Raw genomic sequence first — 118,117 nt, forward strand, 5'->3', positions numbered from 1 at the left:
GTTTCTTTCATCGGGAAGACTGTTGTACAGTTTTTCAATCAGATTTTACATTGTAAAGTTTAGAAGACGGAAAATGATTGAAACCGAGTGAAACGGGGAATGAAAATTGTATTTCGCTCTCCGGGAAGCTTCGAAATGATAAAAAAGCAAAGTTTACAGGATTCATATTTTCAGATAATGTCTGTTGGTAGGAAATGCAGGTGTCATCAATATGGAGCGAACTATTTTCACTTTTTCCTGGAAAAATTGAAGACGGATGGAATCTGAAGCTTTCTGAAAAATGTTGAAAAATCTCATAGACCATTCCATTCTATATCTGGAACTGCAAAAGTTTCAACTTTCACATGAATTTCGGGACTTTCTCAAGGAAATTGCCCAGTTATTTTCTCAAAAACCAATTTTCTCCCCTCTTTACTGCTCTATCAACATTTTTCCATTCCCATAAGTTTCCCACCCGCTATCAACTTAATCAACCCCTCGACGTTTTTTTTGTATGTGTGTGTCTATGTGTATTAGTAGATTGACCCCCTCCTCGAAGAAAGTCCCTCGGGCCAACATTGTGTTGAGGAGAAGAGGTCAATCGGCCTCACCAGTTGGTGTTCCTAACCTCTCTCCACATCAAACACTCTCTCATCGACAATATTGTTGGTTTGAAAACACTCAGAAGAGCACAGGAATTGGAAAAGAAATTGGGAAAGATAGATAACACAATCAGTTCTATGATGACATAAGCAAATCGTTCCACAATCTGTAGAGAGAGAGATTCAAAAAATTGTGGTGGGAAAGTTTGATAGATCATTAAAATTTACGAAAATGTGATTTATCATAACTTTCCATAGCTAATACATAGTCGGACCAACTCTTTTTTAGGTTGAGATTCTTGTGAGAGCAATATTCCACATTTTTTGAAGAATCTACAAAACCTAAACCAAGAGTAAGTATATTTCAGCAGAGGATAGCCCATTTTCAAATTTTAATGGTGAAAGTTTTGTTCATAGCGAATTCATCACTTTATCTACCAACATGCTCCAGTTACCCAGTTCTCATGACCCGACCGTTTACGGTTTCCCTAGCTGAAGTTTTTGGTAAGCACATCTGAAGTTTGTTTTCAGTTTTTTGTTTTCATACACCCCTTTCCTTTCGATAACAGTCTTTCTTATACTGGGTCACACTGCCCCCCCCCCTCTAAACGCCTTTCCTCATCTTTGCTCTTCATATTCGTACAGCAATTAATTTGGCTCGCCTTTCCCCCCTTCGCCCTCGCCCACCACCCTATTCATTTTTTTGGGTCGATACTCTGTGTCTCCCTCCCTCTCGTAATGCAAAACGTATTCGACGGCGCATCGATCTGCAAGAAGACAGGACGGAGTGATGAGAGGAGGTGGTTTTCTGTCATTGTATGCGGAGGAGGGGGTACGACCGAGCCACAAAATAACTAGGAGACACGCTAGGAAACGAGGCACTTTGGGCCGGGCAGGACGGCCCCTCCGCGCGCGCGCGCACACACACCCTCCGGTCGATTCGGAGCGCGCACAGATGGATCGCCCGGGAAAGAACACGTCAGCATTGGACCCTCCTCACAATAGTCCCCTCCCCCTATTCCATCGTCAGTACGCATTCGTCATTCTTATTTATCCTCCTGGTCGGATCGGACCTCCACTGGTTTTTGCTGCGGTAATATTTCTCAGAATCAATATCACCGGGTGAAAATCAGGGCAGGTCCGATTCCAGCCATTTCCCCTTATTCCCCTATTATCTGGTCGGATCGGACCTCCACTGGTTTTCGCTTCGGTGATATTTCAAGAACGATTATCACCGGGTGAAAATCAGGGCAGGTCCGATTCCCCATTCCCGGCTGGATTGGACCTTTGCTGGTTTTCGCCGCGGTCATATTTCAAGAAAGACTATCACCGGGCGAACATCGGTGCAGGTCCAATCCTGCTACTTTATTCCCTGACGACGGGAACCGTGCTGGTTTCGACCTCGGTAATAGGTCCATATATGAGAAGAACCTATCACCGGGTGGAAACTGGTACGGGTCCCCGAGTCAGTCTATTTCGAAAAGGACCTGTATTCACTACTACCTACTTATATTCTCTATTACCCCTGTCCTCTGGTCGGATCGGCCCTTCACTGGTTTTCGCCGCGGTCATATTTCAAGTATGATTATCACCGGGTGAAAATCAGAGCAGGGCCGATCCAACCGATTTCCCAAACCCTCTCCCTTTGTCTCTCTATTCCTCTTATTCCTCCTATTCACCTAACGTACTCTATTCCCAGCTGGATTGGACCTCTGCTGGTTTTCACCTCGGTTATATTTCAAGCACGATTATCACCGGGTGAACATCGGTGCAGGTCCAATCCTGCTCCATTACAATCGACGACGGGAACAGTGCTGATGCCGACCTTGGTAATAGGACTAAACTGTGACGAGCTATCACCGGGTGGGCATTGGTTCTGGTCCCTTAGTCATCCTGTTGTGATAAGGACCTATATTCCCTGCTACCTACTCATACTTTTCACTCCTCGGTCGGATCGGACCTCCACTGGTTTTAGCTTCGGTGATATTTCAAGAATGATTATCACCGGGTGAAAATCAGGGCAGGTCCGATCCCACCGATTTCGCCCATTCCCCATATGCCCAGCTGGATTGGACCTTTGCTGGTTTTCACCTCGGTTATATTTCTAGTATCACCGGGTGAACATCGGTGCAGGTCCAATCCTGCCCTTTTACTCCCTGACGACGGGAACCGTGCTGGTTTCGACTTTGGTAATAAACCAAAAGAATGCTATCACCGGGTGGAAACTGGTACGGGTCCCCGAGTCGTGCTATTCTGGAAAAACCTATATTCACTACTGTCTACTTATTTTCTCTATTCACTCAGGTCGGATCGGCCCTCCACTGGTTTCCGCCTCGGTCATATTTCAAGTATGATTATCACCGGGTGAAAATCAGAGCAGGGCCGATTCCACCGGTTTCCCCTCTCCCCACTCCACTTGTTCTCTTTATTTCTCTTATTCTTCCTATTCTTCTAACCTACTCTATTCCCAGCTGGACCTTTGCTGGTTTTCACCTCGGTTATATTTCAATTATGATTATCATCGGGTGAGCATCGGTGTAGGTCCAATCCTGCTCCATTGCACTTGACGACGGGAACCGTGCTGATGTTGACCTCGGTGATAGGACTGAACCGTTACAAGCTATCACCGGGTGAACATTGGTACTGGTCCCTTAGTCATGATATTGCGATAAGGATCTATATTCTCTGCTACCTATTCATATTCTCAACTCCTCGGTCGGATCGGACCTACACTGGTTTTCGCTGCGGTGATACTTCGAGAATGATTATCACCGGGTGAAAATCAGGGCAGGTCCGATCCAACCAATTTACCAATCCCTTCCCCTCCCTCTATTCCCGGCTGGATTGGACCTTTGCTGGTTTTCACCTCGGTTATACTTCAAGTATGATTAACACCGGGTGAATCGGTGCAGTCCAATTCTGCAACTTTACTCCCTGACGACGGGAACCGTGCTGGTTTCGACTTCGGTAATAGTCAATATATAAGAAATACCTATCACCGGGTGGAAACTGGTGCGGGTCCCCGAGTCAGTCTATTCTGAAGAAAACCTCGGACCTACACTACTCACTGTTACCTACCAATATTCTCTATTCCCTCCACCCTCCTCGGTGGGATCGGACCTACACTGGTTTTTGCTTCGGTGATATTTCAAGAATGATTATCACCGGGTGAAAATCAGGGCAGGTCCGATCTCGCCGATTCCCCTATTTCCCCTATTCCCTGCTGGCTTGGACCTTTGCTGGTTTTCGCCTCGGTTATATTTCTAGAAAGACTATCACCGGGTGAACATTGGTGCAGGTCCAATCCTCCTACTTTATTCCCTGACGACGGAAACCGTGCTGGTTTCGACCTCGGTAATAGACCAGCAGAAAGCTATCACCGGTTGGAAACTGGTACGGGTCCCCGAGTCAGTCGATTCTGATAAGGACCTTTATTCACTACTACTTGTTCACTATATTCGCTTTCTAAGCTATTCCCCAGATTGGATCGGCACCTCGGCAGCTTCTTCTCACCGGTGATATATCCCTCTAGTTGATTATCTCCAATTGATTATCAAACTGCCAAGGCCCGGCTCTCTCTCTGCTCTCTGTGACGAGAGCCACGCCAATTCTTACCGCGGTAATAGAACTGCATAGTTTCTATCACCGGGTGAAAATTCGGCTCGGATCTCTTAACAGACATTTTAAAACCCTTTTCAGGAGGGTGGTACTAAACAAATTAACGATGGTTGAACTACATATAGGTGACTAATGGGAAAGAGAAAGAAAACTTGGAAATGAATATCCGGAATGGAAACTATGATTTGCAGCTAAAACCATAAACAGTATTATTATTGTACAAGTCCGCGCTTCCTCTGGAATTGATTCTGACGTTCTTTTCTAAAATTAAGGGTCCGTCGCTTACAAGTCTGAGAAGTTGTTTTTCTATTGTTATTCGACGGCAAGCATCAATCCCCCTTTTTCAAACGTTTGGCGTCATCGTCTGCCAAAATAATTCATATTCATTTATTGTGGTCTACTCCGACCCCTCACCCAACCATTAATTTTACGAGAAGCAACGGGCATTGGTTTTCTAGGACCTTCTGTCTTAGACAGATGAAGGTGAGCCCTCTCCTCACAGCAAAATCTGCGCATAGGACAAGCGAGAGAGCATTGAGCGACGGGAGGTCATAGAGAAAATAAATTTTGGTCCGAAATATGAAACGTTGAAATATAGAGCGTGTCCTACATTTTTACATAAGCTAATGTGTTTTCTACCGGTTTACCATTTGCTATATTGAAGAGCGAATTTGAACTTTTGGTGGTTTTTCCTGACTGTCAATGGTATGATCAACAAAATTGACTTAGATTCACACCTCTCAGTCTCCCACACCTCTACTAATCGCCCTCTATTGTTCTCATCAGCCGTTTTTTGGTCCGTTTGCAAATACGAGGAAGCAGATGGTAGGATAGGTAAGAGGGCCGTATGCCGAAAGGAAACTCCCCCTCAATACCCCTCTTACGACACAAAGACGATCTGCAGTAAGAGGGGGATACGGTATGATAGCACACACAGAGATCCATAACTGGGTGCAATCTAGGAAGACGGGGGTTTGGAGAACAATGCATGTACAATACGTCATATAAGATAGAGAGATTCTTATCTACATTTTTCTCTCTCAACCCAACGTGGTAGGTCTTATACTATGGACGGAGAATCAATATTTGGAGAGAATAGGTGCTAATACAAGAACTGTGTATTTGCGGTCTATGGAGAATCATATAATTCAAGAGTCTGATTCCACCGTATCTCTGTCAGCAGAAATTTCGTGTTGGGTGTCTTCCACCTGAAAACGACTTCAGAAGTTTGAAAACATACTTTCTTGAATAATTGGCTTGGCACTTGGCAATAAAGACAATATTTCAACACTAAAAATATCGAAGTTGTTGGGATCCGGGTCTGTATAGCGTTCCGGGTTGGCTGGCAGAGGAATTACTAAATTCGTGACGGCAAATCTGGAAACATGGTTTTGTTAGATTTACAGTTTTTTAGGTGTTGAACGCTTCGACACCAAATCAATTTTGTTGAAGTTACAAAGACTCATATCGACAGTTCACACAACTTTGGATTCCGTTTTTCCTTCGATTCGCCGGGATGATGCGAGTGACAATTGGCTTATTGACGTTAGCAAGTAACCTGTTTCAGCAAGATCAAAACAATATAAAATTACCAACACATTAATTCGTAGACAATTTTTTCATCATCATAGTGAGTCAACAGGCCTTCACTATCTGAAAAATCTTGAATCCAATGTTTTCAGAAAAGGTTTCATACAGGGAAAAATGTTGCAATGGCGCCCCAATAACAATGAAAACCGGGGGTGTTTGAATAGTAGTTTTTATGGTGGTGGCGCCAAACGGGATTTTAAAACGTGTTTTGCATAATGCTGAGTTGAAAAAAAGCAAATAAAAACAGAAAATTTTGGAACAGCGATTTAATCGGTTTTCTGAAGAAAACAAAAAGAATTTTTAACAGCATTTTTTTGAAAAAGTTTTTTTGAAACCTCATATCTTGATTGTCGTGAAAGCTGGGCAACTTTTTCAGATCAACGAAATATTCTTCAAATATCTCTCAATATTTTGTCAATTAGGAACTTTTTGCTATCTCTACCCGGAACCAAGATATAGCGTTTTGAACTAACATCTCTGGGAACGCCGTGTTTTTTGGTCGGATGGTTATCAAAAAGACATATATTAGACTAAAAACTGAGTTTTCATTAGTTCCCCTATGGAATCATTTTGTTTAAACTTCATAAATTTTATAGAGAGTGCCCGGGGTTTGAAATTCAAACAATTTTTCAACTAAATTTTGAATGAAATTTTGAAATTTTTAGACGAATTTTTGACTATAGTTCAGAATTCAATCAAAAACTTGTTCATCAAGAAATTGGAATTTCTGAGGAAAAATTAAGAAAATTAATTTCGGTAAAAATAGGTACTATTTTTGAATCCAGGCCGACCGGCCAGGCCAAAATTTGACAAGTTTGATGGTTTTTTTCTCACATTGTTTATGCAGACGTGCAGAAAATGATCGAGATTTCTGTTTTGAATTTCATGAATATCGTTAGAATTTTCAACCACAAATTTCTGTCAAATTACGTCTTTTTTTGGGGGTATTTGAGTTTAGAACTCGGAAGAATAGAACTGCGACAAAATAAAACTGTGAAAATATAGAACTGACTAAAATAGAACCGAACAAAGTGGAACTACGAAAAAATGGAACTGCTACAAAATAGAACTGTTACAAAATAGAACTCTAGTTCGAATGGAGCGCGCTTGCATTTACTTGCAAAAATTCCATTTATTTTTGACTTTTCTTAAATAAATTCATTTTTTTCATCGAATAATTGTTCAAATTGAAAAAAAAAGTCGTTCTGATTCTTCTAAAAAGAAAAAATGCAAACGCGCTCCATTCGAACTAGAGTTCTATTTTGTAACAGTTCTATTTTGTAGCAGTTCCATTGTGTTCAGTTCTATTTTGTTGAGTTCTGTTTTGTAGCAGTTCTAACTTTCACTGTTCCACTTTGTAACAGTTCTATTTTTTCCTGTTCTATATTTTCACAGTTTTATTTTGTCGCAGTTCTATTCTTCCGAGTTCTAAACTCAAATACCCCCCTTTTTTTCATATTTGGAGGTCAATCACTGGTAAATGTTTTTGAATTTGATATCTTAACAACTTTTCTACACTGCTATTTCTTGAATACTTTATTTTTGGAAGATACTTTAGTTTTTGAGTACGCGTTCCTTTTTTGAACGAGTCAGACATGATCTTCGGGATAAGAGTGTCTAACCTCTTGCAAACTTTCTTTTCTCCCGTAATTTTTTCTCGAGTTATCGAAGAGTTTTATTTATTTCTATTAGTTTGTCAGTATCTTCCCAATAACCATCCAGTTCTTTTTTTCGAATAGAGTCTAAAGGTCACTTTCCACCTGTTCCTTTCTTCTGTTCTCATGACATCAGGTGTACGTCGAACAGCCGCTCAACGCAACCCTTACGATGAGCAATCGGGGTACTTGGCGGGGTCATAAAAATATACAGTAATCCTCTGGGGGATACGGTAATTGCGCAATATTGAACAGGCTACTCAGGTCTTGTCTTCCAGATAAAATTTATGACACCACTTGGCATTTCTAGAGAGCTATCTGAATGACTTAAAAATATTTTATGTGTATGCCATTTTTCTGTGCCTCTTCATCTAAATTTCCATTCCAAATGTTCCATTCCGTCTTCCATTAGATACAAAAACGTCCGTTTCTGAAAAAAGTGGTCGTCGACAAGATGAGAACGTAGATTTGTCTCAAAGCAAGAGCACAATGCACGATGACGAAGAGAAAAGAGAAGCAGATGAAGAGAAAGAAGAGAGAAGGGCAACTCGCAGCACACATTGCAATTTCGGAAAAACAACGTATACTTTTCTATTCATCTGCTGGCTGCTGCCAGAATGTTTATATTACTCTCCTGTTTATTCCAAACGATTTCTCTGTTTATTCCGACGTTTCATTCTGATGAGACGTCATAATGCTGATATTCTTTCGTACAAGCAATTAGAGCGGTGCTACTATCAGCTTCGGTTATATACATTCCCACAACATATAACCAGGCTCATAGTAGTTCTGATCTTTTTTGCTGACATTCACCATTATTTTCCAAAGGTAGAAATCCCACCCAGTCTGAAATGTGACAATCGAAAGAACAGATCTAAAACATGTAAAACAGTGTAAAGTTACATTTTTTATTACACCTTTTCGTTGAGTGTTAGTCGGCGGGAGTTCCGAAAAATGACATCATTATAAGCAAATCAGATTTAATAAAATTTATTTAATTGGGCAGAAGAAAACCCCCATGTTCCACAGACTTTCTACGTAAACCCCAAAGTAGACAATTTTTCAAACAATTTTCATATGGAATAAACTTCGAGAGAAAACAAAATTATAGGAAAGTCAGAATAGTTAAACCACTCATTTATCGGCACCACTAGAACTTTGATCACATAACTCTCGAAACTGGCATTACCGCATACTGGTAGTCACGGGATGCGAGAATTCTCTCATAACCTTCACTTTAGACACCGCCGAATGAGATTGGGCATCAAAATGAATGAAATTAGTGAGCTTTCTCGGCAACAACTTTTCCACATGTTTCATGAGTTCCCGATGTCGGATAGTGTGAATGAAGAATGAGACAATTTTCTGAGAGATGGAGAATGAGAGATTAGTGGGTTGTTGTAAAGTACATACCTTGAGAAGAATGAACATAAAATAGAAACTGGCATCCATCCCGCCAAATATTCCAAAGTACCACCATACTTCTGGTACCAAGACTAAAAAGAAGGAAGCTAGAGTGATGTATGCTAGAAATCCGAAATCTTATATTTGAAAAAATTTGTGGCGTAAACCTACCAACTGTTTTTGTCAAATGTCTCATTCCCTTACTAAGAACAGCATTCGAGTTTCCATATCTCTGAAACTTCTGAAAATTGGTTGGCTGACATTACAAGTACTCCGACGGGACAAAAGCTCTTACCAGTTTCATGCGAATATAAATGAAGAAATAGATGAGAGTCGGGATAAAAACACATAACATTCTTTGGAACGATAAGTAGATACGGTATTGAGGAAGTACGACCTTGAAATTTATTAGTGTTGATTTTTGGTTAAAATGGTTATAACAAATGAAATCTACCAGGAAGTTGAAGCAAATCTCATCAACAAATTTTGGAGGCAGAAATGTCAAAGCCAACAGGTGGGCACTGTAACCAATCAATGATGCAGCAATTGGTGCTGAAAAATTTCTGTCTCAATTATGATCTCACTTTATAGATAAATACCTGAGATTAGAATTACAGTATACCCTGGTCCACATTTGTTGTATCTAACAGGGAATAAGACGGCAAAAAGTCTGTCAAGGGCGATTGCGAGACTGAAGAAGTTATCCATCTGAAAAAGAATAGCCTGAATCTCAAAATTTGAAAATTTCTAACCTGAATACATATCTGATAGGATGCTATAATAACTTGCCGGTTGCAGGCAGCTTGACTGATATAGAAAACCTCTGAAATCTATTTTAAGTGGAATTTTCTTAAAAACGATTGGCTCACCATTGAACCAAACAAGAAAACGATAAATTCCCATAGCTAAGAACTGTCCGCCACAGATTGTGTCACTCAGTGATAACGCAATTATAACAATGAGCTCTTTTTGGTTTCTACTGGTTGTTTTCAACAGATACAATGCCAGCGGAATGTTCATAAACAATGTTGTGGCTCCTGAAACTAATAAGCTACTATTAGTAATTATCATCACCAAATTATCTTACCAAAGATCACATAGATATATGTGATAACAAATAGATCTTCATTCCGCACATAACCTGCAGGAGGCAATTGCTGGTCTTCGTTCATTGTCAACCTAGAAAATGAATGCTTGATGAAATTTACCAACTTATAGGAGCAAAGCAGTTCAAGCAGAGTGAATGAGTTCTGGGAGAATTGTCTAGTTTAATAACCACTCAGATTATGTGTATTCTGATTTTTGTTATCAAGTTATAAAATTCATTAGATATCAAGCAATCAATCCAAATACTAAGAAGAAAAAATAATGACGTAAAGCGAAAACAATTGAGAAAAGGAATTCTGGAGAAAGGAACTTTTCGAACTCGCACACCTTCATGTGAATCAAAAATGGGGGAAGTCGATGTCCAGAAAGTTATGACAAAAATCATATCTAATATATTTCATCCATTTAACCTATAACTTGCACCAAGTAACAACACAAAATGTCTGGACACGTGCTCTCAGACGTATTTTGTCTAAAATGGATTATTTTTAATGTTACAATCAGTTCAAGAGCGAGAGCAGAGGTAAGAGCAACATGATTGACGTAAAGTAAATTAACATTTTATTAGTCACTCTTTTTCTCCAATATTCGGTGATCATTTGGAGCAGATTTGTTGCAAAAACTCTTACATCATGTCAAAATGGTCTGGGGGCGTCTTGTCAGTTTCTGTCAGGACGGACAAACTAATCAGTTATGCAACCTTCACTTTCTGTTGTGGTTCAATTGCTATGTCTGGAACTTTTGCATTTCCGTGTTTTGTTGGGTAGCGAAAAACTGATTGGTCAGAAAAGCAGAACATACAAACAACTATAGAGAAAGAATCCGAGTCATACAGATTTTATCAATTATGCAAAAGTCGAAGAATTATGTGAGCCGAAGCTACTGGTGTGATCATATGAAAGTTTTCCTCAGAGGGAAAAGTAAGATCACAAAGTGCACCGTTTTTGCTAAGAAACGGAGTACAGAAACGGAGTTCATCTTGAGTCGGGATCCTTCCCTAGGCAAAAGAATAACGATAAATCAATTGATTTCAATTTAACGGGAAATAGTTTCCCGAGCTGCGACCATCCAGAAAATTTATGTACAGCAAAAAAGGTACAAACAAGCTTCCCGTTCAATTACAAAATCTAACTGACTAACGCTATCTTCATTGTCGTGACATACCAAAAAAACCTGCAATAGAGGCGCGCCTTATTTGGAGCATCCTATCACGGCTGTCGTCAAAAATAGATAAGTTTCTTCAACTGAAGAAATATTATGTGAATATTAAGCTATGTTTTTACAGTTAAAAACTTTTTGATATTTCTTTTGCGAACCGAGATATAGCGCTGCGACTGGACACCGCTAGGTGTGCCCCTATTACAAGTTTTACGGTATTCTCCAAGCTTAGAACACCGTAAAATTCAATCAAACCTAAGGCACACATTTTACTCATTTCTATATACACATTTTACTCATTTCCAGTATAGCAAAACGGTCTAACAGTAAGAACAATTGAAAGAAAGCTTACTTTCTTTGAAAATGGAATAGCCTTCAATCTGTTCGGCGCACTGTTTGAAGCATCCATCTTTTCTCATTGACCAAAATCGTTCGTCTTTTCTGATTCGACTACTGTCAAAATCTATCAATACAAAAACCGAAGAAGTAGTGGAAGAACACGAGTGCCGTCCTCAATAGGCGATGAAATGCCAGGAAAATGGAACATTCTTTTTGCAGCTGTTAGTTAGCTCTCCTGTAGAATATCTGTCTCTTTTTGTGCTACTACACTGGCAGAAACTTCATAGAAAGCATGGCACCAACAACAGCTGGGTTTCAACTTATTTTTGTTGTGTTCATTCATAGGCGACGATGTGATGAAATAGACTGAAGAACAAGTACTCGCAAACAATACTAATTTAAAGGTCGAGCATTTCTAATATCGTTGGGAAATTGGAAATAACTAAAGTTTCAGAAGTGCTTCGCTTGTTTTCGAATGACAGTGTTTGAAACGAAAACCGGTTTTTATCAAGAAGGGAATGACACGAAGCGGTAATGGTTTTCAGTTCACAGCTCTCAGAGCTTTCAGAATGAGACATATCCAATATATTACATACGGTTTGTGTATTCACATCTGAAATTTACTCTTGAACTCTGAAGTCAATTTTATATCTTCCTATTCAAAACTTACGTTCTCCCTCTAGTTGAATACTGCTCCGTCGTTTATTCGCCTCCTTCATCATCTAAACTAGCGCACAAGCTCGAAACTCCTCTCAGATTCTTTTCGCGGAAAATTCTTCAACGCTGTAACACACCTTATTGTTCCTACTCGGATCGCCTCTCCCAACTTGACCTCTTTTCTATGCGCCACCGTAGGCTCAAAGCGCAATTACTTCTCTTATACAATCTCATAATCGGCGCCTCAAATTTTCCTAGTCTTGAGACCCATGCCAGGTTAAGTTCCTCCTCCCGTCGCCCAATGTCTCTTATCTGTATAAATCCTAATTGCTCTAATTTTTTCTCAACTGTAATACCTATTTGGAATGCCTTAACTATTAATGTCCCTCATTTCCTTTGCCCATCGGAATTTAAGTCTCTTCTTGTGAATAACATTGCACGATTCTAATTTTTTTTTCTTTTTTCTCCTTCCCCCTTGCCCAACACCTATTTTATAATTCCTTATTTCCCGGTTTCCTTTTCTCAGGTTTAGTCTCGTGAGGGACTTTACCTGACCTCCAGTGACATTTACTGTATATTTAAATAGTTAAATAAAATATCAATATCAAGCTCTGTACACCGTGAGAAACTGAAAACCTATCACACTCAACGGATCTGACCTTATTTGAATCTGGCGTTCGCGAAAGACAAGACATTTTTTACAAAACCAAGTTCAAATATGTTACTCATCGGGCCTAGAAGAGGTTCTGCGGTCTTGTCACTGATATTTCAATAAATCTTCAATTTTTACATACAATACATGAGCTAGTCTGTGAACCTATTCATAGTGTCAAACTGAAAATATCATTCGAATTTTATTTGCAGGAGCACGAAGATTTCAAACTTGAAAAGATTTCAACAACTACCGTAACCCTAGGGGTATGCTTTTATTAGCAAATCTAACTAAATGAAGGAGTTAAACCTGAATGATATCTCACATCATACTTGCAACGGGCCGGACCGACCCGGTCGGCTTGGTTTTCAGTACAAAAACTCAATAATTTGAATTTTTCGAAACTTGTTTGCGAAAAAAGTCGAGTTTTCAACAATATTTTTAAATATCGATGAAAACTCGAGCGTAAAGAGACTCTTTTTGATGAAAATTTTAGGAATTTTCCAAACATTTTGTGAGAAAATCGCGCACATTTCTTGGCTCCAGGCCGACCGGGGCCGGGCCGAGATTTTTCAAATCTGCTTACATCAATTTCGCATCATGTTATAGTAGTGGTTTCTGTGAAAACCTAACAGTTGAGAGTCCCTTCATTTAATTTTCAAGAATTTAATTTGCTGTTTGCTCGTAAACGTGTGTTTCTAAACGAAATTCATTCGAATTCCCACTTTTTCTCATTTTGCAACAACTGGAATGATGATGATCTATCAATAATTCATGAGAGATGTCAATGCAACCACACAATTTATTTCAATTTTTCGATTATCTCCAGCCCCACTCTCATTTTTTTTTCGTCGTTTCCTCTTTCCTCGCTTTTGTTTCTCCGCTCACTTCCGTTGATTTTTTCAATGTGTATGTGTGTGTGTGCCCTCGTCTTTCCCCATTCTCTGCAAACCCCCTTGGTTGTGTTCCATTTCATTTTCAATTTTCATTTTTCAATTTTCACGACAACGAGAAATCTTTGAAATGTATGTGACAGATACAACATTTCCCCTTTTTGGGTTCTCAGATGAATTACCCCTTGACTCCGCCCCCATTCGGCTCTCGTGTGCATTTTTTGCCATTTTCCCTGGTGCCGCAGTTCCCGATGTTGAAGTCAAACGGAAAGAGGCGAGGTATAATTATCCTCGACTTTCTTCCATCCTCCTTCCCCTCTTATTCTGCCGGCTTTTCGCGGCACATTGGTTTTTATCGTTGGTTCGCAAAATTTACGACTTCTACTCGATTGAAACCGCATTTCGTCCTTCGCTTGCCCAATTTTCTATTTTCTTTGATGAAACGGTGAGAGCAAGTTGAGAATGGAAAAAAGAACCAACTAAAACGTTTGATTTATTTGTCGTCTTAACCCAAATGATTTACAACTGACCATATAAATTCTGAAAAGAAAACTCACGCGCTCGGGAAAACCACATTATTATTGAACGAGGGGAAACGCCGCACAAACTTTTTTGCTACCTAGAAACAATTCTCCACGACCGTTTCTTTTGGGAAAATATAATATTATAGGATTTCAGTTTCAATACTCTGTTTTATGTTAGCATACAAGGTTTTATTCACGTGCTCTCTTCTAGTACTACATCTTTGAAGTACTACGGTAGTGGTCTATTTTCTTCTCTCCGTTTTTTTCTCATCAAGAGTATTATCCGACTAAACAATCCTCAATGCTATAATACATCTTTTCTCTTTCTTCTTAATACAATAAAAGAAAGAAACGGATAATATAATGACCAAATAACATTTCTATAATTTTTTATTCACCATATTCTGACTGAAAATTATATTCCTTTTCTTCTGTTTTCCTAATACCTTCTTCTTTCAATTTCTCCCTCCTCCAATCTCATTCTACATTTTCTATTCAAATTTATTGTTGTTGATACTACTCCGCGTTGTTTTTGATGTTCTTTCCAGAACATGTGATCTCGGGGCAAAGAGAATTGATATTTCATAATCTCGCTCTCTCTATTCTCTATGTTAGGTGGAAATGAGAAGCACCTGCCCGTTTCTTGCTTTTGGTGAAAAACAACTAACCTTCATTTGGCTTTACTAAATGAAGTAGGAACGTTAGTTATTTATTTCTCTGGAGAATTGTTTTTTTTTCTATAGATTCTCCTAAAGAGCGTCGCTTGTATCTGCTTCATTAAGGTTTTTGCACTTCTCGGAATTGTTATTGGATTTGCATCTCGATTGTTCTCAAAATGACTTTTTCTTGTGCGTAACGAGAGTCTAGTTGTCCTTCTTGTTTCAAGGTCTTAGAATGTTCCATTTGTGGAGTTTTATTCGGGTGATTATTTATGTATAATATTGAATTCGAAATTCATGTGGCTTTCCGGTGGCAGATTTCTAATTCTATAAGAAAGGTGGATAAGTAGTCTTATTTTTTTTCAAAATTTACATTTGATGGGACTATATGACGTCATAACCAAAACTTTCATTTCCAAAATTGCAAAATCTTGACCCGGCCCGGCCCGGTTAGCCCGGATTCAAAAAATGTGCACAACTTTTTTACGAAATTTTTGATATTTTAATCAAAAATAGTCAGCAATCCTTTGTACGCTCGAGTTCTATTGGTGTTCAAAAACATAGTGAGAACTTTGACCTTTTAGCTGAAAAAGACAAAAATTAAAATTTTCAAAGTTTTGTACTGAGAAGACCAGGGCCGGCCCGTTGCAAGTCTGCTTATTTCTAGACCCAGAATTTTGATCGCCTGCATTACTTCCTTGAAACATTATGTTATAATGTAATTCATTTTGCTGAGAGAAAAAACCATTATTTTGTCTTTCTCTGTTAGTCCAACCCCGATGTTCCCCCGCATCAGCGTCACAAATTTTCATACGCTTCCTACGCAAAGAAAGCGCAAGAAAAAAATGGCTCCCGGAAAAAAAAATAATTGGCACACAGACACACCCTTTTCTCCTCAATTTGCCTTTTCTCCTCAATTTCTTCTTTCGTTCGGTTCGCTTTGCTTCAATCTTTTCTTACATTAAGTTCTTCTTCCGAGTACGTCGTCGTCAAACATCGATTTTCTTCCTCATTTTTTTCGTGGCTTAAGAGTGCCCAGAGGTGCTCATGGCTCACTTTTGTTTGTGTCCTTTTTCTATATGGAGCTGCCTGGCCCCCTTTCCAGGCCGACGGCGGGGCGTTGAGTCCCTCCGCGTTCGGCGTTGTTGCTCTCTTCATTTCCATTTTCTTTTTGTCGGCGGGCGGAGCGGCTCTTCTTACCTTTCCTCCACCTCTTCCTAGATGTCATTCGTTTTTGTTTATTTACTCTTCTTCATGCCTTCTCTTTTTCTATTTCTGTTTTAAGCACAACCTTTCTTCCAGACTACATTATGTCAGAAACTACGGTAGACGAGGATAAAGACAAAGAGTTGGTGAGATTCCGGAGATGGATCGCAATGACTCCAGATGGAAAATGGAGAGAATACAGAGGAACTTGTGATACCGTCAGCGTTGGAGACGGACATGACCTTGTTGGTAAGTCTGGTCATGTGAAAAACAGATTTGAGTTTACCGTAAGACCTGCAATAGAGACGCACCTAGCGGTTCATCTCGATTCCCAAAACAAATATCGAAAAGTTTGTAACTGACAAAATACAGCTTAATATTCTTTAAATGTTTTTTTAGTTGAAACAATTTTCATATCTTTAAAGACAACCAAGATAGGGGTGCGCCTATATTACTGGTTTTGTGGTAAAAAGAAAATAATAAGGAAGAAATAGTCCATTATCACTTTGTATACCAATCAAAAAATTTAAAGCCTTTATCACTGGTTTTACGGTATTCTATTCCAGATCTTGTTGACAAAATGATGTGGGCACGTATTCAACACTTCTCACAAATGCTGAGAGGATGGAGAACTATGCACACCAACTTGACACCAAGTAATGCTGGACGGATCTTCAGTGAGATGATGGCATCGATCGAGTCGTTGGAGAAATTTGAGCGAGACAACTTTTCGGATATCAACAGGTAAGGACATCAGTATTTTATACAAAGCGTCAAATTAAAAGTTTTTATAGCTGGACAGCGCCAAATGATCGAAGTGCCTTCCCTCGCTACCTTTCTGATCTGCCAGTGTTAGATGGGACCACTGAACCACAACCTGCTCTTTCGGAAGATGAACTGAAATTGAAGGAAATATTTGGAGATTTTGTGCCAAAGATTTTGAAAAAAGTGTGAGTTGCTTGGAATGGTTGGAACATTTTTTTCTAATATGCAGTACCGCTCGAAAAAAGTGACAAGCCTTGAATGTTTTCAGTGGAAAATGACAACTTTGACACTGTATTTCTGCGTCACCTGATTACCCTTTTTTCATATGAGCTGAACCCAGCAAAAATAGCACATCATTTTTGTAGTTGACCATTGTTTCGTAGAGTCCCTACCATGAAAGTTACAGGTAATCAAGCATGACTAATTTCCGTCCGTTTTAGCGAAATTTTGGAGCTTTTCATTTTGACAGCCTGTAACTTTCAAGATAATCCCCCAAAAAATGATAAACTACAAAAATTATGTGCTTTTTTGCTCTGTCTAACCCATACAAAATTAAGTTTATAGGGCAATCAGGTGACATCGAAATACACTGTCAAAGTTGGTCATTTTCCACTGAAAACAGCCAAAGTTGGTACCGTTTTGAGAGGTACTGTCAGAGAAAAGATATAAAAATTCACTTTCCAGATTGGAAGAACTCCGACAAGAATCTCAACAGAACGGGCAGAAGCTCCTTGCGCTCGGAGGACCTAATGAACCTACTATCCAAAATAAGACTACACAAACTGTCACTGACGTTGTACCCGTTCTACCTAACCCACCAAATCACCATCCAAAGAGAACTTGTTTCGGAGTCGGAGTATCTTTCGATGAGAACGGACAATACAGAATAACTGGAATGAACACTGTCTTTCCAGAGTTGGCACCAGTAACTGAAACGCCGGTGGCTCCTCAAAATGTCCCAGTTTCCTCTCTCGCCGTTTCCAGACAAGGGCCAAGTCTTAAAGACCAATTTTTTGCTGTTTTAGTTGCTCCAAATGAGCATGGTGGTGTAACATCTGTTGGATACACACCGGTATACCTTCCGCCAATTACAAGTGAGAATATCTTCATTCCCATGTCAGCAGTCGAGTCTCAGCCAGATGTACCAAATCGCAAAAAACGGTAAAACTCATTTTTTTTCTGATTTTTTTTTGAAAAATAGGTTTTTTAGCAACAGACACCCTCGTGGGACACCAGGCGCTCTGAGACCTCAACCAGTAACTCCGTCTAGTTCAACACCTATCAGCGGTCAGAGTGACTCGGGTTTTAGTACAACATCCGACCAATGTAATACGTCGTCTCGTTCAAGTTCACCTGCCGTTACTCCTTCAGAGACTGAAACTCCGAAAGCAGAGGTCCCTATCAAATCAGATATTACTAGAGATGATTCTATGGAAACTGAGAATGATTTCGTGAACGTAGAAGCCGTTGAGACTACTTCTTGCTCAAATGCAACCGTGCCACCTGCAATTAAACGTTTAATCCCGAAGGAAGATGAGAAGCAGCTGCCTGTTTTGGCTATTGTCCCACTTGCATCATATGCATCCATTGTGGCAAAACAAACTAATTCCATTTCCACACTGCCACCTGACAGGTACTAGTGGTTCAAAATATGCATAAACAGCTCTGATTGACAAACGACACTAGTAATTTATATTTTCTATATTTAGAGCAACAACATCGTCGGTTACAAGTGTCTCCTCTCTCCACGTTGTCATGGAAGACAATCTTGTGGAGGAAGGCAGCGACCAGCACGAAACATCGATGACGTTGTCAGAGGAGAGCGATGTTGAAAATGCTAATCTGAAAGTGTAAGAATGGGGATGAAGAATAGAATGTGTGGGGGGATTATGAAGTTATAATACACTTCTGAGATTTTTTTTGTAGAAAGGGATCAGCGATTCTTTTATTTCTTGTTGAATCTTCCCCTAGAATACTTTTTCAGGGATACATCGGACGATGAATGGGTCGTTGTTAAGACTAAGAATGCAATTATTCCTATCCAACCGGAACCAGTTCTCGTTGAAACCCCAATATTATCTGCAGCTCCGCAAGTTGTCCAACAGGAAGGCCCAAGCTCTTTGTCGGAGTAAATTTCCCAATGTTAAGTGCTAACCGATTAATTAATTTCAGAATTGCTAATAGTTGGGATGACTTCGAAGTTGATGAAGAAAAAGAGCGGGAGATGGAAAGAAGAAGATTGAAGAAACAGAAACAACGAGCTGCAAGAAGTCAACGTCAGAAGGAAATAAGACGATTGAGAGTTGAGGAGGCTACAAATTCTGAATCTTCATCTTCTTCTTCTGCAGGTACCTGATATACCGTAAAAACTGTATTAGAGCGACATGTCGCTCTATTTTTCGAACAGGTTTTTGTTGTTGTTCTACTAGAGGCTGCCGTTTTATTTTTCGAACAAAGTTTTAAAAAATTTTCATAAACTTTATTGTCAAGAAACAAAAAATAACAGAAAAAAACATGAAAAATTAATGAAAAAACAACGAAAATACCCAAAAAAAAAACAAAGAAAAAGTCGAAAATACACACCACGGCCGCTTCTGTCTGCCGAGGGTGTCGGTCTATTAGAGACTGCGGCTCTATTAAAGGTGCCGCTCTAATAATACAGTTTTTACGGTATTATAAAATTGTTCTGTTTATCTCATTTCTCTTTTTTATCAGAACCCATAGAAAATGAAGATGAACCAGTTCAAGTAGCTACAAGTGAGCCACGCGTCAAAGCCACTGTCAGTAGTATAATGGACTATATCATACGAGATGCAGTTGCCGAATTCCAAAATACACAAGCTATTGAGAAAGCTGAAATGGAGAGAAGAGCTGCTGAAAATGCCCCTGCTGATCCTTATAGCACTGGAAAATACAGTGATGGAGATATCATAAAGGAGGAGGAGGATGATGAACGCAACTATAGAACACTTGAGGCAAAAGATTTATATTTCAAGGAAGCCACCAATCATGCTAAATTGGCGTTTCGAATTTTGTGGTTTGACAATAAGAAGAAGTTGGAGAAGGTATGTTTTCACTATTTCACTTTTCCATTCATTTCATATTTATTCCAGTTACGAATCACTGATAACCAACGCAAAGATATTCAATCTAGAATTGATAAAATCCGCATTATGAGAGACCGTGTGGATATGGCAGGAAGATTTGTAGTTTACCGAACTAGTCGCCCAAAGATAACTCCTGTTATGGAAGAAAATATCATAAACGTTGCCAACAATCTAGTCGACTTGGAAAGACGTATGTTGCATTCTTTCTCTCATTTGATAGATTCATAAATTACAATCTTATCTTTTGTGTAGAGTTGTAAATCTTACGGTTCTCACAAAAGATTGTGAAATCATTGAAAAACTGTCAAAGAATAGTCTTGATACGTGATTGATGTTCATTCTTGACATTTCAGATAGCATAGATAGCGATATGGAAATGGCAAGAAGTATGCGGGATATAATAGGAAACCTTTCCAAAAAGTTCACCTATAAGAGTTAGTTTTTTCAGCATCTTTTTATAATATAAGTATATGAATTTTCAGATTACGTCTACAGTATTCTCTGTCTTCCATTAAACTTGATTCCAAAACTACGAAGCGGCGATTCTCGAATTGGGGCTTACAAGCATATGGAAATTCTTCTCCGACTTTACATGACACGTGTGGAAAAGTGTTATGAAGATCTCTGTGATTTATATGAATTCAATATTGTGAAGGTTAAAGCGAATCGGAACAGTAGAACATAATTATTTTTCATCATTTGGCAACTGGTCGGGCGATTTCTCTTTAATTGATCTTTCTCTCCTCAATTTTTATATTTTATTGTTTCAATTTATTTGGTTCTTTCTCTTTCCCTCATTTTGAATATATATTGCATCTTTTTTACTTCTTTTTTTCACTACATTTTAGACCTTGGATAAACATGTCATTTACCTCCCTCTCGCTTCAAAACACAGGAAACGCGGCGGCACGATTGAAAAAGTTGAAAGGTTATCAGTGAAGTTCTTATCAATGGCGGGGGTTTAGGAACATTAAGAGTATAATAACTGGTTTTTTGAGACGAGACCGACAAGTCTTAAAAGATGTATTAAACGATTATCTATCTTTAAATCGGTAATTCAAATCTATGAATGAGTTTTGTAATGGAGTCGACATTTTATATTTTACATTTTCGAACAGATTCAATTTCGAATGGCTACATTTTAAAACCCAAATGTTAACAACGCTCATAAAACAGTATGATTAATTGAAACATGAGAGATCAAGGTTACTTTTACTCGGCTAGACTGATTACCGGTCAAGCAGAATACATACACACGCACATGTTTACCGCAGAACGCAACAAGTAACACACCAGTTACTTCATTCACCGAATTTCTAATCTGAAAAGTTAATGAAACTGACTGAAACCCTAACATGATGTGAAGTGACGAACACAATTGTCAACACAATTTTGCATGTTTTAATTCGATCAAGACACGCGTAACACGATTAAAACAAAATAAACGCTTTTGACTCTGCCATTATCACTAATATAATCCTTTTTTCCTCCCGTTTCCTCTTCTTAATCCGTTGAGGGAATTCAGATTTCAGTTTGACGGTTTGATTTCGGAAATAAATTCTATTGTACTTGTATCGTATCAAGTTACATTTCTGCTTCCTTTCCCCCCCACCGGAAAAATTTTAATGGCTGCTTATGAAAATGCAATAAATTTTTATTTCTTCACATGATAAGAAGTTTAATGCTTTAATGATTCAATAAAATTAGTTAGAAGCAATCGGGAAAGAAATTAAAGCGGGGGGGTGAAGAGGTGGACAGTAGGAACGGAGATGTTGTTTCAAACTATTCTGTAAATTGATGGTTTGAGAAAATATCGAAAAAATGTTTTTGTTTTTCGGAAAGTGAACAAGTGATGTCATAACAAAAGTGTGTTTTTAACTAATCTAAATTTTTATCAATATATTATTTTTTCACTTACGTTGTTGTGGGATACCGTTGTTTCTTCCTCGAATCGCTGCCAACTCCATCAGAGAATCTTCGATTGAATTCAACAACTCCGCTCTACTCATCTGGGAGCTATCCGCTTTTTCCACCAACCGACTGATGACTTCACATTGATCTGGGGTGAGGTTCTGCCATGGAGTTTCCAGCATACGATCCGCCTCGGTGTCAATTTCATTTACATGGTGGATATTGGCAGCCGGCTGGGAAGGTGCTGGTTGCTGGTCGTGTTCCATGTGTTCCATATCCTCCTCAACAACAAGATCGTCTTCGATGTCCGATCCCATAAGGAATGCTTGATCTTCGTGCGACATGATAGCGAATGATAGTATCTGATTAGATGCCAGACAGAAGAATATAAGTTTGAAAATAGAAGTGAACGCGGAAAGAATTGTGTTGTCTATCTGCCGGCAGCCTTTCTGGTTAGAGCAGAAGAGGCGCCGCCCACTTTCCCTTCCTCGCCTACATTCGTCTGTGTCTCTAGTCTAGAGATGTTTCTTTCTATGGGGGTTTCCACCACCGCTTATCTTCAATTATCATTATCAATTTTAACATGTTGCTGACAGAGGCGAGAAATAAAAGAAATAAAAGAAGACAACATTCGAGATTATCATAAATCTTCCACAATTTATTATAGATAAAAAGAGAAATCTTGAAATAGAAGAATACAATCGGAAAGACACCATGATTTATCACTCCTTTTGATAGGAGTCTACTTGATAAATACAAGTTAGTTGTTCTTTATCGTTGGGAGTGTCTGGCTAGTGATCGGATACAAAGACGCCGGTGATCGACCTAATTTGATTTGAAGTGAAAGAGAATTCGACAATTTCCGGAAGCGATTCTCATGAAATCATTGGACATTCGATTTCTCTATGCGTTAAGCATTTTTTTTTTAAAGAGATGAAATGTTGAGTAAGAAATTTTGAATTTTGGTACTGGGTAGTTGAACTTTGATGTTTAGGCTTTCCAAGTATTTAGTCTGATATGTTTTTTTTCTAAACGTTTCAAAATGTAGACACGAAATGACTAAAAATTGGATACAAGGAATTCTTCGAATTTCAGAAAATGTCACCAGACTTAATTGCCATCACATTTCCTAGTAATTAGTGTGTCCGAGTACATTACTTCCAGTCATGTGTTCCATATTTGAAAACTACCTGTTTACTACATTGAACCAGGACCGAAAACACGTACAATAACATTTTTGAATTCCCTAACAGTATCCATGGGGAGAAACACGTGTTGTTTTCGCGGCTAACTGCTAACATTATTTTTCGTATGACGACTCTCTTTGCATGCACACGGGATGTTGATCAAAGGAAAATTTGAATAATACAAAGCAAGTAGCGTAAATCAATCACATCTTTTATGATGATGTTGAAAGTAGAACTGACAGCTCAGTTCTCGAAACACTCCAAAAACATTTTTTTCAAATGACGAATGTGGAAAACGAGGGACATGGCACCATTCTGTATCTAATTGGCAGCAGTTCTTCTGAATGGAAAAAAATGTAGAAATTGGCATCATTTTGTCTTCGTGGCAGGCATTTGCGATTTTTTGGCAAAATGATGAATTTTTGAAATATGGAGCTGAATGAAGAGAATAACATTGGTCTTTCCCAGATTTAATGGTACTTTTCAAGACAACAGCCGACATATTCAAAATCTGCACACTCATGTTTATTGTGAAACAGATACGGACACCGGGTATGAAGTATATTGCCAAGGGAACAATTTCGCCATATGCCGACTGAAACCTTGAATAAAAAACTAACATGAGAAGAGACAAGTATTTGAAAACTAGTCGTCATTTCAGATTCCAGCACAGAAGTATCCCACAAGAAGACGATAGTGAAGACAACTGCAGAATTATGATGTGATTATATATTCTACAAACACATAATTGGCATTTTGTCCAAACATTTCTCCGATTGAAGCTGCAATGTATTTACCTTTGATTTTCACAAGATATCGTCCTGAAAAACACATTCAAAAATCATATTTTGAATCTGTGAACGTAGTTTCCAAACCTATCTAAAAGTGGAACGTTTTCCAGAAAAGTCTAATTTCCGCTAGTTATACGTTTTTATTGGTATAAATCATACTTTACTTTCATTCTCCGAACAGAAATTCAAAACTTTCTAATCTTTTTGTTTATAATAAACATACCCCTTTGAGTCGAGGGATATGTTTTGTTTCGCACCTCTCCCCCTATTCGACCTCCCTTTCGGAAAATCGGAAAAGCGCCTTTAGGTTGGAAACACCGCGGTGTCCTTTTTTGAGACGTTGGTTGAGTAACATTTGAATAGACTTCTGTTTATGTAATTTAGGTATTGGAAGAGATCAAGGGAAGAAATGTGGACGGGGTTTCTTACAAGGGAAATCATTGGAGAAGCGACTTTCAAACGATTTTTAAATTTGGTCATAGACACTTTCGACTACGTGGAGTCCATTTCTGCAGTCAAAACATGCTAAATGTCTCTGCGAACCGAGTTATGTGCTCTTAAACTTTTAATATCGTCAAGCATTTCCACTTGGAATTCCAAATCACCCGATTATACGTCACCCCTCGGTTCCATTTTCCCAGCGGTTCACCTGTGCTCGCACGTTGGAAAAATGAGAACATCTTGCATATACAATTTGCCGATTTGGAGTTCCATGTGAAAAAGCCTTACCATATGAAAAGTTTGAGTGCTCAGAACTCGGCTCGCAGAGACACTAAGCCGGTTTTGACTGCAGAAATGGACTTCCCGTAGTCAAAAGTGCCGTTTGAAAGCCGCGTCTTCAAAAAATTCCCTTGTTGAAAAAGTGTAGCTAAAAAAAATAAAAGGAAGTGAGGTTGCTACAATAAAGCGTGACAACGGAATACAAAAACCAGAAAGGGTACATTTCGGAACTCAGATGGCAACTTTGGTTTATTTTAATAGAATCAATCCGTGAGCTGCAGAAGTTTTTATGTTAAGTACAGATACCGGTTGAAATTATGAGGAAAATGTGCTGCAGAGCCAGATGTAATTTTGTTTTTAGATTTTCTGATGTCCTGACGATATGAGCTGATAAAGACATAAAGGTGTATCCAGTTTACGATTTTAACCAATTTTTGGTCTACCGATGCCTAACTTTCTGTTTTCTCCTTGAAACCAGAATTGCAACGGGCCAATTAAAAATTTTTTACCGGCCCAGCCCGAGTCTTACTAGTTAGCACAAAAATTTGAAATTTTGAAATTTTGAAAAATTTTTGATTTTAAAAGTCGAGTTTTCTACTACTTTTTCAAAAATTTTGTGAAAAAATTGTGCATATTTTTGAATCCGGGCCGGGCCGAGATTCAGCAAGTCTGCTTGAAACTCTACTATCAAAACTTGCGAGAAAATTTCAAAATAGTGAGGTTCGGATGGAAAAAGCCACGAAAGCAACCCACGGAGTTCTTTTTCGTCAATTATTCTAATCCCTCCTTGATTTATTTGAAATTTTCCTCCAATCTATTAATTACCTGTTCGCTCGACTATTTCTTTCATCAAACTGTTTCAAGAACACATGTAATTCGAAAATGCACCGTCAGCATTTATTCTTTTTACAACTGATAGAGAGTAATTCTCACCACAAAATTCGTCTACACTTTCTTTTCCACCTTTCTTCGTTAGTAGAACCTCAACATAACATTTCCCAAATATTCTTCTCAAAATGCTCTTTCCACTAATTTTGTTGAGATTTGATTCTGCGAGTTTACATATGCATCGTGCAATCAGAAAAATTATACTTTCTCCCGCGTGAGAATTTTCCCATTCACATTCACATTACTAGTCACGTTTTTTTTTTGAATATTGAAAAGTTCAAGTTTTCAAACTTACATTTTATTTCAGATTTGAAATTATTGTTTTTTCGCTGCAAACTGAAAATCTGTAGTCGTTCGCCCTAAAATTCAGTCAAAAAACAATTAGTCACCTCCAATAATTGTATTCCCATTTGTCTTGCTTCTCAGAACGCCTACTGAGAGCAGTAACTCCTAATTTATAAGATAACTCTCTCTCTCATTTTTGAATTCGAAAATTGCTTGATGACACAGCTCCAAAAGGTCATCCATGAAACTCCTCCCCTTAATGGTGTGTCATGACGGTTTGGTGTCGAGAGGACACTTCTCCGCTCTGTCTACTCATTCCCACACATTTGAATAGAGAAGAGTGCAAATCAAGTGGACATTCGTATGGTTGTTTGAAAACTTTTTTCATTGAAATATGTTAGGAAGACACTTTTGTGTTTTCTGCGTTCATAAGAAAACCTGACATGTTTATTGTAACGTTCTCAAGATAATACTTTTTTCTAAACACCTGATTCTTTTAATCAATTCCAAATCACAAATGTAAGTTCCCACGTTCTCTCCTCTCTCTGACATTGATAGTGTTTACAATACCTTTTCTCGCCCTCAACTGCCATCAGTGTCGTTTTTTTTTGCAGAAGTTCACGCGCACCCTTCTCTCTCACTTTTCCCTTTACCTAAAATTGAAATACAACATTCACTTTCTTTTTCTTTCTCTTCTCTTTTCCTTCCCGCAGCCGTTTTTTTATCAATTATATCAGATGATAATTTCAATTTCTTTTCAGCAATCATGACGCCAAAGACCAAACGAAACCGTCGTGTCTGCTTCTCGAAAGTCAATGAGTACCGCGAATTCGGAAACACTGATTACGACTCTACCTCCTCTTCATCCGGTAGTGATATGGAAAAGAAAATCTTGGATACTGCATTCATCCAGAAACCGGAGAGATCATCGTCCGCTGAATCAGTGGCTTCTTATTCGATCGACGGTAATGAGAACTCGGGGCTTGGTCTTGACGTGGCATTGCTAGGAAAGCCAACTGGGAGCAAGAAGAGAAGTAAGAAGAGCACTTCCAAGAGGAGCCATGCCAACGACTCCATGTTAGCTCACGATGGAAGAGCGGAGCCGTGGACTGTCTCCCCGAGAGCAAAGTTCCCAAGAATGTCAAGTCCGAAACTCTGGGCCACCGCCGTTCGTTTGTTGAAGATGAGAGCGGAGAAACGTTGGTTGGCAAAGGCTTCGGAGAGGGTTCACCGCAAGTCGACAATGAGTCAAGGAATCAGTTGGAAGAAGCCAACCGCTCTCAAGTGAGTTGTACACCTAGCATCAGTAGTTTAAAAAAAATTTATTTAGTTAATTTGAAACCTAGAACCTAGAATAGAAAACTCATCACAACTAATTTTTCAGAGAGATCCGCCAAGACTGGCGATTCCCGGACGAGATGGAGTCTGAAGGGGATAACCTGGCCGATAACGAAATGGCGCCGCCCTCTTCTCCCATGAAGAAAAAGAAGCGTCTTCTAACAAGACGTGAACGCTTCATGAAAGAAGTCGCTCAACGAAACCGCAAAGAGAAGAAGAGAGTCGAGGAGCTCCGGAGACTTCAATTCAAAGAGAAACTTTCTCAGTTCATCGAGAAAGTGAAACAGGGAAAAGTTGTCAAATCAATTTTCGGCCAAGGTTAGTTTCCCTATCACTTTTGCCTAATCTATTGAAATAATCATTGTGAAACATTGCAGACAACGAGGAGGCTGACGAAAATAAGAAGTTTTTGGACTTCGCCGTCAAGAGATCCTCCTTCGTCAAGGAGAACAAGGCGGATCCAAAGAAAGTGGACTTCAAGGTCAGAGCTGGAATCAACCGCCGTCTCAAGAGCCACACCATCGGAGGAGAAGTTCGTTTGGCTTATGAGATCGTATTGGAGAACTACGATTCAGCGCTCGGACTCCACTTCACCTACTTGTTTCTCCACAAGAAGGATAAACGTTTTCTGGAATTGGAGAAGATGTTCCTGCTAAACTATTAAATATCATTGTTTCAGATCCTCATGAATTTTAATGTACGGTGATCTTCTAATAAACAATGATCTCCTACTATATATGTTCTTTCGATTTCAATGTTCAGAGGGGAAGTGGAGGGGGAGAGGAGAGAAAAGGAAGAGGCGGCCATGTATGCGCGCACATCAAACAAAAAGAATGCCACGTCATAAAATTTGAAAGGGAGGCATTGGGTGAGTGAGCGTTTTTCACTTTCTCTTTCACTTTTTTTGAATTTATGGTGCAAAGTGAGAAATTTGAAGAAGATCTTTTCTAGAGAGTGAAATGTCATGTAGGCCCATCACCATTAGTTTGCTTGGCCTTTTTTTTGATACCTAGAAAAGAAATTGAGCAAATTTATGTAGTTGCTCAAACAAATTATCTTTCTCACTAACATTACTCATTATTACGAGTATTCGGTCTTATTAGACTCCGACTCCTACTACCTATTTTTAAACGTGGGAGAGGGGGGTCACCTCTCGTTTTCTTTATACTCTCTGCCACGTGGAAAACATCTGTGGCACCCCGGGGTGAAATGCAGAGACCGCCAGAGAACACCCGAAGTCAACTAATCCCTCCAGTAGTATATTCCATTGGAGACAAACATAAAGATATAAGAAAGACCGGACAGTCAAAAAGCGGCTCCCGCCCGACGATTTAAAAGAAGAGGTCAATTCGAGGAGAGGTGAGAAGGCGTTGTTTTTTGAGACATCTTACGTAATCCCTGGGACCGACGGTGTTCGAACGAGGGGTTTCCGATGGCTAGGTCTGTTTTAGGGACAAACTGTCTCTGGGATACGGTAGCATGTCTCGAGGATGCGGTAGCATACTTGAACAAGGTTTGAGAACAATAGTTCATGAGATGATTTTTGATTAAGCAGATTAAAAATATTAATAAAACGGTATCAAAGGTGGACTAAGGTCAATTTTTATTTTTTTAGAGAAAAGTGTATATGTGTCTGTCTGTGAATTTGTTTTCATGTCGAAAAATGGTCTAATTCGGTCCAAAACCGCTGAGAGCGAACAGCGAATTTTTTTGTGGCCATGGAACATTCTAGAAATTTCACTTCGAAAAGTTCAGTTCTTCAGGTTTTTCGTCTTTTTCTACCGTCTATCTAGTTCCTTACAAGTTTTGTCGTTTACCAACAAACTCATTAGAAAAAAACACTACAAAAAACGAAAAAATTTGAAAAAATCAGAATAACCCAAATCGAATTCGGAAGCCGCAACGGAAAAAAACCGTTTTTTCGATATGCACATGAACGTACAGACACATATACATTACTCTATAAAAAATGAGAGTTGACCTTAATACACCTTCAATGGATTACAATATGTATACATAGAAAAAAGAAAGTTGCCTAGATACCATAAAGGCACCAGCGTTCGTGTTGTTGGAGTTGCGGGCTGCCCTCAAAAAGGGAGAGATAGTAGAAATCAGGTCCTAGAATTGAATCATACATCCCCAGCAAAGTTTCATATCCGATAACGATTTCTTCATCCTGGCAAGTGTCAATTCTGGATTGGACGAATGTGATAACCAGGATATCGGTGTCTTCTGGATCCCAACTCAAATCTTGCACGAATTCGATGCGCCTCCGGTCAAAAAAGGACAGTGATTCGAATTCTGGAAAATAAAATTGCAAATAGTGAGTGGAAAACGAGAACAATACTAGACATGTAGGTAGATGAAGAAAAACTTGCCTCTAGTTGTCAAAATCTCTTCCGTTCCTTCTTTCAAAATTTGGAGTCTATTGTTAATGTGGTTCCTACATTTCCTCTTTAAGCTCTCCTTATCTATTCTTTCTTCTTCTTCATCCTCGTCATTGGAGTCGCCTAGAGACTCCCAAAGTGCAATTTCTTCCGGGGATAAACGTCTCGGTTCAGCTGGTTTTTGATTTTCTTCAGCAGTTGGTTTCTCAAAAACCCATTTGTTGTTTTCCTGCTCCTCTTTTTCTCTTCTTGCCATTTCTTGTTTGTGAAGTTCGGAAAAATCAGTTGGTAGCTTGGAAATTGGTAGGGGTTCAGATGACATTGTAACTGGAAGTTACTGAAAGAAAATGTAAAAATTGAAAGTTTTAAACAAACAGTCAAAAAGAAACAAAACTATCATTTCTGTGTCAAAATGAAGAAGCGCACCTTTCTCTGCCATCTCTTCTTTTTTTCTCACATATATTTGTAAAAGAACGGAAAATCAGAACATACCGAATAGAAAAAAGACTGAGAGAGATAGACGACGAAAAAAAAAGAAGTGAACTTTGTCAGAGGACAAAAACGAAGAGATAGAAGAACTTGTCCATCGTAAAAAACCGATTTTCAACGTCGTCTCCAACATTGCGCAGTTCGATATGGTGGAAAGATTGAATGTTTGGTGTAAGAAAGAAAGACTATGTGTTGAGAGGAAAAAAAAGAAGAAATATTGCGGACGTCAACGTTTTTTCTCTAATCACTAGTTCAAAAAAAGTGGATGCGAAGTATAAAAGAAAGATTAATGTAAGCTACATGCAGCCAGCAGCCAGCTATCTCACATAATGCCCCGAGAGGGAATTTGAGTAATCTCTTCGAAAATAGGCTCGAGATACATAGTATAACGAGAAGAAGAAAAATGTAGTGTTGATAAACTCAAGAATTCTATGTTCTAGAATCTAGAATTCAAATTAATAAATTGAAAATTCACTTGCACTTTTAAATTAAAAAATATGACTATGACTAAACGATGTCACGAAAACCGAACAAGAGGGCAAAAAAATGGTGGAAATGAGAAGAGAAAAAAAAAGAAGAAAAGGGAACAAATATCCAATGAGGGACACAAGCCAACGGAACATTTTCATTTTCTCGCCGACTTTCTTTTTCGCTATTTTAGACCCTCCAAGATGGATCTTGTGACATTTACGAATGACAAGTGTGATGACTCCGTTTTTTGGAAGAAGCTTGATTGGTTACTCAAAATGAAGATGAAAATAAGGAAACCTAGAATTAAAAGAAGGGGAAGTGAAAAAATTGTTTTTTGGGAAATTTTTTGCAGTAATCAAAATCATTGTTTGGCAGCTAGCCACAAAATGATCATCTCAATAAATATTGTTTTCCTCACTTCATATTGAAGATAAAATATCTCTATATCTCTGGCAGTTACAGTATACTCTTGTTCTAAAATGTGAGAAGTTAGTCTTCAAAACTAGTAAAATATCCAGTTCAGTTGTTCTATAATATTACATACTCTGACCGCATATATTGTAAGTGAGAAGCAACAAAAAAGTGGTTAAATATATGTGGGTAAAAACTCGAAAGGAGAGGTGAGAGTAATGAGAGGGGTTTTGTCACTTGGGAAACCAAAAAGAAAAAGAAGATAAGTTGTAGTTCGAGATTTGCATGAGTAGTTGTGAACAACAATCGCAAAGTTCAAAAAATTAATTCTACATGAGTGAACAGATCAGCTAACCTAGAAGAAGCTAGTATTATCAAAACATTTGCACAGCGAGAGTATATTAGAATCTAGTTAGAAATTGAGTATGAGTATGTGATACAAGAAGCAAAAGCTTCAGTTTCAAGCTAAAATACGACATAGAGACTGACCATTTGTCAAAATGTTACTACACCTTCAGACACTCCTCGAAGGTAGTCATTTTTATCTCATAGCCATCTGGATGAACAGGGAAAGTTACATTTTTGTGGCAGATCCACTTTTTAAAAGGTTTATTTCCCAGAGATGGTTGGACACAAACTGAATGTTGAAACCTTTCGCTTTTGAAGGTTAGTACATGTATAGTCAAACGGTTCGACTAAAACCACAAACCGTTTGGAAACAAGCGTTTCATTATCAAGGCAATCAAATTGTCGAAAAAAAAAGTTCTGGGGTACTTCGTCTGCTGGAAAATCATAATGTCGCTGTAATTATATGTTTTTTGATAACAGAGAAAAGAGAAACGCCGAGAAAGCATTCTCCATTGATAAGAGACGTGCAGGACGCGTTTGTTTGAAAAAGTTACAGTCTTGCTACTATACATAGACATTTTTAACAAAACTACACTTGTAGACTTTTGAAGTTTACATAGATTACGATATATCCTGAGGAATACAGTCTCTGCTTTTTTTCAAATTTTATGTTAAAAGAATAAAATGCTCCAGTTATCTAGAATCACGAGTCGGGAATGCTTTTTTCCAATTTGTCTCGCTCCGTATCAGTTTTACAGCCATACTTGGAAATGAATTTCTTTTCAGTCAATTTTTTATTTTATGACGATGTTTTATCGCACCATTGTTCGGTTTTGCGAAGAAAAGAGAAAACAGGGTTTAGAATTCCAGGTATCAATGAAATTGTGTACACAGATCTTGTCGGGTGGTTAGATTTCGAGTCGATCGGAGGTTCAAGGCGCATTGCTGACTTCTCGGACTCCTCATATGCAACGTTAAAGATCTGAAAACAAATTTTCGAGAAAATTTAAAAAAAAAATAGGTTGAAGATTGTTTCCGAAGGATATATTTTCTGAATTTAGTATTACATCACTAATTTGACCGAAGCTCATAAAACAATAAAAATTTAGAAATCGAAGAAGATCTGAACTCATAAAATGGCAAGTGTCTATAGCGGCTTTCACATGATTTCTAAATTGTCTCTTGATTTGGTGTTCTATTTTATTTATGGTTTTGTACTATGTACCAGGTGTTTGTCCTTTCTATTCTTTTTTTGTATTTCTCAGTTTCAGTCCTTCCACTTTTTATGTTCTTCAGCAGATATTGAACAGCTGGGATCTTTGTTTTTCAACCTAGTTGTGGGCGGTCCGTCGGGTCAATTGAGCACAGATGTTTTGTACAGGCTGTCTTTTCGGGGCTGGTGATCATATGTTCATTCTTTCATTTTTTCCCTGCCCCTACCCTTTGGGATCATCCCAAACAAATCTTATTCCAGCCTTCACAATACCACTCCACAAGTTATTTTTGATTTGATTAACAATGAGTTGTAAAACTTAAATTATTTATCTTCACAGCATTCTCCTATTCTTCTGTTGAAAGCATTCTCTGTTTTCATACCACTTGTAGAGCAAATTAGGTCAGATTCAGTGCAGTTCGTGGAAAATTTTGCTAATTTTCTGGTCGACCACCCCTAACCGATCGGAATCCTCGAGCAAACTTATAAGTTTTGTTTTTGTAGTGTTTTTTTGTTTGTGTTCGATCGATTTGAGGTCTCGTCTAGTTCCAAGTTTTGTTTGTTTTCACGGGTCCCCTCTTCCAAATGGGAAAGGTCATCCTCAAATCCATGTTCAAATCCGTTACTGGAGACTTGTCAAAAATCAGGCCGGCCTGGCTCGGCCCATCGGCCCGGCTCGGCGCGGATTCAAAAATAGGTACTCATTTTTAACAACAGGTTCTGAAAATTTTAGAAAATTCACAGTAAATGTGCTTCCATTATTATACCTATTTATCTTTTGACTGAATTCAGAATATTTAGTCAAAAACTCGATTTTTTTCATTAAAATTTTTGAAAAAAAACTCAAAAAATTCTAGCTTTGCGGATTCTGTGTTTATAATCAGTTTATCGAAGAAACAAGCGTAGTTCTTAACAATTTGCATTAAAAACTCATTCAACACCATGATCGGAACAAAACAGCTGGTGAAATTAGACATATTCAACACAACAAAATATTTTCGTGAAAATCCCAGAGAAATCCTCGAAAAATCTTCTTGAAATCCGGTCACTCCCCCACCATCTAGGGTTTAGTGTAAAAGAGCAGGTGTTATTGGTATTTTTGTGGCTAGACGAGCTTTACCGTCGTTGACTTCCTGGAGCCAATTTCGGTAGACCCCCGTGTTGACTTCCACTGTCACCAATCTGAAAAAGGTTTTTTTTGGTATCTTTCTGATGTTTGATCATTTGATTTTTTTCCTTACGACTACTCATAATTGTTTTCCCCTTGGAAGCTACTGGAAATATAGAAGTTTTCGAAAACGTTAGAGATGGAGAGAAGCAGATCCAATAGAGGATTTAGTCAGTACAGTAAGAGCGGAGAAGCAAAGACATGGATGGTTTTTTTTCTTTCAAATCATGGGCGGAACTTTGATAAATATTAGTCACGGGTTTGTTCAATCTGAAATGCGCATTCAGATTAATAAAAAGAAGAAATGTCGGTTGTTGTTTCATTTCCGTTCATCTCTTTTGATCTGGGCACTATCAATGATGATTTTTTCATGTTGTACCAGGTGCTTGAGCCTTTCCCTTTATCTTATCCTTCATTTCAACCCCCACACATCCGTTTTCAATTCCTCGATATTAAAAATCTACGATTTTAGTTATTCGTCGGGCGATTGTTATGGTTAGACCAGAAAAAAAAAACGGTTAGTACATCCATTGTCAGGAAAATAATGATCAGTTTGGTAGTGTCAGCTTTTCTTTTTTCTCTGATATATGAGCACGCAAGCGCCGACCCTAGCACGGATACCGAGATTTATGCTATTGGTGGCGCTGAGAACAAAAAATATGTTTCTGAAGGAATCTACGCGACGTAGTAGCTCTCTCTCTCTCGCTCAAATCGCCCAGTGAAAATAGTTCATCTCTAGCGTACCCTTATTCGGAACATCTCTCGCAAATCGACCAATTCGGCATTTTTTGGGGGCTTTTCCATACTGTTGACTGTTTTTCGTATAAATAGTTCTATAAAAACTCACATAGTAGTAGGACGGCTTCCAGAGAAAGTTTTCTTCCAAATTCTTTGTCTATTATGGTGCAGATAGTAATTTCTTCCATAATTTCTGAAATTTCCAACTTTATGCATTTTGCTGTCCAGCCCTGTTATTTGGAAGGAGAATGTTTCCCGTGGAAAAGAAGATGGAGTAACAGCTGTCTCATGTCTTCAGCTCCTCATTATTCCTCAAGATGATTGATATCGTCGTTAGTCTGAAATTAGATTACTTGAATGTCAAGAATGTCAGTGGTATCTCAGCGTTGGCGTTGAAACTAGACGTTGCTCTCATTATTTAGAGCCCACGTAAACTGGCAAGGGGTGCTCTCATTCTCTTCCAGTGGTAACTCGTTTAATCTTTTTCTCGTTGCCCAATGATGAAAAAAAAACTCACCAGTGTTTTGATTCTGGAGGAATATCTGCCTTCCGAGACTATTCCTTATTCGTTCAATTGCTAGAATTCAGATTCTCGTTCCAAGTGGTACAAAAAGTTTTGATCATAGTACGCTCTGCTCATCTCGTATTAATGGATATTAACAAGATCTCGCCTGGAAATTAATCCTCAAAGTTTCGAGCCTTCGCATTGTTCACTTTTATGGAATGCCGAATGTTTCCTTGATTTTTGTGATTCCTGTTTGTTCATCATGTGTAAATTCTGAAATTGATACTACGTTACAATAAGTTCAACGAATGATCCCTTTGTAGTTTTTTTTTATCGATTGCTCACCAACCTTTTGGTTCAGTGTATTTCAGCTTTCTCTTCAAACGGTTTGGTATTTTTTCCTAACTGTACAAAATCGTCAGAAGCTAGTCAAACCATCCTTGACAGTTACACATATTAAAAAAAACTCACCATTTAAAGTTTCCCTATATTAGGACTAATTTTCAAAATTCTTGTCCTTTTGAGAGGAATGTATTCAGTGCTAGGCTTTTTTTGCAGTGTTTCTTGTACATTGAATTTTTGATATTCTGTAGTTTTGATTCCATTTCTTTGTCTCCTTCTCTTTTTCTACGGGTTCATCAATTAAGAACTGAAAATAAGATTTTATTAGAATTTTCACTTTTGAACATTGATTTGCCTCTTTTTTTCTAGTTTTCGACGATTCATAGTTGTTTCTCCTGGTAGAATCCACTAGAATCATGGAAAATTTTGAATTTGATAGAGATGGAGGGAAAGAGAGACTTAATGTACCGGAAATACTGTGTTATAACGGCATGCCGTTATATTTTTCAACTGCTTCCGAGAGAAAATGTGTGGTTACAGAAACTCACTAAAATTAAACAAAAATACTTTTTTTACGTTCTATTTGCTGATCAAGAAGTAACAAATCTCGCTGCTTTTAACCAGAACCAAGAAAAAAACACCAGGACAATCATATTTATGAACTGAGTGGGGTGCCGTCATTATACAGGTGCCGTTCTATTACAGGTGCCGTTATAATACAGTATTCACGGTATCCTAGTTAGTACAGTGAGCGTGAAGAAGTAGAGAAACGGATAGTCTTTTTTTATTTGAAGGCAGAGTTTTGATAAATATTAGTCATGAGTTCGTTCATTCTGACGTCCAGCAACATGAAACGAAAAAAAAACATGTTTTTCATCGATGACTTCTCTTTAAGCAGAGATGTTCAATGATTTTTACATCAAAAACCGGAGTGGAGCTTTTAATAATTTCTCACATCCTGTTTTTTTTGCACTCTAGTCTAGTGGTATACGATTTTGGCAATAAGACTCATAACTTAGAAAAAAAACATACCAAATCGTGTTTCCAGTAGTTGACTCGAGTAACTACTGTTTCCAGACTTTCCTGATTCATTGAAAGTGGTTGCTCCTAGGCGAGTTATTATAGTTACTTTTTTTTTGAATTCTTTATCTTCATATCTTCTTCAAGTTCCATGCTGGCTTCTGTTGTGAAGGATCTGAAATTTATTCTTTATCGAAATACAGTGAGAAAATATCCCATTTATTTTTTTGCAAACTTCTATTTTTATGTTTTTTCGCTTCGCCCAGGCGCTCAACAGTTACACTTTTTTGTCCATCCACTATCGAAGCTCCAGTCATCTCTCCTCCTTCTCCATTATTTCTTTGTAGTAAACGTTGTTTATAAGTATTTTCGTTCATTTCAGACTCGTTGAAATCAGACAAAGAATGCCAGTTCTTTTGCTTCTGATGATCTTCTGCATTGGATCAACCAATTCTCTTCCTCGTCCTACCGGCGCCGAATTTCTCAAGAATTTGTCGTTTGAGTTTAAAGTGAATGAGATTGCTGACTTTTCGCCACAGCTCGAGGATCTTCTTCGGAACGGTTAGTCATAGTTTTTGAGTTAATAATTAGAAGCTTAGCCTGAGAAAACGTCCCAGAGGGACTACATAGGTATTGTATTTGAGAGAACAACGTGAAGAGGCATTTTTATTAGTCCTGTTATTGAGAAGATGCTAGTCTAACCACGTTTATAGTTAAAATCGTTATATTTCAGCCGAATACTACCACAAGAACCTTTCCGTGATCCAATCCTGTGACCAACCAGTGGAGTTCGATTTTGGAAGATGTAATAAGACTTTCTTCCGCCACAAGCACGGAGACACCAACCTCACTCTCTACTTGGACGAGCAAGGAATCTTGTTTCTGAAGAACACCCTCGAAAACCCATGCTTCGAACAAGATGATAGTAAGGAGTGAGTTGTGAAAAGCTATCAAAGTATATGAAATTTATGGTTCTGTTTAGGATTACCTTCCTCGTCTATTCCTCGCACCAGACATTGTGCAGATTCGACTTCAAGCTCGTCAGTTACCACCCAAGGTCAGTTTCAGATAACAGTTGGTTCTAAATAAACTAGCATGCAACATTTCCTTCTTTCAGCTATCTCAACGAATATTTCACGCTGATGAAGACACCAATCAAAAACTGGTATTACTACCAGAGAGCTCACTCCCCGCCTGAGCTTCTGAGCAGCCGGTTCTCCAGCACAACGTTCATAATTATGGGGATTTTTGTTGGCCTCGTCGTCGTCTGTTTCTTCTCAATGCTCATCGGCAAGTGTTTGACCTCGGATGGGCTTGGAGAGGACGAGAAGGACGCCGATGTCCACGAACTGGAGAACTTGGACGAGCCAGCTTTCCACTCAATTGGATTCATCGATGATGACATGGTCACAAGAGACGTTGAGCCAGCTGAAGTCTACTCGTACCCATACCAGAACAAACTCCGTCCAGCCCTTCCTAATAGTTTCCGGCTGATCCAGAACTGCCAAAGCACTGACGGAAGCTGTGACTGCGATGAAAGCAGTAATGGAATAATCTTGACTCGTTTCTGAATGGGTCAACAAACAAGATTTCAGCTTTTTATCATCACTTTATACATGACTGCCTTTCTCTAGTCTAAAATTGTTACTTTTTTTGTTTGAAAAGTCAGATTTTTTTATCACTAGCTGACCTATCTTACTTCCTATCCTGTATTTCCCACTCTCTATTCAAATATTCAACTTCCTATCATTTATTCGCTCATATCTTCTTACTCTGCATATTTTTTTATCTTTCCGTCATCACACTAATTTCAAAAATACTCTAATTCTCCAATATATCAAATTCTGGTAACTCTTAACTGCGTTTATTGCAAATACTGCCACTCTTCACCCTGTGTACAAATAAATCGATTCAATAGTGAACTTTTCTATTTCAGTAGTTTTTCTCCGTTTTTCTGACTCGTGAAAACGACAGTTTTAATGATTTGAAGTTAAAAAACTTACTCGTTTTATTCAGGTTATTAGTAATTGTTTCCAATCGATGAGTATAGTTAGAATAGAAGGCGACGAACGGACCACAATAAACACACTGCCTGCGGGAGGACACGGAAACAATTTCTTTGTTGTGTAACTCCTCCTGAATCTTTATACTATTTCCTGTCTCTTCTGTGTGTAGACTTTTGAATTGTCCCCTTGCATCCCTGGTGTGTGTACTTTCTTTCTTTTTTCTTCTCTCTCAGAACATTCTGGATGGCAAGACGGTTTGGTTATCGGAACAGTGAAAATGTCGAGTTTCCTTTTCAATCAGTGATTATGATGTTGAGAAGAAAGAGTAGTGGAAGTGCTCTCTTTCATTTTTCAGATTGAAGTGTGATAACGGTGTTGAGTGTCAAAATTTGCTACAGAACTTGTTTGTTTTTTTCTCGGAAAAACTCCTGGATTGCATTAATCTCTCGAGATTACATCAGTGTGGTGAAATCGGATGAAAGGAACGAATACAACTAAAAGATTGAGAAGCGAGATAAACAGACTCACACCTCCCTGTTTTTTTCTGCTCAGAAAAACGTGAGTATTTTCTTTTCTTCGTCTTTCAAACAAAGAAAATTCAAATCGCAGTCGTCTTGTGGTCGATTGGAGGGCGACCACCCATATTGGAACAGTCTAACCTTTCAAGGTTGAGAGATGAGTAGACGAAGACAAACTGGCAAACATTTGAATTCCACTCGTAGTTCTTTTTTTCCGAAACGTAAAAGTCCTCTTTGATACATGTCATTACTCTCTTTCAAAAACGCTCTTGCTGAACTAAATGAAATTGACTTTTCGTCGTTTCACATAAATTCTACAGCCTTTCCTTCACAGCCTTCATAGCCTTTCATCCAGTATTCTCTCACAAATTCAGCGGTGCCGTCTATTTTTCATTAAGAGTCTTTTCTCTGCTCCTCTACTCAATAGTTTCCGGCTCGTGTGGCTTAGCGGCTGCTCTTTCTCTTGTGCTTACTCTTTCTTTCAAGTCATTCCCTTCTTTTGACGGCGTTCGATTAAACGAGTTTTCTTTCTTTTTTGACAAGAATGAGTGAAGACAGAAGAGTTTTTCTTTTCTTTGTGAGGCATCTCAAAATTGACTCAAATTTGAGTTTTCCATCGAATCTAACGATTTTCAGTCTCCGTGTCTGTGTCAGTGGTGTCAATCGAGTCACAACTAAAATGCAAGACTCGGTAATTAGCTAACGATGACATTTGCTAATCAGATTCGCTTCAGGCTCCAAGAACTGTTAAAGCTGCACAACGCAAAACGCTTAACGACGACTGGCTCAAAAGAGTCCTGAGGAACAGATTGTCTCAGCTTTCCGCCCAAGAACTATGTTCTGTCGATCGACCATCCTCTTCATCAGTTTCTCCCGCATCGTCAGCTTCATCTTCTTCGGGAGAAGCGTCTCCTGTTCTGGAAGATACGTCTAATGCCGTGGAAAGTAAGTTTTTTTTTCAAAATGATGTTGATTTCTCGATGAAATCTCGCGATGCACTACTTCTCGCTGGTAGTAGTGGAAATTTTGCAGGCTCAGTAGCTTCAAAACCATCAGAAAACGTGGTTTCAGGAAAACCACGATCTTCTAAGGGAGCATTGGAACCTGAGGAACCTTCCAATGACGGTCAAGGAATTGGAGGTATGCTGAGAGAATCAGAAAGTTTTCACTTAACCGGAGATACTCATTCAAGTACGGAAAATGCCGAAGAAATGTCTAATGCAAAAAAAAAAGTGGGGGTTTTTTTCTCAAAATGATATAGGTTTCTCTATAAAATCTCGGGATGTACTAAACGCCATATCAGTAGTACTTAGAATTTTTGCAGGCTCAATGACTTCGAAAGAATCAGAAGACGTAGACGTTGAAAAACCGGGATCTTCTCAGAGCACATTGGAGCCAGAGGAACCTTCCAATGACGGTCAAGCCACTAAAGGTATGCTGAGAGAATCAGAACGTTTTCACTAATCGGAGGTACTTGTTCAGAATCAACAGTCTGCCACGTCCAGACTCCAAGTCCGGAAAGCAACATCGCTGACGAAAGGGAAAATCAAAATCAAGGTAATCACTTTTTCTCAAAATAAGACTTCTCTTGAGATGAGGACACCGCTATTTCAAAAATTGAACTTTTGCATACAAATAAGTGGGAAACTTGGAGGAAAAAGACAATTGTCACTGATTCGTATGTACAGAAACTTGTCTAAAACTAGTGAAAAAAGGAACATCTAATGAATTTTTAGTCTTTCAAAACGTTCACCAGGGAGCAGTCTGTGTCACTTTCAAACAGAAAGTTTGATTAATTAAAGAAAATTTAGTTTTTGTGAAAGCGGTGTCTTTTTTCAACCCAAAAATCGCACATCAAAGGTGTCAATCATCATTTTACAGTAATCGAGCCCGCTCCACCCGCAATCAATCTTGAAACAGTGAGAGACGCGACAGTTAGTTCCGAAACTAATGATGGTAGGTGTGCGCTACATTCAACACTTTGATATCACTCATTTCCTCACTGATAAAAGTTTGTCATTTGACTTCTCTTTGTTTTACAGCATCTGGAGAAGAAAGTGGCTTTGTTCAAGCCGCCGAGGAAATGGGACAGTCTACTAGTTCTCTGGAAGCTGCACCTGAAGGTTAGTATACATTTGTTTTTCGAGAATGATATTATTGTTGGCTCTTTTTTCAGATGCTCCACCTACTCCAACGGCAGAATCGGCTGAGGCGGTCAACAATGAAGTTGTGGAGGTCATTGAAAAACCAGTCGAAGTCTTTGGTGAGATCTGTGGTTTGATAAACAATGAAAAGATTTAAACTTCAGAATATCATGACGGACCTCGCACCAGGTCAAGAAGCCAGATGGAAGCTGCACGTCTGGCACGGAATCCAGTTCCACCAGCTCCTCAAGGAAACAGTACGTTGCATTGTTTGAAAAACTGTACAGTAATATCTAAAAACGTCTGGAAACTCCTGAGATAAGTGAAAAACGACAGCATTTCAAAAAATGTGACTGACAGAAATTTTGTTTTTTTTTTATATATAACCGCGCGGTGGCGTACATGCGGCCGATTTGGAATTTCATGTGAAAAATTTTAATCATGTGAAAAGTTTGAGAGCTTGGCTCGCAAGATATTCGCGTCTACAAAGACTGTCGGGTTTCCAAAGACTTTCTTTGTGAGAACCGCATACTGTCGTTATTCAATTGTGCTAGTCAAAATCAGTTTTTTCACGTGTTAGAGTTTGTAACACGTGTTGTATTCCAGATAAGGAAGCACCTCAGGGACAGAACCTACCCGAACCAGTCCAGGAGCCTGTTCGATATCAAATCGTGCTCGGGGACGTCACTAGATGTGAGTTGAACTGTTTTAATTTTTTCTGACCGGAATGATAAGTTTCAGACTTCGCCGAAAGTGGGAGGAGAATTTTGGAAGCGGGATGGAAGTCCTTCGATCTTCCCTCCCAGCTCCTCAACCAGGAAGAACAAGTGGAGGAGCGACTGGAAGAGATTCAAGAAGAAGACGAGGGAGAGGCACCAGGACAAGAACGTGGCGCAGAAGAGCATCAAGAGCTCGAACCGGAGTTGAGAAGATCCCAACGGAAGAGAAGGAAGCGAACACTTTCGCTCCCTCTCGAGGAACCGAAAAAACCAAGAGAAAACTGTGAGTTATTTCGCAAGAACATTTCAAGGTTTCGCAAGTTTGGAATCGTCCCGACCGTTTACAGTGTGTTAAGGAAAACCTGATTAGACATATTCCAAATTTTTGCTTTGTGCTCGTCACTAGCTGTTGAGAAAAATCGGTTCAAATTTTCACCCCTGTAGTCAAGGGTAAAAGTATGGAATCGCCCCCCACTCCATTATTGCCCCCCATCCGTCGGAATCACCCCCCAATCCATGTTAATTTTTGGATGGGGGTAAATTCCATACGATGAGGTAGGGGGGGGGGAAATTGTGTACTGCGAACAGTATATTTTGTCGCCCCACCAGTTGAAATGGGGGGCTTTTCCGAACTCTTCGGTATACTTCAACATTCGCCCCCCTAGTCGGTCTCCCCCCACTAGATCCGTCTAGATTCCCCCCCCCCCCCTCCAGGGGGCTGATTCTATACTCTAAGTTAAAGCAAGCTCCTGGGTGTTCCTGTTTTAAGGTATTCGCTACTTCCAGGGTGCTGAGCAAGCAGGTGCGTGCAGAGCAAGCTTCTAGGGATGATCAGCAAGTGGGGGGCTATTATAGAATCTAGATTCATTCCCCCTCTCCCAAAGGGGGCTGATTCTAGACTCTAGATTGAAGCAAGCTCCAGGGCATCCCTGTTTTAAGGAGATCACTACTTCCAGGGTGCTGAGCAAGCTTCTAGAGATGATCAGCTAGGTGGGGGCTATTATAGAATCTAGATTACCTCCCACTCTTTCACGGGGGCTGATTCTCGACTCTAAGTTAAAGCAAGCTCCTGGGTGTTCCTGTTTTAAGGTAACAACTACTTCCAGGGTGCTGAGCAAGCGGGTGCGTGCAGAGCAAGCTTCTAGGGATGATCAGCTAGGTGGGGAGCTATTATAGACTCTAGATTCGCACCCCTTCTCCCACGGGGGCTGATTTTAGACTCTAGGTTTACCCCCCTCCCCCTAATTGTTCTTACGGTGGTACGCATTTGTTCCTCATCGGCATTCAATTTCCATAGCATTAACACATCCACATTCGAGAAACGGGGCTATTTTCGAGTGACAGAGTGAAACCGGCGTGCGTATTGCTTTGGATATTTTAAGAGAAATAACTTTCCTCAGATTGCGCGAAGGCAAAGTAAAGTAGAACAAGGGATAAGTTCACGTTGTCATAAAATCTTTTTTGATTTTGTGCTTTTACGCTACTATGAAAAAAAGGAAATAGGAAAGGGGGGGGGGGGAATTTCCTACTCTTCCAGGGGGGGGGAATTCCCGACATCGATGGGGGGAGAAAATATACTGTTACCGTAGTCAAGCCCTGTAAAAGTCCAAAAATGGTTTGCAAAACCGGTGGTAAAGACGGTTTTTCTCATAGACAAGTTGCGAGCACAAAAAAAAAAGTTGAGACATGTCTAATCAAATTGTCCTTCCTGTCTGATAGCAAATTGGAACGATTCCAAACTTGCGACTCCCTGAGATTCCCTTGTCAGTTTATTTTGTAACTTAGAACGTTCGTTTCCTTCCATTGTAGCTTTTGCAACCATCTCATAGATAAAAAATACAAATTTCGCAATCCTTGTTATTCCAGAGTCTTCTCACATTTTGTCTAATTGACTTCTTGTCCCCCACGGTCCAGACAGCAGCCCTGCCACCACTTCTTTAATTGAATTACAATAAGTAACACTCTCTTATGCTTTTTGACTTCCCCCTCTCTTCTTTCTATTATTATGTCTAGAATAAAATGTCTCATTTCTTCATCTTTTTTGTATTATTGAATTTCGAAATCGGCCGCTGAACAACAAGCGACCACAAGACAGAAGCAAATGGGGTGAGTCAGTTCTTTTTCAGTTTGATCTCACCGGATTATTCACTAGAATTCCTTCTGACATTTAGAAAAAGTCAGAATTTCGTTTTTTTTCTAATGCGAATTTAGATTGGCTAGTGGAGGTTTGTATATATAGTCATTCTGATGACTTTTCTAGGAAAACCTTTTTTCTTTTTTAAATCCTCTCCTAGATATTCGACTAGAATAGTTTGTGCAATTTCTACATATATTTTGATTATTCTTTCTTTCTTTCAAATTCTTTTGCATAAGCTTTCTGATTGAATACGTGAACAAATGAATTATCCTAAGCTTTTGCTTATCCTTCATCATTTTATGTGATATATAAGATATTTGCACATTTTCTCTTTCTCTCTCTTTTCTTTACCATGACAACCGAGTCTCTTTAGTTTCCGCATTCATTTCCGATACTCTCCCTATCATGTGGACATTTTTGGCGGAGAAACCCACAATTCTTCATCTAGTAATTATCCTTCTGCGTCAGCATCGATTTTCTTAGATCTTGTCTCTCCGGCTCACTCTTCGCATTTGAATACGTAGCTACCGGGTTGAAAACGAGCGGACGGATAAATTCATTCTGTTCCATGCCCTAACACCCTTCTCTTCCTTCTCGTATTTTGTCATTCTCTCCCTCTTCATCACCCATATTCTTCTTTTTCAATACTCCTCCTCTCTTTTTTCTTGTACCCTCATTCGCTGGCCTCTTTTCATTCCATCCTCTTGTTTAGGACTGAGCCGACCATTTCACAATTCTCATACCCTTCTCCCCCCGTGCCAGTCCTCCAGCTAATTTTCTTGAGGACACTTAGACGGGAGGCATAAAACGACTGAATGAAAAAAATGAGCGAAACCACATTTCAAACCATCATTTCTTTGTTGTGAATGCCAAACAAACATCGGAACAAAAAAAACGGTTCAAACGCCATTCCATCTGTTATCCAGTTTGTTATCTTCTCTCTTCCAAATATTATTTCCTTTTGTCAATTCGAACGTAGCAGGCAAACGCCAACGATTCTGTTCATGGGTGGTGCCGACGGAGCGCCTAATACCTCCCTGGCGGTCACGAATAATGACCGGTTGTATTGGCGCCACACACCAATCGTCTCTCAATGTCCAAATGGTGTTCCGAATCCTGTGGTGGTGATTCAGAAAGAGTTTTTGACAGAAACTCCTCGTCCGGTTAGTTTTTTTCTTTTTTTTTGTTAAGGGGGAAAATGTACCACACTTTGTAAATATAGCGTGGGAACAGCAGATTGTGATGATTGGTTTTTTGGTTTTCGGATAGGAATTGTATCAGAAAACAAATTTTCAGTCTGTTTTGCACGTACTCGTGGTCTGAACTTTGTACAAAAACTATACATTTTTCAAAATCTAAGAATCAGAAAAAGTGCATTGTTTTACAAAATTTGTCTGATATTTAGTACTCAAAGAAATGGACTTGTTGAGTCAAATTGTAACAGAAAATGAATTTTTGTCTCTTTTGCACGTACACATGGTCAAATCATGAGCTTTGTACAAAAACTTTTTTTTTCGAAATCTAAAAGTCAGAAAAAGTACATAGTGTTTCAAAATTAGTCTGATACTTAGTTAGTACTCAAATAAATGAACTTGTTGAACCCAAGTCAGAAAACAATTTCTAAACATTTTCAGCATATTTCCAAGAGTCAGTTTGTCCGAAAAATATTTGAGCATGACTGGAATCACTTGGTCGAGGTTTCGATTCCGGGATACGAGTTCTACGGACTTAAGGAATACGTGAAGGCGTACCCTAAACAACTGGACACCTTCGACTTTGAATTTCTGATTCACGGTGGTAAACTTTTGGCTACGCGCAGAATGTACGTCGACCGCGTTACTGGAGCTCGCTTCTCAACCGGTCCGGTGTTCAAAAACTGCAACATCGATGTCTCGATGTTCAGCGGGTTGTTGAAATTGGCATGGAGTGAAATGAACAAAGTGGTAAAGAATGAGGAGAAAGAACCGAATGGTTTGGACGTTTTTGGAGAGATCGAGGTGGCCAGCGGCTTATCGAACACGACAAAGCCAGTTGGAATTGAGATGTCCGTCAACAAGCCTGGAGGGTATAGCCCTAAGAATTCTGAGTTCCCAGGACTCGAAGAAGGACAAGCTGACAAGGCTCCAAAAGTTGAAAGTGTTGGAAACCAACAACAATCACTCAAGAATTATAGAACCAATCAAGGATGCTACAAAAACTTCAATAACCGTCAGTTTAACCTCTGGACGCAACATTATAAACAGTTTGTCCCCCACTTCCGAAAGTGAGACTCACAATCGTTTTAGCTTTTGTTTTTAAATTCTCCTTGTTTCCAGATTTGGTCAGCACCATTATAACTTAAACAACCAAATTGACAGAGTGTTGCAAGACGATGCTGGCAGTTTTAGAAAAGGGAACAGAAGAAGTTTCAAGAAAGACGACGGAGCAGGAATGTAAGTTTTTATCCAGACAGGACAAACACATTTTTCGAATCTTGAAATTTCAGGCAATCTCAGTCTACTATCACATACCAATCTGTTCTCCACGTTGAAGTTCCTTTGGCTCCTACTAGAACTCTTGAGAGTACTGTGGTTAGTAGGGAGGGAGTCTACAACAACTTCCAAACCACTCATGGGTACCGTCAATGGAAGAGGTAAACTAAAATATGATGGTAATTATATAAGAATATGGTTTCAGAGCATCTCACGCCCCGAACAATCAGGTAGACTCCAATTCCACCGGTCAATAGAAATTCACGATCTCTCATTCTTCAAAGTCCATTCATTTTCCAATGTGTGCACATCTTCTAACCCATTTTCTTATTGTTGATCATTAATTGTGATACAATTACAATATATCAACGTTGAAATAACTGAAATAAATGTTAATTACTTCTACTACTTCTTTGTACCAAGATTTGTTTAGAAATTTTTTGCAGATTGGACTGCACCCATTCATCAGACATATAATATGCACGGAATATGTAAAGTCTAGACTAGTTTCGATCAACAGGTGGTCAATTCTGTGCCACACATGTTTTAGAATAGGGCGCTTTGAAGAAATGGATGAGTGGGATGGAACTAGTGTTTGGTTTTTGATTTTCGTTTTATTGGATAGTGAAATCGATTGAAAAATGAAAGAAAAATGGAAAAAATTATTCTATTAGTCTTCGTGGTATTTTTCGAGGTCATTTATCTGGTTCAGCTAGGAAGAAAACTTCGAAATACTGTTTTATAAAACAGTTAAATAGAAAATTGATTATTTTACAATTCAAATCACCCCCTAAAACGACGGGGGCTGGGGTTTTTCACGACCGCCAGCCAACAGTGCAATCACCAAACTCCACCCACTCGCGAGAAGAAGCGCTCTCAGATTCAGTTTAAAGTTACATTTTCGTTTTTATCACTCCCACATACCATGCCTCCACCAACTGGCTGCTTTTAAATACGTTATCAATCATCGGTATCATTACTTCATAATTGATGTTTTGTTTATCTGACCGTAGTAAAAAATATTATTTAGTTTTTAGGTAACCACAGTCGCTACTAATAATAATAACTATCGACAACTATCGACAACTTATTACCGACACAATTAGTAGAAATTGAGTTCCGAAATCCTGCAAATCGCCGGCGATTTTTATTCAGTTATTTTTTCGACCTCTTTTATCTCTCCTCTCCCCCCATTCGCCTTTCATTTACCTCTCCTCACCATTTGAAGGGTTCTTGTTTCGTTACACAAAGATGACACTGTCCTTGCCCTTTTTTGTTCGATCAAATTCAATCGCAATCGTAGCACGTCTTTGAAAGCGGCGAGGAGAAGATTGGACACTGATTACGGTATTTTCGATCTTTTCTTTTGCAGGTATACACGCACGCTGTTCCGAGAAAAAGGCATGAACCAGAATTCTATGATTCATGATCCAAGTCTCCGACAGTATCAATTGGAGAGGTCTAGAGGTGAGAATCATTAACCTGTCTGGGAGATACGGATCGCAAAAGTTCGGAAGAACTTATTAAAAAACTGCTTCGCTGTCCCAACTACCCTGAACACGTTCAAGAGATACATCGATAGATAGAATTAAAGTACTCCATACAGTTTTATTGCGTGACTGGAAAATTTAAATAATTACAATCTGTTTCAGAGCTGGAAATCTTCCACAAACTGAGTGCGATACGCCGACAACATGGATTCCCAGTAGAACTCCCTCGTTTTAATGAATATGGTAAATAGGAAACCTTCAAAGTACGAATGTTTTAGTGATTGCAAGAAACATGAACACGCAAATGGTTTTTGATAATAAATGTTTTAGTTCTTCACTCCAACATTTTCTTAAATAAACACGTTTTCTTAGAGTTGCCGCCCTGATACCCCCCCCCCCCCCCCATATATTTCTCATTTTCAGGAAACATTGTCAACATGCCGGCGAATGTGTTTAGTCAGCCACCTCCATTCCTTCCACAACCAATTCAGCAGCCAGTTTACCCTCAACCACGGTATCAAATTTGGGGTTTGTTCGATGAAATTTCTGAAAAGAACGTGTCCAATTTCAATTTAGATAACTGCAACTCATGGTCTGTCGGTTTTCCGTTATCTGCGACAAACAACAGCCCGACGACAGATCAACAGATTTATGAACTTTTACAACAAAACCCAACACTACCACTAAATGCGTCGCCATCAAAAGTGATATTTGTCTACGATGTGCCGCCAGGGCATTATGTCATTCAGGATAGCCAATTGAGATCTTGCTATATCAGAAACAAGTTTCAAAATCAAAACCAGAATCAACCAGTTACCCATCTATCCAATAAAAGAGTTGTCCGAATCGACCGGGAAACCCAAACGGAATCTGGAGAAGCAGAACATGCGAAGGGTGTTGCTGATAATCGCGAAATTTTGCATAAGGCGATTAGAGAGTCTGCGACAAAGGCACCGACGATAACATCAAACCGTGAGTGAGAAAAGGAGTGAAGAATAGTGTAATAAGTACAATGATAAGCAGGACAAAGATGAATGTACTTTTAAAGTTGCGATCAATCTTAATGTTGCAGTTAGTGAGCCAGATAAAGATGAAATACATTCGGCGGTTTGCAAAGTGAACAATTGGTTTCAAATGACTGAAGAAATCGTTTCGAACGGTAGCAGAAGCCGTAGCGAGGAACCGTTGAGCGATGAACGAAGGTAATTCTTGATTGACTCAATTCTATGATAATCATTGTTTTGAAACTTTTCAGTATTACTCCAAACCCAACCGACAATCTTCCAATGGAACATCAAACATCACAACAACCCCACCAATTGCATGGCTCTCAATCTAGCGGCAATTTCAAAAAACCCGCTGTTCGAATCGGTAATAAATTCCCCATCAACAACTGTCATTCCACAAGGTCATCCATTTTTCAGTGAGACACTCCGTTGTGGAATCAAAAAACGAGGCTAAAGAGGCGAAAGAGGCCGATGTGGTTGGCGATGGCGATGACAACGAGACAGGGAGAACTGCAACGAAAAGAGACTCAGAGAAGGGCGATGATACGAACAATGTGTCGCTAGTCGGAGAATTGTCAGTTGCCGAGAAATGCTCGGAGAGCGATGCGACCGAGACAGACATCAATACTCATTCACATGATGATGTCAATGAGAGTCAGGAGGGTATGTGCACTTTGAAAAGAGTGAAGTTGGGCACGTTAGCTTGGAAAAACGGAGGACGAAAATAAACCGAATGGATGGGAAGGGGATAGATAAAAGGAAAACAATTGGAGGAAACGGAGAGCAGAAATCTTGAAAATACTACTTTGGGATCAGTTACTTATTAACCCAGAAATCACAGTGACAGTTCTAACTAACATTTTTCAGGAGCAAGTATCCCCAAAGAGCCAAATCATCCGGAGGGAAAGTCATCAGACTAATCTAATCCACGTCAGGAAATTGAAATTGCTTCCAATCGCTTCAACTATCAACCACTAGGATTTTCATTTTTTGTAAAACATTTCATTTTTTGTAAACTTTTTTGTAAACTTTTCAATTTTTATTGTTTCATGTTAGTTTCATTTCATATTTGGAGTCTATTGTAACGTTTTCCATTTTTTCTTACCATTTTTTTGAATACCTGCTTTCTATGTTGTTTTGAGCTTTTTCTTTCAAGTAGTAGTTCATGTTTTCCGGTGCACCTTTTTTTCGTCTTTTTCTTTCCGCAGCCTTCCAACATGTTTCACAACTATCTTATCAGTTTCGTACTACCATTTTTTCCGAATAAAACTTTTCGTGGTTGAAATAACATGTGTACTCTCAGAAGATTCACGGCAAGTTTGTAGAACGAACAATTTAAACTGGTGAAGTTGCTTACCGTACCTATAATGTGTTTTGCATCACCAAAAGTACAAGACGAACTTCGATTTGTCTGCTGGCAGTTCGTATCTTCACTATTTTCAAGACAAAATCATATCTTTCGGTATCACCTAACCGTCGACAACCTTGAACAATCGAACGTGCGCAAAAAACGTTGAAATGTGATAGTACAGGAAGAAGGAAGTTTGATTGGGGGTTACTTCATATCAAAAATTTTTTTCGATGGAAACTGTTCAGTTTATTTAGAAGACACACACTTTTTTTCGACGCTACGGCTTTCTTAGAAACATTTAATCTTGTTGAAGATATGTACACTTGGCGTTTTTATCCTCTTCGTTTTTCTTTTTTTTCCTTATCTAAACCGCAAAAAAGAGATTATTCATTTCATTTCGGCTATCAGAATAGGCATTCCCTTCTTTCTCTGATCACAGATAGAAGTTAATCCGCTTTCCTACCTCCCATTCTTTAATTATCACTTTCATTGTTTTCATTTCTTACGAATTCAGCCTCCCTGCTTTTTTTCTCCAATTTTGAACTATGGTTCCGGAGACTGTCAAGTGTGGAGAAAAGCGTGGTAAGTACGTCAAAAAGAGATGTTATGACGTTTCATTATGACCTACGCAGAGACAGAAAAGACCTTTGGTGTGTTAAGAACACGTCTCAGTAGAAGTGCATCGAGGGAAAGTTGTAGAAATGCATCGGATACAGGTTATCTGTCTATTGTCTTTTATAATAAAAAAATCTTGTTTTCAGAATCTGAGAAGAGTGAGGAAAACGGAAGCGAGAGTGATTTTCCGGTTGTACTTCCTCATCCATCTCCCGAGTACGGTGTGTAGTTGTTTTATCAAAATGTGTTGAAGGTGTCTCGAGAAGTCATTTACCAGTTTGTGATCTGACAAGGGAAGTCTTTGGAGACGCGGTTTTTAAACGATCTTTAAATTTGGTTAAAGGTACTTTCGACTACGTGGAGTTCTTTTCTGAAATGAAAACCGGCTTAATGTCTCTACGAGATACCAAATCGGCCGCATATATGCCACCGCACAATTCCATATGTGTGCCCCAGCGGTTCACCTATGCTCGTACGTTGCAAAAATGAAACCATTTTTGCGTATACTATTTGCCGATTTGGAATTCTTTTCATAAAGCTTAACCATATGAAACTTTTGAGAGCTCATAACTCTCCTTGCAGAGACATTTGACCGATTTTGATGCCAGATATGGACTGCACTTAGTCGAAAAGACATATAACCAATTTTATAGATCCTTCGAAAGCCGCGTTTCCAAATGCTTCCCTTGTGAAATTTTCCTATTTCTCAAGTTCTTCATTGTTTCTGACGACATTATTATAAGTCTTCCTTTTTTGAAACCATGCACTAAAATAATCCGTTTTAGAGCCATTCTCGGAACAAAATGACACCAAAGAAGAATTTAAAAGCCATGCGTTTAATTTGAAAGTTCACCTGGAAGTAGTATCGGTGTTCGGCAAAGTCTCCACGTTTTCTTTCAGTGGGAAAAACAACTCGGATCAGTCGACCAGAAGTATGTCTCAGATTTGTTCAATTCATCGATTAAATTTATTTCAGGTATCCTCTCATTCGAGGAAAACGATTCAAGCCACCTGTCTCCAAAAATACGGAGATCCTCCACACCTTGCGTAAGCAGTACAAATCAAGTTCCTTTTCTTGGAGAAACAAACTTTGGGTCGTATGTTTTCAAGGAGGGTTGCAGCAACACAGGTATTCACTGAATGCTGATTCCAAAGATGAAAATTTTATTTTCAGCTCTCATCTCACCAGTAGCCAAAATAAAAGCTGAGAAACCAAGGGTAGCTCAATTCCCACATTTATATTTCAAGTGCCGTTTTTTGTTTCAGAAACGATCGTGGGACGGCCGGTTGTTCACAAAACCATAACGTCAATCCGAGTTCAGGATTTCTTTAATTTTTCTCCCATTCCTATACATTTTCTCATTTCAATGTAGTTATAAACATTTTATTTTTATTCTCACGTTTCATGCCACATATTTTCTGTGAAAGTAAGACTATGAAACAAGCAAGCTCGATTTTATTTCATATACAAAGCATAAAAGTTATACATTAGTTATTAATAATTGGAGTTACAGCAAAAAAAGAGAGAGACATTCCACAGGGAAAAAAGCAATAGAGTCATAAAATGTATATGTTAAAAAGAGAAGCTTCGAGTTATATTTATTTTTGAGATTATTATACGATGTAAGATTTAAAAAAGAGGTAAAGAATAAGATTGATTTAATTAAGATTATGCAAATAGTTAAGGAATACAAATGATTCTTTGTCACCGAGATGTCAATTTACTCGAGTAGAAATGCTCGTGGTCTACACATTTTCAAGCACTTAGCCATCATTGGTGCACGTTTCTTTGGCTTCGGTTTTGCTGGCTGCTTTGGATCTTTCTTGACTTTTGGCACCTTACTTCCAGTTTGCTTTGGTGTGACTGGGTTCTTCGGAGTGTCTGAAAGTTCTGTTTTTAATTCAGTAGTATATCGCAAATATCCAACTAACCACTTAAGACAGGTGCGCCTACAATCTGAACACCCAAAGTTTGAGCAGCAACAGCAGCAAGCTGGGGGTTACGTTTCATCTCCGTGGTCGACTGCTTCACTGGAATTGTACATACCTTCTGAAATTTATGTATCAGTATGAAATGTTAAAAAGAAATCATTATTACCGTCTTGGAGAGTGTTCTCTCGCGATATTCAGCACTTGATTTGGTGTTGAGTGTAGCCTTCAAAGTTCTCAGTTTGTTCTCCCAATCAGTCGGAGTACGAGTGATACAATCGAGGTAGTATGTGGCGAAGGAACCAAAACTGGTAGTTCCATTGGTCGGTTCTGGCACTTTGTGGTAGGTGCATTTCAAAGCACAGAAGTATTCAACGTACGGCGAGATTTCCTGTATATGACAAAATAAAATGAAAATATGTGACAACGGTGTGAACAAACCTTCTCAAGAACGGCAATTTTGAGAAGAGCATTTCCTTCCATTGAATGTAGTTTGTTGTACAAAGCTTGTGGGAGCGGATCCGACAGTGGCAGATTTCCTGAAAACGTTTTTATACGTGGTAGGAAAACATTGAAATTTTCATAGTCTACTGCTTACTTCTGATCATTCTAATGACGTCATCGACCTCCGGGTCGTTTTCTGAAAACTCCATAAATGTGCTCATTTTTCTTGAGAGCTTCTCTTTGTAGTCATTTTGACGCTTCTCATCAAGAGAAGGTGTCCTGTTGGACAACATGATTTGTCCAAGTTTTAGATTTCCAGAAGAATCTGAATTCGAAAATTAATTTGACATGTTCAAGTCACAAGGATAGTAGAAATATAGGAACGTTGGAATTCGGAATTCGGAATCCAAATTAAAATGTCATTGAGCATTGAAAATTTATGAGTTTAAGGTTCTTAAAGGGCATTCGTTTCGGAATTAAAATTGTATATGACCCAGTGGAACACGCGATATTTCGACATTTATTATGAACATACGAGAAGTCAATTAGAAAAAACAGTTAGATGCTCGTCATTGTAAGCAGAACCACACCCCTTTTTGAAGGGATGAAATTCTCTCGACATTTACACCATGATAAAACCACCATATACCGGTTTTTTTCAGTTCGAGCATGTATGAATTCGTAAATGTCATGCAGCTGGACGGTTCAGATGAACGAATTACTAATGTCATTCATTTCATCTCGGCCTCTTCACAAATGAGAAGGGAACAAGGAAAAAAGGCTGAAGAGAAATCTGTATCAGGTTACAAAGTCAGTCATCGAGGAGAATATTTTAATAAGAAGAGTGACGTTTACTAACGAGTCGAGTATGAGCCATGAAAGAAATGAGTAGGAGTATAGAAACAGGTAAACATTTTCTAATCATGCGCATGTGGAGTAGAAAACCCTCATGGTCCGTGGGAAAGAGCACATATGCAGTTGTCCTGAGAAACAAATGTTGTTGTCATGTATAATAATGAAAAGACACGTAGACTAAGAGAATCCTGAATAAAAAATCCAAAGACATGATAGAAACTTCTACACATGAAATTGGTTCAGAAAATTTTTCATTCGACGAGACTTGAGATCTAAACAAAAAAAAAGAATCTAGAGCTTGAATATAAATATAAATATAAATAAACCAGAATTTTCACATGAGATTCTTTTTTTTTCTTTTTTTCATCGAGATATTCAATGGAATAATTGATGAAACTGAGAAAAGAGAAACTAGAATGAACTTTGTTCTAAACAATTGGAGTCGTGATTTTTTGTAAACAAAAACCGAAGTCCACACCCACGCGTCAGAGTTACTATAAACTATGGAACTGAAAATCAACACTTTGTTCTTCTATTGTATACCTTTTTGCAGGGAGTCATAAGATATGATTTTGGAACAGAGTGTATCAGTCAATGCCTGTCCGTTTAGTGATAGCAGGAACGGATTGCGAGGAAAAAATGGACAATTAGGGCATGAAGAATATTTTGACTAGTGAGTGAAATGCGAATGAGTCTTAACAGAATAGGGGCAGATTCAAACAAAACAATTTCCATTACATATTCAGACAAGGGAAGTCATTGGAGACCCGACATTCAAACTATCAATGAATTTGGTTAGAGGTACTTTCGACAACGGGTAGTCAATTTCTGTCATCAAAACCAGCTAAATATCTCTGCTAACCGAGTTATGAGCACTCAAACTTTTTATATGTTTAAGATTTTTCGCATGGAATTCCGAATTGGCGAATAGTATACGCAAGATGTTTTCTCATTTTTGCAACGTACGAATACAGATAAACCGCTGAGGAAATACAGGTAAACCGCTGGAAAAATTCAAATATTTTTCTCCATTAAGTTGGGGGATATGTTTTCCATCACACCTCTCCCTCTACTCAACCTCCCTTTCGGGAAAGCGCCTTTAGCCGGCCTACACCGCGGTGTCTTTCTTCAAGACGTCGGTTGAGTAACATTTGAACGGACTTATATTTATATTATTTAGGTATTCAAAAAGATCAAGATCAAGGGAAGAAATGTGGACGAGGGTGTCTTGGAAAAGTGAAGTTGAAAAAATTTGAAAGTAGTGAGTTTTTTATTTTCAAAGATCTATAAATTTGGTTATAGGTACTTTCGACTACGGGAAGTCCATTTTTGCTATCAAAAATGTCAAAATGTCTCTATGAGGCAAGTTCTAAGCTCTCAAATTTTTCGAATGGTCAAGATTTTTCACATGGAATTTCATATCGGCAAATAGTATACGTAAAGATGTTGTAATTTTTCTAACGTACGAGCACAGGTGAACCGCTGGGTAACCCATATGGAACTTTACGGTGGCGTTCATGTGACCGATTTGGAATTCCATGTGAAAAAGATTTACGATATGAAAAGTTTGAGAACTCATAACTCCGCTCGCAAAGACATTTAGCCGGTTTTGATGACTGAAATGGAGTCCCCGTAGTCGAAAGTACATCTAACCGGATTTATAGATTCCTTGAAAGCCGCGTCTCCAAAGACTTCTCTAGTGAGAGAAGGAACTCGCTGGAAAAGTCAAGAACCAATCAAAAAGAAGACGAATGCTGAGAAACAGTGAAGAAATGAGAAGAAATGAGTTTCAAACAAAAAAGAAGCGGAGATTGAGGCGTGCACGTTGTAAAAGGTCGTTTTCTGGCCCTCCTATTTTGCATTTGCACTATGTTCTTTCATTTGAGGAGAATAATCTTGTGCAGCTGTTCGGTGATTGTTAGATTTCAAAAAAAAAACAGGAAAAAGGGTAAAAAGGAAAGCTTGATGTCTCATAAGTGCAAAAAAATAAAATCTGTTAGAAATTAATAGTGCAAAACAGAGAAAAAAATAGAATTTAAAAAAAACAGGAAAAGGGTAAATGTGAGAGCTTAAAACCCAAAAGTGCAAGATAATAAAATCAATAACGATTCGAAAGTAAGCCCTAACAAGGGAAGTCTCTGGAGACGCGGTTTTCAAAAGATCTATAAATTTGATTGTAGTTACTTTCGATTACGTGGAGTTCATTTCTGCCATCAAAATTGGCTAAATGTTCCAGCGAGCCGAGTTATGTGCTCTGAAATGTTTCATATAATCCAGCTTTGTCATTGTACACCACCGCAAGGTTCCATATGTGTTCCTCTGCGGTTCACCTGTGCTAGTACGTCGGAAAAACAAGAAATTCTTTGCATACTATTACCGATTTGGAGTTTCAGTTGTTGAAAATGCATTTAATCAAATTTATAGATTTTTTTAAAGCCGCGTCTCCAAAGAATCCCCTTGTAAGATTGCAATGAAGAAAAAAGTAGAAATTAAAAAAAAATGGTTGTAAAGCTTACATTCATTGAGAAACACATCTATGACACAACCCATTCTGAAATTGACATGACGCGAGAACCGGGGGCCGAGGTCCACTTCTCTCGTCTAAAAGTCAATCGGTGGGAATAAAAGCTTTCAACGCGCATATCCATATATAAACTTTCTCTCACGTAGACTTGTCAAGAACTTAACGAAAAAAAAGAGCAACAACTTGGAATCTTTAATTGGAAATCGTATTAACTACGGAAGTTGACCGGATGTTTGCAAATGAAGGATTTTTCTTTATGTGGGATGTCGGGCTCATGAATATGGGAGAGTTAGAAAATTAGAAAACGTTTATTTCCAGATTTCTCAGAATGTAACATTAACATGATTCACGTGAAACAGATTCATATGATGTTTTATTCATGAAGTTGTTTCTTGGCTGTGGATAATTAGTGTGAGTTTCTTTTTCTATGTTAATTATTGCGACTAAGAATAGACAATGTTAACAGACATAGATTTGACATGGAAATACAATTAAACTGGGAATTCAGCTACCAGAAGGAGATCGACTATCAAAAAGAAAACCACTGACACTGACACATGGAAAAAAAAGAAAACGAAAATTTGAGAGAGCAAGTTTCAATTCGGAATGAACAATCTGATTGACAACTACACATACTCGGTAGTCAAATGAGAAATGAGAAAAAAGGAAACTTTTTTTCACTTTTTCAGAGCAGCTTCGTTTTTGGACACCCTTCTTGGCTCATTCAAAACGGAAACTCTATTGTTGAAGTGTAAGAGTAACTAGGGAACAAAAGAAGTCACTGGGATTTGTGAGTTCAAAAAAAGAACGAAACATATAAATCGGGTGCCGGTAGACGGAGAGGTGTATGATGGGATTAGATCTGTCGAAGGAAACATTAATACATTTTGGATTTGAACTGTTGGAGCACTTGATGAAGATTGGAAGGTGTTCGTTTGTTAAGGTGCGTTTCTCGGACATTTTTTAGTTTATTCATAATACACTGCCGTTTGAACTCGAGGTTGTCTGAAGCTATTTCATAATTAGTTAGAAATGAACGAACATTACAAAAAATGTTGAACTTACCGGTTGGAGAAGCAGGATTTGATTTGATTTCAGTGAGCCCGTCGGTCTCAGAGTCACTACTAATTGCTCGTTTGGTGCTCTTCTTCTCCTTTTTTTTCTTCTCTGGATCATTTGGCATCATGTCAATCAGAATCTGAAGTCAGAAAAATGTAATCGAAGATGAGTATAACTTTTCTGTTTACCGGTTGTGGGTGAGTTTTTTTCCATTCTTCATGATTGTTTTTGACGAAGGCAGTTGATTTAAATAGTTTTAAATCTTCTTCCCAGGGCATTAACAAAGGTTGACGAGACTTAATATACATTGTGGCAAAGTGAAAGAAATATGAATTGCGAGGATTGGGAACTCCAATTTGTTGAGTGTAGCACAATCTTTCAAAGACGTATTCAACGGATGGCATGATTTTCTGAAATGGAATGCATTAGATTTTATTAGTGGTTGAAACCTACCTCGAATTCCGGAAAACCTAACTCTAGAGCCACGTATTTCAATAGTTGAACACCAGACATTGTTTCAATTCTTCTTCGCTCTCTTTGCGAGATTCGTGGTTCCTCTGAAATGTAAATTAATACAATTTTAATAGTACTACAGTATAGTTTTTTCATGACAAGGACCTTTAATCGAGTTATCAGCTATCATACCTTGATTCATTCGATATCCATTTTTAAGCGAAGACGGCGCGCTGTGTCTTCTGAATGAGATGACTTTTTGACTTGGTCGTGAAGAGCTATCAAATGGCATTCTGCTTTCCAAAGTTTTGGGTGTGTAACACTGAAAACAGTTTCATGTGAAAGTGGTGATTAAAACTATGAGATCACGGTGAGTTCGGAACAGTGAATATGAAACCGACGGAGAAAGTGAAAAAGAAAAAAGGACCAACAAAAAAGGCGAAAATTTTTTCCAACCGGAAAAAAAGTTGGGAAAAAGCTTTAACCGGCTGCTCTCTTTGACCCTCACAAAACTGGAGCAAATTTAGAAATGAATTTCTATGGTTACGTAGTCAAAAATTTTAAACTACGAATCTGCCGGCGTATGACTTGTGCAGATTATCAAGCTTCAAGATAGAGCCTATGGGTAGAAAATGTTTTGAGGCACATTGGACACACCAACAGAACACATAGGTTCCCCGATACATAGAGGAAGAAAAAGCGAACATAGGTGAACCCGGAAAACAGTTTTTTTCAAAATGTATCTGTGCTGATCGGGTAGAAGAGTTGCGCTTGGCTTAGCCAAAGCATCAAACCATAAACTCAATTCGGTGATGGGAACGTTCTTGCTTCTGTACGGTGTGGTGAACCATACATTTGATTTCATAGAACAGCAACAGAAATCACACGTATTGGGCATTGGTAAAAAAAGAATACTGTAAATGGAGCCTTAAAATTACAATGGGCATTCTCTTTTTTCACATTTCCACGCCTACAAAGATAAAGTAAATAAGGAAGTCACTGAACGTAGTAGGTCTCTCACGATCTATAATTGGAGGTTTGCTCATTTCGTAAACACTACTTCCTTATCTTTGTAGTTACTAAACATAATTATAGAAGCTGATAAAGTTCCTGGTTCAAAATCTGATGGACAAAGGAGAGATAGAGCAGAGGTACTAAGAGTTTATGCTTCAATCAAATAGTAGAGCTACTGAGAGATAATAAATGAGAGATCTTCAAAAACTTGCCTCTTGAACTTTTACGGTGTGATTTCATTAAGAAGAGTGTTTTCACTTCATCTATTGAGATGCTTTCAGGGAGGTAATACACGTAAATGGAATCAGGCTAATAAAACAAATGCCAGTTCAATAGCTATCAATTTAAAAAAATTGTGGAATAAGAATGGAGTACATATAACGGATAACTACCCAAGTTTACGTGAGGTGGGTATCAACTCTAGAGTTGTTATACGTGAGGTGGGACTCGAAATCTTCTCCTATAAGATCTAGAGACAAAATAACGTTTGGCTGAAACGAAGGTATGAAAAAGTGTGACTTTCTTTGTCGTATTCCCAAATGGTATTCGGATAATGTGAATGACTAAGTTATTCGACATTTAGCTAGCTCAAAACATGTTTTGTCTTTAATCCCTAAATTCTCATAATGTGCCAACCCTTTGAGTATATAGTATGGAATGTTGAGATTGATTGAAGTTTTTTGAACAGAAAGAATAGGAAATGATATCGAGTTCTATCGAAGATCAGGAAAGTTTGCGCTTACAATAGTCTAGTTGTAGTTTCAAAAGCATCGTGAAAGTGACTACTCGGGGAATACTACAAAAATTTCCTATCCGGACAAGAAATCTCACGATTTTCAAACATTGTATGGGGAAACACTATCAATATAATGTAATATACATATTAGCTTCATTTACAACTGGATATCTGAAATCAGAATAAAAGAAAAACATATTCTCATATCGTGACTCCATATGAATGTTTGTGAAAACTTTACTACACACGTAATACTCCTGAGAAAATAATACCGCCAAAATCTTGTGACAACTATTCAGAAAAACACAAATTGCACGTCTGAATGAAGCTAAAAATATAGCTGTAATTTATTTTCGGATATTATTGAAGTGCTGTGAATGATAAAGTCATCAGATGTAGTAAAACTCTCATAAAAAAGTTTTGGTTTCAGGTCTACGTAGAACTGGACACTCAAAAATGTGGTACGTATTTTCTCGATGATTTTTTTGCTGAAAAGTTATACATTGAAGAGGAAATAATAATAATCAAAAATACATATCTTCAATATTCTCTCAAATAGAACAAAGAGGAGGAGAGTGGGAGGAAATAAGAAGGGTGGGGGAATCCTATAACGAAATTTTCAGGACATAGAACTTGGGTTCTGTATATTCATGTTGAATATTCATTAGATTGAGTGTTCACGTGAGGCATTATTTTAGAAAAGTTTGAAAAACTATTCCCTGATGATTTGGTGCAATGGTAAAGAGGTGAAGATGCTTGAGCGTCGGATATAAATTCAAGTTTTTGAAAAATGTTTGAACCGGACCAAACATATTTTTATGGCCCGTCGTGACAATTCTGTAAAACATCAAGAAAGTGAAAAGAAATATGGCAGGAAAAAAATGAGAAAATCCCCCCGATTGATGATATTTGATAAGTAATTACCCAAACAGTGGGAGAGCGGTGAGTAGAGCGCGCACCAAAAGAGACAGCCGGGTCCAAATAAGATTGTAGATGAGAAGACTTATGAGGGGTTTACAGCTGGTTTATGAGTACAAATTTAAATTTCAGGCGTTGATAGGTCAAAGTGGGAGAAGACTGGAATGTGGAGATGTCTTAGAGATAGGTCGATGTTGTAAATTCAAATATGTGGAGATGTTTTTTGAATAAAACCTAGAAAAATCTTTTCAGTTCATATTCTGAGATGCTTTCAGGAAGGTAATACATGTAATTGCGGAAAAGAAATCAAGTTAATGAAAGGAGTTCGATAGCTACCAATCAAAAAATTGATGCAGCACATATAACTGAAAACTACAATCAGTTTTTTGTCAACTGGGTATTCTCTAGTTGTTACACGAGAGGTGTGCCTCGAAAACTTCCTATCCGGACTATGAAGAAATCTTACGATTTCAAACTTTAAACTTTAAACTTCCTTTACAACTGGATATCTGAAAATCAGAAAATAATAGAAATATATTTTCTAATTATGACTCCTCGGAGAGCTATATATATATATGAGATTGTTTGTAAAAGCTTTACTACACACGTAATACTCTTGAGAAAGTAATACCCAAAAACCTTGTGACAACTGTTCAGAAAATAAAACATTGCACGTCTGAATGAAGCTAAAAATATACATATAATTTACTCCCGAATTACTGAAAGGGTGATGTGAATGATGAAGTCATCAGCTATAGTAAAAAAAAAACGTTTGAAGAGAAAAGAATGATGAACAAGAATAGGAGAAAACTATTCTACAAGATTCTCTGAACTATAACAAAGAGGAGGAAAATAGGAGGAAGGAAGGGGGAATCAAAATTTGAACCAAAACTTCCAGGAATAGAACAGGCACTACCGGTCTTTCCTTGGTTTTGTGATTTTATCTTGAATTTTCATCAGATTGAGTGTTCTCGTGACGCATTAGTCCAAAAAATTTGAAAAACAATACGCTTTAGAATTGATTCAACTGGTGGGTAAGTTATCTAAAACATTGAACACAATAAAAAAGGGGAAATGCCAAAGACCGTCAAAAAAGGCTCGCTATTCCATTTGTATCTCGCATTACAAAAAAGAAGTCTATAAAGAAACTAATTTTGACGCGGAATATGTGGGCGAGACCAATTTTTCCCTCCTAAAAGTCAGTTAATGTGAAAAAAGGATTTTGAATAGCCCAGACACATAAAATTTCCTGCGCCCAAATTCTCAGAACACGAAAGAACTGATCTCACTGGAATGAATAACTATGGTCTAAAATTCTGTTCCGGATAGAGAACGCAAATATCAGAGAGTGATTTTGAAGCAATCCAGATAGAAGAATAAAAGTCGTTACTCAGTTATGCAACATGAGTCAGATTTGGGTGAAATATGAGATAGGTCCGCCACACTAATCCTACTAATTAGTGGTTTCGAGTCACATTGATTCCATAAGAAGAAATGTTAGTAAATTAGTACTCTATAATTAAAAGTTCTGAATTATAAGATACTTTGGAATAACCTTATAACAGAATTTCGTGGGTTTATGCGAAAAATCCGAATTCAAAATTCTTTTTTAGATTACTTTTCAATTCGAGTTATATATGAGCTTATTACAGAGTCTTCTTTTTTTTTAGTTCCGTCTCTGTTATCGACCTTCCGGCATTACATTTTTTTCTCTGAAATCCGTAGATGACTCAATTTTTTACCTCTAACCGCTTACAATTGTCATCCCTTGCATCTCTAATATACTCATGTCTGTCATTTTTCGGAAAATCAAAAAGGATGTGATTCAAAATCGGTTGAGAACAGTTAAAGCGAGTTTTATTGAAGTTTGAAAACGATTTAAAGGCAAGACAACCCAAAACGCAAAAAAAAACAGAAATATTTTTATATACAAAAAGAATTATGAAAATCCCCCGAAGTGCTCAGGTGGCGACAACTTGATTCTAGCAGGAGCCGGATTCCTCAGTGTCCATTTTCACCGCTGACTTGATCCACTTCTCTGAAATTCATATTTATGTTTATGTTTTTAATTATTTTTGTCGATTAAAAACTTTTCTCGGCAAAATGTAGTATCGGAGTGGTCGATTTCTAATTTTTACACATATTCACCAGAGGGAATCTCACTACAGTACTTTAGAACTCAATTCCTACATCATCTATCTCAAGTAAACTCAAAACCTGGAATCAGACAGTTTTATCGTCACAAAAATTCTAGTTTTCACTTCAAAAGATACCATTCAAAACTTTTACTGAAAAGAATAAATGGTCAGTGAGATTTTCGTCGAAGTTAGATAGAATATATTTGTGCATTTAAAATCCGACTAATCCATACCTCTTAGACCTCACCACAGTTACCTAGAACTCAATTCCTCGCTCATCAAACTCAAAAAGCCCCGATACCTTGATTCAGACTGCTTTTCTACGACACAACTCAATTCTGCTGACGTCCCCGATGAAGTTGTGATCGTTGGAGTATCATCGCCAAGTCCAGAATCAAGAATTGGTGGCTGTGGCATGTCACTCGGAATTTCCCAACTGTCAGTGTTCGCGAAATGACGAACAATTTGATTCCCCAAAATGATGGCGGTATTCTGAAATGATATCAAATTCATAAAAATCAGTAAACGCTATATCAGTCTTGCCTCATAGTATTTTTCCGATGTTTTGACAAAGGAAAATCCATTAACATCACAGACATAGGACTTCCCATCGGCCCGAAGCAAATCGAATCCACAGATTGTCTGTCCAAAAGCCAGAACAATCTTCTTCGCAATCTGTTTCTCTTCGTCGCTCAAAATTACTGGATACCGAACCTCTTTGCCATCGGAATCACGTTCAACCTATAATTTGAATTTCCATATTGACATTATATTTTGTCTAAGTACCTGTCCATCCACTCCTGGAGCTTTCCTAGCTTCTGCATGTGCATAGGATGGGCCAACTGCATAAACTTTAACATCCGTTCCGTCAGCAGGAATGAATTCTTCATAAATATACGATCCATCCTTACGAACTTCAGACTGCGGAGAGAAGCAACTGCTCTGATTGTTCTTCTGGAAATTATTGTATAATTATTATTTAATCTTATAATTGGAAAGATTTCACAGCAAGTAGTAACTTTCCGACGAACAGGAATCAAAAAGGTGTTCTTCAAGAAGTATTACTTTTGTTCGGGAAAAAGTGACGTTATCTTTCTTATAACCAAATAACGTCTTTCTCACACACTCACTTTTGCTAGCTCTTAATTTTTAAACTACAATATACGTACCTTTCGAAACAGACGTCGTGAGCCACCACCAACACTAGAAGGATAATAGATGTACACATTATGGTCCTCTGCATCGATTGGTTTCTCAACAAAAGGTTTCTTAAACACTTCTCCGTTGATTTCGATATGATCCGGATGTTCCACAAATTCGGTGTCTGGCTCGTTTGATTCCCCTCGATTGACACATCCATGACGTGGATGCTCGATCCCATTCTCTGAGAGAATTCTCAAGACAGTACGTCGATCGAGCTGTAATTTTCAAACAGTTGTTGTATTACTTGAACTAAAATGTTTGTACCATATCCAACTGACGATCAAGATTGTTGATCACATACGGATTTCGAAGCTTCACATAAGCGATTGCCTGGAATGAATAGATTTTGATAATCTGGGTACACTTGGAACTTACTTTTTGAAGGGGAAACTCTGTGGAATGAATTGAGATCAAGCAGTGACAGTGTGGCCAGTTTTCAATTGGTTTGTTAAGAATGACTTCTTCCGGGAAAATGAAGAAGTTCACCAAATGCTGAAATTCACTCTGTGGATGCCGTGAGGTATTGCTACTTTGTCGAATTTAGACAACTTTTTTAAAAATTCCGTGATGTACTTTTCTATGAAAACTTTAACGAACCCCAAAAAAAACAATAAGTTTCTCCAGGATTGCCTGCATCGGTTTGCTGGTGGCTTTCCGTTGCATCGCGCAGATTCCGATTGAGATCTGAAAATTGGAAATCTAAATTAGTTTGTAGAGTATTTTTGTGTTACTTTGTGAGCCCATTTTTGTTTCGTAGAAACTTCGTTTCCTTTAGGATCCATATTTTTGAACACTGGAGATGAGAGACTGAAACTTTACACTACTTATTAAAAAAAGAGAGAAAAATAGGAAATCCAAATCTGTGAGATTGATCGCATTGTTTCTCATGTTCGAAAAGGTAAATTACTATTTGGCAAGTGCCAAATCAGTAAAACTGATCGATTGGTGTTCATGAATATGCAAAAAGAAACATGTGGAAGACTGCAAAAAACAGAATTTATACGAAAACGATCAGAAAAAAGAGAGAAAATCTTAACTCCGAAAACTTTGAGATGCAAAAATGGAATGTCGCTCGGATTTTAAGAATGATGTTTCGCACCCATAAATTTCCGTTTTTTGTCGATTTTTGTACGATTTTCGTACGGAAACTGAAACATTTTATCAGTCTGAAAAGATCAGAATAGAGGAAAGTGATGTGCGAAAAATTGGGGATTTTAAACGTCGGCATACTATGAATCATCCATGTGTGGAGAAGCAACAAAAAATGAATTTCAGAATCTATTCCGAATAATCACTAACCACTGATCAGATTTTCTACAGGAAATCCAATCATACTGTGAAAAAAAACTAAAAAAGAGTAACAGGCCAGAGATTATGATAAGTCCCACTATCCTAAAAAACAGACATCGTAAAACATGTAACAGATAGAAGCGCACCTCGTGGTGCCTGTTCGCAGCAGTATATTTCTGTCACCAAAAGAAACATCAAAAAGCTTTTAACTAGCAAAATATAGCTTAATAGTTATAAAGCTTTTCTTCAGCGAAGATGGGGCATCTGAAGAAATGGCTCCGGGACATTTTCTTGTTGAAAACAGCTGAAAACAGGTTTTTCTCGTAGAATTAGCGGTTCTTGCCAATTTCTGCACTTTTAATTATACTTATTGGTTGTACGGCTACTTCTACAAGAAAAACAGTTGTCCGCTTTTTCAAAAAAAAAACAATTGTTTTGGTTTTTTTTGACAAATTTTTTTGAGGTCCCTTTCATCAAAATTGCAAAAAATGTTCTCATTGACTTCTCTAACTATAAATTATCTGAAAAAGCCAAGTTATCACAGAACAAACGGGGAAATAGAGGCTGTGGAGCTTATAGCTGCGAAAAGTCTGGCTGCGAAACGTCTGGCTGCAAAATGTCCCGGAGCCAAAAAAATAGTGCATCTGAAAATTACTCTAACAACTAATGATAGGAATGACTTGTTAATTAGGAAAATAAAGAATTAAGAAATAGACGTTTTTGTAATGAGCGTTCATCTAAAAACCTTACACTCTAACAAAAAACCACTGGATATGACATATTAAATGTTTCCGGACTATTCAAAAAACCATTTCGAAATAACCATAACAGTGAGTCATTCATGAAACATAAATTTAAATTTCTCTTTTTTTCTTGTTTATTCCTTCCTCTTTCTCAGTAGACAACAGAAACACAATCATAGTCATTCACTGTTTTGATAGTACCACTAGTCGAATAAGATTTTTTACGAGTTTTCTGTTGTTTCTCACTCTTTTTACCAACTCAGTTGCACAACAGTTTTTGTGCGGAAACAGACTATTTTAGATAGATTGAAGATAAGGATCTGAAAAAAGTGTGCATCTGAAAATTACTTCGATAACTAATGATTGGAATGACTCGTTTATTAGAAAACACATTAGAAATACAAAAATACATTATTCGGGGATTGAAAGTCATATTTAAAAAACTTGACTTAAAACAAAGATAGTCTCCAAAAAAAATACAACAGCGTCATCGAAACATATATTTGAGCATGATTATACTGTCATTGGGGAGAAACGTCGACTATAATCACTATTGGACTTGTTGAATGAACAAATTATACTTACCATTAATTGATAATGGTGATTACGATCCTCAATGGTTAACTCTTACTGTGCATTGTTACCGAATATATTGAAAATAGTTTCGCCTTGCGCCGACGCCGAAGACCGTTCCGTTCTTGAACAATTATTAATCAACAAGATGATTGAATTGCAACAAACTGCATATCTCAACGGTCAAGCGGAGGAAATCGAACGGGCTTTAGAATTACTGATAAGAAATTACGACACGATCCAACTCGGCCATCAATTTTTGATGAACAGTTGCTGAAAACCAGCTGCAGATCCATAACTATTATAACAAACAATATTTTCTCGCTTCTGAATCTTCGTTCTATTGTGAAACACTGAATGAAGGGCATTTCCCGAATGTTCAATACTTGAGAATCTATGTTAACCAAACAATTAATTGTAAATAGGACTCGAGGAATAATCAAATGAAAAATCTTCCGAAATAATGGTATCAGCATAAATAAGATCGCTATGGATCCCAAAATCAGTCGTGGAAATGCGCAAACCAATGTCAAAAGGCACTTCAATCTCGAATCCTACAAACTGTGCCAAGGACAGTTTCTTTCCGCCCAATCCGAAGCTTCACGACTTGAAAATCAAAAAGGTTGCTTGTCAATCTGCAGGTGCGCCGCGTCTCGGTCCTAATCAAAATCGACGAGAAGTCACTATATAACCTTTTCTCCATAGACAATTGTTGTCCCAGGATGACACAAAATGTCACCAGACCCATGATCGCCTTTTTCTAAAATTGTGATGATATGACCAGAGGTGGCATCTGATAAAAGAACATCATAAGTTTTCATCAACTGAAATGTGAAAATCGATTCGGAGTCTACCAAAACTTGTTTTTGAAGGATGCTTGGTTGCCCTGTACCTCCCGTTGCTAGCTACTGATGCGACGATATTAGGCCTGCGTCGTCGGCGAATCTCATTATGATGGATTTCATCGTATGGAAGTATTTGGAGAGGAAGATCTCGGGAATCTCCTACAACACGGGCGTTGCATTGGAGACCACCCTTAAGAAGATCAGAAACAAAGTCGACGTCGACTAGCTGCGACGCATTAGCGGTTTTGGCATCGAACGTCTGCGAGCCTGAATCGAAGCCAAAGTTGAATTCCTTTTATAACCTAAATCTAATACGTGTATTCCAACTATTGGTAACGTTTCTCGGTTTATTCAATTATTTTTGCCGAATATCAAAGTTATTCGAGCGTTGTATAATTATTAGCCACCCTGTATATCCCTTATCAAGAAAAACCAAAAACATATAAAAGAAATAAAAATCATCTCATCAGATCCCCTTCATGAAATGTAGAAATAGAAGAAGGATTTGACATCTGGGAGTCAACCGGATTTGGAACTATTGTCCACTGACAGGTGGTCTAATTATTAGAGATTCGCCGTGATTGATTGGGAACAATAACTCTATACTGTTTCATAACGTAAAACTTTATAAGTACTGAAATGCTCTCTTTTCTTTTATCTTTTTTTCATATAACCATTTTTCTGAAAGTACTCTTGTCAACCACAAACGTCTTTTCCTCCAGTATTTCTCTTTTTTAATTTTTATTATTACAGTACTTCTCATTTAATTTTATTTTCAAATAAACTTGTTTTTCAAAAACACTCGAACCGTTTATAGTTTTTTCCATACTTGCAAAATTTCGGGCTGGCCGCCGGGCCGGCCCGGTTTCAGCCCAGCCCGGATTTGAATTTTTGAATTTTTTTTCACTAGAATTTTTTTTTCAATAATTTTTTTGTCTGAAAATTTTCCAAATTTTTTCACAAGAATATCAAAAAATCAGTTTTAAGCAAGTTATGAGACCTCAAAATTCCAAAAATCGCTCCCCGTCGTCATATTTTCAGTACATTTCAATAGAAATTCTCCTCGTCTGAACGTGAAATGCATTCATAAATTTTCATTTTTCGAATTTTTTCTAGAGAATTTTTGAAAATATTGCCTTCACGTGTAGGATGAATAGAATTTCTATTGAAATGTACTGAAAAAGTGCACGACTAGCATCGATTTTTGACATTTTGAGGTCTCATAACTCGCTTTAGACGCATTTTCAGACATGAAACCAAAAGAAATGTATCTTTTTCCTGGCTTTCTGAATTGATTCATATCAAAAACCCTCAATTTAGAACTAGTTGTGTCCCCCTATAAAATTTTTTTGCCAAAAAATTGAAAAATTTTCGAAAAAAAATATTGAATTTTTTTAGTACTGAAAATCCGGGCCGAACCGGGCCGGGCCGGGCCGGAGAAATTCTGATTTTGGCCCGGCCCGGCCCGTTGCAACTCTGGTTTTTTCCCCATGTCGCCTGGAATCCCCAAAACTTAAAACCGAGGTGGTTTTTCGCTGGGAAGTCGCAAAATGTTTTTTCTCATGCTATCATTTTCGATACTTGTTGAATCCGCCCCAGAACTCCCCACTCATCTGAGTAAAGCAGTGTCACGTCTCAAATCAAGGAGACGTTACAGATACTCTCGATTTAGAATAGATTGACTCATGTTGTACGAATGATATATAATCAAAACATTACGAATGTTTTATCTTAGTCATACTGAACGAAGTGATCTCAATGCTATAAAAAGCACCTTATATCATTCATTTTTTATATATTCTTACATTCTTTTTCTTTGTTTAATAAATTGTTATTTCGAAGCTCTTTTTCTATTTATTATTCTAATCTAAGGAAATTCCTTCTGGAAGAATGGTGACCCAGGCAGTCGCTTCTTCATGGACATTATGAATCATTGGTCCGCGAAAACAAGATAGTGGATATTCTGGTAATAACAACCTTGCTGACTTATTAACAAGAGGAGTTTCTTATCATCAACTCAAGGAGAGCTAATCTGGTTGCACGGACCGACTTTCTTGTCTTTTACGAACCCATTACCTCTCCGTAATTCCTCACAAATGGAAAAGCCCGACACCAGCACTTCATTGACAACGACTGAATTGAGTGAATCCACACATGAGGACATAACACCACCAACTACACTGATCGATGCTCAACGGTTCTCATCATTCCACAGACTTCTGAGAACCATCATGGTAGTTTTACATTTCATTACCAAACGCCGAATTGCACTACATCTCCACGCCACAATAGCACGAGAAGTGTTGTACCAGACTGCTCAAACAATGCACCTTCCAACTGAAGCTTGCTAAACATCGCTCGATTTAAAGAAAAACAACAAGGGTCTATGGATTTTCACAGGAAGAGTAGAAGAAAGACCACTCATCTACCTTCCACATTCTTCCATCACAAGACTGCTCATACTTGAAGTCCACAATCGCCACAATCACTCCAGCCCATCATACACTATCTCAAACTACGAGACAGTGTTTGGATACCGAAAGGTCTCAGTTTTGGCAACCAATTGTATCTTATTTAAATAAGACACTATTCCCAATTGTAATTGTAGTATTAATTATATTTCTTTCGCCTTTTTTGTTTTTCATCGGGAATGTCACGTCTCAAATCAAGGAGACGTTACAGATACTTTCGATTTAGAATAGATGGACTCATGTTGTACGAATGATATATAATCAAAACATTACGGATGTTTTATCTTTGTCATACTGAACGAAGTGATCTCAATGCTTTAAAAAGCACCTTATATCATTCATTTTTATATATTCTTAGATTCTTTTTCTTTGTTTGATAAATTGTTATTTTGAAGCTCTTTTTCTATTTATTATTCTAATCAGATGAGCAATTTGAGAAGCGCAATTTGAGGAAACCGTAGAGCTCACAGTGTGAAATGTGTCTTGACAGAAAAACCTCAGAAGACTTGTAGCAACTGAAACTAGTTTCCAAGGTATTGACAAATCACTTTGTGGTGTGCCGAGTTTTTGATACTTCAATGTGCGTGGTGTGCCGTTGCTGAAACAGATGTGCCGTTGGTGCGGTGGCCTCTACTGAGTGGTGTGCCGCGAGCATGGAAACACCGACTGATGACATTGAGAACATTAAAGCATTTGAATTTTGATAGTGTTCTTGATACCTCAGAAAAAAAAACTTGTAAACTGAAAAGATATAATATACGATCTTTTGCACAGGAATTGAGATAAAGCGTTTTGTTAGTAGAATTTCCAATTCTTCCTATACGTAGATGATTCAGTAGTATACCGAAATATTTGAAACTGATGCCTGAAAGTTTGAAGCATCTTCAGGAGCGATTCCTATTATGTCTCAAAAGCAATGTATCCTCTGAAACTGATGTTTGTCAATTCGACAGATCACTATGTGGTGTGCCGAGTTCTTTCGGCACATCACTTGGTTGTGTGTCGCCTGCTAAGAGAGATCACTCGGTGGTGTGCTGCGTGTGTGTTGAAGAGAGTGTAGCCTCAGAAACTGGTGTTTGATAATCCGACAGATCTGAAAGTGGTGTGTCGCCTTAAAAGACAATTGCCCTGTTGATGTGTTGGTTTAAGTGACAGATCACTCGGTGGTGTGTCTAAACAAAAAATCAACTGAAAACTTTGAATTTATTATCCCGGTTGAAACTTTATAGTTTACTCAAAAGAAAAATGCACGACGTGGTACAAATAAATTGAAATTAAATGTTTTTTCTAGTAGATTTTTCGCTTCTTTTTTCAAAAATTTCGTTAGTTTTCAGATAATCTGAAACCTATACCTACTAGGACTAGAATGAGATGTAACCTCCAAAACTGATGTTTGTTAACTTGACAGATCACTATGTGTTGTGCCAAGTTGTTTCAACAGATCTGTTAGTGGTGTGTCGCCTGCTAAGACAGATCTCTCAGTGATGTGTTGGTTATGTGTTGAAAAAATTGTAGCCTCTGAAACGAGTGTCCGAAAATCCGACACATCTGAAAGTGGTGTGTCGCCTTTTAGGCACATCTCTTGCTGGTGTGTTGGTTGAGATGAAAGATCTCTTGGTGATGTGCCGTTTGTGTGTTGAAAAAAGTGTAGCCTCTGAAACGAGTGCTTGAAAATCCGACACATCTGAAAGAGGTGTGTCGCCTTTTAGCTCTTGCTGGTGTGTTGGTTGAGATGAACAGATCTCTGGATGATGTGCCGTTTGTGTGTTGAAAAAAGTATAGCCTCTGAAACGAGTGTTTGAAAATTCGACACATCTGAAAGTGATATGTCTACTTGTAAGGCACATATTCTACTGATGTGCTGGTTTACATGACAGATCTCTCAGTGGTGTGTCGTCTTGTGAAAAAAAAGTTGTGTTAACTGATCACAGGAACAACGTTATTTAACAGTCTTTACCATGTGTTGACAAATGAATATACTATCATTGTGTTCCTGTTGGCATGGGGAAGTTATAAATAACATGAACTTCTTGGAATACACATTTACTTGGAAAAATTAGAAATAGTGGAAACATTATTTGAAATTTAAAAAAGAGAAAAATTGAAAGAATCTAGTATTCCCAAAAATTAGTATACATTTTTAGAAAAAAGACAACGCTTCGATGAGAAAATGAAAAATCGATAAATAGCAAGAAGGATTACATAAATAAACAGGTGATTTAGGAAATATGTAGAAAGGTAATACAAAATTACTGACATTGAGACAGAAAAAACACGCATTTTGTTATAGACACATGTTTTACATTATAAAATCACCACACAGATATTGTTTCTGAACAATGAATTCATATCTGCAGCAGTTAGGCAATCTTCTATTAAACGCGAGGACAATAGTTTGGTTGACTCCCCAAACGGCAAATCTTCCTTCAATACTGAAGATCACATTGAAATATTGTGATGAGGAATTTCCAGTGATCTCTGTCGGAAAAGTATTTACAGCGATTCGGTTTGTCTGTAGTTTTTCTTTGAATTTAGATTTGTTGGGAGAGAACGTGAAACACTTTTGTCTCAAAAGTTTGATGAAACAATACAAGACACGTCGTTGCAGATTTCAAACGCCCACAATTTGATTTGCAATATTGAAAAGTACCCTTTTTTAATGTATCGGCAGTCTTTTCATCCAGTGTTTCACAAAAAACGGAGATCCAGAAGCACAAATTCTCGACTGAAATTAAAGCTGAACCATCATTCCATAACAATCATTTCTTCCTAGCAGTCTACTTTATTTGTCAGATAATAAACCTCTTCCCCACTCACAAACACTCTCGCTAGAGAAAGAGACGAACAACGACACTCCACAATTCCGCATCGCCTGTTGTTTAGATATTAGCCGATTTTTTCTAGCTCTTTTACAATAAGTGTAGCTGGAATTAAACGATTTTTCTCGACGAAATCTGTAGAAAAAAAATAAGGCTATTTTTTGAGCCCAAATTTTTTGGAAAACTATTTCTGAACCCTCAGAATTTTGAGCCAGAAAAAAGTGTGGGAAATGGCTTGTGTCGATTTACGAGACACGAGTTACAAGACGAAAAATTTGTTTTTTTTTGAGTTTTCATATCAAATACAGTTGCCTAATTTGAAAAGAAAATAAATTTGAATTTTTCGCTGTTTCTAAACCTATTTTTGGACATTTTGCAGGTTTCATAATTCAAACCACAGCTGACTAAGAAAGCAATGTCGAATCGATTTTTTTAATGGGGTTCACGTTTAACCAGCAACTAGTAATATCATAACGAAATGTGTATGACCAAAATTAGGCTATTTTTAAGCTTAAAATTTCGGGAAAACCCCATTTCTGAAACCTTCGAAATTCGAGTCAGAAAATATTGTAGAATATGGCTTGTGTTGATTTACAAGAGACGAGTTAAAAGATGAAAACGTTGTTTTTTCGAGTTTTCATGAGAAAAACAGTTGCCTAGAGTGTTGTCCTTTTCAGCTTATTCTCAATTTCTCAGTTTTTTCTTGGATATTTCTTGTTTCTCGTGATCTAATTCTAATTTTAAATTTCCAGATGTCAATGAAAGAAGAAGTACCAAGAGACCACCACAATATTGCTTCGCTCATCTATGTGGATCGCAACATCAGATGCCACAGCACAAATGATGACGACAGGCTCAATAAAGATGTGAAAGTGAGTTATTTTACTCTTCTCAATGATATAATCGTCCCAATCATTTCAGTTCGGTGTGCTCCGAATCTTCTGGGGAGAAATGGAGTTACCGTTCACTGAAGAAATCGAGCTTCGAGCCGTCAAACGTTCTGTGGAGATGAAGACGTTTATGAGTTGGGAGATTCGATTGGGATCATCGGACGACCAGAAAGTATTCGTCTCGATTCCAGCTCATTTCATTTGGAGAATGCTGGTGAGTTTTCTATTTTCACTCAAAATATATCATAATTAATAATTTTAGAGAACGAAAAGAGAAGAACTAAAACTGTATCCTGCCACATTTATGTTCCAACTAGCACAGGAAGGAATTGAACATTTGAAAACTTCAATTCCTGATTTATATGAATCAGTAAAAAAGTACCACAAGGAACGGAGCAAACCTCTCCCAGAACTCCTTTTTGTGGTATTGGATCCAGCAAACATTCAATTCTTCGAATTGGGTCTTCTGTTGTACAGGTACCCGTACGAAGCTCTAATCAAGCAATTCCAAAAAGTGGTGAGTTCTTACTGCAGTGCCCAAATCAAATGATTCTTCTAATTCTAAAATTTGCAGTTTGAAAAGCACTGGGCAGATCACAACAAATGGTGCATGACCCGTTATCCAGATCCAAGGGTTGTCTACGGTCCAATTGGTAAGCTGATTCCTATAATTATTATTTTTTCCTCAGCCCGCTGATAGTTAAACATGAAATTTTCAGAGGAAGTATCGGGAGAAGACTTCTCCCAACTCACAAAACGATTTGGACTCCGAAATTACGATACAAAGGAATCAGCTGATGGGATAAGGTACAATGTTCGAACTTATCTACCGAGAAAAGAAGCACCAAAAAAGTGTAAGTTCCAATTGAATTTTTCTGGATGACAACAGAAAACTTTTATAGATAGGAAAGGATGGCATATGAAGAAGCCGATAAATGAGACAAACGATGGAGGTGTTGAGAAAAGAGAAGAAGACGCAGAGGACGATCAGGAAGAGTTTGTGGAAAATCGAGAGATGTCATTCGACAAAAAAATCATTTATCCGGAGAATCTGAATGATTTCTTTGAAGAAATGAGAAAGAAAAGGGAAATGCAGAAGAAAAAGAATAGACTGCTCAAAGAGCTGGAAGATCGAATCGTGAAAGAGAAAAAACCGAAAATTGTTAAGGAAAAGAAAGAGGATGAACCGATCGAGGAACCAAAAGAGGATCCGGAAGAAGAGGATGAAGATGAAGAAGTCGAACTCGATGTTGAATTGGAAAAAAAGGAAGAAGAAGAGGAGGAAGAAATCGAAGAGGAAGATGAAAGTTCATTTGAAACGGATGCCCCATCAACGTCCACTAGGCCAGCAAGAAGCCGTCAAACAAGAAGAAGAGCTCCCGGCTCAGCTGCTCCATCGCCTTCATTGTCGTCGGAAAATCGACCAAGACGTCAGAGAAATGGTATGATTGCATTAAAAATTTATTGTATTTTTGAAAAAAAAATTGCATCTCATTCTATTCTAAATCAAAGCTCTTCCCATTTCCAGAGCCAACTGAAATCTACAAAGCAACTCCAATCAGAACCTACAAACGTCGTTGACATCCCAAAAGGAAATTATTGATTTTGGGCAGTTATAATAATATAATAATATACTCTTCTATTGCAAAATCTGCAAATTATTGTCATCAAATTCTTACGATTTCTTATTTCAATTATTTTACATCATCCCAACTCCTAATTTTAGCAATAAATCCGTTTATTCCAGAAACTGAACATTTCGTTTTATTCTCTCTTTCTCATTATCCAAGTGTTCACACAACGCTGCAATACCAATTGTATACTCTCTTATGAAAATTAATAGTTTCAGATCAAGGAGAAAACACCTGAAGCAACGGTTAAAAAAATCGGTACGAGGAAAACGTGATTGGCTGAAGGAGACGGTGAAGAATTAGAGGAATATGAAGCAGATGAAGATGTCAGAAATTTCTCGAGACGTGCTTGATTCTCTCGTTTCACAGACGTGGAGGTTACAGAAGATATTCACTTTATTACTGAAAAAAGAATTATAGGTTTCCGTGAAACTCTTCGAGCCAGAAAGAAAGGTCTTCACAGCGTCTTCTTTTGTGGTGCTTCAGGAACTACATGGATTTCAGTTTTCTTGGTCGATCACTTATTTTCTCAACTTAAATTAATATTGAACCAATATTCCACAACATCATTTTCATAATAACAGTTTTCTTGTTTTTTGTCTGATTAAAAGACTCTTCACCAGTTACTTCCACTGTGAGGAGAAAGAGAAACAGACAACGACACTCCACAATTCCGCATCGCCTGTTGTTTAGATTTTAGACTATTCTTTTTTAGCTCTATTTTGAGAAGTGTAGCTGGAATTAAGCCATTTTTCTTGGCGAAATGTGTAGGAAAAAAATCAGGCTATTTTTTGAGCCCAAATTTTTGAAGAAGCTATTTCTGAAACCTGAGAATTTTGCCCAACAAATATTGTAGAATATGACTTGTGTCGATTTACGAAAAACAAGTTACGAGATGAAAAAATTCTTTTTTCGAGTTTTCATAACAAAAACAGTTGCCTAATTTGAGAAAAAGATAAACTCAATTTTTTTTCGGAATTTTTAAAATTATTTTTGGATTTTTTCCAGGTCATTGATCCTCCATTTATCACGCCACTGCGAACCCAGAGGGAAATTGTAAGTATTAAAAAAATGTCTTATGATTTAATTTTGATCCGATTTTTCTAGGTGAAAATCACTCATGTGGTGTGTGAAGCACAACATCCGTTGACTACCATTCATCTAACTGCATCCCACTACATTTCAAAGACTGGCCATCAATGAAATTGTACAATATGGACCTCAGCAAGACTATTTCAACATGAACGTGCTGCAGGAATTGGTTTTTTGCATATGTTTTTCATGTTTGGAATCCAAATCAATGGCTGTCGACGGAAATGTATTAATATGTATACCATAATTTGATGCTCAAAAGGAGATTTGACAAATTATTCATCACAGTTTACCTTGGAGAGAACTGGCGAAACCAATTAAACATTTTGAATGAGTAACCATTGCTAAAAAAGAAGCCCGTACTGTTCTCGGTAACTATGTAAACGTTATGGAGAATGCAGAGAAGGAGATGCTGGCAAGTGGGAGCAGTCAAAGTGGGAACTCAAAAAATAGTTATGGAAACACCAGAAACTCTATCAGGATATTCAAGTTATTTCAAAGAGAATATCAAGGAAGTAGAAACTCAGGTTATTTTTCTTCATTTTTGTTCTGAACCTTCAAAACACCCGTAGGCATTATCACTTCTTCAGAAACATGGTCACCAATCTTCAACAAACCTTGCGGCTTCCAAACCAAACTCACCCGGGTAAACATGTGCAAGGATCTTATCTAACGCACAACGATTTTGAAAGAAGACTTGACCCAAAGGAAACTAAAGAAAATCAAAATCAAATATAGAGCGGTAACAGTGAGAAGAACGAGATCCGGCTTTAACTCAATTGTGGTTCACATTGGCGACTACAGTAAATTCTATGGCTTAAATAAGTTTTGTTAAAAGAATTCTTCCAGTGCGCTCCAAACCAAACAAAGGGACGGCATTCTGTTTGTTCGTGGAATTGCATAAATTGGTCCGAAGAATGGTGATTGTATATGCTGCATTATTTCACAAATACAGAAGTCACGACAATTGAAGATGGTCATACACAGTGACCGTTTGAAAAGAATTGTTAAATTCAGTGAGTTTTAATAACATGCTTTCAGAGCGTTACGAACGGAAATAAAAATCAATTTTCTTGTTTTCAGGTATCTTCTATAAATTCAACCGTTGCAAATAAAGAAGTCAGCTTTTGAATGAAAACTTTGTGTACAGACAACCACGCACATTGTCAAAGCAGTCAACGTCGGAAGCGGACGACAATCAGATGATTGTCAAGAAAATCGAAATGAGCTTGAAGGAGAGTAGAAAAAAAGTGAAGAAATTTGCCAATATCATTGCTCGCGGTGTCTGTGGAAATCGAAAAAATGTTGCAATTCGTGAAGTTGACAACAAAATGCGGCGAACATGATAGGGAAGCAATTTTGGAGTCGATGAGAAATTCCATCAGAGAGTTATTAGAAAAATTTGATGAGATGGAAGGAGAAAAGTCGTTATCGTTGATACGAGTAATGTGAGAGTTCAAGATGGAATCGGTGGAAGAGTTGAGGGAGGCCTGTATGAAAGCAGCCAAAGTTGGAGAAGCGGAATGATCAGTTGGAAAAATAAATCTTGAAGTGCAGAAGGTACAATACGAGTTGTTGACGGAGTGCTGGAATGAAGAAATGAAGATGCTCGGGGAGCAAATCCTAAAAATGCCAAGGGAAAAGGAGGTGGCTAAGGCGCAAGTCAGGAAACTAGAGACGGTGCTGAAAAAAACAGAGGGAGACGCTGGAGCGGGAGGATCGCAAACCGAATGGCTTGTGGGATAAAGACCAGGAAAGCAGAAACTAGTGAAAAACAGTGGAAAATGTGACGCCAAGAGAAACGATGTGAGAAGCAGGAAGAAAGGAGAAGAAGACGCGTTTAGTATGAAAACTTCGAGTCAGTCAGGAAGTAGCGAAGTCAACGATATGGTGCAACGTATGAGCAGGCATTCTTGTAGAAGTGCAACCCTGTGACAGAGAGTGATCGCAAACTGGTCGCAATGTTGGAAGAAATTTTTTTGAAAGAGACCAGCCAACTAACTGTTTAAAACGTTGAGAAAGAGATACGAATCATCAATAGAGTCGCTGATGGAAGAGTTTGAAGAAAAGCTTCGAAAGCTAATAGGAGATAGCGAGATAGAAACATTGAACAAGTTTGAAGGACTGAAGAAAAGGTCGGAGCATAAAATGTGGGATTATCTTGTGGAGGTAGAGAAGTGTTCGAGGAAAGCGGCGTTTCCGGAGGTGAAGCAAGAGTAATTGTTTCAGCTGTTGAAAGCGGTACGCGAAGACAAGACGTTGCACAAAATGCTCATAATGAAGCGTTTCGCTAGAAGAACAGTATGAACATCTGAAAGATATTGTGCTGCAACAAGAAAACGAACAGCCTTGTGGAAATGGCGAGAAGAAGGGTAGTTCTGAAGGGTGGAAGGGAAGAAAGGACACTCACTGGAGGAAAAAGAATGATAACGTCTGAAAACTGAAAACGGCGGCGAGAAAGAACTAAGCGCATTTGATGTTGCAGCAACTGTGATTGATTGAAAAAAAGAGATATAAATGAGATGAAACCCTTCAGACACTGGAAATTTCAATCTGTCCTTGGTGGATTTCATTTATCGAGCAATAACACAATAGAACGACAGGAGTGGACAATTTGTTGAGCATATCTTGTTTTGGTGGTCGTCGTAGAATAGATTGGGACAAAAATCTGGAGATCAAACGGACGCCACAATGTTGCAATACTTTCAGTTCAGCATCTCATCGGAATGTGCTGTAGGATTAGTAAGACTGTTAAGTAGAGTTTTTTGAAAAAAAAATTTCAGGTTACAACTCAGAAGCGAAGCATATCCGCGTGGTTACTGGTACTCTTGCCAATGAACTCGTCAAAAAGAAATTATTCATGAAATCGCGACGGAAGTAGGGAAACTCCTCATTCTGGGATCACACATCTTTCTCGGCAAATCCGGAATCCAGAAAACGGAAAATATCCGCGTGGTCACTGAAACTGCTGACGATGAATTTGTCGAAGTGAAGTTCTGAGCATAAGGTGGACAATATTCGAGACCCTCCCTCGAGACTTGGATGTATTCATGAAATCGCGATGGAAGCAGCGAAATTTATACTCATGTTTGGATAATACAACATTCTCTGCAAATCCAGTAAGCTTTAAACAAAGAATTCCTCTGAATTCTCCGTGTTGGAAACACGTTTCTTCAAGTCATATTTTGTGCTGCTTCAGGAACGACATTTTTTCATACTCAATTATTTTCTCTACTCAAATTTGAACTGAATCAATATTTCACAATCATTTTCATAATAACAGTTTTCTATAAAAATAACTCTTCGCCAGTTACCACTGTGAGGAGAAAGAGAAACAGACAACGACACTCCACAATTCCGCATCGCCTGTTGTTTAGATATTAGCCTATTCTTTTCCAGCTTTTTGTGAGAAGTGTAGCTGGATTCGAGCCGTTTTTCTTGAAGAAAGACGTGGGAGAAAAATCAGGCTATTTTTTGAGCCTACATTTTCACAAAAACTGTTTCTGAAACCTCAGAATTTGGACCCAGAAATATTTTGAGATATGGCTTGTGTCGATTTACGAGAGACGAGTTACGAGATGAAAAAGTTCTTATTTGGAGTTTTCATGACAAAAACAGATGTCTATTTTGAGGAAAAGATGAACTCAATTTTTTTCTGAATTTTTAAAATTATTTTTGGATTTTTTCCAGGTCATTAGTCTTCCATTTATCACCCCACTGCGAACCCAGAGCGAAATTGTATATTTATTCGTTTCTTTCTTGAGCCAGGATGCCATGCGATAATGCTCGAGGAGATTTCACCAACAGTAAATCACCAGGAGGAAGCGGAAAAAACCGAGATAAACCAGGAGAACACCGATCAGTATCTCTGAATAAGTGATAATCTGGGAAAAGACATGTACTGCATTTCAACGTGAGTGGAATGTTATGAAGGATGTAGGAGAGTAGCCGATGAATGATGGAAACAGTCGATAAATTGGACCTGAAAGAAGTGTTGAGAAACCTATCTCTTTCAATACTTTTCCAAGATTTCCAAGAAGATTTCGATGAAGTAGAAACTCAGGTTATTTTTCATAATTTTTTTGTTTTAAAACTTCAAATCACCCGTAGGCATGATCACATTTTCAGGAACATGATCAACAATCTTCAATCACTTCGCAGACTTCGTTTTTGTTGAAGCTAAAACACTGATGCTCATCTCCATTGGTGCTCTGAACTTCATGCAATCAGACAATTTTCCGCGACAAATAATGATCCCTGTCAATTCTTGCCTTCACTGCTGAAAACAATGGAAACTTTATCAAATTGTTCATATACTCATAATTACTTCATTATCTGTCCATTTTTTATTAGTTTATTAGTTTTATGAGCTCAACCCCAAAGAAAGGGTCGGCGATAAGATATTGAGTAAGTTGCTAACAAAAAGCGGAAAACTAGATGGGTGGGGGATGAGAAAGGGTGAAGACTGATAGTGGATCAAATATACATATGTGACAGGGGGAAGAGTACTGAAATTTGAAAAAGTAACTTGTTTTAAGATAAGAAGGATAAACAGGAGAAGGATTTACAACTGATATGATAAGTCAGTTACTTTTTCAAGGAAGTGTAGTTGTTGGATTTCAATTACGTTTTGAAGATGACTGATAAATGCAAGTGATAAGGTAAAACATATATACATATGTGGCGAGAGAAAATTAAAGAATGCACAAATTTACAAGGAGAAGATGAAAAAAGAATGAGAAATTCAGTTATGAGCACTCATTCTTCTATACTTGGATAGTTTTGCCGAGAATCGGGGTTTTGGTTGTTTCAATTTGATTTCTCGGACTTTCGACAAATTCTTAGCCATCTGAACGCTGACTTCCTTGAGGTTTGTTGGATCTGAAAATCAAAACGTGATGATTCAGTCGATCAGGTAGATATTTGGAATAGACATACTGGGATTGATAGAATATGTGTCAGTACTGACTGTTGCATGTCTTTTCTTTTGTGTTGAACTGTCCCCGTCGCTCGCGGTGGTTAGCGGACTTGAGTTATTTACCTAAAACCTGATGTTTAAAGGGAATAGCTGAACGCTCATCAAATCACCAGTGTTGTAGAATATCCGCCTGAAAGATTGTCATTATTTCCAGCAATCGATGACATTTTCAAAATCATCAAGTTTTGCTCCCATTTCTTCAATGGACGGTTGATTGTCTTGAGGTAACAAGTGGCAAAGTAATAGAAGTGTGGCTTCCATGGATTTGGAATTGGGATCCGGTGCGTGATACATAATTGTTTGAAGTAGTTGTCAACAAACGGTAAGATTGACTGAAAATAAATGATTTATTATTGTTCTATACAAGAAATTTAACCTTTTCAAGAGTAACGACTTTCAACAAAGTAACACCTTCCATTCTTTGGAAAATTCTGACCAAACTGATATGAAGAGGCTCCGACAGTGGTAGTTTACCTAAGAAAATTCAATGAGAGATACGAAAGCTTGGATAGGAATGCTTACTTCTGATGACCTTCAGTACATTATCGACTATAGGATCCTGGCATTCCAGAAGAGAAGGGGTACTGTATCTTCTCAAAGAGATGACTCCACCAATCGGGTCTAGAGAATCATTTGATGATTTGTTTGGATTTTTGTCATATTCCGACCGATATTTGAACCCAAAGGAAATCTACAACGGTGGAAATGAGGAAGGGTTATAGAATAGTGCTGCTTACCGAATGTAACATCAGGTTTCTATCTTTTCAGAGCCGAACGATGGAAAACGGGGAGATGGTATTTATCAGTCTGAAAAAATCAGAATAGAAGAATGTGGTGTGCGAAAAATTGGAGATTTTAAATGTCCGCATACTATGAATCATCCATGTGTGGAGTAAACAGCAAAAAATGAATTTCAGAATCTATTCCAAACGATCACTAACCACTGATCAGATTTTCTACAGGAAATCCAATCATACTGTGAAAAAAAACTAAAAAAGAGCAACAGGTCAGAGATTTGTCTTAGTCTCACTATCCTAAAAAGCAGACACCGTAAAACTTGTAATTGAAATAGGCGCACCTTGTGGTGCCTGTTCGCAGCGGTGTATCTCGGTTCCAAAAAGAAATATCAAAAAGCTTTCAACTGACAAAATATAGCTTTATAGTTATACAATATTTCTTCAGTTGAAACAACTTTCATATCGTGAAAGACAGCCGAGATAGGATGCTCCAAATTCTTGCTAGCGGGTGCAATGCAATTTTACAGAATAGGAGTCGTGTCATATCTCCAAGTATACCTAGAGCAGCAAAATGTTTTTTATAAGTTGACTTTAAGTATTTGTAAATTGAAGCAACGACAACAAGAGTGAATGCAAGCAGAAATGATGGAAAAAATCTGTTCGAAGAGCCAATAAAACATATTGTAAACAGTGTGCGAAGAAGAGGAAATTTGCATATTTATTGTTTCTTCTAACAGACAAAAATACAATGAATTCTTATTTTTGGTAAACAACAAATTATCTGGTCTAGTCTTACTGTACTTGATGGATAGATGAATCACTGCGAAAAACAACCGAATAACACGAATACACACGAGGAGCAAATTTATTAATATAGTTTGAAATGGGATAAAGAAGCATCTATTGTACATGTTTAAAGGGGTAATGTAAAGAAGAAAACAAAAAAACCCGAATAGCTTGCTGATTGAGGGTATTCACTATTTATTTTCGAGAGTATCACGATTACAATAACCCATTGTAATATCACTTCTACAGTAACCCATTGTAATATCACTTCTACAGTAACCCACTACATTATCACTTCTACAGCAACCCAAATTGAACAGTTGAAAAAAGTTATGGTATCAATCAATATTAATAGTTTTTTCCCTATTTGGGTTATTAAAGATACTCCTCTTTACCACTCACCTTCTCAATTGCTTGTGATGCTTCAGGAATTATAGCATTCTATGTCGTTTTCTTTGTATATTTTTTTGATTATATGTCTAGAATATTGTGAAATAAACGCCTGATTCAACTTATTCTCATTGTCTCCAAATATTTTACTTAGCATCACTTTAATGTCTCAAATATTCCCTCATTCCCATAGCGCTCCATACTCCAGAATTACGTTTTTCTAATCCTTGGAATCGTATATGAAAATTTCAATTCCCTTGTTGTAGGATTATTCATTCTTGTTTCCGAATTTCCATTTGTTCAAAAATCACCGTCTCCATGTCACATGTGCTCTTGTCGTACCCGAATTTGAGCTCGCTTCTAATGAATTCAAAATTCGTTTCCAAATCCTCTTATTATCATCCCGCCCCTTATTTCACCTATACTTATGAGTTCAGGTTTCCTCTACTCTTTCGCTTATCATTATTCCTCTCTTTTTCCTCTCACCCGTGACTAATTTTATCCTGTGATATCATTTTTCCAGCTGTCGGCTTTTCTTGTAAACAAAAATATGTGCGAGTACATGAAATTAACCGTTTTCTCTACCCTTTTTTGTTTGTCCGATGACTAAACTCGGATAAGGTCTTGTCCCCTGCACCATTATTCGATACATATTTAACAGTTCCTGTTTCGTGTTTTAAATAAATTAAAAACTTAGTGCTCCGTTTTAAAAATTACATTTCTCGTCGCTTTCTCAACTCACTTTGTTATTTTGGTTTTGACTTGGAGATCAATAGAACATTTTCTTTAATTTCAGTTCAATATGGATCTCCCTCGAGGAGATCAAAGCTACAATGTACAAAAGAAGAAAGAACTATCTGAATCTTTGTTGGAAATGATTTTGGACACTAAATTCACTGACGTTGCTCAGATTTTGAAAGGTCAAAATTTAGAGCTAATTGAGGAATTGGTATGTAAGGACCCTTACATTCTACACAAGGTAACCAAATCCATCAAAATTGTTCAATCTGACCCAATTTTCTTTTTCAGGCTTTCAGTAGCTATTGGGAGATCAAGGACGAAGTGACAGAAAAAGAATTCGAAAGCTTGACGAAAAATTTACTCAAGTTTTTATCAGATGTGTTTGCACTCTTGAATAAGATACCCGCTTCTTACAAGAAATTACTCTCATGCCAAGATAATGGTGAAACTCTAATTCATTGGGCAGTCCGCATTCAAAATGTGAGTTTTTGAAAAATAACTGAAACACGTGTAAGTAAATTATTTTGTATTTAAGAGGTCACTGATACGCCAGTTGCTACAATTCGGAACACCTCTACATTTAAGAGATCGAGGCAAATGGACTGCTATAGAACGTGCAGTTTTTCATTGCATGGACAACGAAATTATAGAACTATTTATTCGAAATGGTGCTCCAATTCATTTTATGGTGGGAAAATACTGTCCTCAAGAAACACTTCTTTGCCAGCAAGTCTTTCACTATCTTGGAAGTAGTAAAACTTTGAATTTTTTTCAGAAAACAAGGTAGAACAAACAAAAAACTCAAAAGAATGGTCCTTCGATACTATAATTCTATACTAGTTCGTTGCGGTGGTGTGATGGACTCTTTGAGAATGAGTCGGCCACTCACACGATTCGTTCTTTGCTTCCCACGTGGAAACAACGGGGACGTAACTGGACATCTAAACTTCCACTTGGAAATTGATACCAGTCATTACTACTATATACACCTGATGAAAATGAAATGGAACTCTAAAACGGTATGTGTATCACTGATAATAACAAATGTTGAAACCTAACTTTTAGAATGAATTTAAATTCGTGAAGACGCCTTTCCTGGCGTGTTCTTCTCCCAAACTCTCAAATAAAGGCAGACAACGAACATTGGCTCAATGTAACTTTGGATGGCTCCGTGGACACCTTCTATACCGTTGGAAATTCTCTCAGCATGCAAGCAGAGACTGGAGTTTGGAATTGTGTTTTCAAGACGAGAGAATAGATTATTCGTTTGTAGCCTGCCAAATCTTTTCTTATAAGCGGCGGCTTAAGACATAGTTATCCAACGTTACCAATTTTACTATTCATTTCAAAATAAACAACATTTGCATTTAAATTTTTTCTATTAGAACAACCCATGAAGAGAAAGAATCACCACATTTGATGATATCAAGTTCAAAGTCACAGGTAAAAAAGAAATAAAGTATCGAACGAATGATTGATAAGAAAGATATGACTTTTTCCAATTACGTTAGCAGAGAGAAAGTATCAGAAGCAGTTTCTCCTGAATGCTTTTCTTTGTTTCATTGATTATGGGACCGTATCATTTATTACGCTTCTGAGAGCACATTTCGCTTTGCTCTTTATTCTACCGCTATGCTCGTTCGTTTTTTCCTTCATTTTGCCTTTTCTACTCGTAAACCAACCGCGACGCTCTCCTCTGTTTCTTCATTTCGTTTTCTCACTTTCTTTGCCCCTATCTCTATTTCTCTAGTGCATCTTTGTTTGAAAGTATATTGAATTTGGAATATGTGTGTTCATTTTTTCGAAGAACGATGCGTTTTTTTTTGTTTTGGCCTCTTCGTTTAAGGTTCACGTTCGTTAATTGACCTTATAGAATCATAAAAATGAAAAGCGCGTTATCTGTTCTGCTATCAATACGCGTTTAAAAGTTCTCTCTCGATTTCGCGGCAGAGGTGAAAAAAGATAAATGGGGTTTTCTTGGACGACGCCGAGAAACACTTATTTTTGATTGCGGTGTTGGCCACTCACTTTTTTAATATTTCAGATGCATACAAAAGTTGATAGTTGTTTTTTGAATGGTTTCCAGGGTTTCAGATAATTTCAATTTCCATTCATTATTTTTCCGAATCACTCTTTTCCTACTGTAGATAGAAAGCAAAGACCCAAGAATTATAGTCACTCCACCAACTTGTTATAACCTAACATTAAAATTGTTTTTTCCAAGTTTTCCTTCATTGCAATATGACATTAAGATACACTCACAAAAATATGTTCTTCTAATCCGTCTTTCTTCGAAAAGGGTATGGAAACCGCGGATTAAAACAAATGCCGGAGTCGTCATAAGAATGTTTTTTTTTGTTTTTGGCAAGTTCGGTCGTTCGAAAAAACGTTTCAAGCCAGCAGAATCGATTTGATTGAAATTACAAGTAGATTTTTAGAGTAACGTGAGAAAACACAACGCGCTTATACTCAGGAGAAGCATACGTCTATACGTTTGTATTCACGAGAACACAATTTCTTGATCCGGCATGACGAATTCCTGGAATTCGCTTACTACAGTACCTCTAGTGTAGTTAATAAGCATTGTCTGTCACTCAAAGACATGTTTCGTTTTCACAGTCGGTTTATGAGTCTGGTGTCTTTTTTTCTTTGACGTCTCTTGCTTCAAAGGGTTGTGCTCTACTGCGCTAGGCAGACTAACCAAAAGACATATCTACAGGAACTCTCATTATTACACATAATTGTTTATGAATGTGCTATGTCGGTTTTTATGAAATATCGTATAACAGCCTTCTGTCAATTTATGATGAACCCAAGACAACGTTCTTGTTCAGATTAATGTACGACTCGCAAGAAATCTTTTCGTTTTAATTACTCTCACTACAAAAGTGTTTATCTAGCCGTATGAAAGTCACTTTTTTAACATTTTATTTGTCTGCTTGCTTATTAATTTACTCAAATCGTCTGTAAACATATTAAACACATTGAACTTTTTTCAGCTATGAACAGAAACCAAAACAACCGCATTGTACGAGTTCAGAGAAGAAGTAAGGAAGAACAAAAGAAGAGAGAGCGAGAAAGAAAACGAAACGATAAAAGAAAGGATCAGGAAAGACTATTCCGGAAGAATATTACATATCTTGAGCCAGATGAATTGAGAAAGTCATTCGGGGAGTTTGATGAAGACGACGCTCTGACTATATTAGAAAGAAAACTGCCGCTGCATCAGGTAAGTACAGGATAGTTGTAATTTTTAATATGTAAACAAATTATTTCAGACAATGGTCGATTTGATGTTCACACAAAATTTAAAACCCATTCAGCTGCAGAATCTCCTGAAGGTCATCCAGTTCCTGACGGAGAATCTGGGAGTTGGATTTCTCAACGTCAGAGACCGGGGCCAAGATACTGTTCTACACAGAGCGGCATATATGGATGTCGTAAGTGTTACTTTTTCTATTCTGAAAAAAATGCAGTTTTTAGCCGGGACTTGTACCATATTTGGTGGAACACGGCGCATCGTTGATTGAGGAGAACCGCCGCGGATTCACTCCGCTACAGGCTGCAGTTACTAAAAAACAAGAAGGAAACTTCAAATACCTTTTGGAAAAAGGTTCCACTTTTTTCCCAGTTATAAGCAATGGAATGCACGAAGATGCGGCCTTCCAGTAAGTTTTCTGTTGTGATATGATCTATTCGCTTTTTAATCAAAAACTTTTTTCAGAAAAGCGGTCCTGAGAGTCCCGGCTCTATCAGATATTGCTTACCGCATTCATGGGAAAATGGAAATGGCGGTGAACAGCACATTCAACTCGCTCGTTAGAGTTGACCAGTTTGCCAACCGGGCGAGGCACTCCGCCGTAATGACTGTCCCATTGAATTTCAAGGAAGCTGCGGATACAAAAATCAAATTCCGACTGCATTCATCCCACGTTCATAAAGACCACTGTGGGATTGAACACGTTTTGGTCTTATTCGGGATGACCTATCAAAGAGTGAGTAAGCCATGTCTAACCATTGAAAAATCAATACGAAACGTTTTCAGGAAGCTTTCCAAGTCCGACGAGAAGCAGTTCCGTTCACTCGAATTTCAATGAACGGAAAATGGCTCCTTGACTACTCCATCAAGGACAGAACCACGTATCCCGGATTCTTCTTTTGCATTCGACCAAAAGAAGTAAACGAATTGTACATCAGGAAGGATGTAGGAGAGCTGGGCAGCGATATGATTGCGATGACGCTGTTTCAATATGAAGGTCATCGGCGGTCCTGCAACCGCAATGGATGCTTCGTCGCTCAAAACATGACGACACAACCGGGACGTCGGGAGGACTGGGAAGTCGGTTTCCAAGAGCCAGTTGTTGAATGGGATGCAGTGCAAGAAGGGTCTGCAGATGATAACCGTTCTTCTTTTTAAAATATTTTGTCTGAAATTCTGGGATCTTCTGTTGTATTTTTTTCATTTTTTTGTTTGAGTCAAGTTTTAATGTTAATCTGACACTTAATTCCTGAGTAATGTTTTTTTGTTTGTATTTCTTATTCGCTTTCTAATAAACAAGTCATTCCAATAATTAGTTGTCGAAGTAATTTTCAGATACACTCCTTTTTCAGATCCTGATCTTCAATCTATCTAAAATGGTCTGTTTCCGTACAAAAGTTGCTGTGCAGTTGAGTTTGTAAAAAGAGTGAGAAATAGCAGAAAACTCGTGAAAAGCCTCATTCGACTAGCAGTACTATCGAAACAGTGAATGTCAATGACCGAGAAAGATGAAGGAATAAACGATATACCGCTGCGAACAGGCACCACAAGGTGCGCCTATTTCTATTACAGGTTTTACGGTGTCTGCTTACAGGATAGTGGGACTTATCATTATCTCTGACTTGTTATTTTTTTAAAGTATTTTTACAGTATGATTGGATCTCTCATAGAAAATCTGATCTGTGGTTAGTGATCGTTTGGAATAGCTTCTGAAACTCTTTTTTTGTTGTTTACTCCATACGGTGATGATTCATAGTATGCGGACGTTTAAAATCCCCAATTTTTCGCACATCACATTCCTCTATTTTGATTTTTTCAGACTGATAAAATCTTTCAGTTTCCGTACAAAAATCGTACAAAAATTGACAATGGAAAAAAACGGAAATTTATAGCTGCGAAACATCATTCATAAAAGCCAAGAGACCTACACATCCACTCGTATTGTAGAAACGCACAAGAAAATTTCATTCCATTTTTGCATCTCAAAGTTTTCGGAGTACGATTTTCTCACTTTTTGGTGATCGATTTCATACGAATTCAGCAGATTTCATTTTGCAGTTTTCCACATCTTTTTTTGCATATTCATGAATTCCAAATGATCAATATCACTGATTTCGCACTTGTAAAATGGTAATTCACCTTTTCGAAACAGTGTTATATTATTCTCTCAGAATTGGATTTTCAATTTCAATTCCTCTTTTTTAATCTAAATAATCTAAATTTTCAGTTTCTTCGCTTGCGCCCTCATCTCCACTGTCGAAAATGCAATCTTCTGCCGCCGTCGCTGATGTGAGTCCGATTTTGTTTTTCAAAATTTCAATAGTCATCCTTCTAGGCTGCCATCGTTGCCACCACCGGAACCGCTGCCACCACCGGAGCCGCTGCCAAACGCGGACCATTCTTGATTGTGGTCTGTGGGGGGTCCGCAAGCGGGAAAACTATGTTTGCCCACTTGCTGAAGACCCGTCTGAACTCCGAACGGGTGTTCATCTTCTCCATGGACCATTTCTACCGGAACTTCACTGAGGAAGAAAAGAAGAAAATCGGAGAGGAGGAGTTCAATTTCGATAGCCCGGACGCTATCGACATCAATTGTGCCCACGATCTCATTGTCAAAATGAAATCCGGAGAGGCGGTTAATGTGCCAAGCTATAGTTTTACGAAACATGCTAGAGAGGCACACACAACGGTATAAAATAATTATTTACTTTTGTTTCTCATGGTCTTTATTTCAGCTGGTGCCTTCAATGGATGTGATAATATTTGAAGGCATCCTCTCCCTTCACGATGACAGAATTGTCGACATGGCTGACAAGAAGGTCTTCGTCAGTGCCGACGAGGACACTCGTCTCAATCGACGACTCACCCGCGACGCTCGAGAGCGTGGGCGGACCGAAGAGAGCACGCGGGCTCAACACGAGAAGTTTGTGGAGGTGAACTTTTCTCAGCCAAATTCTTAAATAATAATATTTCGATTACAGCCCGCCTATCGGGCGTATATTGCTCCCTGTGCCAACAAACTCGGCACGAATGGGCTCCTCGTGGAGAACAACGAGGGACAGAACCTTGAGCCACATGTGGAGTCCCTTGCTAAGGAGATTCGAGAGGAAGTGAAGTGCAGAGGAATTTCGCTCTAGACGGGTGACGCAGACTCTTAAGATGGTTCAGCGGGTGGTACATTTCAATGTCGTGGGGTCGGGTATGCGCGGTTCTAATAACTTTAAAAAAACAATTCTACTTTTTGGTATTTTCTTGTATTTTTGTCTTTAAATTTCTCAAAATAAAACTTTTTTTTTGGTTCTGAGTCTTTTTCTCTTTTTGTCTATCTTCCAGTTTACACCACGTTTACGTGAGAAAAAAGTCCGTAAGAGAAAAGAGATACACGATGTCTCTATGACAGTCGTTCTTTTCATCACACCATTATCATAAACAAACATACGAGCTTCTCCAAGAAATTCATTCGACGAAAAATGAAAACAGGAAAAAAGAGGGCAAGACGAAATTTCTCTGAGAGAGAATACTTTATAATAGAGAAACTCAGACATCAATTCAATGATTTGCATAAAACAACCGACTAGAAATAAGTTTCTCCAATCTCATTGTCCTGCTCATCAAAATCATCGGAATATGAGTCGTTCGAGTTGTTGCATTTGAGAAGAATATACGTGTCACCATTGATTTCGAAAGATGCATGGAATACAGTGTCCCCGGGTTGTTTGCTGGTCTTCCCATCGCCAGTCATCTTATTGCGGAGCCATAGAAGGAGGTAATGAATAATGATTGCAATGACACCAATAACGATTGGATTTTTGAAAATACTGGGGGTGGCGCATCTGCAAAATTAAGTTTTCAGATAACTCAATAAGTTTTAAACTGAAAAATGACTTTTCTAGTTTCAAAAGAGGGTACTTACTGGTTTTCTCCTGATTGCTCATCATACTTGTTGTCTTGGTGGATGTTGATAGTCGTAGACCAGGACTCCACGTTCAGATTCAAATCTTTGGCGCCATTCAGACCGAGTTGCATGTGTTGTGCAACTGAGTTGGTTAATAGAATAAAAAATAGCAGAAAACCCGTAGAAAGTCTCATTGAACTGGCAGGACTATTGAATGACAATGATTGTGTTGGTGTTGTCTACCGAGAAAGAGAAAGGAATAAACAAGAAAAAACAGGGGAAATTTGAATTCATGCTTCATGAATGAGTCATTCTTATTGTTATTTCGTAACGGTTATTCGAATAGTCCGGAAACATTAAAAGTGTAAATCCGTTAGTTTTTTTTGTCAGAATGGGAGCTTTTAAGAAGATGCTCATTGAAAATAAGAACAGAACAGATAGTTTGAATACATTTATAGGTGACTCTTCTGGAGATCTTATTTCGAACAGTCTCTACAGAAGATATTGGTGTTTACATGTCGCATTTAGTCATTATTCCGACAGAGAGTAATGTATATTGGAGATAATTTCCTTTGGATATCACTGATCCCGCTAGCGTTATACATACAGGTTTCATGTTTTCATTTATTTAATTTCAACTCACCCCTTTTTTTACCAAATACCGTAACCATGTTGATCTTTTTTTGATAAAACATCAAAAATTTTGCTGAAAAATCAGATTCCCAAAAACCGCTAGGAGATCACTGATCAAAATCCTATAGCTGGGGGTTTCGGCTGAGAAACAGTTCTTTGTCGGCTTCGTATTCCCATACAGAGAATGAGAAATTCTCGAGATTCCCACTACCAGATTTTACATAAACAGAAGGGCTCTGACAGTGGAAACCATCACCCAATCGCTTGAATACAAGTCAAGAATGCGTTTTATTCCAATTCTTCTTATTGCTGTTTTGGCCTTCATTGCCATCATCGAAGGCTGTCTCGAGGGAGATTGTGAGCATCCAGAAAGAAATGAAGAGCCAAGAGATGACGGAGGAAAATTTTTCAACTTCAACGGTGACAACAACAAGGCTGGATTTGTTTCGGAGGTCACAGGCGTTCCAAACTACAAGGAATGCAAATCTGATCAAGATTGTCGCTACGAGTTCAACGGGAAGTTAATCGCTGCATCGACGGCAAATGCAACAATTATACCCCACCGTACTAAAATTGGTCGTCCATTCCGAAATCAAATGTTCATTGGGATAATGTTCAATTTTCTCTGCATAAATCATTTCAAAGCAACTTTTCGCTTTGTAGTTTTCTGATTTCATTCTAGTTAGAAGTTCCATCGAAAACAATGAATAGGCAGCGGACACTTCAATAGATCAACTTCATTCGTTGATATTCTGAAAAGAAGAAACTCATAACCAACACGTGTCAACTGGTGAGGGAAAATAATACATGAAAATCAAGGTGCGAGAATGGGAAACGCTTCAAAGAAGAAATCCAAAAACAGATCAGTTATGCTGGGGACTTCGGAAGTTATGTCGGTAAACAGCTGCCAGATTAACCATTTTCAACAAAACAACACTACAAATTTTTGTGTTTTTCAACAGAGAAACACTATGGGGAACCTCGAGTAATGGAGTAAACGTCTCAGAAGTGAACGGATGCCGATTTTGAACATAAGAGCATTAGTGTGAGAGCATTGAGAAGACAATGATGCATGGAAGAATATCCATGCGAGTGAAACTCGAGTACAGGAAGTTCAGAAAGACAGAGACACAAGCCAAAAAATACGAGAAGGTTCTTATTTTTTACCTAATCGGAAGGTCGTCCTCGAAAAAAGAAGAGCACAGCAATGGACGGGTGAATCGGAAGTTTGAATCTTTATTCTTGGCAGCTCACATCACCCAGATCTCAAAAAAACGATACTATTACCAAGTTCATGCAAATTCTTTAGATGGATTCAGGGGAATCCATAACTTTCGAGGATAAGACGTCATTTCCGGTAACATAAAAGTAGGAAGCGATTGTGACCGACTTCGTTAGTTGTATTTCTCGTATGCACAATGGCGACTGCCACTAATATTACAATATGTATCAGATGTGTGTAGGAGAAAGAATTGTTGTATACATGGCGCAAAGTCATTTTTATGGGAACAAACAGACCAAGAGTAGAACTATATTCTTGTGATTGACACTTTTTTTGTACGGAAGAGTTATAGTAATTTTAAGTGGACAGCTCAAAAATCGCACTACATTGCACTGAAACAGACGATTTGAGGGAGAAATTACACTATCGAAATGTAACTTGCAAGGGAGTGTCCGTAAAAAAAGTTGTCAACTACAAAAATTGAGTTCTAGTCTTGGTCTGTTTGATCTCACAAAAAGTTATTTTGTGGGACAGCTTGTTTCACTATGACACACTCTCAAAGTGGATATGTATATTAGCAAGAATAGTGTATGAACATGTAGAGCTATAAAGTTTGAAATCATTTCCTTTGAATATAACTGATCCCACCACTGTCACACATACAGGTTTTATGTTTCCATTTGTTTTAACTCATTCCGTTTCTTTAACAAATACCGTAACCATGTTGATCTCTTTTGGAAAAGACATCAAAAATTTTGCTGAAAAATCAGATTCCCAAAAACCGCTAGGAAATCACTGATCAAAATCGTATAGTCGTGGTGTTTGACTGAGAAACAGTTCTTTGTCGGCCTTGTATTCCCATACAGAAATTGGGAAATTCTGGAGATTCCCACTACCAGATTTTACATAAATAGGAGGGCTCTGGCAGTGGAAACCATCATTCATTTGCTTGAATACAAGTCAAGAATGCGTTTTATTCCAATTCTTCTTATTGCTGTTTTGGCATTCATTGCCATCATCGAAGGTTGTCTCGAGGGAGATTGTGAGCATCCGGAAAGAAATGAAGAGCCACGCAATGACGGAGGAGATTTCTTCAACTTCAACGGTGACAACAACAAGGCTGGCTGGGTTTCGGAGGTCACAGGCGTTCCAAACTACAAGGAATGCAAATCTGATAAAGATTGTCGCCACGACTTCATGGAATTGGAAGTTCCTCGCTGCACCGACGGCAAATGCAACAATTACACCCCAGATCCTACTAAAATTGGTCGTCCATTCTGAAATTAAACTTTCATTGGGATAATGTTCAATTTTCTTTGCATAAATCATTTCAAAGCAACTTTTCGTTTTGTAGTTTTCTGATTTCATTCTGGTTAGAAGTTCCATCAAAAACAATGAATGGACAGCGGACACTTCGAATAGATCAACTTCATTCGTTGATATTCTGAAAAGAAGAAACTCATAACCAACACGTGTCAACTGGTGAGGAAAAAGTACATGCAAATCTTGCGAGAATCGGAAACGCTTCAAAGATGAAATCCAAAAAACAGATCAGTTATGCTGGGACTTCGAAAGTTATGTCGGTAAACGACTGCCAGATTAACCGTTTTCAACAAAACAACACTAAGTTGACCGAACGTTTGTTGGTTGGGAAGAAGCTTTAATGAGAGAGAGAGAGAGCGGCCAACAATTTTTGTGTTTTTCAACAGAGAAACACTATGGGGAACCTCGAGTAATGGAGTAAACGTCTCAGAAGTGAACGGATGCCGATTTTGAACATTCGAGCATCAGTGTAAGAGCATTGGGAAGACAATGATCAATGGAAGAATATTCATGCGAGTGAAACTCGAGTACTGGAAGCTCATAAAGAGAGAGACACAAGCCAAAACATACAAGCAGGTTCTTATTCTTTACTTATCCGATGAATTGGATGATCGTCCTTAAAAGAAAAAGAGCACAGCAATGGACGGGTGAATCGGAAGTTTAAGTCTTCATTCTTGGTAGCTCAGATCACCCAGATCACAAAAAAACGATACTATTACCAAGTTCATGCAAATGCTCAAAATCGATTCAGGGAAATCCATAACTGTCGAAGATGAGACGTCATTTCCGGTAACATAAAAGTAGGAAGCGATTGTGACCGACTTCGTTTGTTGTATTTCTCGTATGCACATTGTCGACCGGCACTAATTTTACAATATGTATCAGATGTGTGTAGCAGTTATTTTTCAACTCCTTCCGTTTCCTTACCAAAATACCGTAACCATGTTGATCTTTCTTGACAAAAATCAAAATTGTGCTGAAAAATTAGATACCCAAAAACCGCTAGGAGATCACTGCTCAAAATCGTATAGTCGTGGTGTTTGACTGAGAAACAGTTCTTTGTCGGCTTTGTATTCCCATACAGAGAATGAGAAATTCTCTAGATTCCCACTATCAGATTTTATATAAATAGAAGGGCTCTGGCAGCAGAAACCATCATTCAATCGCTTGAATACAAGTCAAGAATGCGTTTTATTCCAATTCTTCTTATTGCTGTTTTGGCATTCATTGTCATCATCGAAGGATGCACCGTCGGAGATTGTGACTATCCAGAGAGAAACCCGCGTCCGCGGCCAAAATATCCAGATGATGACTTCCCTTACCTCAACGGTGACAACAACAAGGCTGGCTGGGTTTCGGAGGTCACAGGCGTTCCAAACTACAAGACATGCAATTCTGACGAGGATTGTCGCCACGACTTCATGGAATTGGAAATTCCACGCTGCACTGACGGCAAATGCAACAATTATACCCCAGATCCTTCTGAAATTGGCCGTCCATTCTGAAATTAAATGTTCATTATGTTCAATTTTCTCTGCATAAATCATTTCAAAGCAAGCTTTTCGTTTTGTAGTTTCCTGATTGCATTCTAGTTAGAAGTTCCAACAATGAATAGGCAGCGGACACTTCAATAGATAAACTTCATTCGTTGATATTCTGAAAAGAAGAAACTCGTAGCCAACACGAGTCAACTGGTGAGGAAAACGTACATGCAAATCAAGGTGCGAGAATGGGAAACGCTTCAAAGATGAAATCCAAAAAACAGATCAGTTATGCTGGGGACTTCGAAAGTTATGTCGGTAAACGGCAGCTTTTGTTTTGTTCCTTTTATAAAAATATTATTCTAGCCAGAAAATAGTTAGTACTACCTGAAGCGTTTAGAGCAGGGTTAGGAAATTCTGGGCCGAGTCAAGCCGGCTGAAAAAAAATTTTTCAGCTCGGCCCGATCTGCCCGATAAGCCAGCAACTGTAGAAATTGTATATTTTTTGAAAAAAACGCGATTTCTAAGAAGTTATTTAAATAAATCAAATTTTCAGCCTTGTTTTTGAATCAGGGCCGGTCCGGCAAAAATTTTTGTCAGCCCGGCCCGTAATTTTCCAACCCTGGATTAAAGGACGATGCATTTTTCAATATATAAACCTCATCTGTTAATATTCTGTTTTTCTTATCGAACTGAAAAAAAATTCGGATAATATAGATTTATTCATAAATAGAAAAGACAACATGAGTGGAAATGAGTTAGAGACAATTCAAGGGGAAATTTTGAGTTTTTCAATGAGAGGAACATAAAAATTCATCCTATGGAAGGACAATTCAGGAATTCAAGTTCAAAGTTTAGAACGTGGAGAATGGTATTCAAATCAATTGAATGTTCTGAGAACGGAATGAATAAAAGTTCCAGAGAATCGAAAGTTTTAGATCAACAAAGTCAAACAGAACAGCACAAACGAGGTTATGCACACCATAAAGACAAATGGAGATACAAAACTTGAAACTAATACGAAGATATTGAGAAAACTCAAAAAAGATAGATGGAACACCTTATGAATTGGAGATGTGTTTGAGAGAATAGAGAAGACACGTGAACACTTTGAACAGGAAGCGGAATAAACCAGACATGACGAAAATATCGTCAATAGAAAGTAAATTCATGCAAGACTTTTTGGAACATTTTGCACTTGAAACTGAGAAACTCAGAGACTTTAGTGACTGATATATGTACTAAAAGTCCTATATTCAAAAAACACACATCTCATAGTCGGGGAAAAATGTTTCAATAAGAGAATGTCACAAGAAAAAAGCAATCAACGGGCAGTCACATTGGTAGTTATGATGATTCAAGGTTTTTTGACAAAACCTTCTCAAAAACTACACATTGTTAACCGGCAAAGTACATGCAACTCTCAGGAGAGGACAACACTGAATGAAACATATGAGAAACCTCATGGGAAGTTAATCATCCAACTCAGACACAGAAAAGAAGAAACTCATAACCACCAAGTGTCAACTGGTGAGGGAAAATAATATATGCAAATCAAGGTGCAAAAATCGGAAACGCTTTGAAGATGGAAATCCAACCGATTTGTTGGGAATTTCGATAGTAATGTCTGTGCTCGGTTGCCAGATTAACCGTTTCAAACAAAACAACACGAAGTTGACCGAACGTTGGTTGTGTTGGGAAGAAGCGAGAGAGAGGACAACAATTGTTGTGTTTTTCAACAAAGAAAAACTATGGAGAACCTCGAGTAATGGAGGGAGTGTCTCAGAAATGAACGGATGACGATTTTGAACATAAGAGCACCAGTGTGAGAGCATTGAGAAGACAATGGTCAATGGAAGAAGATCCGTGCAAGTGAAACTCGAGTACTGCAAGCTCACAAAGACAGAGACACAAGCCAAAACATACGAGAAGGTTCTTATTCTTTACCTATCCGATGAATCGGATGGTTGTCCTTGAAAAAAGAAGAGCAAAGCGATGAATGGGTAATTTGGAAGTTTAAATGTTAATCCATGATTGCACAGATCACAAAAAACGACACTATTACAAAGTACATGCAAATGCTCAAGATGGATTCGGTGGAATCCGTAACTGTCGAAGAAGAGACGTTGTTTCCAGTGAGAAGTCTGGGTTCACCAATGCAATAATTGGGAGTGACATTAATATACGGGTACTCAGATTCGCCGTATCAGCCAAACAATACATGGAGAACATTTCGAATCAGAAGTAAGACAGTGGGTGACAAGGACAAAAAAGACAACTCCACAAGTTCAGGGCGCATTAGAAGTCATGTTAATCTACGGGTACTCAGATTCGCCGTTTCAGAAAGAACAAGACAAGGAGAGATGGAAAATGTGAATTCAACGGCTGGAAGTGATGTTAATATGTGTACGGTTACTCGGATTCGCCGTATCAGTCAAATAACACTGTTTGGGTCTCATGTGAATATGGTGTTAAACAACATAAATTAAACATAAATTAAACGGAAAAGGTTCATAAACCAGAAAAAGGAAAGTCACACGATGCGTTTGGAATGTATATAGGAAGTTTTGTTAATCAACGGTTGCTCAGATTACCGGGTAGAACAAAACAATGCAAACTGGGCAGGATAACAGCATACTAATAGAAGAAAAGAAACATGGAAGAACAAGAATCGTCTAATTTGGAGGTGAGGCGCATGCTAGTGAAGTTTTTTGTATTGAGAGGAGACTAACCGGGTCCAGAATCAGAAAAAAGAGAGAATGTGACAAAAAGAAAAAAACTTCACAAGTTCCGGGTGCAATAATTGGAAGTGATGTTAAAATACGGGTACTCACATTCGCCGTTTTAGACAAAACAAGACAAGGATAGGTGGAAAATGTGCATACAAAGGATGGAGGTGATATTAATATACGGTTACTCAGATTCGCCGTATCAGCCAAACATATTTTGAATGTCGAGAGACAGAAAAATCAAGAACAGGAAGCATCTAACTTGGGGAGACATGAAAGGAAATTTTTTGTATTTGAGAAGAAAAGGTTCAGAATTAGGAAGGTGTCCAAAAAAACTGCAATAATTGAAGTGATCTTAATATACGGGTACTCAGATTCGCCGTATCATCCAAACAATACATTTTGGATATCATGCAAAGAGAGAACGTGGGAAAATAACAATAATCAAACGGAAAAGGTTCATAAACCGGAAAAAGAATAGTGACACATTCGGAATATGAGTTGGAAATTTTGTTGATCAACAGTTGCCAGATTACCGGATCCAACAGAACAACACAAACTCGACAGGACAGATGCATGCTAATTGAGAGAGAGAGAAAGAGAAAAAAACAGGAAGAAACTTTGGGGGGGGGGGGGGGGGAAACATGGGAGGTAATTTTTTTTGTATTGGAGGAGACAGGTTTCAGAAATACGAAAAAGTCAGGAATTGTGAGAAAGGAAAAAAAAACTTCAATAGTTGAAAGTCATGTTAATATACGGGTACTCAGATTCGCCGTATGAACCAAACAACACAATTTGGGTGGCATGCTAAAGGGAATACAAGAAAAATCTTAATTTAGAGAGGAACATGCAAGAACAACTATTTTGTATTGGAGAAAAGACTACCCGAGAGCAGACATAGGATGCTAGATGGGAAGATGAAGAGAGAAGGTACTAAATGCGATTTAGAGAGATCTCTAGGGAAAAAGGAAGACGAATAAAGAATTCTAACAACGGGGAGCAAGGAAACTGTCATTGGGTATTGTGGATGATAGAAAGTTAAGAAAAACGTTGAAAAATGACAAAATTGACAAAGTGCATGCAAAACTTTGAAGTCGGTAGAAGAATCAAATATCGGGGAATAATAGAATATTTGAAACTTGAAAAGAAAAAAACAGAATTTTCAAGGTTTGGAGGATAGGGAAAATACGAAAATCTGATGAAGGGAGTTATTAATAAATGAAGAAATCGGGAGGATAGAGAGGGGAAGAAAGAGACAGAAAGCATGTAATCGAAACGAAAAAGGATACATAGTTAAAAGAGAGAAAAATAAGAAAAATGAGAAGAGAATGAAATATGAGAAACAAGAGTGATTAAAGCCAGAAATGTCTTATGTTAGAGTCCAAAAAGAAAGTAGGAAAAGAAACAAGAAATAAGAAGAAGTACTTTAAATAAAACAGAGATTAAAAAAATAGGTACACTACGAAGAAGCTGATTGGTCGAGATTAACTTCTGAGCAATTCAAAAATTTTCAGCGTCTGCTTCATTCCCTTCATCAATTCCCTGACATAGTCTTCTTTCTTCATCAGACCCAAACAATTGATTTCGACGATGCTTGGCAGATCGCTGATGTATTTTCGTTCAATCTCTTCATCGTAACCGCCAAACCACCACAAAATATCCAGGAAAAGCTGAAATCAATGATTTGTAAAAAAATAATCGACGAGAAATAATACATATGACCAACATAAAATGAAATTCATCATTCCTACTCACTTGTACAAATTCGGCCCATTCGGCCGCTGCTATGGCTTCATCACTGAATTTGAATTTCTTTGCTGCTTGATCTACATCAGATCGCTCCTCGTGACTGCGTTTTCGTTCATTTGGTTTGCTTGACATGAATTTATTGTCGACGGTTTCCATATTTTCAGAGGTCTCTGCTGGAAGCGGTGGTGTCCTTGGCCCCTAAAAGAATGAGTATTACTTACAACACATATAACGTCTGCAAGCACATTATAATTGTCCGAAATTCAGACTCCGCCTTACGGAATTCCGGAATTCCGGATTCCTGAAAATGAAAAATGTCATTCCGTAAAACTTAGAAGCACATCAAAAAAGACGAACCCATTGATTTGAAAAACGCCAACTTTCTAACATACAGGATATATTGCGAAATCCTGTTTTGAGCCAACCATTAGCTATTATAATTAACGCATCAGAGCCGACACCGTTGTCAACATCTTTATTTCTCACTTACTTTGCCACGCGGCAGATTTTGCTCATCAGCAATACCAACATCTTCCATAGCAGTTCTTGTCGGTGAGCTGATTTTCTGGGCGTTGTCAACAGCTTCCATAGTCTCCACTCCTGGAAGTGGACCCTGAAAGAATGATTATTGAGATTAAAATAGCGAGATTGAGTTGTAAGCTTCTCTGTCACGGGGGAATTATTAATGCTAAGAAACAACAGAGCAACGTCAAAACTCCCCCTGCTAATGAAATCGGATCCATTTCTCACGCCGAGAGAGGAGGTGGAAGAGTGGCAATTATCACCAGGTGCTTCACCGCACCTCTACACTAAACAGCGGCAAAAAAATAAAAATTCACATTTCGTCCACCCCATCCCCACACACCGTCGCAGATGTGTTCTGCGATGAGGATAATCAAGTCACCTCTCGCCCCAATTACATTACGGTTGATGTTTGTAGGGTCGATGTTAACGGTGCAAAATTCTTGCAGTCATTAGAACTATACTAGGAAAGCAAAATTTTCTGTATTCTGTTGGTAATGAGAAGAAAGCTCAATGTTGAACCAACAATAACAAAGTCACCAAGAGTGTTTGCTTGGAGAAAAATCTAGTGAGAATGCAAAACTCTAATTAATCCTCACGCACTCGCAACAGGCAGAAATAATTGTCATTCTCTGAGCTTGCCAGCGACATTCAAAACTAGCCAATTAAGATAGAAACCCCATCCAGCTTGCTGAAAGAACTTTACCCCGTGCTCCAATTATTTGACCAGCTACATTCCGGTATTCGGAAACAAGCAAGAAACTACACTATGGCGTCAGTGTAATAAGCATTTATTTTTTCGAAGCAAAAAGCTTCCAACATTTCTATTTCTTACTCACCAAAACAATCGACCCATAACAGGAAAAGTCTATTACGAATTCGTCATCAGCTTCGGCTTGTTTAGAAGCAACCTTCTTCATTTCTTCTTCATAGTTGAACATATCCTGAAATGATATTATTAGAAATTGGTAAAATTTTGAAAACTTACTTTAGCTCGTTTGTTTTGTGGCACAACTGGTATTTTGAAACGACCATCATCTTCCGATTGAGAGGTACTCGTATTGGATTTATTATCCGAATCTGTCTTCTTGGATGAAGGTCCCTGCAATAACAGTGTCTGGCTGAATAGGTTTTTAATATATTACCTCAGTGTTTTTTTCAGAAAGTTCTGTTTTTTCTGGAGATTGGACATTTCCGATGATCGAACTGGTGAACGCCTCTCTCGATGCGGTTGCGGCAGTGAAAACTTCAGAGCCTGCTCTTGCTTTTTCCGCATTCGAATAAGATTTAATCTTATCATATGCCTCTCTCGATGTAGCTGTGACCTGAGCAGTGGGAACTTCGGAACTTGCTCTGGATCTTTTAGCATCCGGATAAGATTTTGTCTTATCATCTGCTTCTTTCGATACGCCTGCGGTTTGTGCAGTGGGAACTTCGGAACTTGCTCTGGATCTTTTAGCATCCGGATAAGATTTTGTCTTATCATCTGCTTCTTTCGATACGCCTGCGGTTTGTGCAGTGGGAGCTACAGAGCTTGCTCTAGCTCTTTTAGCATCTGAATAAGATTTAATCGTATCATCTGCCACTCTCGATACGCCTGCGGTTTGTGCAGTGGGAGCTACAGAGCCTGCTCTAGCTCTTCTAGCATCCGAATAAGACTTAGTCTTGTAATCTGTTTCTCTTGATGCGGCAGTGACTTGATCAGTTGGAGCTACAGAGCTTGCTCTAGCTCTTTTAGCATCAGAATAAAATTTAGTCTTGTAATCTGCCACTCTCGATGCGGCAGTGACTTGATCAGTTGGAGCTACAGAGCTTGCTCTAGCTCTTTTAGCATCAGAATAAAATTTAGTCTTGTAATCTGTTTCTCTTGATGCGGCAGTGACTTGATCAGTTGGAGCTACAGAGTTTGCTCTAGCTCTTTTAGCATCAGAATAAAATTTAGTCTTGTAATCTGCCACTCTCGATGCGGCAGTGACTTGATCAGTTGGAGCTACAGAGCTTGCTCTAGCTCTTTTAGCATCAGAATAAAATTTAGTCTTGTAATCTGTTTCTCTTGATGCGGCAGTGACTTGATCAGTTGGAGCTACAGAGCTTGCTCTAGCTCTTTTAGCATCAGAATAAAATTTAGTCTTGTAATCTGCCACTCTCGATGCGGCAGTGACTTGATCAGTTGGAGCTACAGAGCTTGCTCTAGCTCTTTTAGCATCAGAATAAAATTTAGTCTTGTAATCTGTTTCTCTTGATGCGGCAGTGACTTGATCAGTTGGAGCTACAGAGCTTGCTCTAGCTCTTCTAGCATCCGAATAAGACTTAGTCTTGTCATGTGCCTCTCTCGCCGCGGAAGTGATTTGAGCAGTGGGAACTTCAGAGCTTGCTTTAGCTCTTCTAGCATCGAATTCCGATTTCGTCTTATCATCTGCCTCTCTCGATTTAGCTGTGACCTGAGCAGTGGGAACTTCGGAACTTGCTCTGGATCTTTTAGCATCCGGATAAGATTTTGTCTTATCATCTGCTTCTTTCGATACGCCTGCGGTTTGTGCAGTGGGAGCTACAGAGCTTGCTCTAGCTCTTTTAGCATCTGAATAAGATTTAATCGTATTATCTGCCACTCTCAATACGCCGGTGACTTGAGCGGTGGGAGTTTCAGAGCCTGCTCTAGCTTTTTTAGCATCCGAATAAGATTTAATCTCATCTTCAAATGTCACACTTTTTCGGGATGATTGTCCAGCTTTCATAGACGTAGTTGTTCTTTTCTGAGTGTCAACTTGTGGATGCTGAACTGGAGCAATTGGAGGTGACAAAATACCCTAAAATGTTGAAAGTATAATGTTGGCTTTTGTTTAACGAGCGATCACCTTTCTTTCATATTCAGTTAGTTTTTCGACAGGAGCCGGATCTTTGAAAGCAGTCTGACTGTTTCTCTTCGTTGGGGAAACGATTCGAATTAAAGAACTTCGTTCTTTTGAGACAGGTGCAGCTTGAACAAAATTTTCTTCCGAATCCTCTTCCACCTTTTCATAGAAAAATCTTTTAGGGTCCACGCCCACGTCGATTCCAAACATTTTTCCTCCGAAGGGTTTTGCTTGAGCTGGAGGCGTGTCGATTTCATACCGGAAAACTTTCGATGGCTCAGCAGGTGTGGACCATCGCTACAATTTATCAAAATTTAGTTTCCTTCAAAAACATTTCTTAAACTTACAGTTTTTCTTGAAACATCAGTGGCTTGAGTTGGTGGATTTCCACAAAGATCAGCTGGAACTGGTTCTGCCTTGTCTTTAACGACTTCCGATGGCTTCAAAGATTGTATTAAAACACTTTGAGGGACAGGTTGACTTTTTTCTTGAGCCGTTGATTTCTCTCGAGCGAAGTTTCTATCCGAATCCTCTCTCTCTTTTTCTGGGGACAATGTCTTAGTGTCAACGTCCACCTTGACTCCAAACAATTTTTCTCCGAAGGGTTTTGCTTGAGCTGGAGATGTGACGGTTTCAGTCCGAGAAACATTCGATGACGACGTGAGCGGTTGCTTGCCAACTTCTTCAGTTGACTTTTTTGTGTCAGGTGAGGACCATCTCTACAATTTATCAAAACTTAGTTTCCTTCAAAAACATTTTTTAAACTTATACTAACCGTTTTTCTTGGAACATTTGTTGACTGAGTTGGTGCATTGATGCCACAAAGAGCAGTTGGCACTCCCGAAGCAAGTCCGGACTCAGCCTTGCCTTCAACAACCTCCGATGGCTTCAAAAGTTGTTGTGCAACACTCTGAGGAGCCGATTGTCCTTCAGTTCTTGCTGGTGTTTCCGAAGAATTACTCTGTCCAGATGGCTTCAATCCTTGATCATTTCTCTGAGACAATTGCTCTTTTTTGATCGTTGGAATCTCCAAATTTGGTATCGGTTGAGCTGGACGTTGCGGCGTTAGCATTGACGATCGACGGTCAGTGGCTGAAACCGAACGAGAGTCAGTTGATGGAGCCGACAGTCTGCTGCGTTCCACTGTTGATGATTTGGGACGTTCCTGAGGATCCGATTGGCGACGAGAGGAAGCCTGAGAGATTTGTCCTTGGCCTGGTGGACGTTGGAACTCTGACTTCGGAATACTGGGAATTGGAGGAGGCTTTGGCGGTGGTTCCAGCCGCTGGACACCAGTTTTTGGAGGAACTCGTCCTGATGATCCTTTCTGAGCTGTGGATTGGGAACGGCGTCGGGAATCTGGTCCTCGACGGTCATTATTGTTTTCCTACAAATGAGATTTTCACCTTGCAATGCGTGTTTTCAATTTCGGATTGGGACAGGGAGGCTTAAGTTTTCAAAACATGAGTGACGTCAAGTTAGAAACTTTTGAATAACCTTTGAAACTTTTCAAAATTTAAAAACCTTTGTAATCTTTTGTTTTTCTGGTTGTCAGGGAAGTAAATTTGTTCAAAAAGTTAGTTACCTCATTTGGTTCAGTCTTCACAAAAAACTCGGCCGGTAGAGGTCTTATCAAACAATTGCTACTTTTTACCGGCGGCGGCGCTTCATCTGTGTTGAGAATTTTAACATCATTCACTGCGTGATTCTGCACTTCTTGACTAGGCTTCTGTTCCTGTTGCTCTGCTAGTGGAAGCCCATCGTTTTTGATGACAATTGGGGTTGGAGCCATTGGAGCAATCTGGTAAAGCATAGCTGTTTTTTTCCTATTCTGCCTCAATTTCTAACAACTCACATTTTGGTCTAGTATTTCATGGTCAGTTCCTTTTTGGTTAACCAACGAATGGCGTTGTACTTGTAGAATTGCAAGACTTTCACCTATTTCCTCCTTAACCAGGCGGGCATCGTACAACTGTTGAACTGTGGTTGGCTGATCATCCTCTGAGATATTATTGTGGGTTTCAAGGTGATATATAATTTGCTCACCATCTGGCAGAGGAATCGCCATGTTGTAGTCAACAAAATTGGAGAAAGTAAGGTTGGGTTTCTGAAATGCATCCTGCAAAATTGCAATTTCAAGCTGTCAGAGTATATCAGTTATTTATCACTTTTGATTGGTTTTTAAAAAATAGTATTACCTACAAGCAGGGTGCTCCACCGATAATTTAACACCGATTAGAATCCGTTATTAATTTTTTAAAAATCTGTGAAAATATTTACCAGGTTTTTAGAAAAAATGATTGGTTTTTCTCCGGGAAAACCGGTGAAAATCGATTTTTCTTCGATTTTTACCAATTTTCATCCTATTTTAAAAAAGTTCAAGTTCTACGGCGGTTCGACACGTTTCGATCACATTTTGCACTGTTCTTAGTTTATATTTTACGTAAAAATTGACAATTTCTCATCTTTGCTCAAATTCTCTATTTAAAAAAGTGAAGTTATTGAAACGTGACAAACAGCCGTAGAGTTTGAACTTTCAGAAAAAACGGATGAAAATTGGAAAAATCGGTAAAAATCGAAAAAAAGAAGGTTTTTAACAGTTTACTAAACCAATGAAAATATAATAAAAAAAAGAAAGTTTTTCTTTGATTTCACCGCCGGTGGAGCACCCTGCCTACAACTACAAAAAATATCCCCCGAATTTTGAAAATGTTGAAGTGCATTGAGAAAGATGATAAGAACATTTCAGGATATAAATTTATATTGCAGCTGTAAAGACAAAAACGCTAGCTATCAAAATTTATCATTCAGCGCATACACAACTCCACGTTCTCAGATTTGACTCACCACTGGTTGCACGTAACCAATTGTCGAGTGAGTTTCTGCAATCTCCATTTTTATCATTCTGGCCTCGAGCAACTGTTGAACTGCGGTTGGCTGATCATCCTCTGAGATAGTACTGGGGGTTTCGAGGTGACATAAAGTTTGCTCACCGTCTGGCAGAGGGATCTCCATGTGGTTGTCAACAAAATTGGAAGATGGTGGGTTCGTCGGCTAAAAAGCATCCAGGAAAATTATAAATCTAAGGTTCTATTCAAAAAATATTGGTCACTTTCCACTTAATGTCAAGAAAATGATAATAACTATATTCATCTACTAATTACAGTCAATTTTTTTCAATGTTTGTGTTTCAATGTACAAGATGATAATAAAAATTGGAAAGTAGGCGGAGATCTAGAAAACATTTTTATGGAAAGCCTTGTTGCAGCAAACTATGAAAGATAGAGACTGTAAAAATTATGGGATCGTCAAAATCGGAACGAAAAGCACTATTGAAACGAAAAGCCTGCAATATTTACTACAACCACTAAATTATTTTTTTATATAACTCATATCAACGTTCCTATATTTCACTGACCACAGGTTCAACCAGTTTCACCATCGAATTGCGTTTTGTTGAAGCAACTTCTTGGGACATGGGAAGTGAGCGGATTTCTGCAATTTTCTTTTTGATCTGTTGAGGCTCGAGCAACTGTTGAGTGGTAGGAGGAGCCATGCTGTTTCGAACAGGATTGGAAACATTCCGGTAAGTTGACGGTCTCGCGACCTGAAAAGTAAAATTTTTAATTTCTAAATTATGTAAGGCACATTAAGGATTGTTGAATTTTCAAAAATTTCAATGTAATGCCAGCAGTTTGGAAAATTTAGTGTTCCGTTGTACGAGATAATAAGAAAAATCCAAGTAGACAAAAATACTTGTAAACTTTGGGAAAGATCTAAACTAGATAACCAATTTCATAATAATAGGACAATCTGAGAAAAATGTCCAAAAGTACTCACTACAATGAATATTAAACTGACTAGCACAACTCAGACACAAGTCAACTATTTCAAACTTGGCTTACCACTGGCTCCACGTTCATCGTTGCATCATCGAGCAACTTATCAAGTTCGAGTGATACAACGTGCCCTGAAATAATATTCTGGGTATTAAGAAAAATAAGATGCACTTACCAGGTCTGGAAGAAGTCTGGTTTCTTTGCGGCTTCGCAACCTATAACATATATTTTTATATTCGCCACATCTAACTTTTGTAATATTTTCAAAATTTTTCATGAAATATCAGCGAAATTTCGAAAATGTTGAGTTACATTGCACTAGACAATAAGAATATTTGAGAAGTGGACAGATACAAGAAAACTTCAAAAGAGGCCCATAAAGCAACAAACTAGATAGGTAATTGTATGATAATGAACCGTCCAAATAAGTGGAAAACCCACAATTTATGGTTTACAACATTCTCAACAATAACTATCAAACTGTCTAGCATAACTCAGACACCAGGTAAAATTCCTATACATAGTATACTCACCACTGGTTCCACGTTTTTATTTCTTGAGGGATGTTCACCGACTTTGTCTTTGATAGTTATGTTATCGAGCATCTTATCAAGTGACGATGATAAAACGTGCCCTAAAATAGTATTCTGCGTCAAGGTCAATTAGGATGCACTCACCAGGTCTGGAAGAATTCTGGCTTCTTGGGGGCTTTACAATCTGAAACATATGTTTTTATATTAGCCACATCTAACCTTTGTAATATGGATATTTGAGAAATGGACAGATACAAGAAAACTGCGAAAGAAACTCCTAACGAAACAAGTAGTTAGATAAGTTTATGATGAAGAACCGCCTTAATTGGAAAACCACGATCTTAGTTTTTCATATTCTCAACAGTAAGTATTAAACTGTCTAGCAAAACTCAAACACAAATCGAAATTCTTACACATAAATGACTTACCACTGGTGCACTATTTTTTCTGAAGTCGTTGACAGATTTTGGAGAAGTTTTGTTATTTGGGGGCTTCGCAACCTAAAAAGTTTATTGTTTTGAATTGCTCAATTATATAAGTCTCCTCGAAATTTATATAGGAGGCTATGGGGGATAAACAATTTCCTAATACTGAGATCGTCTGAATTGAAACGAAAACCTTGACTTAGCGCCTATAATACTTACTACAGTAACCGTTAAATTTTCTCATGCATTTGATTCACAAGTCAATAATTTAATATGTAACTCACCACAGGTTGTCTTTGACGTTGTGTTGAAGATGAAGCTACTGGCCGTTCTGCTCGAGGCTTCAAGATTGAGAGATTTTCGCCGATTTCCTGTTTGATCTCTCTGGCAACGAGCAACTGTTTTTCTGTCGTTGGTAAAGCATTCCCTGAAATAATATTATAAGTGTCAAAGTAAAATCAAATGGACTTACCATCTGGCAAAGGGACTGCCTTGCTGTTGTCAGTAGATTTGGAACGATTTGGATTTTTTGGTGGGCTCGTATTCTGAAAAGTGTGTTTTTTGAAATTGTAAGCAAAATTTCTTTCTGTGTTTGCGATATTTCGACCAAATATCATTCTCATAAATACCGTAAACCCTGAAATAGAGGCCTGTTTGCAGCGGTATATCTCGATTCGAGACGGAGATATCAAAAAGTTGCTAACTGACAAAATATAGCTCAATGTTCATAAAATATTTCATTAGTTGAAAACATTTTTGTATCTTTAAAAACAGCCGAGATAGACTGTTCCAAACTTTTGCTTCCGAATGCGCTTGTATAACAGGTTTTACGATACATCGCATGAGAAGTCTGTCCATCTGACCCAATGTTTACACAATATTTAAGTAATGAAAAAGAAAAAAACGAGACCTGCGGTCACTTTCGTAACCGACAGAGCCACACGTTCACAACAGGCAGAAAAGGAGATTTTTGCGGAGAGTCAAGTGGTTGGTCCATCTCGGGCACATTGTGAAGTTAGACAACATTTTTTAGAAATGTGAAATACTATTGTCATTTCTTCACAAGAACAAGATTTCTACAAGACACGGAACAGAGTGAACAACAATGATACAAACTCAGTAAAACTGCAGAAGTGTTGTCTGGAACTGTACTAGATAATAGAAAAATGAAAAGAAGGCAAATTGAAAGATACTTGAATGGATAAAGGAATTCATAATATTACACTGTATATAACAGAAATTCACTTTAAGTTTCTGATTTGAAACACTTTTTTGCTTATTTAACTTCCTAGAATTGAAACGAACACTTTATCTTACATTTAGCGCCTATAATACTTATTACAGTAACCGTTAAACTTTCTCATGCAATTGATTCACAAGTCAACAATCTTATTATTGACTTACCACAGGTTGTCTTTGACGTTGTGTTGAAGATGAAGCTACTGGCCGTTCTACTTGGGGCTTGGGGTTTGGGAGACTTAGACTTTCACCGATTTCCTGTTTGATCTCTCTGGCCTTGAGCAACTGTTCTTCTGTCGTTGGTAAAGCAGTCCCTGAAATAATGTGTCAAGTGTCAAAGTAAAATCAGATGCATTTACCATCTGGCAAAGGGACTGCCTTGCTGTTGTCAGTTGATTTTGAACGATTCGGATTTTTTGGTGGGCTCGTATTCTGAAAAGAGTGTTTTTAAAAAATTTGAGATAATTATCTTTCTGTGTTTCCGATTTCTCAACCGGGGATCATTCTCAGAAATACCGTAAACCATGTAATAGAGGCGAACCTAGCGGTGCCTATTCGCAGCGGTATATCTCGCTTCCCAAAGATAATCTAAAAAGATGCGAGCTGACAAAATATAGCTTCACATATATTTATAAAATATTTTTTCAGGTAAAATAGTTTCATATCTTCAAAGACAATCGAGATAGGATGTTCAAAACTCTTGCTACCGGATGCGCACATATTACAAATTTTACGGTACATCGCATGGGAAATCTGACCATCTGACCCACGGTTTACACAATTTTTGAGTACTGAGAAAGTAGAGAAAAGTCGAACTCGGGATCTTTAGCACAGCGGCCACTTTCGTAACCAACGGAGCCATACGCTCGCTACAAGGTAAAAAGGAGATAGACGAATTCGCCTGATTTTTGCGGAAAGTTCAGTGGTTGGTCCGCCATTAGTGAAGAGGGCATATTGGCGAGGCTACAACTTTCATGAAATTTTTTGGAAAAATCTAAAAGGTTGTCTTGAACTGCATAAGGTAATAGGAAATTGGAAGAGGAGTTAGAAAATACATTAATGCGTACTAAAACTTATGAAACTACGCTGTATACAACCGAGATTCATTATAAATATAAGGTTTCGAACAAATTTCCCCTCTTTTCTTGTTTAACTTCTTACGACTCCTCTAAAAACAAGAAAAAGTCCAGAAAGAAAAAAACACTTTAAAAAAATATTCCTTTCGAAACTCACCGCTTGATTCACGTTTCCATTTTTCTTCAAAGAAGCTATGTCGGGCTTCACGTCCTCCTGATCGTTGCCCATTCGTTGGTTGTCCTTGTTCTTTTCTTCCAGCTGTAAAAAAATTTGAATACAAGCTAAACAGAAAACTGAAACAAAACGGAATCAAGTATGACATATGAACAAAATGTGAAACTGAAGACATACACTTTGTGAGCAGATATAATTAGTTTGAGACGAGTATGTCAGAGATTGTTAGACAAATTTTTTAAAGTAAGAAATATTGGGAGATTCTGAGAGAACAGCCAGTTTGTTGAATATAATGTCTAATCCCCCAAATGTAGCTCAGGAGTCTTAATAATTTGCACTTTGAAAACAAAAATAGCTGGAAGACTGAGCTTGAGAAATATCATAATCAAAGATTTAAAAAAATGAGAAAGAAATTCAGATGATAACACTTTCAGGTTAAGTTCAAAAGAGTCTACGTTTCTCACGAGTGTATACTGTAGTTTATGCAAGTTCCCTATAGAAATTGCATGTGGAATAGTTCAAAGAATGCCACGTATGAATATTCACTATCATTAAAATAATCAGTTATGGCTATTCAACTGATTCAAATAATCATGTGGTATTGAAAATTGGAAAATTCATACACCAAAATGTGGTTATTAGGATCAGAATTACGTTTCAGATTCGAAATTTTGAATATACGGTATACTTGTTAAGGCCCGGGCATTTTTCGAATTTTCTTCGCGAAATAGTCATATTTTCGACTATCTTTCATAATTAAAAGAAATTCTAAAAAATCATCAAAAATGATCTCATTTTCGAAAAAAAAAATTGGAAAAATTTCAAAAAAAATTCGAAGAATCGGTTCATTTTTTTGAAGCCGGCCTTTAAATTTTTTAAGGCCCGAACCAATACAAAAATGTTCTTATAATAAGCAACAATGGACTCTCGTAAACCAAAAGTACCAAAGATTATTTTCAAAAGTTTAGTTCAATGATTTAAAGTTACCGTAATACTTCACAAGACTACGTAGGTGTATATAAATGTATATCTCGTGAGAATATAATCAAAGCAACAATTTTTGAGCAGTCAGAACACTCTATACAACCCATGATTTATGTGTGTTGTGTACATGCCAAACCTTCTTGTTGAGACTTCTCCACAAAGGTCGAATGATTCATTCACACACTGATTGCACAAGTGCCACTGACCTTTGAAGATACCGCTCTACAAAAAACATATCCAAAATGAGAGAACAGTTGTATGAACACAGCTGTATGACTCATAGAATTCTCAAAAAGAAAAAAATGAAGACAGATGTTTCGAAATTTAACTTGAGAATACTTTTTTCCAAATATCATACGCTCGAGTAGCTGCGATGTAAGAAAAATGTGTTATAATATTTGGGGAAAAGTCTTTTGGTAAGAGAGACGTCACCTGTGAGAAAAAGTATGAATGAGAATTTGTGGTTAGCTTTGTCAAAAAGAGGTATTCGAGAACATTATGAAAATTTTTTGCTATTTCATAGGATCCTATGAACATTCAGGTCGGCGGTCCCCCGAATTAAAACTGGGATTTCGAAAAGAATAAGAAATGTCGTTTCCACATAAAACGAAGGCGTCAGAGTCATCTATCTTTTTCTGGCCACACTCATCAAAAAAATGAGGTTGGTTGGGTTCTCTTCCCCCTATGAGCCAATTCGGCAGATTGAAATGACGCCTTTCCAATCCCGAGGTTGATTGAGGGCTCCAAAAAGAAATGCCACGTTTTTTCTCCTTTTCCATCTTTTTCAAAACCTCATTCGCCTTTAGTACGATCGGATGACTTCTCTTAGAAAATGGGGAAAAGGCTCGGTTCTTCTATTTGACTAATGAGGAATGAAGTTGGACGGCACGAGAGAATTGACACCATATAGAAGGAATCGTATGTTTTGATCATAACATGAGGAAATATGTAACTAGACGAGTTGAGAGTTATGGGTGCCACAGGAAATTACAATGAGTGGGCGGACACTTTTTTCTATATCTATTTGGTAGCACCTTCGTGACTAAACCTGTGGTTGATTCTACAGAGACAATGGTTAGCTCACTTTACACACTATGACTAATTTTGATGAATCAGAAATTGTAAAGAATGATTTGGAAAACAAACGTTTTGAGAGAAAAAATGAAGAGTTAAATAAAAAATTTAGAAGATTTCAAAAAGTTTCAATTAGAAAAAAAATTGGGTTACAATTGCACATGCAAATACAATAATTCAGAACACTGTGCTTACCTGTGCTTGTAGTTGGGCGGCAGCATGAGCGGAAGTAATACGGATGTACTCTTTAATCTGGAGAGAATCGTGATGTTTTTGGAACACCTTGGAAGCCTTTTGTTCACAATCAAACTTTTTCTTGATTTCCTTCTCGGTCAAGCGAGTTTTTCTTTTACTGTTCCCACGTTCTTTATCAAGTAGAAACAGAGGATCGTCCGGATCGTCATCCCCGGGGGAACGCGGCATCGTTGAGCGCTGTCAGATCTCCTTGATTGATTTTGTTAACAGGAAAAACAGAAACCTGTCAGTGTGAATCCATTAGATAGAGTAGAGTAGAAAAATGTGGATTAAAACATTAGTTGAGAAGAAAAAAAAAGGAAAAAAAAACATTCAATTAGAAACAAACAACACAAATTCAAAATTGACATGACGCGTCGAATGTGAGCACTCCGTCAAGCCGAAAACCACAAGAGAGGAGAAGAGAAAGGATCTAATGAATTCAGATGAATTATTAGAAACACTTGACTATACACGCCATGTTTGGTTTTGTTTGGTAACCTAGAAGACAGAAAGAAAGACGTCTCAAGTGAGACGGATGAAGATTCAGTAGTTGCCATGGCAAAACGGGGCTCTGACGTGATAGGGGAAGACAGAGGCAAAATCGGGAAAGAAGAGGAGATTGTATGTAGTAGCTCTTGAAAAAAGGAGAAGAAGAAGACAAATTTTCAGACTCTCCTAAAGCACAATGCACTCTCGTCGAAAAGAGGACGTGCAGGTAGCTATAAGAACGAAGGGGATTGTTTTTTTTTTCGAATGAAGGGATTTGTTTCTAACAATTTTGACATAAGGTTGTGATGGGGGATAATTGTTGGAGATATCACGCGCTTTCACAAGATTCGCTGAAATTTTTTTTTCGAAATAAAAATAAAAAAAGTGTTTGTGTAGAAGACTAAAAGCTAAAATCGCAAAAGAGCGCATTGTTGAAAAGCAAAAGGACGAAAAGCAAACTTGCGAACCGTGCCGAAACGGGCCGACCAAGGCCGGCTCGTAACTCGCTTCAAACTCAATCTTTTGAGTTGAAAAATATACCAAAATGTAGATCTCGACGAGTTCTATGTCCGTAACCTACTACGGGCCGTATGGCTATTCGTTAATGTGTCGCGGGCCGGGAAACAGTGCCAAAACACGCGAAAATGGCCAAAAAAGCTATTCTATCCCGGCCCGCGGCACATTAACAAATAACCATCCGGCCCGTAGTAGGTTACGGACATAGAACTCGCCGAGATCTACATTTTGGTATATTTTTCAGCGCTTGAAGCTAGTTACGGACCGGCCCGTGTCGGCCCGTTTTCCCCCGGTTTGCAAGTTCAACGAAAAGGAACCGGGAAAATAGCGAAAAGATTTGGTGAGACTGTCAACGCACTCTATCATACACGTCATCCACGCGCCATCTTGTGCTTTCCATCTAAACCAAAAAGATTTATCAAAAATAATTGAAGTTTTTGGGGCCCGAGGCTAGAGAAAACTAAAAGAAAATTGGAAAAAAAGGAGATCGTGACTGAGATATGGAATCAAAACCAATCGGAGCAGCTATAACTCATTTCAGGTTCTTATTGCCATCCATAAAAAAGTGGGTATACATAACTATTTCCTAGAATCCCATCAAGTATATGCCGATAGCGTTCTAAATAGATTGTAAACTACTCAACTACACAACTTACAACTTAACTCTCAGTAATAACCGAAAAGAAATATACCCATGAAAGAATCATAAAAGAGTCATATTCCAAGTGCTTGCCTCAAATAACATGTTTATGTCTTTCGTTTTCTGTTGCGTTTTGATTGTACGCTCAAGGGGAGGATTACGGTAGGCGCTAATTGTTGTTTTCGACGAATCCATTTGGTTACTGCTTCGACAGAGAGAGAAAGTGGTATGATTCATGAAGGTAAAAAAGAGGAAAACGTGACTCGAAAGAAGAAACCAAGAAAATTTTGTCGATGATGGTGAATGGATGATCGAAAAAAACGGAATTTTCTCACGCATCCACGACATGTTCAACCATTGTATATGCCAAAAAGTGTTGCGGTCTTTTCAAGACGGGCTTCACATATCGTGGAAGGGGGAGTGAGAAATAAGTGAAACTTTCTACCGAAAATCGTGGGATGAAAAAGAGACGAAAATTCGAGGCGTCGCTCGCCGACGAAGGGCGAACCTTCTTCTGGCTCCCCTTGCTCTACAAGGCCGCCTGGACGCGGTGTGCGCTCGAGGAGGGCGCCCCGCCTCCAAACGAAGGAGCCACCAATGATGGGCGTGGACATTTTGTCGAATACAGAGTGTGAAAAGACAAACATCGGGAGGGCAGATGGGTCTACGGTAGTGAATGGAGGGATTAACTTAAATATGTTGCCACGGTGATTGTTTCCATTTCCGAGGTAAAACAGAGAGAGAGGGGTTGGGAAGGAGAACTCAGTATCTCATAATCCATCGAAAATTGGAGCCCGCAAATCCTCACGAGGCCAAAGCTTATGCAGACGTAGACAACTCTCAGAGTCTTTTGGTTTAAAAAAATTGATATTTCCTTTTTTTTGTTGGTTAAACCGATATGGAAAAAGATTTCTACTTTATCTCTTCACTTCTGGCATTCCAGCGGGGTGCAGTCGTCATGAAAACGATGACATTTTTGCTTCAAATCACTTGAATTTCTTTCTGTTTCCGATTTTTCCTATCTGATAGAAACCTAAGCGAAGATAATCAGAAAAAAAAAGGAAAAAAGGGGATAAAATGCGAAATGCCGTTAGAACGTTTTACTTCACTATATCTCAGTCAGCGTTGAACAAATTCTTATGAGTTCACGTCGAAGGGAATATAGGTCCACATTCGGTTAATTCATTTTTCAAGCCCGTTATCTGAAAAACTTTATGCAGCCCGCAGGGCTCTCCTCTCCGTGCAATATAAATCTTATGCATATCTGTGTTGTCACGGAAACTCAGAAACTCATGATATATAATTAGGAGAGCACCGAGAGGGTGAAATCTAACATGCACATCAAAACAAAACGCAGCGATCCAAAAATTTGAGAGTCCCATTTGTCCACCGCTCGATCTTACCTTCCGTAATTGGAGCCCGACCAGATTACTATCTTTGTGCCGCCATCTGCACGGCTTTCATCGAGAAGCGGTGTGTGATGACATCCATTACGCCGTTCAGCGGTTCTCTCTGAGGTGTTCCATCTGCAACGGGACTAATCCGTGTCTAATTGCTCATCATTTGGGGTACGGTAGACCGTCGATGGCTACGGTAGGTTTCTCAACATCCCAAATATCCAATGTTCTTTGTTGAGTGGGGAAAGAAAAGTAGTGGCTTACCTGAAAACCGCTCATTCGTTCGTACTAAGCTCAGATGATTCCTTTTCTTTTTTCTATTTTTTATTCCTCTGCTCGTCAACTTTTATAATCGGAATCTTATCTTATCTCCAGGTTCATGAAAATGTCACTACTAATCATTGAAGAGTTAATTATATCGGTTGGCCATCTTGTCATCGTTATATATGCTAATGTCAAAGTGTCTCAAACAATATTCACACAACTTCTGACATATATGAGTTTACACAAGGTTTTTGTTCATCCATTTTGTCTCTATGGAGTTAGTATTCTGGTTGTTATTCACATTCACTTCCACTTGTCAATTTCAAATGATCGAATGATTTAGCGCGTATCCTCGACTACTTTTTGATAATGATGTGAAGTAAGGCCGCAAGTTCAAAAACTCACAAATTTTTCGAATTTCTCACTTGACCAGCCATGTGAGAATTCTCACAGGAATGATTTGCCTCGTGATCAGGGTGCTATTTCCATCATCAGAGCAGAGATTACTTTAAGAATCGAAGCAGAAACATTACAGATGTGTTGAGATCTTTCAGTGACCGGAATTCGGGATTCTTCTGTTTAAAAACGGTGTTGGATAGAAATTTTCGGAATATTAATACTCCAAAAGTAATTTGTTTAGTACTTCTTATCACTAAATGCCCTGTTGAACTACTTGAAACCTTCAATTTAATCAAATTAAATCTCAAAATGCACCAAAAGCTTCCTTTTCAAATAAAACTGCTGGAAAAAACGTTTTTTTTTTTTGGAAAAAAAATCGCTTCACTCGAGTCTAGCTGTGCGGGGTCGGTGAACATCTGGAATTTGGCCGGGCCCGGTACGGCCCGTGACAAGTATGACATACACACTTGCCTTCTGAAAGCCACATTATTTAGGCCCTGTGCATAAAGATCATTCTTGTGTCTCTCAATGACGTTTCTGACATTTTTTTTTGTATTTTCCATCTTCTCCTTCTAATTTCATATTTGCACTCAAAATTTGTCTTTTCAACAACAACATCACTTTGTTATTGACATGATCTATTCACTCGTCATCTGTTTTTCAAGATTTTCATAAAATTCACTTGTTGTCTTTTTCGACGCTCTCTTCGAACACTTTTTGCATTACTTGCATTCGACAGCTGCAACATTTGTTTCTGGTGGGCATGCAAAAACGGCGACTGGGGTCATTGGTTGGTTGCAGGAATAGTGTGTAAATAGTGAGACAATAAAAAAATTTTTTGAATGGGGGGCACATCCAGATCGATATTGTCGTCTATGTTACAATCCTTCACATTTTCTATTTTTTTCATTCAATCTCAAGAGTTCAGATATTTTTCCTATGTTTCACGCGTTTTTTTATAATCTCAACGATATTGAAATAAAATTTTATTTCAGTTTCTGGAAAAATAGCAACATGTGGCGGACAAGTACTTTATTAAGGAAAAGACAAGGACAGTGCAGTTGAACAACAAAGATTGCGTATTCAAGATGGAGCATGTAGCATCTGCAAGGTTAGTTTAGTTTTTTTTGTAGAGATGTTCAGCTTTGTACTAGACGGGGGTAGAATAAGTAGCGGTTTTTATCAATTTCCATAAAGAGAAACACAAATGGCGGGAGAGATTTGCTTAACTTTGCGGGCTGTGTAAAGGTTAACATCAATCTGATAATACATTACCTGTGTGCTCAATTGCTCGCTTAAAAAAACTTTCCAGTCATTTTGA

The 118,117-nt window shown here is 38.2% G+C and overlaps 26 protein-coding genes across 26 annotated transcripts; 17 read left to right on the forward strand and 9 right to left on the reverse strand.

Moving 5' to 3' along the window:
* Positions 1–8,629: 8,629 nt before the first annotated feature.
* Positions 8,630–10,020, reverse strand: GCK72_025145 (uncharacterized protein; the record flags this gene model as incomplete). The annotated part of the gene is made up of 9 exons (XM_053736213.1): positions 8,630–8,809; positions 8,858–8,970; positions 9,020–9,089; positions 9,144–9,245; positions 9,303–9,400; positions 9,448–9,556; positions 9,601–9,671; positions 9,718–9,885; positions 9,936–10,020. 9 exons carry the CDS (start codon positions 10,018–10,020, stop codon positions 8,630–8,632), a joined length of 996 nt encoding a protein of 331 aa, XP_053579779.1.
* A 6,127-nt stretch (positions 10,021–16,147) lies between these two features.
* Positions 16,148–20,600, forward strand: GCK72_025146 (uncharacterized protein; the record flags this gene model as incomplete). Its single annotated transcript, XM_003098484.2, has 12 exons — positions 16,148–16,292; positions 16,610–16,787; positions 16,838–16,993; positions 17,493–17,969; positions 18,019–18,441; positions 18,518–18,658; positions 18,793–18,936; positions 18,981–19,156; positions 19,524–19,873; positions 19,922–20,105; positions 20,269–20,349; positions 20,398–20,600. The coding sequence occupies 12 exons, from the start codon at positions 16,148–16,150 to the stop codon at positions 20,598–20,600; spliced, it is 2,658 nt and encodes an 885-aa protein (XP_003098532.2).
* A 1,225-nt stretch (positions 20,601–21,825) lies between these two features.
* Positions 21,826–22,170, reverse strand: GCK72_025147 (uncharacterized protein; the record flags this gene model as incomplete). Its single annotated transcript, XM_003098402.2, has 1 exon — positions 21,826–22,170. The coding sequence occupies one exon, from the start codon at positions 22,168–22,170 to the stop codon at positions 21,826–21,828; it is 345 nt and encodes a 114-aa protein (XP_003098450.2).
* A 4,293-nt stretch (positions 22,171–26,463) lies between these two features.
* On the forward strand, positions 26,464–27,699 carry GCK72_025148 (uncharacterized protein; the record flags this gene model as incomplete). The annotated part of the gene is made up of 3 exons (XM_003098459.2): positions 26,464–26,981; positions 27,082–27,353; positions 27,413–27,699. 3 exons carry the CDS (start codon positions 26,464–26,466, stop codon positions 27,697–27,699), a joined length of 1,077 nt encoding a protein of 358 aa, XP_003098507.2.
* A 1,682-nt stretch (positions 27,700–29,381) lies between these two features.
* On the reverse strand, positions 29,382–29,744 carry GCK72_025149 (uncharacterized protein; the record flags this gene model as incomplete). Its single annotated transcript, XM_003098404.1, has 1 exon — positions 29,382–29,744. The coding sequence occupies one exon, from the start codon at positions 29,742–29,744 to the stop codon at positions 29,382–29,384; it is 363 nt and encodes a 120-aa protein (XP_003098452.1).
* Positions 29,745–36,531: 6,787 nt separating this feature from the next.
* GCK72_025150 (uncharacterized protein) lies at positions 36,532–37,698 on the forward strand (the record flags this gene model as incomplete). Its single annotated transcript, XM_053736214.1, has 4 exons — positions 36,532–36,688; positions 36,861–37,059; positions 37,110–37,184; positions 37,245–37,698. 4 exons carry the CDS (start codon positions 36,532–36,534, stop codon positions 37,696–37,698), a joined length of 885 nt encoding a protein of 294 aa, XP_053579780.1.
* A 1,632-nt stretch (positions 37,699–39,330) lies between these two features.
* On the forward strand, positions 39,331–43,402 carry GCK72_025151 (uncharacterized protein; the record flags this gene model as incomplete). The annotated part of the gene is made up of 12 exons (XM_053736215.1): positions 39,331–39,342; positions 39,386–39,596; positions 39,684–39,842; positions 39,976–40,083; positions 40,134–40,208; positions 40,533–40,607; positions 40,694–40,774; positions 40,828–40,914; positions 40,960–41,052; positions 41,402–41,488; positions 41,537–41,717; positions 43,381–43,402. The coding sequence occupies 12 exons, from the start codon at positions 39,331–39,333 to the stop codon at positions 43,400–43,402; spliced, it is 1,191 nt and encodes a 396-aa protein (XP_053579781.1).
* Positions 43,403–44,655: 1,253 nt separating this feature from the next.
* Positions 44,656–46,379, forward strand: GCK72_025152 (uncharacterized protein; the record flags this gene model as incomplete). The annotated part of the gene is made up of 5 exons (XM_003098481.2): positions 44,656–44,814; positions 45,286–45,914; positions 45,967–46,083; positions 46,137–46,283; positions 46,328–46,379. 5 exons carry the CDS (start codon positions 44,656–44,658, stop codon positions 46,377–46,379), a joined length of 1,104 nt encoding a protein of 367 aa, XP_003098529.2.
* A 1,146-nt stretch (positions 46,380–47,525) lies between these two features.
* Positions 47,526–49,539, forward strand: GCK72_025153 (uncharacterized protein; the record flags this gene model as incomplete). The annotated part of the gene is made up of 8 exons (XM_053736216.1): positions 47,526–47,589; positions 47,775–47,855; positions 48,036–48,140; positions 48,189–48,584; positions 48,685–48,814; positions 48,868–48,983; positions 49,037–49,282; positions 49,487–49,539. The coding sequence occupies 8 exons, from the start codon at positions 47,526–47,528 to the stop codon at positions 49,537–49,539; spliced, it is 1,191 nt and encodes a 396-aa protein (XP_053579782.1).
* Positions 49,540–50,515: 976 nt separating this feature from the next.
* GCK72_025154 (uncharacterized protein) lies at positions 50,516–51,890 on the forward strand (the record flags this gene model as incomplete). The annotated part of the gene is made up of 6 exons (XM_053736217.1): positions 50,516–50,552; positions 50,603–50,686; positions 50,732–50,806; positions 51,371–51,517; positions 51,562–51,714; positions 51,760–51,890. 6 exons carry the CDS (start codon positions 50,516–50,518, stop codon positions 51,888–51,890), a joined length of 627 nt encoding a protein of 208 aa, XP_053579783.1.
* A 416-nt stretch (positions 51,891–52,306) lies between these two features.
* Positions 52,307–53,251, reverse strand: GCK72_025155 (uncharacterized protein; the record flags this gene model as incomplete). The annotated part of the gene is made up of 5 exons (XM_003098451.2): positions 52,307–52,467; positions 52,518–52,635; positions 52,684–52,905; positions 52,956–53,053; positions 53,113–53,251. The coding sequence occupies 5 exons, from the start codon at positions 53,249–53,251 to the stop codon at positions 52,307–52,309; spliced, it is 738 nt and encodes a 245-aa protein (XP_003098499.2).
* Positions 53,252–57,214: 3,963 nt separating this feature from the next.
* On the reverse strand, positions 57,215–58,141 carry GCK72_025156 (uncharacterized protein; the record flags this gene model as incomplete). The annotated part of the gene is made up of 5 exons (XM_003098440.2): positions 57,215–57,342; positions 57,403–57,535; positions 57,585–57,806; positions 57,850–57,953; positions 58,042–58,141. 5 exons carry the CDS (start codon positions 58,139–58,141, stop codon positions 57,215–57,217), a joined length of 687 nt encoding a protein of 228 aa, XP_003098488.2.
* Positions 58,142–62,907: 4,766 nt separating this feature from the next.
* On the reverse strand, positions 62,908–64,640 carry GCK72_025157 (uncharacterized protein; the record flags this gene model as incomplete). The annotated part of the gene is made up of 8 exons (XM_053736218.1): positions 62,908–63,147; positions 63,244–63,396; positions 63,442–63,609; positions 63,825–64,073; positions 64,123–64,188; positions 64,234–64,350; positions 64,456–64,542; positions 64,590–64,640. The coding sequence occupies 8 exons, from the start codon at positions 64,638–64,640 to the stop codon at positions 62,908–62,910; spliced, it is 1,131 nt and encodes a 376-aa protein (XP_053579784.1).
* Positions 64,641–69,405: 4,765 nt separating this feature from the next.
* On the forward strand, positions 69,406–69,660 carry GCK72_025158 (uncharacterized protein; the record flags this gene model as incomplete). Its single annotated transcript, XM_053736219.1, has 1 exon — positions 69,406–69,660. One exon carries the CDS (start codon positions 69,406–69,408, stop codon positions 69,658–69,660), a length of 255 nt encoding a protein of 84 aa, XP_053579785.1.
* A 3,691-nt stretch (positions 69,661–73,351) lies between these two features.
* On the forward strand, positions 73,352–75,070 carry GCK72_025159 (uncharacterized protein; the record flags this gene model as incomplete). The annotated part of the gene is made up of 7 exons (XM_003098401.2): positions 73,352–73,471; positions 73,521–73,703; positions 73,752–74,006; positions 74,064–74,142; positions 74,209–74,343; positions 74,392–74,931; positions 75,018–75,070. 7 exons carry the CDS (start codon positions 73,352–73,354, stop codon positions 75,068–75,070), a joined length of 1,365 nt encoding a protein of 454 aa, XP_003098449.2.
* A 5,886-nt stretch (positions 75,071–80,956) lies between these two features.
* Positions 80,957–82,165, reverse strand: GCK72_025160 (uncharacterized protein; the record flags this gene model as incomplete). Its single annotated transcript, XM_053736220.1, has 6 exons — positions 80,957–81,093; positions 81,151–81,253; positions 81,301–81,522; positions 81,567–81,664; positions 81,713–81,811; positions 82,132–82,165. 6 exons carry the CDS (start codon positions 82,163–82,165, stop codon positions 80,957–80,959), a joined length of 693 nt encoding a protein of 230 aa, XP_053579786.1.
* A 1,740-nt stretch (positions 82,166–83,905) lies between these two features.
* GCK72_025161 (uncharacterized protein) lies at positions 83,906–84,336 on the forward strand (the record flags this gene model as incomplete). Its single annotated transcript, XM_003098437.1, has 2 exons — positions 83,906–84,082; positions 84,133–84,336. 2 exons carry the CDS (start codon positions 83,906–83,908, stop codon positions 84,334–84,336), a joined length of 381 nt encoding a protein of 126 aa, XP_003098485.1.
* Positions 84,337–86,845: 2,509 nt separating this feature from the next.
* On the forward strand, positions 86,846–88,261 carry GCK72_025162 (uncharacterized protein; the record flags this gene model as incomplete). Its single annotated transcript, XM_003098462.2, has 5 exons — positions 86,846–87,073; positions 87,123–87,284; positions 87,328–87,512; positions 87,569–87,839; positions 87,890–88,261. 5 exons carry the CDS (start codon positions 86,846–86,848, stop codon positions 88,259–88,261), a joined length of 1,218 nt encoding a protein of 405 aa, XP_003098510.2.
* Positions 88,262–89,365: 1,104 nt separating this feature from the next.
* Positions 89,366–90,240, forward strand: GCK72_025163 (uncharacterized protein; the record flags this gene model as incomplete). The annotated part of the gene is made up of 4 exons (XM_003098414.2): positions 89,366–89,392; positions 89,439–89,792; positions 89,839–90,036; positions 90,085–90,240. The coding sequence occupies 4 exons, from the start codon at positions 89,366–89,368 to the stop codon at positions 90,238–90,240; spliced, it is 735 nt and encodes a 244-aa protein (XP_003098462.2).
* A 437-nt stretch (positions 90,241–90,677) lies between these two features.
* GCK72_025164 (uncharacterized protein) lies at positions 90,678–91,129 on the reverse strand (the record flags this gene model as incomplete). The annotated part of the gene is made up of 2 exons (XM_003098423.2): positions 90,678–90,936; positions 91,017–91,129. The coding sequence occupies 2 exons, from the start codon at positions 91,127–91,129 to the stop codon at positions 90,678–90,680; spliced, it is 372 nt and encodes a 123-aa protein (XP_003098471.2).
* A 783-nt stretch (positions 91,130–91,912) lies between these two features.
* GCK72_025165 (uncharacterized protein) lies at positions 91,913–92,302 on the forward strand (the record flags this gene model as incomplete). Its single annotated transcript, XM_003098454.2, has 1 exon — positions 91,913–92,302. The coding sequence occupies one exon, from the start codon at positions 91,913–91,915 to the stop codon at positions 92,300–92,302; it is 390 nt and encodes a 129-aa protein (XP_003098502.2).
* A 1,517-nt stretch (positions 92,303–93,819) lies between these two features.
* GCK72_025166 (uncharacterized protein) lies at positions 93,820–94,134 on the forward strand (the record flags this gene model as incomplete). Its single annotated transcript, XM_003098421.2, has 1 exon — positions 93,820–94,134. The coding sequence occupies one exon, from the start codon at positions 93,820–93,822 to the stop codon at positions 94,132–94,134; it is 315 nt and encodes a 104-aa protein (XP_003098469.1).
* A 1,226-nt stretch (positions 94,135–95,360) lies between these two features.
* GCK72_025167 (uncharacterized protein) lies at positions 95,361–95,681 on the forward strand (the record flags this gene model as incomplete). Its single annotated transcript, XM_003098409.1, has 1 exon — positions 95,361–95,681. One exon carries the CDS (start codon positions 95,361–95,363, stop codon positions 95,679–95,681), a length of 321 nt encoding a protein of 106 aa, XP_003098457.1.
* A 1,996-nt stretch (positions 95,682–97,677) lies between these two features.
* On the forward strand, positions 97,678–97,905 carry GCK72_025168 (uncharacterized protein; the record flags this gene model as incomplete). Its single annotated transcript, XM_053736221.1, has 1 exon — positions 97,678–97,905. One exon carries the CDS (start codon positions 97,678–97,680, stop codon positions 97,903–97,905), a length of 228 nt encoding a protein of 75 aa, XP_053579787.1.
* Positions 97,906–99,870: 1,965 nt separating this feature from the next.
* On the reverse strand, positions 99,871–113,277 carry GCK72_025169 (uncharacterized protein; the record flags this gene model as incomplete). Its single annotated transcript, XM_053736222.1, has 26 exons — positions 99,871–100,056; positions 100,142–100,333; positions 100,626–100,748; positions 101,497–101,601; positions 101,646–101,759; positions 101,803–103,464; positions 103,513–103,806; positions 103,857–104,228; positions 104,285–104,896; positions 105,095–105,310; positions 105,365–105,510; positions 105,556–105,628; positions 106,357–106,457; positions 106,503–106,563; positions 106,928–107,116; positions 107,415–107,479; positions 107,524–107,563; positions 107,882–107,982; positions 108,026–108,065; positions 108,310–108,381; positions 108,591–108,733; positions 108,779–108,851; positions 109,711–109,859; positions 109,905–109,977; positions 110,779–110,880; positions 113,050–113,277. The coding sequence occupies 26 exons, from the start codon at positions 113,275–113,277 to the stop codon at positions 99,871–99,873; spliced, it is 5,532 nt and encodes a 1,843-aa protein (XP_053579788.1).
* GCK72_025170 (uncharacterized protein) lies at positions 104,626–104,961 on the forward strand (the record flags this gene model as incomplete). The annotated part of the gene is made up of 1 exon (XM_053736223.1): positions 104,626–104,961. The coding sequence occupies one exon, from the start codon at positions 104,626–104,628 to the stop codon at positions 104,959–104,961; it is 336 nt and encodes a 111-aa protein (XP_053579789.1).
* Positions 113,278–118,117: the final 4,840 nt, after the last annotated feature.

This window comes from Caenorhabditis remanei, chromosome X (assembly GCF_010183535.1).
Source record: "Caenorhabditis remanei strain PX506 chromosome X, whole genome shotgun sequence".
Taxonomy (NCBI): Eukaryota; Metazoa; Nematoda; class Chromadorea; order Rhabditida; family Rhabditidae; genus Caenorhabditis; species Caenorhabditis remanei.